This window comes from Vigna umbellata, chromosome 4 (genome assembly GCF_029865625.1).
Source record: "Vigna umbellata cultivar VRB3 chromosome 4, Vumbellata_1.0, whole genome shotgun sequence".
Taxonomy (NCBI): domain Eukaryota; kingdom Viridiplantae; phylum Streptophyta; class Magnoliopsida; order Fabales; family Fabaceae; genus Vigna; species Vigna umbellata.
Window position 1 is genome coordinate 45559098 of NC_142168.1, and position 122042 is coordinate 45681139.

Consider the following 122042-nt stretch of genomic DNA (forward strand, 5'->3'; position numbering starts at 1 on the left):
ATTTTATATTCTTTGATTACTTATTATTTGTTTGAATATTTTTATTATATAATTAATTACTTTTTTGTATATAATATATTAATAATATAATTGGTTAATAGATATGGTTAAAACTAGAGGTGCATCATCTTATCATGGTAAGGCTTCATGCTCTCGTGGTGAGCCATCATCTTCATCACATGATGAAAGAAGACAACCTACGACATATGTTCGTAGAAGACGAGTAGAAGAATATCGCGTTGATGAGCATGATTATGAGGAGCAGGAGGAGTTATTACAACATGGACATGGTCAAGATGATTACGTTGAAGAGGAGGATATTCAGCAGCAGCATGACTCTAGTCAAGAAGAACATGAAGGTGAAGGTGAAGATGAAGATGAAGATGAAGATGAAGCTGAAGGTGAAGATGGTGGATTCCCAGGAGGGTCCACATGACACCTCCTTACTTACCCACTATACCCAGCATGTTGCATTTGCCATATGGCAAGGCCGGGTTAGTCATCAACCTAAATTTTAATTGTTTAATAAATGTTACATTTTTTTATATAATTATGCTTTTATTTAGGATCGAAGGGGGATAAAGGTTGTCACCCATGGCAAAAAATTGAAGCATTTTGGAATGTATCATGAGACCATTGAGCCTTATATCTCCATGTCGGGGTTGGGTTGTTTAGTGAACCTGTCATACGAGTATGCTGATCATGGATTGATCGTTGCCCTTTCAGAGAGGTGGCACCTAAAGACTAATACTTTCCACCTACCGATAGGTGAGATGAGTGTCACATTAGTTGACGTTATGAATTTGCTCCACCTACCCATCATGGGACAATTTTGTGAGGTTGAGGAGTTAGAGTATGATGAGGCTCGATCTCATATCACGGAGTTGCTTGGCGTGGACCACGCTAGAGCTTCAGCTGAGATGAAACAGTCACGTGGTCCAAAAGTTAGGCTCAGCTGGCTACGCGAGGTCTACCAGGAATGCATCGAGCAGAAGCGTTGGGAGTGTGCTGCTCGGGCATACTTGTTGCATCTGCTTGGATGCACAATTTTTACGAATAAGAGTGCGACTCTAATTCGAGTATCGTATCTCCTTCTCTTGCGAGACTTGAATGCTTGTTCGAGATATGCTTGGGGAGCAGCAGCACTTACACATACATATGAGCAGCTAGGAGATGCTAGCTTCAGTGAGGTCAGACAGATAGCTGGATATTCCACTCTTCTACAGGTACATTACCATCTTCTAAGTTTATTTTAATATTGTTTGACAATGAATCAAACAATTGAAGTAATGTTTTTTGTAGAGTTGGATATATGAGCACTTTCCTACAATGGGAAGGAGGCAAGTGTCTGAGAGGTACACAGAACTTGATCCACGTGCTTCACAATACATACCCCCGAGGGTGGGTTGGAGTTTGACAGAGGGCCGAACATTTTTGGATGCCCTCACTTATGACGTAGTTATATGGTGGTTAAGAAACATTAATTGATTAATTAAGTTTTGACTTTTTGTTAAATGAAGGGTAAAGAAGTAAAATTGGGGGTGCAGGATGAACGTAGTGAGGTGTAGGAAGAATCACTCCGTCAAGAAAGGTGGTGAGGGAGGGGTAGAGTGTTAGGATTCTGGGAGAGACTTTTTTCCATGTCATAATTTAATTATATTCACGTAATAAAATGATTCACTGCAAATTTACTTTGCACCACGTCATCACATTTTAACGTCGTTTCTTACTACTTAACAAAACGTGAAAATTTAGTACCTAATTGTGATCGTTTTCAACCAGAGGACCCATTTAAGATTCTCCTACATAAACATGAGGATCATCCGAGAATTTAAACCTTAATTAATGTTTATAAAAAATCACAAAATAAAACATAATTATTAAATATTTAATATAAAAATATATTTAATATTTAAAAACAAATGATAATTATATAATTTTAAATCAAAATATTAAATATCAATTAAATAAAAGTAAAAGAATTACATAACATATTATACAATTACGCATAAAAAAATTTGATAACAACCAAAAACACGCATTAATTTTAAAAATATTAATAAAATAAAATTGATAAAATTAAAAAATATTTTAAAAATTATGAGAAAAACAAATATTTAACTATTTTGTTTACTTTTTTTCTCTAAATTATATTGAAATATATTTTTAATAAGAACAATATTTTTAAATTAATTTTTAATAATAACAAATATTTAAGTGTATTTATATAATAACAATATATTTTTATGCATTAATAAGTTTGTTTTCACTATTATTTCTCTTTGCGTAAGTTCTTCATTCCTTCTTTACTTTGGGTTCAAGATTATTTAAACATTTTTCATATTTTAAGTTTTCATTTTGTTCCTTACCAACTTATTCAATGAAAAACAAAAAATAAAACATTAAAAATTGAGTAAGTGGTATACCAACGGTTCGTGTAAATAGTACGTGTATAACTAAAATAAATAAAAGGGAAATCATATTTTTATTTTAAAATATAAAACAATTTGTGAAGAATCAACCATTAAATTAAAAATATATTTTTTATTAGATGTGTCATAAGGTAGAGAAACTTAAGGATATTTATGAAAAATTCTTCTAAAGAAAATGATACGACATAAACTTATGAAATAAGTGATTAAATTAATATAATCTGAAATATCATAGAAGTATTCAAGAAGAAATACAAGAATAAAAACATAAAATTTGTACCTACCAATAAATTCTTTGAGGGAAAACATTAGACATATTTGAGACCAATAAATAATTATTACAGGAGATCAATAAGTTGCCTTAAACCCATTTTGATAATATATTGGTAAGTTTTTACTTAGACATTTTAATTTTTCTTTCTACATAATATAAAACTTTTCGCTCATTTTAATAGGAGCCATTTTTTTTAGGGTTTTAAGTATTTAAAATCATCTAATCAATGTATACAATGACTCCTATAATTCTTTTTGTTATACTCGTTTAGTTAATATATGAAAATACTCATATAATGTTTATTGTTGGACTCGTCTAATGTTGTTCACTACATTCATCTAATCAGTGTATGAACATACTCATCTAATGTGTTGCAGGATTCATTTAATTAGTGAATTAACAAATTTGTCTAATGTGTATTAATAGACTCGTCTAATTTGTGTCTTGAAAATGTGTCTCGACTCCTATAATGTTTTTGCTATATTCATCGAATCAGTGTATAGAAAGATTCATCTTATGTGTACTGCTAGACTCGTCTAATCAATACATTGAAAGACTCGTTTAATATGCAATGCTAGACTTGTCTAATCAATATATGGACTATAACGTGTATTGCTAGACTCATTTAATCAATGTATATTCAGATTCGTGTAATGTGTATTGTGAGACTCATCTATTTAGTGTTGTAAAAAAGTTTAAAAAATAACAAAGTTTCCTTAGGCATGTAAATCACTATCCTTAAGGACTTATTCATTGTGTTGTCAAATGTAGGTTTTTGACTGACGCAAGGAAGACGTTAATCAAATATTAGTATTGACTTTTGTTCATTTGTGTTAGTTTTCTAGGGATATTGGTGAGAGTTTTTTAGTGTTAGAATCGGTTAAACTAATTTTAAAGTAATGTAAATATTTTTCAAAAAGAAAAAAGTGGAAAGTGTAATATTATTTTTACATTTCATTTTATATTACGTAAAATGTGTATATCTTTTAAACTAATGCTAACTTAGAAATGGTGTTTGCTTAGTCAACTCTTAGTGCATGCTAACTTTCTGATAAAGAAAAAAAAAATGTTAGTAATAGATTGGAATTGATAAAGTCCATTTAATGTGGAATACTAGTACCTTTAATTCAATTTGTGTCATCAAAGTGGTACTAAATTAAATAAAGTTTAAAATAAAACGCATTAGTGTAGGTTCCAAATATTAATTAACACAAGTTCCAAATACCTTCAAGAAAGTAGTTGTTGTGAAGAGTGTGAAGCTCACTCTTGTAAATCTTGATATCCAGTACTCGTTTTATCTGAAAATTAATGAAGGCAACACATGAAAAAAAAAACCAAATGAAATAAAATTGATAAAGTTAAAATTATTTTTGAAAATTTAAAAGGTAATAATAACTAGGATTTAAACGTAGATTTTTTATTTTTTGAGCTTCAATCTATATTGAATCTTTCTAAAACTGATCAATTATACGCCATAGAAATGGTTTGATATATCATTAAATCAAATTACACAAAAAAATATATAATTAAAAGTATGATAAGAGAAAAATTAACTTGAAGATCAAAGAAAAGTAACGAGATATTAAGTTAGTTAAATTGTTGAGAGATACTCAATTATTTCAAAAGAAACAAAAAATTTCAAATAATAGAAAAATTAAGAATTAGGGAAAATAAATAATGTGAAATTAGAAAATATAACTACAAGACCTCAATAGAATATTAAAATTAATACAATTGTAGATATATTTCACATTTCACTAAAATAAAATATCTCATTGCTAACTTCAATCAACAAAATGTAAAAAAGAAAAATGTAATTAAAGGTATCTTTAGAGAAAAAGTGACTTGAAGATTTATAAATACTTGTTACATACGAAATATGTCAAAATATTGAAAAATAATAAAATTCCTCAGTTGTTCGGGACTTGGGGTCTGTGTACAATATGGTGTACACGATTAAATGAACTGTCAACCGATAGGGTACGACTGATCGAGGCAGACAGCAGTTAAAGATAGTTAAAGACTAATGAATAGTATAACGATCATTAATGGACGATTAGCTGGTACATTAACGGTCAATAATGATCAATTAATAGGTTTGATTATCATAAATTCTATAAATATAAGTTTGATATAGAGGTAAAGATATTTTTGAACATAATTCAATTCATTAAGACCTTCTTGAAAAACAAATCTGACTTGAGTGTTAGAGTGTCTTCTGCAGGTCAAACACCGATCGGATACATAGCAAGTTAGGACAGGACGACCATCCATCGACCCTACGTAATCGAAACACATATTAATCTGTTGAGGATTGCATTTAAGGAAAGAATATTGGATTTTTAATTAAGATTTATAATTAAAAAAATATTTTAATTAAGATTTGTTATAATTTAGTTTATTAAATATACTTTAGGAGTTATAAAAAATGGTAACTCATTTTAATATTGAATTCTTAATTAGAATTTATACTTTAAGAAAGTAATTTAATTAAGATTTGTTATAATTTAGTTGATAGTTTATGAGATAAAAAAATAGGTTTTTATTAAATTATTCAGAAAACCTAAAATTGATTTTTTGTAACTAACTTAGAATATATGATTTATTTATATACGTCAAAGGAAGTTTAAGATGTAACAACTTAGACCCTCTCTTTTGTATTTTTCTATTGGTAAACTCATAACCCGTATGTGTCCCATAACATTATGGATTTAGCCTATGTTTCTCTCTTACCTATATTCGAAGTGAATTTATATCACATGTTATGAAAGATGAAAAGAACACTACAAATAACATTTTTTGCAACTAAATCTTTGAAGTATTAAAAGTTAACTTTTATTTATTTTGAGAAAAAAAAAAGTTAATATCTTTAAAAATTCAATGCATTCCCTGTCAGATCATTCATGAATTTGAAAAAAGAACTGAAAAAATTTAGAGAACATAATAATATATAATTTAATAATATGAGAAGTATTTTATATGATGAGACTATCGTTTGAGAGTATTCAATCGGTTTAATGTAACATATAATATTTTGAACGGTAAAGAAAGTTTTAAATAGTTTAGCAAATTCATTTGTGAAAGATAGACTTAAAAGAATAAAAATTAACAAACAAATTGTAAGCAATAATGCTATGATTTAAATATGTATTTATTTCAAAAATATAATCCGATGCTACATTTAATCTCTAGAAAATTCCTTTCCTCTAACATGTTTTGTTCTAATCTATGTAGTATGTAAATAATTTTCCTTTTGTTGCTATAAAATATTTTTCAAAATGATATATCAAAAAGAAAAACAAATTAAAAACAGTTTTTTAAAGACCAAAGACAATATAGAAGTATATTTCAAAGATCAACAATATATTTGAGTTCAAATTTATTCCTCCTTTACTCTGCAAAAGTATTCTCATTTTATTGTAAAATACAATAATCTCTGATAACGTAATCCAATCGAAAAAATTACCCAAAAAGGAAACTTATCAGTCATACAAGACAATCATGATTCATAAATACGAACTTCTTATCAGCCATGCGCTGTACACAACATAGTTCACATAACAAATTAGTAATATTCTTGGTACATAAGAAAAGCCAAAAAACCAGAATCAACACAAAATATGAACAAGAACAACATAAACAACTTTATCTCACAATATCAGCCGCATGTTATTGTTGGAGATCAGCAGACCCAACTAAAATATCACTTTACCAGAAGCACTTATACTTACGCTCTCATACACGAGATAACTTTCAAATTCCCAAGTTCAGTCATCTAGTACTGACATTTTATAGCCATATTACAAATTCCAATTTTTTTAATTTCCGGCACAAATATTATCTGATTACTCCAACAGTATTGGCACCATCAAGCCTCGCACCTTCCAAGTGCTGAGTGACATAAAAAGGAACGAAGAAATGTGTTAGTTTATCCCACATAACAGAAAAATATACTCGCCATAATTTTCCACCCATTCTAAATACAGGGAGCCAACAAAAGAAGCATTAAAACAATGGGAATTTGAAAACCTCAAATCTGATCTCGCATGGCATTTATTCCGTTGCCTAACGTTTGTCATTTTGGATTCAGTTATTAGTTTTATATTGGAAACAACAGATCATATAGAATTTTTTCGTGATCTGTGATTCAGTTTCCTGTACTTAGTAAATAAACTCTGGTTCAGCCATGTGTCCACTGATCAACAAGAATGGTTAGTGTGGAACACACTTGAATAACATAGCAGCAAACCAGCTTGAACTGAATGCTTGTGCTCAGTTCAGTTCCATTCCAACTACATTTTCAAAATCAATTGTCTACATTGTAAAGACATCCATCAATTATTGGCAACAGCAGCACAGCATAATATACCACAAACATTCCCCACTCCCATTCATATCACTGGACTTGACATTAAATTTTCAAACGACCAATGCCAGGCCATAACACATGAATTAGTTAATGGAAAATATTGATTAGCCAATCTATAATATCATAATTAGTAAAGAAACTCATAAGAACTATGAAAAATACAACTAAAATACATACCGTATATCGAAGATTAAGATGACTAAGATAAGCTCGTTGAAGGTTTGCACCCTTCAAGTTGGCGTTGTTCAGTTTTGCCCCCTAAGAAAAATAGGGAATTGATTTCAAAGTAGGCCAAAATAAGATTAAAATTTTATTTCACCCAGCCATAAACTTAATTGAAAAGAGAAAATGAAAAGAAAATCAGTAGTAAATTAAACTGACAAATTTATAGGAAGCAAGGTATCAAATTTAGGAAATAACTAAACTGGTATTGATGTTTATACCTGATCAGAGGGATACAAGAAAATCCAACAGAAACAAAATGACTATGCACGGAGATAATCTGCTTACAATTCACACTTTTAATCCATGGTGAGGTTTCTCAAAGTTTTGTGGGTTAAGTTATCTCATTAATAGTATATCATCTTCGGCCTTAGATAACGAAATTCCTCTTTCTATTTTGTTCGAATATTTTAACTTATTTGTCACCTGGGTGTAGCGTTTTCAGGTTTTCTCTTTGTATCTTTGACATTGGAGCCCTTACAACATACATGAATTAGTTAGGATATGAATCAATCCTTTAGGCATTCTTTCTCGTATTTCATTCTCAAGTCTTATGTTAAGCGATAAAGTGGTGGAGATATTTAAATTTAAAAAGAAAATGTACTTTTATTGAACATAAGGGTCTATGTTAGGCCCGTAAGTCATGTTTTCAGTGGTTGTGTCATGAGTGAGGAAACTTATACAAAAATCATAAAGTGGAGGCCAAAAGGGGGTGAGAGAAAATGGGAATATATGGAGAGCTTAACCAAATGAAAGGGGGATTATTCTCAGTCTGCGTGATGATTTTTTAGTATTGATAAGAAACTAAAAGGCATTTATTTGGACCTTAGACAAGTCCATCATTAGTATAGGCTCATACCCTCTAGATTAGCTTTGGTTAGGCTACACTCATGTTTTTGAAAAAATAGTGGATAAATTACCTATACCTTTTCTTTTTATGGTATGTAAAACATCTTTGACCCTATTATACATGCTCATACAGTTCCAGTGCATTTTACCTTCAAGTTAGCTCCTTCCAAAACGGCTCCCTCTAGATTGGCATTGGTAAGATCTGCATTCTGATAAGTTAAAAAGACATTCATTAATAATTATCACATACTTTTAATCAAGACACGACATTAAGGCTACTTTTCTCAAGATTCGAGATACAACCCATCTCTAAAAATCAAAATTATCCATGTTTTAAAATATATTATAACGAAAACTACCATTTGCCACTCCAACTTGACAACTAAAGAGAGTACTTACAGAATAAATTTCACCACAATTAAGCTTAGTCCATCACTAACTTGATTTATAAAAATTTCCTTTTTTTTTTCAAAACTCAGAAATCCTAAAGATTCCTCATCTAAATTAGCCATCACTGAATACAATTGTCTATGTGAGTATAAATAATAATTCATACATTTTGACTTTTGGGCATGCATGACAATATTAGGATATAAAGTTACAGATTCATTCCAATCCATAGTTTCTACAAAATACGATGAATGTTTTCATAAATGCCCTACAAATTTTTTTCATAAATGCCCTTCTGATTTTGAAGAGAGAAATAGAGGGAATGAAAATAGAAAATAAACAAAGTGAAAAAAGAAAAAAGGAAATAGTAAGAATTAAAATAGAATATTTAGTTGTTGGTTCATGGTGAATCTTTTCTATCAAAGTTGGTTTTGATGGCACTATTGATCAAATCAAAACTCGCTTGATAGTCAAAGGTTACACTCATATATTCAAATTAGACTAGGTGAAACCTTCTCTACGTTGCTAAGACAGCTTCTGTCCAATCATTCCTTGCCATGGCAGGTTGGGCTATATATCAGTCAAATGTCAAGAATGTCTTCCTTCACGACGATTTGTTGGAAGAAATTTATATGAAGCAACCTCTTGGTTTTGTTGTCTAGGAGGAGTCATCTGAATCCAAAAATCTTTATATGATATCAAGCAATGTCCTAACACATGGTTTGGTAGACTATGTGAAACGGTCCAACAACTTGTTATGATTAATGTGAGGCTGATCATTCGGTGTTATATTGTCAAACAACCATTGGATGTACCCACTTAGTAGTGCATGTTGATGACATTGTTCTTATATGTAGTGATCATCATGGTGTTAGAGATTCAGGTAAGAAATCTAACTCACTCACACTCTTACGCTCACAGAAACAAACACCACATAGTATGGGATGAATAATGGGTGTGTATTCACAAGAAAGAAACAAGAATACAGAATAGTCCAGAAGCTTAACCTCCTTCACCAGGTGCTATGACCGGTCAACAAATCAACAAATGTCTAACCACCTAACTGATACAACAAAGAGGTCCTTATATAGGCCTCTTTCCCAAACCAACTTAACTGACTAGCAGTTAAGTCCTCTGTTTTCCCTTTCTTCTCTCATAGACCCTCCATTCTCTAACATGGTGTCTTACAGATAAAACAACACTTGTGTCATCAATTTCAAACAAAAGACATTGGCAAAGTCATATTTCTTACGTATTCAACTAGCACAGTCTAACAATAAAATTGTCCTTTCTCAAAGGAAGTATGCATTGGATGCTTCATAGGAAATTGGACTAATGAATTCCAAGCTCATTGACTTACCATAGATCCAACTTATACCTAGTCCAGGGGAGCCACTTCCTGGTCCTAAATAATATAGAAAACTAGTTGGAAAATTAAACTATCTCACAATTACTTGTCCGGACATTTCCATTGTACGAGTTTCTAAATTCTTCATGTACAAAACATTGGAATGCAATTATTCACATTCTAGTGTATATTAGGCCCCTAGAAAAGGTTTGTTATATGGTCACAATAATCATACTCGTGGGTTATTTAGATGTCAATTGGACTTGTTCTCCTGAGGAGATCCCTTCCAAATAGTGTCATTATTGGGGACAATTAGATATCCTGGAAAAGAAAGAATAAGACTGTAGTAGCAAGATCCAACACAAGCAAAATATAAGTTACGGTATTTGCCACTTGTGAGCTTGTTTGGCTCAAATAGTTGCTTAAAGAATTGAGATTCCGGGGGTTCACACAAACAACTCTTATCTATGATAACCAAGCTACCCTAGATATTTCATCAAACCCAATATTTCACCAAAGGACTAAATATATTGAGGTAGACTGTCACTTTATCCGAGAAAGATTGCATTTGAAGACATCACCACTCAATTTGTTTGATGATAAAAAAAACACTCAATTTGTTAACTCTAATTATCAGTTAGCATATATCTTCACTAAATAATTGTGGGTCCTAAAATTTACTATATTTGTAACAAGTTTTGTTCATATGATTTATATGTACTAGCTTGAGGGGAGTATCAAATGTAACTATATATATATATATATATATATATATATATATATGCCTTGGCCCATTCTTTGTATCTTCTTTGCCTTTGAGATACTTATATACATACATGCTCCTCTGTTGTATTAGGCACAGATTATTTTTGTCACTTCACAATATATCTCAACAAAGTTGTTCCTCTTCTAGATAAAAGAACAAAACAAAACACACAAGGAATATGTTTATTATTTTAAAAAAAAGATATACTCAGATGAACCTCACGTATAACTTACAAGTTACAATGATCGGCCCAAAATATAAAAGCTTTATAGAAAGAAGAATTTAGATGACAAACAAATTAATAATTGATTAGACAAGTAAAAATTAAAGTTGGTGAACCTGTAGATGTGCTGTACGCAAATCTGCACCACATAAGCTAGAATCTACTAAGCAAGCATCTGCAAAATAGAAGTTTCAAACAAACTTCAGTTCCAAGTATATTGTTTGATATATCAATGCAGGCAAATGCATTTTGCAATTCTGATTACGTTTGTGTAACCAAGAGCATAAAGTAATCCAAATTGAAATATGGTGAAGCGTAAAAAATATAAAGCAATATATGTTGGAAAGTCACCTAAATTGTGTTACACCTAACTCACTTTATTGGAAGCCTTGTTGGAGGATGCCATAATTGCAGCCTTAGGTGGTGGCTTAGTTCCACATCGACTGGAGATATAACTTAAGTAGAGTTTATAAAGTTTGACAGTTCTTACCTTCTAAGTTGATTTTATGGGATTTTGTTTGATTCTTAACCTAAATTATACAAAGATATCAGAGTTTATCTTTGATTTATTTTTGGCCACCTACATTTGCTATTCTCTTGGTGGATAGGTGTGAGGGAGAGTATTGAAAACTATTTTAATTGCAACAACCTAGCCCACCTTAATTGATGCTTCCATGATTGTAGCCTCAAGGACAGTGGTAGCTTAGTCCCATATTGACTAAAGATACAACTTAAACAAAGATTATAAAATAGTTTTGGCAGGATTGATTCAGGCTTTGATGCGAGCATTAAATGAAGATAATGAGCTAGAACACGCCATACCTAGAAGATTTACAATAAGTATGTCAAGACAAGAAGTTCTAAATCAACAAAATATTTCTCTTTCTTTCTTATTTTGTATTTGATAGACTAATAATTTGTAAGGTTTTATTTCTTTTGAAGTGTAATTAGTAATTAGGTGTAGATAGGCCTTTTCAAACCCAAATATCTGGCATAAATTTTTTATAACACTTAAAGGGAAAGAAAGGAAAAGAAGACGACAATCAAGATGAAAAGGAAAAGACGAGCTTAATTCCCCTTCCTTTGGTTCTCATATTTATAATGACATTGGTAGTTTAGATAGAACAAATGATAAGGAAGAGAAAAGAATAAGAAAGACCATATTTAGAGTCCTAGATACAGCACACAACGATTGTTTCTTGTTTTTCCTAGAAATAATATTTCCTCTAATGAAAACACATTTTGTTTTTGGAGAGCTTTTGTCCATAAGAGAACCTATCCAATCAGCATCAAAATACCCAAAAATTTGAGTATTCCCAGTAATAGAGAGTTGAAAATAAGACTGATTTATTATTCTCAATCATGAAAAATACATTCTAATACTCTCTATTTATAATAATCTAATTATCCTAAAAAGGGAAATAGGGAACTAGGAAAGTAAAATAAAATAAAAGATTATATATCTATTCCTCTAATTAGGAAGATTCTAAAGATATTATATCAAATTACAACACTCCCCCTCAAGCTGGATCATACAAGATTGTATGAACCAAGCTTGGAATAGACAAACTCAATCAGAGATAATGTCAATAAACCAAATTGCACACACAAACAAATGTATCCCAAGAGACTCCTCAGCATCATATGGAGAATAATGGACAACAATGGACAACCGTGAACTTGCACCATGAAACTTCAACTTGGACAGCAATGAACAAGAGAGAACTAGTACCATGAAACTGACAACAATGAACAAGAGAGATTTCCATTAACAATGGATGATGACTTGCAGTAGCAAACTGTAAGAATGGATGAAGGTCTGTAGTGGTGAATCGCAACAAACTGCAGGGACTAGACTGCCATCAATAGTGGCGAACAGCAACAAAGCTTCAAGAACTTGATTTTCATGAGTAACATATGGGAGGCCTTCAAAGGCTAACCGTCACAACCCTGTAGGGACTTAACCACCCTAAACAGCAACAAACTTTCAGGGACTTCACTGCCCTGAGTAGCAACAAACCTTTAGGGACTTAATTGCCCTGAACATAAGGGAGGCCTTTAGGAAACAACTGTCCTGCAGAGGCTAACAGCAACAGACCTGCAGGGACTACACTACCCTGCAGCGGATGGAACTTTCTCCTCCTCACGACTGAACGGCAGAACGTGAAGGTGGAAGAACTGGTGAGAACTGATCCGTACGAGGGACAAATCTGAATACCATAACTTCGGAAGAGTCAACTCAGCAGGCGGTCTCAAAGAACAACTCTCAGTGAGCTATTATAACAAACCATTGGCAGAAACCAAAAACACCAAAGATTGGGACTTATGATGGCATCAAAAGGCCAAAGACAGGTTGGAAATCCAAAGTTTTCTGCTGGACTACTCCTAAATGACGATACTTAACAATGTATCACAAGAAGTACGGGCTAAACTCTAGCCCAAGAAGAAAGTTCTCTGCAGGGGCTGAAAAATATTTCCCCCCACGGCAAACAGCGAGAACGACGGCTAGTGTACTTCACGAGGCACTCTTAATCTTGACCAAAGAAAATGCGGTAGCTTATTGAGGCAGCAACGACAAACTGCAAAGGTTACAACAACTGACGGCGACTGACTGCGCCGACGGCTGACTGCGCCGACTGTGGTAGCAGCGGAACGAAGCATTGTTGCTTGAGAAACAGAAACGAAGTTTGAACCCATTGGTGATAGGGGGAGGAAAGGTCCTGGTCATGAAACGTGTGGGCAAACCCATTGGTGGAGGTAGAGAACCCTTCATAATGGAGACGAAAGAAGATGATGGAAACGGGTCTTGGTCACAGGTGTTAGTGCATTCGGCGGCACAAGCGGTAGAGATGACGATAAGAAGGACCAATCAGTGCCGCACAATAAAGGGAAGAAGAACCCATTGGTGGTGACAGAAACCATAATGCAGTAACTAGATGCACCAAACCAGAACACAAAAACGAGAGGGAGGTTTGGCAATGTGGAAGCGTGCGGCGAGAAGACGGAGATATTGTGAAGACAACGAAGATGACAACAATGGCTGCTATGGAGGGTCAGAACAGAGAGAGGAAGCTCCGGCGAGACGACCGGCAGCGGCGCGATTTGATGCCAACGCCGAGAAGGCGGCTCGTGACAAACACGCACCCGAGACCAGCTAAAGAAAGGCGGCGCGTGGAGGCGCGTTGAGCAGAGTTTGGTCCTGACTCTGGCGAGGTTGGCCGTCGCTCAAGGAGGCGGTCCAAATCCACTGGTCATCGAACGAAAGTGCAACTGTGGCCGGCGGCAGACGGTGGCTAGCGCTGGTCGACGGCGGAGAGCAGTGGTGCACAACGAAGAGAACAACGGTGCACAACGGAGAGAACAGCGGTGCACAATGGAGAGAACAACAAACAAGAACTCTGTAAATGATTGAAAGCCAGTGAAGATGCCAACTATTGGGCATTAGAGGAGAGACCCATTCTGGGCCAAAGTCTGAACAAGCTTGTTGGTGGAAACACAATGCACATGGGAGCCAATGAGAATGCGGGCATCGTTTAAACCAGTTTCAGCTACTGTCTAAAAGGGAATGGGTTCGAATCCCATTCCAGATTATGGAAGCACAGCTTTGTGTAGCTGTAATCAGGAAGACAGACGTGTTGGCAATGCTGGAGAAATGTCAGACCAAGCACTACAAGCCTGATCTAAAAGCTTAGCTGGGGCAATTGAAGCCCAATGAAGCAAAATTTATAAGAATGCACTGCAGGAAACAAAGGGCTTTTGGTGGGAGTAGGTGGAATATAAAGACTGCAGCTTTTATAAGAAAGTTAGCCATCTTGTACACACGAAAACTGATAGCTACAAGGGAAACATTTATGTTAGAAGAAATAAAAGAAGAAATAAAAGGGACAGACAATTAACTATCTATGTGTAGGTTTTATTGTGTCAGACTATTATAAAAGTTTTTTTAGGAGGTGGTTTTTGGCAGTTTTTCATTGTTTTTGTAAATTCTGAAAAAGAATAGGAGTGAAGAGTTTGGTTCTCTCAAATAACCAGAAGTTGTATGTGTTTGGTTTTTCCCACATTGGAGGAAACTTGGTGTACAGTTAGAATAAAGATCTGCAGTTTCTAAAGCTTATTTCGTTAGAGGTCTGAATACCTATCATTTGTATACAAAACCTCTTTCCTAGTGAAGTGGGGGCACATTGAAGGTTATGGTCAACACAAGAATGGAGGCAAGATAGGATGGGTTGGCGAAGATCGTCCAAGACCAAGAACATGAGAATAACCGATGGTTCCAACAGTTAGAAGAGATGATTCAAGAACTGAGGGGGTGGTTGAACGATTGGCATCGTTTGATCAGCATAGAGAGGCCCAAGATTTTGTTGCCAGGGGAGGACATGACGACAGCCGACATCATGAAGGAGGAGGATCTTTTGGGGTTTTTGCCAAATGGAGGAAGTTGGACATTCTTGTGTTTATAGGAGACGAAGCTTATAGCTAGACCAATAGGCTGGAGCAGTATTTCCGTTTGAAGGAAGTCTGTGAGGAGGAGAGAATGCAGGCTGTGATGGTTGCTTTGGAAGGGAAAGCTTTGAATTGGTTTCAATGGTAAACCTGCAATTCGCATCCTACATGGGAAGCCTTCAAAGATGCAGTGGTTCGAAGGTTTCAGCCAACAATGTTGCAAAACCCGTTCGAAATATTGATTAGGCTACGCCAAACTAGACAAGTAGGGGAATATATAGAATAACTTGAACAATATGCGGGGTTCATGAAAGGAATGCAACAAGATTATATGGTGGGCATCTTCTTGAATGGGCTGAAGGAAGAAATAAACGCAGAGGTCAAACTATACGACCCAAAGAATCTTGTTGAGTTAATGATGAAGGCTCAAATGGTGGAAGAAAAGGTTAGAGTCATCACCACGGGGTAATCTCTCACTATGTAGCTTCAAAGTAACACCTACAGACAATTGCCACCTACTCGCAGTTACTCAAATGATAGGAGAAATTCAGTGGGTTATACCAACTCTAACAGAGAAAGTGGAGAGAACAATGGTTGTATGAGCACCATTAATAGTTCTCCTAATGGGACTCAATAAGCATGGCCACTGTTTAGAAAATTGTCCTAAAAAGAATTGCAAGATAAAAAAGGGCTTATGCTTCAGGTGTGATGAGAAGTTTGGGCCTAATCATACCTGTAAAAATAAACAGCTCCATATGTTGCTTATTTCAGAAGAGGAAATTCAGGAGTTAGGGGAATATGTTGTATATATTCATAAAGAATTTCCAGACTTTCACCTTGAGGATAAGGTGCATCTTCGTGGAGGGGGTGTTGATAGGTTTGATACAGTTTACAAAATAAGGAAAAAAGAAGGTAGTTAATACAGTTGAAAACACCTACCCATTGAAAACAACTGGGAAGCTACTCCTGCCATCAATACAAAGTTTACTGCTTTTCACCTTGAGGACAAGGTGGAACTTCATGGAGGGATATTGATAGGTTCAAGGGAAACGTTTATGTTAGAAGAAATAAAAGGGATAGACAGTTATAACTATAATTGTCTGTGTAAGTTTTGTAGTGTTAGACTATTATTAAAGTCTCTTTAGGAGGTGGTTTTTGGCAGGTTTGTAAATTTTGAAAAGAATAGAAGGAGTGCAGAGTTTGGTTCTCTCGAATACCCAGAAGTTGTATGTGCTTGGTTTTTCCCACATTGGAGGAAACCTGGTGTACTGTTAGAATAAAGATCTACAGTTTCTAAAGCTTATTTTGTTATAGGTCTAAATACCTATCAACAACAATATGCTAGGTATAAAAAATAGGGAATTACATATTACCACAAATTGCACTGTGGGGTATCTTGGAATCAATTCGTATAGGATTTAAGTTAACTTGATGAATAGAAAAGAAGTATCAAAATTTGTCATTGCAAATTAAAATCATGAAAGGAAACTCTACTACAAAGCTATAAGATTAGTGATACTCTATGACATGACAGTTATTAATGAAAGTTGGGGACATAATATGGTTCTGACGATATTGTGATGTTTTGATATAGCCCCATGGGTTGATCAATGTAGCCCACTCCACATAGTGCAAAAAGGCTTGGTTGTGTTGTTGTGTGTATTGGTAGTAACACTCGTATTGGTTTCAGATGTGAGAATTGATAAATACTACAAAGTACATGAAAATAAAATACTTCAACACCTTGTAGATTTGCACTCTGAAGGCATGCACCAGCTAATAAAGCACCACGAAGGTTTGCCCCAGTAAATTCACATCTTCCCTAGGCAAGAATAAGAAATTTAGAGGCCTGCAAGTATGTGTACAATTGAATGTAGAGTTTTCCGAGTAACTTACTCACGCAAAGTTGCATTGTGAAAAATGGAGGCCTCGGCATCAACATCCTATGAAATTAAATACACACAGGAAATATTTATTGTTAGATATTTTGCATTTTATGTTAATTAGGCAAACATGACTTTTGACATTGTTTGATATTGGTAGATATTGTTGATATTGGTTTTTAACAATATCTTCTATTTACCATATTTATGTTTGGTTGCCATATATACTTGTATCATTTTTCATTATAAATATATTACCCTAAGCATGTTTTAGACACAAGGGAAATTAATCATATACCTAGTTTTACTATATTTAATATTTTAAATTAAAATTAAATTTATATGCTGAAGTAATTAATAATATAGCCAAAATATACATTTTTCTAACTAAACAATATAAGCATGTAGTGTCACAAGTTTTAAAAAGTTATCAAAAAAATATTGTGGTGATAATGATAGCAAAACAATTTTTTGCCCAATGTTGTACTGTACATCATTTATATCATTTATATTGCGAAGTTAAATATGGGTATTATTGGTTTAGTCATTTAAAGTGGGATTTTATTGTCCTCAAGCAAACCAAAGAAAACTTTAGAAGTCAATGAAAAGGGATTTTATTTCAGATCTAATATGCAATGTCCAAATAGGCCGGATCTACTTTCTAAATTAATAATACCCAAGTATTGTGATTCTGGATAGAACCATACTTACTCGAAACTTTGCACATTGAAGGTTTGTACGTGAAAAGAACACATTTTTAAGACAAGCATAGCTGAAATCCACATATGATAAATCCTGAAAATTCATAATAATATGACAAAGATAGTATCAAGATACCAGACATATTATCCAGAAACAACAACTACTTTATAAGTAAACTAAGATACTGCTAAAAAACATTTCTAGGTCCAAGAAATTACCAGTTTAGAGAGGTCAAGTCCAGAAAGATTAACCCCTCGAAACCTTACTTTCTCAGATTGTATACACTTGATGATGTCTGTACGTGTCAACTCTGTATGGAACTCATCAACTTCCTTCTTTTCATTGAGGACAGCATGTATTCCATCTATAAGCCCCTGAGGTTTACCAAGTGATCACAGGTTATAGGGTTTTAAAAAGGTCTGAAGTTTCAGTTCCTTTTCCATTTCGTAAAGTAATTGTGAGTAATCTAGGCAGAAGGAATATGACAGATTTCAAGTTTGACATATAGAAACACACACACTCTCTTAAACAATATAAGGAAATAAAGAATTATTTCATTTGTTTCAATTAATGAAATAAGTGTTGAATATGACAGATTTCAAGTTTGACATATAGAATCACACACACACTCTTAAAGAATATAAGGAAATAAAGAATTGTTTCATTTGTTTCAATTACAGAAATAAGTGTTGATCTTATATAATCAGAAATATTGCTATAATTATAAGAATAATGAGTTGATCCCACACAATTGGGAATATCTACATTGTATATGTATTATTAGGAACTTTATTATTTATTTCTGTATCATAGATTCGTTATCAGATGATGATAAATTTTCTCAATTTATTATATTGATTCCTTTATCTCGATATAATTAAAGCATTCGTAATATCTGAAAAATGTATTGTTTCAGCTTAATGTTTCTGTCTTCCCTACAGTTTAACATGGTATATAAAGCCCTTTTCAAAATATTGTTGGTGCCAATAGACCCACCATCTCTTGGGCATTTTTTATTTTGTGAATCTTTCCTCCCAGGTATGCTGTCACTGTTCCAATGCCCTCTCCTTAAGTTTTTTTATTTGCTTTTTCTCCTCAAACATTCCAAAAAAAATGTATTCCAATACCACATCAACCTCTAAAACAAATTCTCTCATCTTTTCTATCCATGTTAGTATTGAGAAGATGGACGAGTCTAATAACTCACTCCAACCTATTTCCCATCTTCATGAGACGTGTAGGCATGTGCTCTATATACCAATGACCCATAACATTTCTACGGTGTGTCAAAATCTCTTAACACTTGTTGCTACAAAACATTGAGGGTTCTATGTCTACTTATTTTGGGTGGCTTCATGTTGTTTATATGATTTTAATGAGCTCCTTCCACCATCTGCAAATGTGAAGAAGGAACTTGAGAAGTACATTACGTTCTTTTAGAACTTGGGCCTATACAGTTTGCCATGAGTATGTTGTACCCATGATCAGATTTTGGGATCACTAGTGAATCTTACTATCTCCTTGATATCATCTACACTCCTCTAAATTTCCTAAGAGATAAACATCAATACACAAATTTCATCTGCAGGAGAAAACACTACCTTTACATGAAAGAGTAATAATTAAAGATGCTATTGCACCAGTAATTCTAAAAATTGTCCAAAATGTGAACATTGCCATCTCTACAATTAGTAGGTGTTGAAAGCTGCATGGGCAACCCCCTCATCCACACAATATTTGCCAGGCATCAATTACTGAATCACCAAAATGATCCATCTCCAACAACATTTGAAGACTTTATCAAATGGTGTGTGACACTCTAATCCGTAAGTAGCATTGCTGCGATGACACACACTGGTAATCCATCTACTTGTCTCTCTCAATCTCCCTTTCTTGTTCCCTAGGTTATTAACTCATGCAACTAATTACATATCTAGTGATCGTTCTTCTTTTCTCCTTTTTTACTAATGTTGTCAATTTGCCTTTAAGAACTATTATTAGTGGTTCACAAAAACGAGCTTGCAGCTTTGGTAGTACCCAACCCCTCTTATCCCCTACTGTTTCACCCTTTGTTACGTCCCTAATTTTTCCCTTTCAAATTATTGTCTATGACCCCATTGACCCAATCCCATGATATTATCCTCACACTCAATAAAAGTATTGTTATATTATCCTCAAATGTGAGTCATTCTATACTATCTCCATCCAATACCATTGGAATGTACATCAACAATATCTCCAATGATGATTCCTGCACAATTAGGACATATCGGGCTAACAAAATTGGAGAAGATGGTGTCAAGTTTAAAACATGTTCAATTATTGATCTTTTCTTCAGTCTTAACAAATGAGTTTTGCCTTCTTTTTCTTTTGTTCAATATGATATTTGGGGTCCTTCTTGTACTACTACCTGTTTTGGTTTTAAATATTTTGTTACCTATATTGATGATTATTCTAGATGCACTTGGATTTGGTTAATGAAGAATTGATCAAAAATGTTTTGTATATAACAAACATTTTCTAATAAATAAAAAATCAATTTGGTATACCCATGTGTTTTTGGTAGGGACAATGCTCATGAATATTTGTCTAACCAATTTCGTTAGTTTATAACATCCAATGATAACTTTCATCAAACAACATGTCCTGTAGTCCTTAACAAACTGGAGTGGCGAAAGAAAAAATCAAACATCTTATTAGACTACCCAAAAGCTTTTTCTACGTAGTCATCTTCCTCACCATTTTTGGGGATACTACCCTTACGACATGTCATGTCATTAATTGGATGCCATCATCTGTTCTTAATGATCACGTACCCCACTCTACCATTTTTCCTCATTCCCCTTTATATAGTCTTCCTTTACGTGCTTTTGGTACCACATGTTGTGTACACAACCTCACACCTAGTCCAATAAACTTACTCCCCAATCATTCAAATGTGTTTTGGTACCACATGTTGTTTACATCCCAACTTAGTTGATTCTTTAAGAAGATCAAGTACATATTTACTTTTGAAGATAAAAGTCCCCTTTTCAGAATAAGCAACCAATATTCCAAGAAAATACTCAAGTTCTCCTAACTCCTTCATATCAAATTAGACCGCCAACTTTTCCTTTATAGTCAATTTCTCTATTTCGGCATCTCGTACAAAATCATACAATGGAAAATCCACAACCAAGGGACCCACCACAAGAGCCATTAGCTAGAAGAATAAATGAAGGTTGGGCCTCTACTGAAGATAGCACACCCATGAATCTATTTACATGGACCACCTCTTAATGAGCTTGAAGATTGGACCAACCCATTTATAGAATAGGAATACACTGAGTTCACACAACAATTTGGTGGCCAAGGTGGCACACTTTATATCAAACAGATTTTGGTTTATACATAAAGCTACTAGTCTTAAAGTCCCTGCTCTCAATAATGCAATCTTTGCTTTAATCTGACCTTAATTGAGGATTTTTTTTACGAACACCTAATCAAGGATTAAGAAGAAAAGATCATTCCAGCATTTTCTACTGTATGATTAAGAAAAACAAAAAATGCGAAACTAGATTGGTTTGGATGCAATACTAATGGGGAGCTAAAGGTTCTCGAGGTATATCTAGTTTTGGGAGTACCTTTAGAGATCATCATACTTCCATTGTGTGTGATTTCTTTTAATATCTTGGTCTTGATAGTGCCTTATATGCAGAGGTGATGGGTATGATTCTTGAGATGGAAATTGCTATCTACAGAGGTTGGAATACCTCTAGATTGAGTGCGATTCTCAACTTCTTATTCAGGCTTCGTCCATTACTTCTATTATGTTTTGGAATATTTGTAGTATATTGATGAATCGTTTTGTAAACAGTAATATTATGTATATTCACCTTTCAAATATTTTTAAAGAAGGTAATCAATGTGTTGATAAACTTGTTGAGTTTGGAACTAGTCCTCACGGTTATACTTTGTGGGTAATGTTGTTAGCTTCATTTGTTCTGAGATTTTCAAGGATAGATTTGATTTACCCTTTTATAAGGTTAGAAAATAGTGGATCAGGCAGGTCTGTCCACTATCTTATTTTGTATTTTCCTCTTTTTTTAATATTATGTGGTGCCACATATAAATGATGTTCTTTGTGGTGCCAACATAATTGGGATAACAAACAGTACAGTGATGCCTTAACCCTCTCACTTTTATAACAAAAACTTGGCATGGTTTTAAATTCACAATTACAATCAGAATATTGCAATTTCAAAGCACAAATGTAATTCAAAACCAAGTCGCCTAAAAGGGTATAAATTTCAACTTCAAAAGCAAAAATTGATAGCAATCACATTCCAATAAAACATAATAGTGCTTACAAGTAGCTGATAGTACTCAGCCTCCCTTAACAATTCCGAGTACTGATATTCTTCAAGAGTAGGCACCACACCATCCCTTAACCAATTGAGAATGTGCCGAAAGTGTTTACCATCCCTATCAACAAACACATATCCCTGCATCCATCGCCAGTTACAAATTCAATCCATAACTAAGATAAGATACACAATTAGACAAACATGAAGAATTTTAATTTTAACAGTGATAGAGCATGTATGTATGGGGAACCTTTCTTCTTGAATTCAGATGTATTTTATGAAAAAAAAAAAAAAAAAGTTGTATTCGTAAATAAACTGGATAAATTGTGTTTATAGAATAAACTGGATGTTTGGAACTTCAGCTGTAATTTAGTAAAAACCCTGCTTTTCCAAAACAATTAAGTTGATTTTGTGAATTGGAAAAGTTAGTAGTTTACGATTATTTTCTAACAGTTTTCATATTTTCAGCTTCGTTCATATGAATACTATTTTTCATAAATAAAAGATGATGTTTTTGTTGCATCCAAACGAAACTATTTATGTTAAAATAACATTTCAGCATCCAAACAAAAAGCATGTTCTGATAATATTCAGTTGTAATAATAATCGATTACACGGATAACGGACACCCTCAAGGTGAAACGCCTTGGGTCTTTAAATCATAGCCAAAATAGATTTAAATCACTACATGTTGAAATACGGTAGATTCAATCACTGATCCTGTATTCCATTTGAACTTCTCCAAGGACAAAACCCACCGCATTTCGACACCAAACCAATCAATTTTAATACGTATGGACTAAAACCAATCTTAACCAAATATTAAGAACCTTAAACACATTCTAACTTAATAATAACAACAAATTGCAATTGCCTTGTCAGAATCTTGGCACAGAGTGTGGCGGCCACTAAACATGGCGGCAAGCATTGAATCGGGCTCGCGCTGTGTGAGAGTGTCGGTGGTGGTGCAGAATTTCTTGCCTCCTGCGAATATAATCAATGAAGGGAGACAGAGTGAGAAAATAGCGTCGTGTTAGAGAGAAATGAAGGAAAACAGAAGGTGAGAAAATGGCGTTGTGTTAAGAGACCAAGGAAAAGAGGGTTTACCGATGTTGAGGCGAATGACGGAGGATAAATCGGATTGGAGGTTCTTCATTGTAGCGAAGTGAAGCGCAAAGAGAGAGCAACAGCCACTTTAGTGTATTTGGAATTGGGATGGAAGGGCATGATTAGAGACCATGTTGGTCACAGACACAAGACAAAAAGTCAGGATATTTTTTATGTTTTTACTACTAATCGTCAAAATTTATTAAGAGACGTAGAAAAGATAAATCAAAAATGAATGATAGGGTGATTATAAATTATTTTTATTTTCTGTTTTTCTCTTGGGAAACAAAGACCGTGACTTTATTTTTTTTATTTTCAAGTTTAAATTTATTTCCTGTTTTAATTTTTAAGGTTATATATTTATTATGATAATAAAAAATATCGTTTTTTATAATTATTAAAAAAAATAAGATATAAAAAAAATAATTTAATAAGTTTATTCTTATAAGTTATTAATTAAATTTTAAAAATAATTATATAAATTAAAGAATAAAATAATAATATAATTTATATTAATAAAAAATCAAAAACAACAAGTGATGTTAGAAAATAATTATAAAAAAATTACAAAAATCATTTTTAATATATATATATATATATATATATATATATATATATATATATATATATTGTGAGTCCCTAGAAAATTTTAATTTATAATAATTGTGAAATTCCAGAAAATGGTATTTTAGAAGTGGTGGTAGTCTAAACATAGTGAGACTCGATTATTTTAATATTAAACGGTTTTATTATAAATAGTTTTGTTATAAACGAGTTTCATTAGTTTAAAACGTATCATCTCTCTATAAACTACTTTTTTAGAGTTCTCTACCATTTCTCTAACATTTATCACTCTTGGATCATCTGTTCGACGATCAAGAAGTGCATAGGTGATCCTTGCGACAAGGACAATAATCTCTATTGATCAATTTCTTGTTTTGAGCTGATTTTTGTAGAGTTTCCTTACAACATAAGCTTCGGTTGAGGTTTTTGTGAGTTGCGCTATTGATCAGAGGTAAGGGAAGTTAGATTATTGCTTTAATTAGTAGTTTGACATGTAAGTGTGATGAATTCTTTGTGTTGGTGCTGATTTAATTGACTTTAGGTTTTAAGTGTATTGAGTTGCATGAAAATTTGACTACTTGATTGTGACATTGTGCAATGGTGGTTATGAACTGAATTGAATGATGTATAATTTATAATTGATCATACTAGATACAAGTAATCGGTTATGAGAGTGATTAGATAGAGATTTAAGTGAATTATCTTGTTTTAAGTCAACTTGGGGGAATTGAGGTAGTGAAAATGAGAACTAAGAGTTAAGGGCTTAATTGGTTTGTTGGGATAGTTTGGGTAGGTCAAATGTGACTTGTTTGAGTCACCAAAATGGTCAAAAACATGTTCAAAGTGGTAGATTGTGATTTGAGTCCCTAAGTTGATGAATTTGATGTTATAGAGTAGGAATTGATTCCTAAACACTTTAGATTGATAGTATGAAGGTTTAGAATCACTTAGTCAAGTTTAATTAGGTGTATAATACAATCTAGGAGTGTTAGAAGTTGAGAAAATTAGTTAGAATTGGTAAATGGTGTCTAAGTTGTATAATTTTGCAGAATTTCTTTTTGCAGATTATGCAGACTCGCTGAGCGAATGGTTTCGGACAACGAGTCCTTATAGCGAGATGCTTTCTACATATGCATTCACACAGCGAGTTTGTGCGTTGTGCGAATGGTTGTAGAGAGTTGCTCTCTGCCTAATGATTCGCTTAGCGAATCTAGGCGCTGTGCGATTGGGGGTGGTTTGGGATCACTGCCAGTTTAATTTGAATAGTGAAAGGTGGCGCATAGCGAGTGTTTAGGGGGTCTGGACCACTATCTAGACTTTCACATAGCGATTTGGGGCGTTATGCGAAGGGGTTGAGGTCTGGTACTACTAGAAGTTTATTCGCACGACGAGATTAGGTCGTTGTGCGAGAAACCTTTGGTTTCACTATACTAGAGGGTGTTCTGAGCGAATGGTTCAGGTTTTAGTTTACTCTTTAATCCTTGGTGCTAGTTTGATTTAAGTGAAGTTTTTGAGATCCATTAGGAAGCATGTATGAATGTGTATTAAGTTATATGATTGATCATGAACTGAGTTATGTTACAAATGAAAGTATGTGGTTTCAAAGCATGGTTGATGGACGTAATTCCATGATCCTCACGGAGAGGTTACATGGTGGTGCCCTGTGTAAGTTTAGAATGATTGCAAGAAGCTCAGTCTTGGGGGTTATCCTGAAACTCCAATGGTCTTTCACTCTCACGTATAGAAGATTGATCCATGTCGTGAGGAGTAGCAGGAGGTCTTAGTCTTGGGGGCTTCCAGTATGTCTCAAGGCCCGAAACAGACTAACCTTGTGAGTGTAGTAGGGTGAAACCCATTGACACTGACTTTTGTTAACCCTCAGCAAGTGTAACCGAATTGTATCAAGTAATAATAAATGGTAAGACCAAGTATCGTTTCCCAAAGGACTCATGACCTAAACAATTATGTGATTTGTTTATTAAATAAGACTTGTAAAACGAATTCTTGTAGTTTGAATGCAAATGCCGAAAAGTAAATATGAATGCATGTATTGATCAATTGGATCAAAAGAAACAAAACGTGATTGAAATATATGATGATGATGTTGTTGGGGGTTTTCAATTCATCTTATCCACTCTCATGTATTCAAGAATTCATCTTCTTCATTAATGTTAATGTCACTTTCTAATTTACATTAAACCCAATGTCTTGGTGAAGAAAGCCTACTCCTAATCACTAGTTTACAATGTATTGTCTCTCTAGCAATTATTCATGCATTACATTCGCACAGAAGCTTAAAGGCAACCAATCATCTTATTCCTATGTCTAGGCAATATTACTATTGGGAGAATTTCTTCATGTCTAGATTCATCTATATGTGTCCATACCAATAAAATCAATGATCATGCAATTGAATGAGTTAAACAAAGCATGCATAGAGTATAGAAGAAAAACCCTAACAATTAATGAAAGAAAGCATATGAATTAAAGAACCAATTCAATACATGAGAGTTTCAAAGGATTACATTGATTCCCTAACAACAATGAAGGTTTAGTTCACCATAATCATGGTGAAACTAGATGAAAAACAATGAAAGAATGAAAGATAGAACCCTAGAATTTGAAGAGTAGAGCTTGAGCATCCAAAATCCTCCTCCAAGGGGTGAAGAAAGTGTGATTTTTCTTCGTTCTGCCAAAAGATACTCACCCTAGGTCGACTACAACCTTATATAGACTCTTAAAGATTACAAAAAAGTGGCCAAAGGCCTATTAAAATGCCGCTCAGAGGTAATTTCCGCTCAGCACTAAGCGCGATTCTTCAGTTTGACGCTCAGTTGCAGTTTTGCCCCTCAGCGGTGACTACGGGTCTTCAGAGTGCCGCTCAGCGGTAATTTCCACTGCGCGGTACTTGCGGCTCTTCTTTTATGCACTTTTTCTTCCTTTTCTGACTCCAACTTATGGCTACTTCACTTCTTCCATTCAATTCATCTTAAAACCTACAAAAACAAGAGAAATCAAGCATAAAACCCATCCAACTCTCTTATTTCCAAAACATAAGAAAAAGCATGATTCCAAGCTAGTTTCTAAGTCATAAAGGTTGTTTTTGATGTCAAATTTAAGTATAAAAATAATAGTTTTTCAACTGTTATCAGCTTTGCAAAGCAGTAGAGGCCACCACGAGTGCATGACCTGCCATAGCTCGACAATCATTCTAGGTCGTGACAGTCGGTTTAGGTCTTTGCATGTTAAGATGTTTGGATTGGATTAAATTAGACATGATTATTATATGAAATGCTTTAAACTTATGATGTATTGTTTTCTATTTAGCTTACCCTTGCTTTTCTGTTTCTGTCTTTGTATGTTGTTTCTCTATTGCGATGATCACATAATGGTGTGAGCTTAGAGATTCACCTTTTTAGTTGTTCCAGCTAGAGATGGGGGAAGAAAAAGATAAGATGTTTGGTAAATCTACAAAAGTCGATTTCTTCTTTGAGCGAGGTTTGTTGTTTCTAGTGGTTCTTTTAGTATCTATGTAACGTGTCATTTTTTGTAGTATTATACTATAAAAATGGGATGTTACTGAAAATGATGAGTTAATTTAAATTATAATTTTTGAGATAAGTAAAATAACAAGTTTTACCGTTTATTTGGTTAAAGTAATTGGGTAAGATATGAAAGGGATTAGATTCAACTTTTATCTCAAAGATCATTAGGGTTTTTATTAGTAATGAAGTTTTGAAGTACTATAATAGGACAAAAGGAAAAAAATAGTAAGCTTTTAAGAATTAAGAGCAATACCAAACTAGTGAAATATCAAGGCTTAGAGTTTAAGTAATAATTTAAGTAGTGTTTTTGTTTCATTTCTTGCTTGTGTTTATGTTGGTGTTTTAAAGAGAACTAATCTTGCTTATTTTCGTATTATGGGGTTATGGTTGATTATATTTATACATAGGGTTTTTATTAATAATGAAGTTTTGAAGTATCATATATTGTTTAGGTATCATTGAGGAGTCTATAGGGCAAAAGGAAAAATAGTAAGCTTTTAAGAATTAAGAGCAATAACAGATAATTAAGATCAACAACAGACTAATGAAATATCAAGGGTTAGAGTTGAAGTAATAATTTAAGTAAGAGAAGCTAAGTGATTTTGTTTCTTTTCTTGTTTGTGCTTACGTTGGTGTTGTAAAGAAAACTAATCTTGTTTTTTTTCGTATGTATAGGATTATGATTGATTATATTTGTACATTTAATTATGTGTGATGGGTTGTTTTATTTGTTAGATGTATGATTTAAGTTGAGAGATTATATAAAGTTTTAGATAACCAAAAGTATGATGGAATAGGTTTTAAATTATAAGATATGCATTTTGGAGTGTTTTTGGTTTATGCATTTTCACTAGGTGCCAGTGTGGCAGTGGATACACTATCACGAAATTGTGAAGTGCTATAGAGTGGGTGTTGAGCATAAGTATTGCAAGTGTAGGGCGTTGGGCTCCACTTTGTTTTCCTATTTCAAGCTCTCAATAAAATTGTGATTTATGCTTTGTTGTTAATAGTTAGATCTGAAATTTTGACAAATGTTTTCTAGCATTTAGTTATTCACTTTAATCATTAGGATAAACTATTGGATACTTATGGTTAGAGAAAATAGTTACGCATAGTTGTTATATTTTAGTTTTCTTTTTTTTAGTTTTTTAAACTTGAAGAGCATTTAAAGTATCGGTTAGTTGTAAGATACTTTTTGGTTTGACTTTGGAATAAAAAAGTTTATTGATAATTTGTTATTGTTTAATTCAAATGGATTGTGATGGGTGAAAATTGAGTTTAAGAGTAATGATGATTTTAAAAGAATTTTATGTTGGAAAATTAAAGATTTGAGTTAAAGTATGTTTAAGGTATAAACTTATGGTTTTAAGTACGATTAATGTGTAAAATAAGTTGAACAGATTTCGTTTAAACAAAAGGATATTGTCAATGTTATTCGACTATTTTAATGATGGATTGTTGAGTTCTTATCGTAAGATATGACATGATTAATATAACACCACCCCAAATTGGGATGCACTTTTACGAGTGAAAATTTAAAATTTTTAAAATCATAATATCATTGCGGAAATTCAAAATCGATAAGTCTTTACAATTCAAGAAAAATAAACCAAAATTCTAATTTAATTACAAAATAAAATAATTTATTTAAACAATCATAAATTTCTGAACTCTCTCAATCCACTCATCGAGATATACAAAGTTCGAACTAACACTATGATCATCTACTCCCGTATAAAAACGATCACTACAGGTGAAAACCACAACCACAACATACAAGGGTGAACTAACAACAAGTCATATAAACATACATATGTATTAAACATCTACATGGAATAAGATTTCTGAATAGTACATATCTTCATACACCTACGCATATCTTCACATGACATCACATACATCACCTTAAAACAAATCATTAACAACCACAATATCAACAATCAAAGTCATCAACATATAACCTTACAATTATTTCGTCAAAGTTAGTCAACCATAATGCATACCTAATCTGTCTGATATCATTCACTATATATATTGAATCACTATCGGATTACTCGCATATACCCATAAGGTCAAGTGTTACCTCCTACCATTCTCTTAAAGAGCTTCATCGGGCTGGTACACTTTACCAAATCGTTAGACAATGACATTTCCCACCACTCTCTGGAAGGCTTCACTAAAAAGTACACCAATTCCCACCACTTTCTTAGAGCTTCACCGGGCAAGTTTACACTTCTCACCACTCTCTTAGAGCTTCACTAGGCAAGTATACGCTTTCCACCACCCACTTGGAGCTTCACCGGACAAGTATACATCTTCTACCACTCTATTCTTAGAGAGCTTCATCGAGCCAGTAATCACTCCCCACCACTATATTCCTGGAGAGCTTCATCGGAAAAGTACTAGTGTTACTCCCACCACTCTTATAGGAGCTTCACCGGGCACCACAAACATAAACTCAATCCCACAAGACTTAAACATTATCATACTCACACAACCACGCAACAAAGCCATGCATATCACACAACAATGGGCAATAATAACCAACCAAAATCATAAGTCAAATAACAATAACAATCATCATAGAATACTCAATTGTACTTCATTGAATATTTAATGAAATCCTATAAGTTAACTTAGAGGAAAACTTGACACAATTATAACAAGTGAACTAGTATAAATTTTTTTTTGTGTATTGTAGCTTATCTCACAAGTGATTCAAGAAAGCAATCTCGTGTCTCAAAAGTCTTCAATAAGCACCATCATCCTTAGAGAATTACCTCCTACCAAACTCCTTGAGAATGAGTTTAAGTTGGTGGTATAAACAGTCTTAACAAAATATCGTTTGGAAAATAAACACAACCAACTTACAAGTATAACTCATATTATTATTAGAACTATAGTCACAAAAAGAGTTACAAAAACACTATTCAACCCCACTTCTAGTGTTTTTCCGCAACTTCACCTTCTAACACAAGCAACAAACACATATTGGAAGTCTTCAACAAGTAGGCTTGTAAATTATCTTTTGTTTCCTTTTCCAGCTGTTATTTTTTGTCTTAGCTTGTCTTTTTTGAGTCTTTATTCTATATTTAGCCTGCTTTGTTCCTAATGTCCACTTTTGATTTATATAAGATGGAGTAGGTGGATGCGTGTAATAGACAATATGCATAAAGTAAAATAGATATGCATGCAGTTGATATGTCTTTTCACGTATCACTTATGTTGTTTTTAAACGTTGAACATTTAATGGCATTTAATGATTGTTCACAAAAACAAAGTTTTTTTTTTGTGTTTTCTACCGTCCACATATGATTTGACTTATTAAGCTTTGCACTAATATACCAAGCAGTTGATAAAAATTTCATCGTTGGATGAAGTAAATCGTTTGTCACATGCTATCGTCTAGTCTATATAAATGGTTTAGATTTTTCTTTATTTTATTTAGCGAGTGCGTTTAGCAAGATGTTTTCTGTCACAAGATTTTGGAATATCATTTAAGGCTTTTAGCATGCTTTTCATAAATATTGTTTGACACTTTTATCTACTAAGACATAATGAGAGTTTAGCTCATGAATGCAAAATAAGGTCACGACATTGAAGCTTGGCCTATTCACTAGAAACTAGGGTAAAAAGCTAAGCGTTGATGTGCACAAATTGTGGTAGAGAACCGCAAAATACGTGTAGCTAGAAGAATTGAAGGAATTCAAAAATAAAGTAAGGAGTAAAAGTAGATTCTCATAAAAGAAGCCCAAGAAGAACGACATCAACAAAGGAGGTCCTCGTTGCACACTTACCTTTTGTACACCCCGCTGAATGCCCCCATGAGGTCTTGCACACTTACCTTTTGTCCACTCCAAGGAAGGCCAACACACATCCCAACGTAGATACCACTAGACAGTGTCAATATCATCAAAATTTTAGACCTACCACAAATGAGTGTTCAAACTTTAGAGAAAAGATAAAAGAACTCATCAAGGTTGGACGTCTTTGGTGCTTTGTCGCGCATAAGGAAGAACGAGCCAAAGGGAACAAAAATCATATAAAGACAGAGGTAGGAAGGACCATCATTGAGAATGTCGTGACTGCGATAACCGTAGAACCCAAGATCAAGCAGTTGAAAGAAGAGACTCATAATCTGACTATAAACCACCTTTACATGAAACCATGTATTCGGTCCTAGTTGGGGTTATTCGGTTGTCATTATGAAAAAAAGGGTGTATTCGGTTCCCAACCTTCGTATTCGGTTCCTTCTGTGTGTGGGCTTGCGTTTTACATTGTATTCCGTTACAACGTCTTCTTATTCGGTTCCCTTGGAGCATTTCTTTCTAAGCTTGGTGGTGGAGGTGCATGCGCCATGAATATTCAAGCACATATGCGTTGTTGATGCCCTTCATCAACACAAACCCCACCTAAAACCATGAATCTGAAAAATATTCTCCAATTCATTCAATCTCATAATTCCCAATTAAGTAGCAATGTATAGACAACAACTAAGAAGAAGGAACACACCTATGCTAATTTGATGCGAGGCATCGGGGATGTCAACACCCACAAGGTTTTCTTAATCAGAAATTAGCATGATGCCGAGCTACTCTGTCGTTGCATCGGAAACGTTCTTCACCACGTGAATCTCTTTTCAATTTATAATTAAATAAACAAATAAATAAGTCAGAATCTAAACCTTCCTTATAGTTGCAGCAGTAGTAGTTATAGTTATAACTTGAGTTAAATATGTTTTTAGTCCCTAAACTATCAAGTGATTTTGGTCTTCGTCCCTCTTCGAAAGGTTTGTTCATTTTAGTCCTCTTAGTTTTGAAACTCTTATGTTTAGTCCTTCAAATTGAACAACGTTAAGTTTTCTTTGATGTGACAAACGACGAAGCCACATGTGATGCCACCTTCCTGTGCCACCTTCCCGTGCCACGTTGCTTTTCTTTTTCTAAAATGAAATTAAGTATTTGCCATGTTTTTCCCAATCCCTTCCTTCTTCTCCCCCAATCACTCAAAACTTCCGCTCATCTCTTTTACACCCATCATTGTTCCCTCCCCTAAGTCTCCATTTTAATCCATTTTCTGAGCACAGACCACCATAATAATCAAATGTACAAACTGAAATCTCCAGTAAAACCAATTGCAGGTTCAATCCAATCAACCACATGGAAACAATATGGCTCAATTACACTTCCAATATTATAATGTTCCTTCTGAGAAACATAAATGCTTGAAAATTCTACATAGTTTGAAATTCCTCATTCAAATCAAGAAAATAAAATCCATCGGCTGTAGGTTGCTATAATAAAACTTGTTCATGAAACTTCTGGTGTTGTGTATGTCAAACCGACCCACAAATACTTGGCCAACAATAATTACTCGCACGAAAATAAAGAAAACCTCTCCACCTCCCCTTTAATCAAGAAAAAGAAAGATAGAAAGAAAAGGAACTTGCCAGAAAAATCAGAAAAGAAAACATCAGAGCCTACAGAGAAAAGTATTTCCAAACGTCATACGTTTATGTAGTAGTTCATTGTCAATCCCTCCAGATGGAGATGCGCATTTTGTACTCGGATTACTCCTCGGAACTCGTGTTGCTAACGATTTGGGAAGAAGATGATGTTGCTGGATGTTGGTGGTGATTTGCCCCTTTGGTTGTGGAAGGAGGTTGAACGACGTCGCTTGCGACGCGAAGAAGAAGCTCTGGGTGGTCTCTATAGCGGCTACGGCGACATTGACGATGAAGGACGATGAAGGATGGCTCGCGTAGGAGGATGCTCATGCTCTGAACTCGCTACGACTTGGGGGTTGCTTGCACGATCTGATGATGAAGGCTGTAGAGGCTCGCGACGACTACAAATGATTGCTCATGGTGGTGGTCCGATGAGAGCTTGAAGGATTCGTGGTGGATGACAACTTTTCGACAGCGGCGGCCTTGCGGCAGCGCGACATGGCTGACGGCAGAGGAGGATTAGGGTTTTTGTTTGGAGAAGGTAAGCGTTTCTGGGTTGGTGACATTTAAAAAAAAAAAGAAAAGCAACGTGACACACACATATAAGGGAAGGTGGCATCACACGTGGGCTCGCCGTTTGCCACATCAAAGAAAACTTAACGTCGTTCAATTTCAGGGACTAAACATAAGAGTTTCAAAACTAAGAGAACTAAAATGAACAAACCTTTCTAAGAGGAACGAAAACCAAAATCGCTTGATAGTTTAGGGACTAAAAACATATTCACAACAAAAAAACTAAATTTTATCAGGGGTTATTTTTGTCAATATTGACGGTTTTAACCACCAAAAAATGGACTTCCCGCGACTATGAAAACCGCCAAAAAATCCAGCGTCGGTAGTGATGGGCGGCTGCGGTTTTTGTTTGACCGCTGAAAGTTCTGGAGATTTATGGACAAATCGCCGAAATTTCTGGGGATTTAGGGAGAAACCGCCCATAATCTAATTAAATCCTAAAAAAAATATAAAAATATTTTCTTTTTTCTTCCTGAAAAACTAGCACCCATCCATTTTCCTCAAATCAAACCCTCAACACCCTAACAAACATGCAATTAACAACTCTAAAAAATTGATTCCAGTGAAAAATACAAGCAATTCAAAGGGAAGAGATTCGAGCTTGGATTCAAAAAGGGAATCGAGGTAAGGGGTTTTGGCGCTCAACGAAACCAGCATAGTGATTGACCAAATTAACAGGGAAGCATTGTAGGACTCTTATTGACATTCTCTTCATGGCTCTTTGCTCTCTTCCTGGCATGCAACATCGCAACCCTTTTCTTCCAAGTGCAACAAATTTTTCCCATAGTAGAAGCCAAACCTGAAGGCTTGGAGCAACGAAGCTGAGCAGAGTCCTTCGGCGACACTTTACCCATTCTCTCGTTCCTCCCTTGCCGCTTCCGTCGTCGGTAAACACTGACCTTCTCTTTGTTTTATGGGCGCAACCTGAAGGCAGAGGTTACCATCCCCGTTTCGACGAACCAAACCACAGGGACCGATGTACTTGCGGCTCTGTCCCTTGCCGGAGTTGCCGCTAGTTAGGGGGCTAGTCGGCGCCAACCAAACGAAGGATCTCCAATCGCATAACCATGGCAAGAAGAACCTGGAAGATAGAGGGAAAGAAAGAAATTGAGCGGCTAGGGTTTTTGTTCTGCTTTATTCAGACGTGTTTGGGGTAAGTTAAAAAGACAGAGTTTTAAAATATGAATTTATGATTATACGGGATGCGAAATTTGGGAAAAGTAAATAGAAGTTTATGTTTCAAGAAAAAAAAAACTGCCTAAAATTTATTATAAGTAAATAAATAATAAATGTTAGTTACGATTTCTTTATAATTGTCAGAAAAATTTAAAAATAAAATAAAATAAATATTAAACTGAAGTTTTCTAGATTTTTCATCTAAAACTACTCAAAATTATATGGGGTTTTAAAACCGCAGAAAAAGAACCGCTTCTATAATATATTATTCTTGTAGTGATTTAACTCTTATAACTTCTTTGTTTAATTATTTCTTTCTTTAAAAATATTCAATTTCTAACAAATAAAATCATACCACTTGGTAATAAATAATATTACAATTAAAAATAAATTCATTTTACTAAAATAAAATTTTTGTACAATATTAAAATTAATTTTAATAATTAATGTTAATTTTTTATTTTTATAAATACTTCTAGAATTAAATATAACATTGACAATTATTATTTTATATTACTTTAATAACTAGGAACATTTTGATAATATTCAATTTCTATCAATTAAACACTTTTTTATTTGTCACATTAATCAAATCGTATACTAATTATCATAAACTTTACCTCCAAATCCACTCTCATTTACCTCAAAATCTAATCAAATAAACAACAATTAATTCATTCTCAAATCCATTAAATCCATTTAAGGACTCTTCCGGAATTCCTCTCCTCCGAGTGAATATGGATAGCTTCGAGTAAGACTCATTAGTATTACTAGATAAAAGGGCTTTTAATAATCAAAGGGCGGAATTTCCTTTTTCTAAAATTTAACAAGGGCCATGAGAACCGAATAAACAAAAACTTTTGAGAATCATTTGTCATTTTTAATATTAAGGTTTAATCATCTTGGACATCCCTATTTCTGTAGGATTTTCTCAAATAGGTTCTCGTATTGTAAATGCTCTCGATTAGGTCCCTTATTGTGAAAAATTAAATCAATTTAGACCTCGCCGTTAGTTCCATACTAACACCGTTAAAGGAGGTGACACGTGTGAGTTCGTGGTGTTTTTGAATTTTTTAATTATTTTTAGTTTTTTTTAAAAAATAAAATTAAAAAAATGCCACTTGTCAAACTGATATTGTGCCACGTAGCAATGACAGTGTGACATGGCACTGACAGTGTCACGTGTCATTGTCAGGCCATGTGTCATTATATTAGTCTCAATTTGGTCCCTGTATTTTTATAGTGCTCAATTTGATCCCTGTATTTTTATTTTGTCTCAATTTAGTCTTAACTTTAAAAATTAAACAATTTTGTCCCTCCTCAAATTCAAGCAAAATTTAAATTGTATATAAATCTTAACAAATATTTTTATTAAAATTGATATTTTTGTTAAATATTTTTAACAAGATTAAGTTTAACTATGTTTATATTTACTTAATCATATAAATGTTAATTATGTTATTTAAATATACCTATAAGGGGTTTAAAAAAAGAGTGACATAACATGTTGGTGTGAATTTTTGTAGTGAAAGTTTCCATAGAAAATCATGAAAGAAGAAACCACCTTTAATTACTGTTTTCACCAAAACTTTCTCCAATTTTTTATTTAAAAAAAAGTGAAATTTCACATTAATAATTTGTTCAATGAGCTAATTCCTTTGGAAATTTATATAAAAGTATCAATTTTAATAAAAATATTAGTTAAAATTTATATACAATTTAAATTTTGTTTGAATTTGAGGAGGGACAAAATTGCTTAATTTTTAAAATTAAGACTAAATTGAGACAAAATAAAAATACAGGGATCAAATTGAGACTAATGCAATGACACGTGGCCTGACAATGACACGTGGCACTGTCAGTGCCATGTCACACTGTCATTGCCACGTGGCACAATATCAGTTTGACATGTGGCATTTTTTAAATTTTTTTTAAAAAAAATTAAAAATAAATAAAAAATAATTAAAAATTCAAAAAAACCACGAACTGACACGTGTCACCTCCTTTAACGGTGTTAATACGAAACTAACAGCGATGTCTAAATTGATTCAATTTTTCACAATAAGGAACCTAATCGAGAGCATTTACAATACGAGGACCTATTTGAGAAAATCCTACAGAAATAGGAATGTCCAAGAAGATTAAACCTAATATTAAATATACAGTTGACAACTCACTTTTAAAATATTATTTTAATTATTAAAAATGTTAATTTTTATATTTGTAAAAAAAGGAAAAGATTAAAAAGTTAAATAGTGATATAAAATATAAGTAAAAAAATATAAAAATAATAGTACCATTTATTGATCCCGCAAGGTTTGGCATTTCCTCTCCTCATCATATCCACTTGTGCTGCTTAGCCAAATGGTTCTTCCGTTGCTGCTGTGAGTGAGACCGTCAACCATGTCCACGATGCTCTCTCTATCAGCTTCGTATTGCTCTTCTTCTACTTCTCGTCTCTTCTGTCCCTTCTCTTCTCGCCTCTTCGGTCCCTTCTCTTCTCGCAACTCTCTTGTCTTCTTCCCTCATGGTCGGCGCATTCCTCTCTCTCGCACTCCCCGTAACCTTTCAGGTTCTCTTCACCTAATTCTTCCTCCTCTTTCCAACTGCATTATCTCTTCGGTTGTTACTTCTATATAACTCTATCTTTTATTGCATTACAACGAAGTAGGATTGGTTTAACGTAAAAGTGAAATTCGTTCCTTTGTTGTGTTTCAGCTGTTGCGCCAGAACAAGAAAATGGTGTCTTTAAATCTCCGGAGATTGCCAAGTCCTTCGACTTTGCTTCGGAAGAACGCATATACAATTGGTAGTATGCTTTTGAAATCAGTGATATGCTGTTTTGGCGAAATAAAAAAGTTATTTGGATGTTATTTCTGCCGCGGAAGAACTTTGCGAGATATAAGTTTGTGCTTTAAAATTGTTTAGTTTTTATCCCTTGATGTTTTGTATTAATACAAAATTTGGTTCTGGCGGTTTTGGTGCATTTTTGAGTCTTAGTGATTTCATTCTTGGTTTGCCTTGTTTTCTGTTGGCTTTTAAGTTGTAAGGGTTCAAAGTTTGAAGAGTATACGTTTTTCTAGTTATTTGGCATGTGGTTGAATCTCAAAGTGCACTACAACTTCTCGTATTTTTGAATGTTTTTGTTTTGAGCTATGTTTTTGATTTGATTATTGGATGCTAGGTGGGAGTCTCAAGGGTATTTTAGGCCGAACTTTGACAGGGGAAGTGATCCTTTTGTGATACCGATGCCGCCACCTAATGTTACTGGTTCTCTGCACATGGGCCATGCCATGTTTGTGACACTTGAGGTTTTAATTTTTCATTTGATTTATAGTCCATGCATGTTATTTATATAGACTATGACAAACAGTAATGCAATTAAGCGTATTTTCTGTATTTTGGTTCTTAAGGTTTCATCTTTTTTCTATGATGTAATACGGTAATTATAACAATGAATTTCCGATTCAACTCATTCAACATTTTTAAGCCATATATTTTTTTGGTTGGTTGCTTTGTTATTTGTGTGTTTAGGGTGTTTAATATCAAATAGGAAAAAAAAAAAAGAAACAATGTTATTTCTTCCCATTTTATGTCTCTCTTGTCTCGAATTGTTAAGTGAGACTGAGTTGTGGGTGATCTGTAAACATTTTACATTTTATGTGTGTAATACATGTATGTTTTTCTTATCATGCTTATCCATATATCCATGCAGGATATTATGATTAGGTACAACCGCATGAAGGGAAAGCCAACGCTTTGGCTTCCAGGGACTGATCATGCTGGAATTGCAACTCAGGTTTGTTAATTGTTGTGCTGGTTTTTGTTATTGATTTTACTTCTCTCTTTGTTTGTTTGTCCCTCTATCTATCTATCTATATAGCAGTAGCTCATAAGATGTAAGACATGTTTTTTCTTTCTAGGCTTGACTCTGACCATTATTTTCGATAGATTTTGAAGATGTTTTAGGGAGTTTGCTGAAGATAGTCAGTTTTCCATATAGTTTGGATGTGTTCTAGTGAATTTGCTTTAGGGCTTTGACAGGAAGTTTTTAGTGATGACTTGTTGTGGTTGTGAATTAGTTGTAAATTGTATATACTGGGTGTTTAAATGAAAATAATGGGCCCCTTCTTAAATTTTACAACTTTTAGTAGGAAAAGGGAAGAAAAGCTTTTGTAGGAAGAGAGTTGAAAAGATAAAAAAACTACTGTTATCAATCAAATGAATTCACATATTTACAGAACAGTTAGAGAAGACACTTGGGGATGATGTCACAGTGACAGCTGTGTAACTACGTGAACAGAAAAGTAACTAATTGAAAATTTTTCAGGTGACAACTGTGTGACTAACTGAACTACAACCCACAAGAGTCAGTAAGGGTGCTGCTCTTTTATACAATTATTAAGGAAAATTAATTCTGTTCTGTTTATTATGAGATAAAATTTTAATGAGCCTTCTAATGGATGTACATGACTATGATAGTTTGATAAGTTCTCTAGTATATCTGCTTGGGTTTATTTTTTTATTGGATTCCTCTTCCTTATCTTATGCTCTTATTATCAACGATTTTATTGAAGAAAAGAGACCTAGAAAATGTGCAATGTTGACACTGATTTATTTTTGCTATTGTTGGATTTTGTGAGTTGTGGCCAGATTTATTGTAGGATATCTTTGTCTATATGAATTTCTTCTTCAGCTCTTTTTTTTTTTTAATTTTTAAATGCCTTCTATTCTTTCTAAGGTCCACCTTGACCATTATGTCATTCAATTGTTTTGCAGTCTCTTACTACACAGTTTTATATTGCAGTCTCTAACTACACAATTTTATATTGCCAGATAGAATTTTATACCCCGTTCTTGTTTTTCTTATGTCATTCAGTTGAATATCTTAGTTTCCCACTAAATTTTGTTTTCTTTCTCCCAGTTGGTTGTTGAAAGAATGCTTGCTTCCGAAGGAATAAAGAGGACTGAAATGAATAGAGATGAATTCACAAAAAGGGTTTGGCAGTGGAAAGAGAAGTATATCTTCATACCCTTGCTTGCTTTTCTTCCATCTGCATTTTTTGCTTTTGTGGAATGAATTGCCCATATCAAAGAAGGGAGCAAATCTCATCATTTCCTATCACAATATATTAGAATTTGGAAAATTGGAAAAACCTTTGATGTATGAACTATGTAAAAGGATAAATGTCAATAGATAAGAATCTGATCTAAAAAGAATCTTTTGATTATTGTTAAGAAGTGGACTTTAAGCCTAATTCAATCTTACAAAACCGGTTTGTAAGGTAAGGTTTGCATCCACATATATATTGTGAATTCGTCTTATCTATAGTCGATATGGAACTTTCAACACACCCCTTCATGCCGAGGTATATTATCTCAAGCGTGAGACTAAACATTAATGGGTGGTCCAATAGTGACCTAACAACGGATGGAAAAATAGACCCAATAAACATCAAATTTCGCTAGAATAGATACTAAACCATGGCTCTGATACCATGTTAAGAAGTGAACTTTAAGCCTAACTCAACCCCACAAAATCAGCTTGTAAGGTGAGGTTTGCACTTATATATATATATATATATATATATATATATATATATATATATATATATATATATATATATATATATTGTGAGTTGACTATATTTCTAGTCGATGTGAGACTTTAAACAATTACCATATCTCTATATTTAATGTCTAAAATATGATTTGCTCTAATATCCTAGTTCCCTTATGTAATAATATAGTCTTACGGGAAAGTGACGTGGATCACTAACTAGGATAATCATATCTCTTAATTTATTTGAATTTCTCTTGTTTATTTTTCCTATCTTAATAAGATCTAGATGTCAAAACCTTGATTGTAGACCCTTATTTTATTAAGAGAATCTTTAGATATGATTTTGTCAAACGATTGAGATGAGCTGACAGATTGTTGTGTTTGTTAGAGGCTGTTCTTAAACGTGTAGATAAGCTGGCAATTTGCTAGCCCTGTTGGAGGGAATATTCAGGGGGTTGGATGGCCACAAAAGGTAGGGGAGTAATAGGAAAAAAGGGACATTATTGTTAGTTCGTTAGAGCCTAAGGGTGGATAAAGATCTTTTGTCTGAGGAGACAGGACTTGGGTTATCTTTCAAATACTTGTATAATTTTTTCTGGTTTCTTAACCATGCCTCAAATAGTAGTTCAACAACTATTCCAATAAAAAATTATTATATGGTGCCACAAAGCTCCTCATTATTTATTTGAAGATACAGGGGAGGGCCATTGTATGCAACCTTGCCCTTCACATGCTAAGGTGATGTTTCCGAACTCAAACCCATGACCAACTATATTTGAATTGAAGCGTTTTAAGCAAGTGTTCTGTTGTACATAAGGGACTATTAGGATAAATATCCTAATATTTCTTTAGTAATTTGGAAAAATATCCCTAGAATATACACTACTGCTTGTATATGTTGATGACATGATTATTGCAGGAGATGATTAAATAGAGAAGTTGACTTTAAAGGAAAAATTGGCTTCTCAACATGAGATGAATGGCCTGAAAAAGCTTAAGTATTTTCTTTGAATAGATGTTTTTTTATTCGAAAAGGGGGATTTTCATCTCCCAAAGAAGATATCTACAATCTCTTCAAAGAAATGGGTAAGATGGGAAGTTGAACCTTAGGATTGAACAAAATCGTATATTTGGAAGTGAAGAGAGTTCTCTGGTAGAAAAACCCTAATATTAGAGGTTGGTTGGAAAACTTATTTATTTATCACAAATGAGACTAGACATTGCTTATGCAGTTAGTGTGATAAGCTAGTTTATGCATGATCCGAGAGAAAGACATATGCATGCATTGACAACATTCTTCATTACTTGAAGTCAAGCCCATATAAGGGCTACTAAAGGAGGAAAAAAAGGAAACTTTGGCCTTGAAGATATATACTAATGTAGACTATGCATGTTTCGTTATTGACATAAAATCTATCTCTGGGTGTGGTGTATTCTTAGGAGAAACTGTGGTGTATTCCTAGGAGAAACTGTGGTGTGACTAAGAGAAGTCAAAAGTAGGATGCGGTTTGTAGTTCAAAAGCTTGAGGTGTGTATATGCAATTGTAATGTGATAACAAGTCCACCATAAACCTTGCTCATAATCCATTACATTATAAGACCAAAGATATGGAAATTGACAGACACTTATTCAAAGATAATCTTGGGAGAGGCCAGATGGTTACAAACCATGTCCTTATAAGACTTCAATTAGTTGACATCTGCACTAAGCGACTTCCTCTAGGAAAATTCCAATATTTTTTAGGCAAGTTGGGGATGATTGATATTTATTTATCAACTTGAGGGGGTGTATTGTAAATAGTGGACTATTAGGATAAAATTATCCTAATGCCTCTAGAAATTAGGAAAAATATCCCTAGAATATACACACTCATTTCAACATGTTTTATTTTCCTTTTTAAGGGAGGATGATTGTTACAAATAGAGGAGATTGGTTGGGAATCTAATTATCTTGTTTCTAATTAATAAAATATTTCTTTTCTCCCTCTCATTATTTAAGTTATTATTAAATTTTAATTACAATATATGATGGGGATATCCTTGAATCATAGGGATGTCGTTGTCTAGGAGCTATTATTATACTTCCTAAAATGGCTTTCTAGCCTTGTATGTATAGATTGTATTCTCAGCATAATAAGATGAATCATTCTACCCTAAATTATAACATGGTATCAAAGCTCTCGAATTCTGGGTGCTGCCTCGGGCTATGCACATCAAAACCGTAGACGACAACCTTCATTGCTGCCACCTTCCCTTTTAGGACAACCTTCATTTCTATCGCACACCAAACCATAGCTGCTAGCCTTCATTGCTGTCAATCATTTTTTTTTTGGGTCGCCTTCATTCACTGCCCTAGGGTCGTTGTACTTAGTGGACACGGCATACCAAATTCTTGAAGTGGTGAATATTGCGTCACAACACACTTAGGAATAACTATAGAACCTCAACACGACCTACCGATTGAATGAGAAGAATTATTTGAACTGGGCCCAACTTGTTTGTAGAACTTTGGAAAAGAAGGGAATACCCAATATGGAGAAGAAAGCTGAAGGAATGTGGTGTACCTTCTGTAACAAGCCTCACCACACTCATAATAAATGTTGGAAGCTGCACGGAAAGCCACCTAGTAGAAATTGGGGATCCCATAATTGTGACAAGGAGTGGGGAAAAAAAGGAGACAACTGTAGAAAGGGAGGACAAGCACACATAGGTGTTGCAACTGATGAAGAAAACAGAGGAGGAGTGATTCAACTTAACCAGGATGAAGTAGAACATATGAGATCATTCCTCAAAAAGATGGATAAGTCACCAGATAGTTGTTCTCTGGAAAATTCAAGTACGTTTGATGAGTTTTGTTCATTTGAACTTAATGCCTTTTATAAAAACCATAACCCATATTGGATACTAGATTTTGGGGCGACCGACCACGTGACACCCCTACCTAAACATTTCTCAACTTACACCCCTTGCCCTAGCAACAAGAAAATAACCATAGCTGATGGCTCTCTAATGATTGTAGCAAGTCAAGGAGAAGTCCAAATAAGCCCATCCATAACCCTTAAAAATTCTTTCATATTCCTAAATTGTCTGTCAATTTGATTTCCATAAAAAAACTCATATGAGATCTCTCGTATTATGGGTGGAACTTACAACAATTTGATTTTAAAAAGGCCTTCCTCCATTCCATGGAGAAATTGAAGAGGAGATTTACATGGAATTGCCCCAGATATGGTGGAATTCCTCCACTCTAAGTCAAGGGGAGTGACAATATTACTGGTTTATATGGATGATATTATAGTGACAAGTGATGATTAGGAGGAGCAAGAACTGTTAGGCCAACATTTGGCCAAGAATTTAATTAAGACCTTTTGAAAATTTTAAATATTTTCTGGGAATTGAATTGGCCAATTCTAAAAAGGGAATATTCATCTCTCAATAGAAATACATACTGATTTGTTGAAAGAAATTGGTAAGACAACATGCACGCCTGTAAATACACCAATCGATCCAAACCTGAAATTGGGAAATGCAGAAAAAGGTACTACTGTTGACAAGGAAATGTATCAAAGACTAGTTGGCAGATATATTTATCTCACACTAGACTTGATGTTGCATTTGCTATGAGTCTAGTTAGCCAGTTCATGCACCAACCAAAGGAGGTTCACTTACAAGCTGCACTAAGAATTGTACAATATTTAACAGGCACCCCAGGCAGGGGAATTTTGTTTGAATGAAATGGGAATATAAGTCAGGAAGCATATAAAAATGCAGACTAAGCAATTGTGAATAGAAGATCAACTACAAGACATCACACTGGAGGGAATCTTGTGACTTGGAAGAGTAAAAAACAAATTGTGTTAGCCAGATCCAGTGCTGAAGCAGAGTTCAGGACAATGGGACACAGGATATGTGAACTACCCTGGTTCAAGATCATCTTGGATAACTTAAGAATAAAATTGGTTGAATTGATGAGACTTTATTGTGATAACAAATCTGTATTAACATAGCTCATAATCCAGTTTAGCATGATGGAACCAAACATATTGAGATTAACATCGAAGAAAAGTTAAACAGACACTCGTTATGTCTCTTCACAGGACAACGTCGTAGATATTGTAATGAAACTGAACAACAATTTTGAGAGTATTGTTTCCATGCAGGGAATGGAAAATACCTATTAACCTGCTTGAGGCGGAGTGTTAGAATTTTTATTAGCTGTATTATTTCTGTCAGGATTTGTGTTTTATTGTTTCCTTATTTAACAGATTATAATTACAGTATATGATGGGAATATCCTTGCATCATAGGGATTTGGTTGTCTAGGAGCTATTATTATGCTTACTAAAATAGCTTTCTAGCCTTGTATATATAAATTGTATTCTCAGCTTAATAATATGAATCATTCTATCTTAAATTATAACATGTAGAAATAGATATTGCCCTTGATTAACTTATTATTAGTAAAATATTGTTATGATATATTTTTATTCTCTCTCTCCATCCTTCTCAATCTCATAATATTTTCTTACTTCATTCAGATATGGTGGAACTATCACAAACCAGATCAAGAGACTTGGTGCTTCTTGTGATTGGTCTAGGGAGCACTTTACACTTGATGAACAGCTAAGTCGTAAGACAGTTTTCTACTTGTTAAAACTCTTGCTAAGAAAAGTCTATAAGCACATTTTAGAAAACTTATGGATCTAACATACAAATATGGATGGTTGGTCCTAATTTAAATTTTGATAACTGCTTTTATTTAGTGCTATTCTTATTATTTTTCTGAGTCTTATTAAATTTATCTGATTTTTATCATTGATGTAGAGCCAACTTTGTTGAATAGTTAGCATTTGTTTCTTCATGCCATAATATATACTGATACCTCACCTTATAATTTGTGCAGATGCTGTAGTTGAGGCATTTGTTAGACTACATGAAAAAGGTTTGATTTATCAAGGTATAAAATGAAGTTACAACATAGTATATATTTCATTTACACTTTTTGTTTTGGTGTTTGTTTGATTTAGCTTAGTTTTAAGAAATAGTTGTATGTGTTGGTGTGAGTTTGATAGAGTAATGTCATTTATTAATAAACTCTTTATTCTAAGGATGAACGGTGAGGGTCGTCAATATCATGTAGCACGATCTAGCCCTTTCCTATTTACTTGCCTTCCTTCCTTTTCATTGTATTAGGAGTCCTTTCCGATGTACCTGTCAATCATCAGTGTTTATAGAACCTGTTAGATGTTAAGATGTGTGTTTCTGTTATTTGGGCTTAGTCTATTCTGTATTAAGGGCATTGGCCCATATCTTACAATATAAATAAACTACCCTATGTGTATGCTAAACACACAAGGGATATTTTCTCCCAATCTTCTCTATTTCTCATATGGTATCTAGAGCACAAGAATAGTTCCAATCAACTCCACGGTCTCCGGCACTCATCACTGCCGCTGTCGTTGCAGTCGCCGCCGCTACCGTTGCCTCCACCGTCGCCGCCGCCGCCGCCAGGGTTCCAGAATCGACCGGCGACCACACCATCGGAATCGTCTCGGCCGGGCGACCACCGTGGTACGAAGATCGCGGCGAACGGACCACCCACGCGCCTCCACGCGCCACCGCAAGAGTCACCGCTGCCGCCGTGCGTGCCGACGCGTCGCCGGAGCTTTCCGCCGCCGATCAGCACCGCCGTGATCGCCTCCTTGCCCTCTTTCTGGATCTGTGGTCGTTGCGTCAATCGGAGCACTTTGAATTCTTAGGATTTCCACGGCCACAAAAGGGCTATAAGTGTTTTTCCCCTTCCCTCAATCGTCATTTTATCTCTGCTGATGTCACTTTTGATGAATCTTCTTTTTACTTTACACATCTATCTTCTAGTTCTGTACCTCTCCCTGTTACTGTTGATATTCCTCTTATCTGTGATCCTCCTGGTGATGCTAATCCCATTTTGTCTCCTCCTTCTTTAGACTCTCATTCACCACAGGATCGTCCTTCACCACCACCCCTTCAGGTTTATAGTCGCCGCAATTGTCTCCCTCATGACTCACTTCCAGTGCCGCCTCGTGTGTCTCCTCCGGCTTCAGCAAATGAGTCTGACTTGCCTATTGCCCTCCGTAAAGGTATACGCTCTACCCGTAACCCTTCCTCCCATTATACTGTTCTTAGTTACCACAAATTATCTCCATCTTTTTACACTTGTCTCTCATCCATTTCTTCTGTGTCCATTCCTAAATCTGTGGGTGATGCCTTAACTCATCCTGGCTGACGTCAAGCTATGCTGGATGAATTAAGTGCTTTACAGAAAAGTGGAACTTGGGAGCTTGTCCAATTACCATCTGGAAAGTCTGTTGTTGGTTGCAGGTGGGTGTATGCTATCAAGGTTGGTTCTGATGGCACAATTGATCGTCTGAAAGCTCGACTGATTGCCAAAGGCTACACAGAGATTTTTGGTTTGGATTACGGTGATACTTTTTCTCCAGTGGCAAAAATGACCTCTATTCGCCTATTCATTGCCATGGCCGCTCTTCGATAATGGCCTCTTTACCAACTTGATGTCAAAAATGCTTTCCTAAATGGTGATTTGCATGAAGAAATTTATATGGAGCAACCGCCTGGCTTTGTTGCTCGGGGGAGTCATCTGGATTGGTATGTCGTCTTCGCAAATCCTTATATGGCCTAAAACAGTCTCCTCGGGCTTGGTTTGGTAAATTCAGCTGTGTTGTTCAACAATTTGGTATGTCTCGCAGTGAAGCGGATCATTCAGTGTTCTATCGCCACTCAAGTGCTGGATGTATCTACTTAATTGTATATGTCGATGATATTGTTCTCACAGGAAGCGACTTTCTTGGCATCTCTCAGATGAAACAACACCTTTGTCATCATTTTCAAACCAAAGATCTTGGCAAACTCCGGTATTTTTTGGGTATTGAAGTAGCACAATCCAATGATGGTATTGTCATATCTCAGAGGAAGTATGCGTTAGACATCTTGGAGGAAACATGGTTAATGAACTGTAAATCTGTCGAGACACCTATGGACCCTAACATCAAACTCCTACCAAATCAGGGGGAGCCTTTCTCAGATCCTGAGCGGTACAGAAGATTAGTTGGTAAATTAAACTATCTTACTGTTACACGTCCTGACAAACACCATAAAGACGCTGAGTGTCATTTGTGTATAACAACTTCGCTTGTGTCCATACTTCTGAACATGTTTCATAGGATCGAAACATTTGTTTCAGTGAGGAGTGAATGGTGGACTTTATAACAATGCATAACTGAGCATCAATTTTCATCCAGCGGGAAGTGTCATCCATGGGAGCAGTAGTCACATTTTGAGTAAGATGATCTAAGTACCCCCTGACTCTTCAACCAAAGTTTGATGTCAGACGCCCGTGTTGCATAATTTGTGCCATCTAACTTGTCAATGGACAAGTGTACATTCACGTAATTGGTATATATTGAGGGATCAGAAGCTGAGCCACCAATAGAGGTGTTTGTAGACTAGGAAGACGCCATGGAGAGGGAGAAACCCTTTCCTATTTACTTGCCTTCCTTCCTTTTCAATGTATATTAGGAGTCCTTTCCGATTTACCTGTCAATCTTCAGTGTTTATGGAACCCGATTAATCATGGAAGGTAACATTATTTTTTGTGAAAGTGAGAATGATATCAAGGAATTTATTGGATGATGGATATAATTGGTAGTGCATGGGCTACAAATGCTGATACTAATGGTGGCGCATGGCAACGACTACGAGAGTGGATAGCGACAACGAGCGTGTACATGGAAGCAAAAATAGAGCTCACAAGAACAGGAGCTTTGATACTAACTTTGAACTATGTAAGAAATGCAAATTTATGTTGTTGATAAACTTGTGATAAATAAAAAGGAGACAATATTCTCATGAGTACCTTAGTTGTGACCCTTACTTCTACTGCTATTCAATATAGTAGGACATGTTTGCCTAAAACCTTTGTCAAGAAGACTTTCAACAGAAGGAACTCTTCACTCACTCCATATTGAATTCTCCTGAGTTGGTCTCTAAGACAAACCATTGTCTCTAATACCACCTTAATAAGTGAGTTTCTATCTAACTCAACCTCACAAAACCTGCTTGTAAGGTGAGGTTTGTACTCAACTTATATATTATGATTTGGTCATATTTTCGGTTGATGTGAAATCTCCAACATTTCCTCTTATGTTAAGGAATGAACTTTTCGAGTGTGAGATTAGATGTTTGTGGGTGGTCCAACATGAGTGCAATAATCTTGCCTGAGTTGGTCTTCAAGACAAATCATTGTCTTTGATACCACCTTAGTAATTGGGTTTCTATCTAACTCAACCTCACAAAACCTATTTATAAAGTGAGGTTTGTACCAAACTTATATATTATGATTTGGTCATATTTTGGTTGATGTGGAATCTCCAACATATGCTCTCACGTTAAGGAATGAAACTTTTTGAGTGTGAGATCAAATATTTGTGGGTGGTTCAACATGAGCGCAATAATAGGTGACACAATAGCTCTAACGAACATGACTAGAATAGGTTCTAAATGGCTCCCAACTTTAGTCATGGAACAAAATAAATAATTATTTTATTCATAACAATTGCACCAAATACATTCTCATGATCTCTATTTATTGTTGTTGGGAAGGTTCATTATACACATATCTCCACACTGGTAAGATATTGTCCGCTTTGGGCCAAGACCTCACGGATTTATTTTTTGTATCACTCCAAAAGGCCTCTTACCAATTGAGGTATCTTATGTGTATATAAACTCATGTTCATCTCTTATTTTATCCGATGTGAGACTTTGTTTGTACCCAACACCCTCCCTCAAACAAAGGATTATGGTTCTCCTTCCTCCCCTACTGCGGAAGTCTTTTGTTATCCTCGAGTACACCATGGTCAACATTGAGCATCTCTTGCTCTCCACCTCTCATGAGTCATCTGGCTATCTGCCACTAGCCACTTTGTCAGGCTTCACCTGATCATGGAGGGACGTAGTTGTCTGAGCCCGATCACCAGACCCGAACCAGGCTCTGATACCACTGTTGGGAAGGTTCAATATACACACATATCTCCACACTGGTAAGATATTGTCCGCTTTGGGCCAAACCCTCACGGATTTGGTTTTGGTACCATTCCAAAAGGTCTCTTACCAATTGAGGTATCTTATGTGTATATAAACCCATGTCCATCTCTTATTTTATCCGATGATGGATTTTGTTTGTACCCAACATTTTTTTTTTGCAGTCTGTTTCTCCAGACAGTTACGGTTAATCTATATATAAAAAAGGTACATTGGGGTGAACTCAATCGTTGTGTTTTGATAAAACTTTAAAAAATGAGATGTTGGGCAAAGGTTTTGGTCCTCAAATGACCAAGATAGGACATAAGTATAACTAAAACCAACAAGGAACCACAAACTTACAAACTTCAACTTTTGCTCCCGGCCACTATAAATTTAACTTGATTGCCATGGATTTTCTCCATAATAAAAGGCAGTTCCAACCATGAGCGCTACTATAGCACCTTGAACAACCACACGAGCCCTCATTAACTTCTGACCTAATTGAGAATTTACCTTGTCTAAAACTGATTAAGCCAGTTGTGAGAACACCAGCAGTGGAAAATAAGACTGATTTATTATTCTCAATCATGAAAAATACATTCTGATATTCTCTATTTGTAATAATCTAATTCTCCTAAAGAGGGAAATAGGGAAACTAAGAAAGTAAAATAAAATAAAATAAAAGATTATATATCTATTTCCTCTAATTAGGAAGATTCTAAAGATATTATCTCAAATTACAACATTCCCCCTTAAGCTGGATCATACAAGATTGTATGAACCAAGCTTGGAATAGACAAACCCAATCAAAGATAATGTCAATACACCAAATTGCACACAATGGACAAAAGCGAACTAGCACAATGAAACTTCAACTTGGACAACAATGGACGAGGGCGAACTAGCACCATGAAACTTGAACTTGGACAACAATTGACGAGGGCAAACTAGCACTATGAAACTTCAACTTGGACAACAATGGACGAGAGAGATTTCCATCAAAAATGGATGATGACTTGCAGCAACAAACAACAACAAACTACAAAAACAAATGAAGGGCCTCTAGTGGCGAACAACAACAAAACTTCAAGAACATGATTTCCATGAGTAACATATGGGAGGGCTTCAAAGGCTAACAACCACAAACCTGTAGGGACTTAACTACCCTAAACAACAACAAACCTTCTGGGACTTAACTGTCCTTAATAGCAACAAGCCTTCAGGAAACAACTGTCCTGCAGAGGCTAACAACAACAAACATGTAGGGACTACACTACCCTGTAGCGGATGGAACTTTCTCCTCCTCACGACTGAACAATAGAACATGTAGGTGGAAGATCTGGTGAGAACCGATCCATACGAGGGACAAATCTGAATCCCATAACTCCGAAAGAGTCAATTCAGCGGGCGGTCTCAAAGAACAACTCTCAGTGAGCTGTTATAACAAAGCATTGGCAGAAATCAAAAACACCAAAGATTGGGACTTATGATGGCATCAAAAGGCCAAAGACAGGTTGGAGGTCCAAAGTTCTCTACTGGACTACTCCTAAATGGTGATACTTAACACTGTATCACAAGAAGTACGGGCTAAACTCTAGCCCAAGAAGAAAGTTCTTTCCAAGGGCTGAAAAATATATCCCCTCATGGCAAATAGTGGAAACTACGGCTAGTGCACTTCACGAGGCACTCTTAATCTTGACCAAAGAAAATGCGACAGCTTATTGAGGCAGCAACGACAAACTGCAGAGGTTACAACAACTGACTGCAACGATAGCGACATTAAAGCACCCGCCAACAAGGCTGATGAATTGTTGACTGGAACATCACAACTACAACAATAAAGTCCCCTTCATGCCACAGGCCAACGGGGACATCACACTTGCAAGAGAGAATCACGGAATTGTAACCAGGTGGTGGAGACAGGCTTGGCCATAGGTGCCGGTGCATTCGGGGGCACAAGCGGCAGAGACGTCGGCAAGAAGCACCAATCAGTGTTGCACAAGAAAGGGAAGAAAAGGCAAGAACAACACAGCACGACGCGAGGCAAAACCCATGGGTGGAGGTAGAGAGCCCTTCGTAATGGAGAAGAAAGAAGTGACGTAGTGGCGTCGAAAGCACACTAGGCATCGAAAGAGGTCTCCTTGGTCGTGAAACGCGAGGCGAACAATAGCTCACAAAGCGGAAGTCGCGGAAAGAAGACGAAGATGCTGTGAAGACAACGAAGATGGCAGCCATGGCTGCTATGGAGGGTCAGAACAGAGAGATGGAATTCCGGCTTCACGACCGGAATCAACGCGGTGTGATTCCGACACAGCGACGGCGGCGCGTCATGAAGACGCGTCCGAGATCTACCAGAGAGAAGAGGCGCGTGACGGCGCATGCAGACGAGACAGAGACGTCGACCACCAGGGTTAGGTCATGCTTGAAGAGACGATCCAGATCCGCTGGCTACCGGTCGAAACTGTGGCGGTGGCCGGCGACAATCAGACAGATTTGGCGCTCGTGGCGGCGCGTGAATGAGATGTAGCGCTCGGAACCGGCATGGTTGGCCGTCGCTTAAGTAGGTGGTCCATATCCGCTGGTCAACCGAGGAAAGTGTGACGGTGGCCGGCGGCGTACAGAGGACAATGGTGGTCGATGGCGGAGAGCAGCGGTGCACAGTGGAATAAACAGTGAAGGCAATGGCCTTTCATGGGTTCTTTGAAGAAGAGACTTTCGGTCTCTTTGATTCAACTGGGAGTCGATAAGAATGCCAAAAGGAGCCAAAATTGATTGGGCATCAACAGATCTAAAGCACCGGTTTCAACTACTGGTCCGAAAGGGAATGAGTTTGAATCCCATTCTGATCATACTCAAACAAACCCTGTATTTGGTAAGGCAGAACTTGACTAGGGCAATTGGAGCCCATTAAAAACACATGTTAAAGAAGAGACTTTGAGGGGGCCGCCGCCAGCCATGGCGGCCGGCCGCCGACAGACAGCAAAGACAACGAAAGCGAATCAGACGAGCTCTGATACCAAGTGGAAAATAAGACTGATTTATTATTCTCAATCATGAAAAATATCTGATACTCTCGATTTGTAATAATCTAATTCTCCTAAAAAGGGAAATAAGTAAACTAAGAAAGTAAAATAAAATAAAAGATTATATATCTATTTCCTCTAATTAGGAAGATTCTAAAGATATTATCTCAAATTACAACAATTATAATCAAAACCTTTGAGAAAGGAAATAAAAATATTGCTCAGATGAATAGGAAGAGTCTGAAGGTATTTTTTCCTAATTATTATGGAGATATTGATAATATTTTTTAACCTAATAATCTGCTATGTACAAGAGGGATTTCATAGGCATAAAGTATAATGTGCTCCTCTGGATATGGTAAAGAGGGTGCTGTAAATTATGCTAAAAGTATTCCAATACTTTTAGCATCCACTCCCTCAATGTTCAACTTCCTTTTTCTATTCTCAAAGAAACTTGACTTTACTCTTTTCTGGTAATGATGTTAACTCTGGTTTTTAAAGCGACTTCCAATTCGGTACCTGTTTAAAGTTAAATTTTGTATGCAGGTACAGGTTATATTAATACTTTACATGTTATCTAGAGGTGTATTATACAAATATCTGAAGTGTCTGTTTGCTTCAGGTTCATATATGGTAAACTGGTCCCCTACTCTACAAACTGCTGTTTCGGACTTGGTAAGTAACTTTTCATTTGGATTGTATGGTACTATTGTTAGTTACTACTTAATTGGTTTTTGAATGTTCAGATTGAACCTTTGCTTTTATGGTTAGGAAGTTGAATATTCAGAAGAGTCTGGATATCTGTATTATATCAAGTATCGCGTTGCCGGAAGGTACGTTGTGGATGCTTCAACAAATTATTCAATGTTTTATTATTATATATATATATATATATATATATATATATATATATATATATATATATATATATATATATGTGGATGTATGTATATGTTTTATAAAAGAAAGTTCATCTTTTCATAGGGTTTTTATTCAAATGTAATAGAGCTGGCAATAGCATGCTACTGTAGCGACTTGACACCTATGCACTGCTAGAATTTCAGACAGTTCACTGTCGCTGCTGTACAGCTTTTATGGTTTCCCAAATCCTGTGAAGGGCTTCAAATATTAACATTACAGGGGCATTTTTGGAGGTGATTTTAGGTAAAAAATGGGTTAGAGCTTGTGGAAAAGGCCTTCAAAGTTTTTCACTATCATGTTTTACTTGTTTCCTCTCTAACCTTGTGAGCCTTTGGTGACATTCTGGCCGGTCGATAGTTTTTTTTACTTCTTTGGTTCTAGTTCTTATTCTCATCTTTTTTCTCTTGCAATATTGTTGTCATTGCTCTCTTGTTCTGAAAAATCTAAATTTTTTGTGGTTCTCATTGTGCTGGGTTAATGAATTGCACTTTGGGAACTGTGAATTATTCTCAGTTCTTAATTCATTTGTTCAATTGGGCTTGGCGATAGTGAATTGCACTTTGCGAATGATGAATTGTTCTTGGTTTAATTTGTTCAAATTCAATTTCTGGAGTATATGTTATTTTGTCTTCGCCTTTGCAGTCCTTTCCAACAACGATTGTTGAGGAACTTATTTGAATTACCTTCACTTGAATAAATGAGATGAAAAAATAGTGTATATTTTTCTTACATTGTTACACTTTTACTGATGTATTTATAGGATAGAAAGAAGAGGCAAGGTATTTGCCTAAAACCCTAGGGTATATAGACCTTAAGGGAACCATTGAGAACAGTTTCCTATCAGCATTTATGTCGTTGTTTTATTTCTTCATTTTGCTTGAAGAATTCAAATTATTGGCACACAAAAATGTACCTTAACTATTACGTATATCTGCTTGTGTATGAAATGTTTATTGATCATCAGACCAGAACATATGAATTAGAAATATTTAATCTTCAATGCCTATTTCAGTGATGACAGAAAGCTGGTATCATCATCTTTCTGTTTTCTTTTAATTTCATACTCTGTGGATGCACCTTTCATTGATGGTTTAGAGATTACTCTTTTTGTAGGAGTGACTTCTTGACTGTGGCTACAACAAGACCAGAGACTTTATTTGGTGATGTGGCACTAGCAGTTCATCCAGAGGTAGATAGATAGATTTCTTGTCCTCGTAGGGTTCAGTCTAGTTAAACACGAGCAGTAAATTATGTTGTGTTCATTGGTGGAACAAAGTTGAACATTCATATTTCCTAGCCCTCAATAAGAAATAGATTTTTATAATGGAATTATTTTTAACCATCTTAGTTTGATAATTGTTCAGGAGAATGGATGCTCGAGAGAGTAAGCTCCCGGGAGATTTTTGTTGGATTTTAGGGACTGAGTTCATGTTGGGGGGGGGGGGGGGGGGGGGGGGGGGGGGGGGGGGGGGTGGGGGGGGGGGGGGGGGGGGGGGGGGGGGGGGGGGGGGGGGGGGGGGGGGGGGGGGGGGGGGGGGGGGGGGGGGGGGGGGGGGGGGGGGGGGGGGGGGGGGGGGGGGGGGTGGTTGATTTGGTTCTGAAATGAACTATTACCACCAGTTTTCGAAATAGAATAATAAATGATTATTGAATTGATTGATACACTAAATACATATCAACACTGAATGCATTTTATGTGATGCATGAACTTCATGCCGTTATTCTAATTGGATATATTAAATTCCAATTCTCCCATTTAATGAATGAATTAATTGAAATCATGGAATTTTAATTTTTTATATATTGAAAAAAGAAGTATATTCAATGGATTCACTTATAATCTAAATTTCTTCGTATAACTTGTATCAGAATGTAATATTTCTGATTTTGTCGTTGCTAATCCTAAAATCTTGTAGTTTGCACTAAACTGCAGGATGATCGATATTCCAAGTATATTGGTATGATGGCAATTGTACCTCAGACATTTGGTCGCCATGTTCCTATCATTGCTAACAAGGTATAGAAGTTGCAATTTGTTCAATCAAAGTAATTTTAAATTATTTTTTTAATGCGTGATTATTGTTTGTTCTAATACAACTAGTACAACCGCAAACTGATAATACCCAATGTTCTAATAGCTACTTCTTAATTCTAACTGGTATTTCTTTCAATAATATTTCCTTGTTAAAAATTTAATATTTCTTAATATGGCTTCTTTTGCCACAAATGATTTTGCAACCAACAATATTTCAGGGACTAAACTAACGTGAAATCCTGGTCATTATTAATCTATATTGAATGATATTATGTGTCCCAGCATGTTGATAAAGATTTTGGAACTGGAGTGCTGAAAATTAGCCCAGGACATGACCATGATGACTATTTGCTAGCTCGAAAGCTTGGTCTTCCGATACTTAATGTGATGAATAAGGATGGAACACTAAATGATGTTACTGGGTTGTACAGGTATTCCTAGAACTATTTTGTTAAAGTTATTGTTTATCATAAGTTGTTTTGACTAACATGAAAATCATATTTATAATACTAGTGGCCTTGATCGTTTTGATGGTCGGAAAAAACTATGGGCAGAGCTTGAGGAGACAGGATTAGCTGTGAAAAAGGAACCCCACACATTACGAGTTCCGAGATCTCAGCGTGGTGGAGAAGTTAGAAAGCATGCTCTTAGTTGATAACTTGCATTATGTTATCTCTTTGATTTGTTTATTGTTAAAGTTTTCTAACTGTGAACTTTTTTAATTGTTGAATTAGGTGATAGAGCCACTTGTTAGCAAGCAGTGGTTTGTGAGTATGGAGCCTCTCGCTGAGAAAGCACTTCAAGCAGTTGAGAAAAGAGAATTGACTATAATTCCTGAAAGATTTGAGAAGGTTCGCTCATTCATTGTTTTGGATGTTATACTATAGAAAAGAGGGATACATTGGGCTGAAATTATGTGTTTTTTTAGACAGTACGCGTGCTTTCTTTATATTGAGAAAACAAAAACAATATATTAAACAGAGGAGATTTGATATCCTCTAATAATAAGGACAAGATATGGAGTAAATAAAAATCTTCCTGTTGTAAATAGCAAATTATTAGGATAAAAAATACTCTCAATATCTTCATAGTAATTAGGAAACAATATCTTCATAATCTTGCTATTTATTTCAGCATATTTCCTTTCTTTAAAGGTTTTGGTTACTACGATAGAGACGACGAGAATATAATTGGTGTGATTGATATCAATAAAATAATTCTTTAGTTTTTAGGTTGGTATCATAGTCTATCTTAGTGAATTTTGTTGAGCCTATTGTACCACCTGCTATCGAGCTATTGTTAGATTACTCATGAATATTTAGTCTCACGCACAAAATATTCATGCGTTGGCATGAATTGGTGTGTTGGATATCCCACATCAACTAGAGATAAGTTCAATTTAGAATATAGAAGTGCGGGCAAATCTCACACCTTAGGTTGAAATTGTAAAATAATTCTCGAGGGCTTGAAAGATCCCTTTCACTCTCATTCTATATGTAAGAAAGTTCTGATACAAAATAGGGTAGTTCTGATACAATAATGATAAATAGGATAAATACTCTAACAATGATAAATAGGGTAAATACTCTAACAATGATAAATAGGGTAAATACTCTAACAATGATAAATAGGGTATATACTCTAACAATGATAAATAGGATAAATACTTTAACAATGATAAATAGGGTAAATACTAACAATGATAAATAGGGTAAATATTCTAACACCCCCTCAAGCTGGAGCATACAAATTGTATGTACCAAGCGTGGAATAGATAAACTTAATCTGACTTTGGTATTGAAATTCCTTGGTGTTCACCGACTGCCCTTGGAGACTTGTAAATAAATGACCATACAAAGCTAAACACACATCATGCAAAGGGATAACGAACAAAGATACAATGCTGAATAGAGGCACTTTTTTTTTAAATATTTCTTCCTTGGGAAGACTTTTCTCATCCCATCTTCACTTCCATTCACCAAGAAATCTATGACTCTTCAAAAATACCAACCAAATGACTACAAATCAGAAACCAACCACCGAAACCATTGGTGGTGTAGAGAGCCCTTCAAAAGAGGCACGAACAACAACAACACTTGCTTGCTAAGACTTATGGTTTTCGATATTAGAAGGCTATGTGAGACTGAGAGTAGCACGTGCGAGAGTTTGCAACATGAGTTCCCTCGTCGGAGAACAAAGAGGGAATGCGGCAAAGTGAAAACGCGAGGCAAAACCCATAAGGGTTGGTTCCTCTCCTCTCCGTGGCTGAGCTGGATCGTCGTCTGGTGAGAAAGGGAGAAGACAAAGATGCTATGGAGGGTCAGAACAGAGAGATGGACTGACGAGACGACTGGATGTGGTGTAGTGTGATTCCGACATCGAGAAGGCGGCGTGTGAAAAACACACACTCGAGCTCGGCCGAAGAAAGACAGCGCGTGTCGGCGCGAGGAGAGGAATCTGGTCCTGACTTCGATGGGGTTGAGTCGCGATCCTTGAGGTGCACCTTGTCTTCGTCAGAGAAAAGGACGACGACGACTGAGGTGAACATCAAACATTTGTGGCGCTCTTGGTGGCCCATGGATGAGAAGTATCCCACGACACCAGCGGGGTTGGTCGTCGCTCGAGTAGGCGATCCTGATCTGCCGGTCACCGGTCGAAACTGTGATGGTGGCTGGCGGCATATGGAGGCCAGTGGCGGAGAGCGGCGGTTCACAGCGAAAAAACAACGAACAAAACACTGGAAATATCTGATGTTATTAGGAGAGTAGGACTGCCCATTGAGCTATATCAAAAAAGATGAAATTTTTAGGCCGGCGGTGGCTAGCGCCGCCACCGGTGGCAACAAAGACAGAGTAGGAGGAGACTCAGACAACTTGCTCTAATACCAACTTGAGATTGAAATTGTAAAATAATTCCCGAGGGCTTAAAAGATCCCTTTCACTCTCATTCTATATATAAGAATGTTTTGATACAAAATATGGTAGTTCCGATACAATAATGATAAATAGGGTAAATACTCTAACAATGATAGGGTAAATACTCTAACAATGATAAATAGGGTAAATATTGTAATACTCACCTTACAAGCTGATTTATGATAATGATTTAAGCTTAAACTCATTCCCTAGTATAGTATCTGAGCTTCTAGACTAGAACAAGATGCCTTGTCTAGGTTTTTGCTTCTCGAAGTCACTAGACATTGTCCAAGAAACATGTAGTACCTAGATGTAGATTTTTTGTCAACAATTTAACTTGCATAATATGCATGACTATAGATCTTTAGGGTCAACGTGTCTCCTTTCCTAAAGAATAACCCTTTTCCTAGGGTTGACTTCAACTACTGAAGAAATTTTACAACTGCTTGCATGTGTCTTTCTCCTAGATCATGCATAAATTGACTAACTACACTAATTGCATAAACAATATACGGTCTTATGTGTGAGAGATAAATAAATTTTTCTACTAATCTCATTTTTAGTTTTTTCACACTCGAGATGTTCATTCCTTGATGTGAGTGGTGTTGCGATTCCACATTATGAGAAATAGAGAAGATTGGGAGAAAATATCCCTTGTGTGTTTTGCATACACATAGGGTAATTTATTTATATTGTAAGATATGGGCCAATGCCCTTAATACATAATAGACTAAGCCCAAATAACAGAAACACACATCTTAACATCTAACACACATCAACTAGGAATAAAGTTAGAATATAATATATATGTGTGGTGCAATCCTCAAGTTGATGTATATATATCTTGAGCATGGAACTAGCCATTAATGGGTGATCCGATAGTGGATGGAATGATATGTCCAACAAACACAAGCATCACTAGGACAGGCTTTAACCTAACTTTGATACCATGTTAAGAAGTAGACTTTAAGTTTAATTCAACCCTACAGAACAGGCTTATAAAATGAGGTTTGCACCTATTTATATATTCTAAATTGGCCTTATCAGTAGTCGATGTGGGACTTCCAACAAGAAAAAACTAAAAGTGTAACCCACTAATTTGTAGCTCACGTCGCCCTATCTATGAAACAGACAAGAGAAAGGAAATCAGAGGTGGTGGTATTAGGACTACAAGAAAGAATTCTTGGAGGAGATGGTGCTTCTATTTGTTGTTCCTCTCATTTTATGCAGTAAAAAGCTCCTATTACTTTCTCTTTTCCAAGAAATTTGGTTCCTAACCGTAATTTACTCTCCAATAGAGATTCCATGGATGGGTCAGTTAGCTTATTCCATTAATTGGTGTTCAAAATCTTACAGTTCTGCCAAAGAGCCAAACTCACTTGGATTCAAACAAGATAACATGCACTTTGACATGGTGGAGTTTTTGAAATAGTCCTTGATACATAAGACTAAGTATGCTTCCTCCTTCCCTGAAATTCATCAATGCGAGAATTTGGTACACTGTCATCTAATCACATGGGCTGGGCAGTCCATGCCCTAGTTTTATCAGAACATGTGTCGCAATGTGCAACATGTTATTTGTTCTATTGATCGTCACATGAAGATCATGATCCAGAAGTTCTGGTGGAAGCTACAGGCTGATCAAATTGCTCATAACCCAATGTTTTTTGCCATCAAGTGGTACCTCCAGCTACAGAGCTCAGGCTGTGTACAGATCCTTATCTTTTCATGACACTTATATCTAAACCAAGATCTAGCCATGACAATAGTGGTTTTCTTCAATGCTGAACCAGCCACACAGATTTATGTGTAGCCTCATTCCCTCTTGTATATCTCTTTCATTTTGGCTTTACAATTTAGATTGTACCTTACCCTCTTCCCTGTGTATTTTTTCTTGTTTAATTGTTTCTGAACAAAAAAATAATACAGAGTAATTATGGTCATGGCAGATTTACAATCATTGGCTCTCCAATATTAAGGATTGGTGTATAAGCAGACAACTATGGTGGGGACACAGGATACCTGTATGGTACATTGCTGGAAAAGACAATGAAGAGGAGTATATAGTTGCTAGAAATGCTAAGGAAGCACTTGAGAAAGCTCACAAGAAATATGGGAAGGATGTAGAAATATATCAAGATCCTGATGTTCTTGATACTTGGTTTTCTAGGTAGTTTATTTCATATATCTATTTCATTTTTAGATGCATCTGGACGACTTTCTTTTTGTACATAGTCGAAATGAGAATTCTGTATTGTATATATCCAGTGTTTATAAATGTATTTGGGCATCCATTTAGCACATTATAATGTATGGGGATTGAGTGTATGGCATGGCATTTTTTGTTTATGCTGCTAAACATGTGTCTTGTACTTGGTAGATAGATTCTCACATTTCTTTTTTGGTTTCCTCTTTTTTCTTTTTTGTGATCCATATTTATGCTTTTTATGCCGCCTACCCTCACATGCATTGAATTTTATTCTATTGCCTCACCAATTACAGATAATTGAAGTCTACGGAGTCCTCTCTTTCCTCATTTCTACTTTGTAAATGGCAATTTTCCTTGTACTTTTCTGATAACAAAGAAGACAAAGAACAGAAATAGGGAGTGCAGAAAAGATAAAAGGCACATGAAATAAGAGAGCAAAATACTGTCCCAAAGTTAGAGCTTGACACCATGGACTTCCATTTCTATTTCCAAATTCCTCTTTTCTCCATATAACAAATTTCAAAGAGTGGTGCTCCCTATTTCCTCTTTAGTAATTTCAGTAATGCTTTTAATGGTGTTTCTAGATATCCATGTTGAGGGACTGTGGACATCTCTGCACCTTTTATTTCCTCTTATTTTCTTTACTTATTCCAAATATACTCCCATCTATTTGTAAACTCTTATTTTTTCATGTTTGTGTATTATTAAAACGTTCTTCATGTCTTTTAAAATTTTCCTTTCTGGGTAAAGTTGTTCTAGAATTATGTATTCTTTCTTCTGCTAATGGGAATATGGACATTGAAAGGGGTGAATGAAAACAAATGCTCTGTTTCTTTTTGGAAGGATTTTTGGTTTAGGCATTCATTGGTCTTCTTTGAAGCATTTTGCTTAGCGTTTCTTCCCTGAGTTTCAATCTGCTGAACTATCATGTGTAGGCTAATTGTGTTGTAGTTGCTCAAATCGTTTGATGAAATTATTTTTGGGCAAATCTTAAACCTGATGTGGCCATTTTCAGTTGTTAAATTTCTTGTGATTTTTCTGTCAGTTGTTTGGGCTAACTATAAACTCATCTTTTATCAGCGCACTTTGGCCTTTTAGTACCCTTGGATGGCCAGCTACATGTGCAGACGATTTTAAGCGATTCTATCCTACCACAATGCTTGAAACTGGGTATGTACTTCTGATTCTTAGTGCAGATAAAGATTTTACTTCACTCAGAAAAAATGCAGATCAAAGTATGCTACCCTCTGGAAAATATAATGATGATATAACTTAGCCTGGAAACAAGCTATTCTGCAATAAATGCTATCTTGCGGCTGGGTCAAGTATTTATGCATTATGCAATTTTAATTACTTTAAAAAATGATTTTTAACTTATACACAATCTAATTTGAAGGTAATAAAATGTGCATCTTCTGTTATTGAAAGTAAGTTTGAAAACCTCCAATCACCGAGGTGGAGGCTCTCCTTCTTGCTCATGAGTCACGCACCAATCAACACCAGAAAAACCTTTTTCCTACTACATTACTCGTCTACTTCTGAACATCCACAATCTTCCAGGTTTCAGCAATAAAATACAACTCTAGAGGAAACTGCAGTCACTTTTCTGTATGTGATGGTGCCGTAGTTCTCCTGGCCGTGGCCGTGGTGGTTGTTTTGCTAACTTTCAGTGTTAGATTTGCTTCAAATATGGTCACACTACTAATGTATGTGTTTATCGTTCTGATTCATCTTTTCAACCCCATGAATCTTTGGGTCTCTATGATCCGACCACCAATCAACCTCTGCACATCTCTACCACATCCTTCACTCCTTCATCTCAATCCCCTTTTTTTGCCACTTCTGCTATTTCTCTTGCCTCCAATGTGCCCACTACTATGCTAGCCAATTCATCCACTCCAGGCCCTTTTACTACTTGGATCCCTGATTCTAGAGCCTCCTTCCATGTTATTGGAGACTCAAAATATTCAATAGTTCAAGCATTTTAATGGTCTTGATCAAATTTACATTGGCAACGATGAGGGTTTGAATGTTCTTGGGTCTAATTCTACATGTTTTAGCCATCCTAACTCAAAATTTTCTTTATATCTTCACAACTTACTTCTTGGTCCATCTATTACTAAAAATGTCCTAAGTGTCACTAATTGTGGTGTTTACTTTGAATTTTATTGAATATAGTAAAACTAGATATAAGATTAATCTCTCTTGTGTCTAAAACACACGTAAGGTAATATATTTATAATGAAGAATGATACAAATATATATGAAACCAAACATAAATATAATAAATAGAAGATATTATTAAAAAAAAATTAACAATGTCTACCAATATCAAACAATAGCAAAAGTCCATGTTTCCTTAATTGACATAAAACACTATATATCTAACATTCCTCTCGCATCTTGCATTGCATCAAAGACATATTTTTATTGGATGGCATCAGATTGCCGTTGTAAATTGCAACTTGTGTGGGAGCAAAATTCCTTGTGGCGGTTTTCTCGCTTTGGGTTGCATGATGCAGTTTTATAAGCTAAAACTTAAGCACAACTTTTTATTGCTTCGAAGCCCAATTACCAATCTTACTCTATTATGAGTTTCTAGTGCAATATAATAATTGTGTGCATGTTGAATTCCGTAAATTTTTAAGGATCTTACTACTATCTGTTGATTTATGATCTACACTTTGGTTTCCAATCTTGAGTAAGATCTTGATTTTTGCTTATGAAGAAGTTTATTTCATTTTTCTTCTCTTAAAAGTGCTTTTGGAAAAGCTAGCTAAGTAGACTTTGCATATAATATAGGTGTTGCAATGCTCATAAAGATGTGCAGCTGCATGTTTTGCACATCTTCAAATTTTGACATTGATCTAGTTTGATTCTCAACCTATTCATAATTTTGTGATACTCTGAACAATGAGGGAACCATGTCAATATCGAACACCCTGGTCTCAATGTCATAGCAAGTACTAAAATCCTTCTTCAAGGAAAAAGTGTTATTTAAGTCATCCATATCTCTTTAGTAGAGGAATATCATATAGTTTCTACTTATCTTAGGAAACAAAGAATGCCACATCTAGGTCATGATCACTAAATCCTCATTATCCATATTGACAAAATGAGAGTCATTTGCCCTTATCCCTCCAGCATAAATGTGCTCTTATCATGGCCGTCCTTTCAAAATCCTCTAAATGTACTAACTCCACTACAAATTTTTATGGCCACCAAATTGGTAAGGGCCTATTACATTTGGATGATCATTAGGATCTAAAGGAATGAATATCATCTCAAATATTTGGTCTTGAGACAAAGGTCACGAATTTGATCCTTGTAGGATCTACACTTATGGGCTACACAAGTTGATACTAGCGGTGGTGCAAGACAACTTGTAATGACTCCATTGATGTGCGATTGCCAGTGTTGTCATCATTGGTTTGGGGCACACCTTTCTGGTCCACCATTGACAAATAAAGCCAATAATGGCAAGCAATGGACGTTGCGGTGGTGGATGTTGATATGGAAGTGGAAATATAGATCTCAAGATTAGGAGCTCAAATACCAACTTGATCTATATAAAAAAGTAAAGAATTATTTTATTAATAAGAAACACACCCCTCCTACATTCTCATCACCTTGTAGCAATCAAATTCTCTAAATAAGGAAATAAAGGTATGCTGAAATGAATAGGAAGATTGTTAAGATATTGTTTTCCTAATTACTAAGGAGATATTGAGGATATTTTAATTGTAATAATCCTCCACTTACGCAAGTGTCTCGTGCTTGTATGAAATTTCTAATTGCAGCCTTGTGTTTAATGCTTTACTCTAGTTCATTTCATATTTAGTTGTGATTTTAGTCTTAGAAATTTGCATTAATTATGATTTTTCTTCCAAAAACTTTTAAAAATCTTTTCTAGCTCCTTAAAATTTGGAAAAAATATGGTTTTAGTCCCTTAATACTATATTTGGAAGACTAAAATAAGGTTTTTAAGATTTAACATTTAAGGATAATAAATTGTTTGTAGCACCAGGGATTAGAATTTTTTATTTTTAGTTTTTAGGGACTAAAACCTTTTATAAATTTTCGACCAAATCAAAGTTACTCCAAATTTTAAGGACTAAAATCATAATTAAATCTATGGTCTATTTCTCTACTATTTATTTCATTGGGTAGTTCTATAAAGTAATACTACTTTTTACATATTGACAGGCATGATATATTGTTCTTTTGGGTCGCAAGAATGGTGATGATGGGGATTGAATTTACAGGAACGGTTCCATTTTCTTATGTTTATTTGCATGGACTCATCAGGGATTCACAGGTGATTTCAAGTTATACATGTATTTTGGGTTCCAACTTTTTGCACCCTACAATTTCTTGAACACCTCCCACAGTATTCTGGAATACCTTGTGCTCTGGAACAACTTTGCAGAATGTACAAAACTCATGTTCCGAAATGCAAGGGATGTGCCTCAAGAAAATTGTGGAGTGTAGAAAGAAACACTATGTATTTTGTAATTACTATGGTGTTACCAAAACATCTTTTTGTTTCATGATATTAAATCTTATATTTTATGTAATGGCTTTGTAATTGAAAAACTTTATGCTACTATTACTTAACAAAATATATGGAACAATTCAAACTTGGCAAGTCATGTGCTTCCATTTTTATTTTGAAAAGTCAAAACTTAGTTGGAAACTTGGCATCTCAAGTGTCAGGTATTAGTGTTTTCATTGGTTTTGGAATATTGATATGTTCAATTACTATACCAGCCAGGTCAAGGGATAACTCAGAGCTCTCTAATCTTCTAAGGTTTAACTTGCTATGTCTGTTCATTTTGCGTTCTTCTCTTGGTTAATACAGTTGAAAACTTTGCACCTCAAGTATTAGGTATTGTTAAGAAGTGGACTTTAAGGCTAACTCAACCCTATAAAACCGACTTGTAAGGTGAGGTTTGCACCCACTTATATATTATAAATTAGCCTTATCTTTAGTTGATATGGGACTTCCAACACACCCCTTCACGCCGAGGTATAGACATCATCTCGAGTGTGAGACTAGACATTATGAAGAGTTGCCTAATTTTTAAAATACAACTTCATCTCCTCATTTTCACAAAATTTCAATTCTTGAAGGAGTTGTTTATTCCCCACAAGTTTATTTGCAGCTAAGGCCATAGGTCTATGTTCAACTTTTGCACTAGATCAAGCAAAAACACTTTGTTTCTTACTTTTTCAAGGTATAAGATTCCCTCCAAGGAACACACAATATCTTGTTTAAGATCTCATGCCAATTGGACAACTTGCCCAATTTACATGATAATACCCAAAGAGTTGATTATTTCCTTTATTCTCATACAACAATCTTTATCCTAGGGTCCTTTATAGATATTTGAGAATGCATTATCATAGCATTCTAGCGATCAATGTTAGGGTTCTACAGAAATTGACTCAACTTCCCATTGGGTAAGAGAGATAAGGTCTTTGTTATAGTGATATAAAAGAGTTTTGCTAGCAACCTACTTATCACTCTCAGTTCTGGAAAAGTTCACCTTGGTGTCATTAACTTTTTGATTTGGTTCATAGGACTATCAGCAGGCTTGCAATTTGTGAGGCATGTCTCCTAAGTATCAACATTTCTTTGTTAAATGAGGACACTTTCGTTAGAAAGCCTAGATCTTTAGTTTGAAAGGGGCCGAATAAATGCTTTTTTATTTGGGAAATTTTAGTGATATCATTTCTTGTAATAAAAATCTCATCAACATAGACCATATGATAAACATGTGTCCTAGGAGAAGTATATCAATAAAACACTAAATGATCTGTCTCGCACAGTTTCAATCCAAAAATCTACACAATATGACTAAATTATTCAAACCAAGTTCGAGGTGATTTTTTCTGGCTAAAGAGAGACTTATGTAATTTACAAATTGAACTAGACTCCCCATAAGCAACAAATCCATGAGGTTGCTTCTCGTTGATTTTTTCCTCTATATCACCATGAAGAAAGACATTTTTTAATGTGAAGCAAGTGAAGAAGCCACGGGCAAATGGGAACTATAGTAAAGGAAAAGACAAACAATGTGATCTTAGCCTCAGAAGAAAAAGTATTGTTGGAAGTCCCACATCGGCTAGAGATAAGGCCAATTCAGTGTATATAAGTAGGTGCAAACCTCACCCTACAAGCCTGTTTTGTGGGGTTGAGTTAGGCTTAAAGTCCACTTCTAACATGGTATCAGAGTCATGGTTAGAGCCTATCCTAGCGATAATTTGTTGTTTGTTGGGCATATTGTTCCACCTGTTATCGGGCCGCTATCGGACCACCCATTAAAAATGTCTAATCCCACGCTCGAGATGTATATACCTCAACGTGAGGGGGGTGTGTTGGAAATCCCACATCGGCTAGAGATAAGGCCAATTCAGTGTATATAAGTAGGTGCAAACCTCACCCTACAAGCCGGTTTTGTGGGTTGAGTTAGGCTTAAAGTCCACTTCTAACAAGTATTATAGTAGTTCTGGCTATAAATTTGAGTGGATCCCTCTAGCTAATGGGTGAGCTTGACGTCCATGGATTTCATCAATCATTGTTTAAAGTCTCACATCAACTAGGTATAAGGCCAATTTACATTATTTAAGTGCGTGCAAATCTCACTTTACAAGCTAGTTTTGCAAAGTTAGGTTAAGCTTAAATTTCATTTATTATTATGGTATTTGTTGGAAGTCCCACATCGACTAGAGATAAGGTCAATTCTTAGTTTATAAGTGGATGCAAACCTCTCCCTACAAGCCGGTTTTGTGGGGTTGAGTTAGGCTTAAAAAAACCCACTTACTAACATGGTATCAGAGCCATGGTTAGAGCCTATCCTAGCGAATTCTGAGTGGGCATTCTATTCTTCTATTCCACCCGCTATCGGGCCGTTATCGGACCACCCAATTTCTACTATCACGCACGAGATGTCTATACCTCGGCGTGAAGGGGGTGTGTTGGAAGTCCCACATCGACTAGAGATAAGGTCAATTCTTAGTTTATAAGTGGATGCAAACCTCTCCCTACAAGCCGGTTTTGTGGGATTGAGTTAGGCTTAAAAAAACCCACTTTCTAATAGTATTCGAGCTTAGAGCCTATCTTAGCAAAAAATTTTATTAATTGAGTCTATTGGTCATGTTCAATATAATAAAGAAATTATGTATGAGATTAGTCTCCCTTTGTATTGAATATACACATAGGGTACTAATAATAACAAATTAACTAAAGATAAAAGATAAAGATAAGATATCTATATAAGATATCTAATAATCTAATATATCTAACACTTTCCCTCAAGCTGGTGCATACAAATTGTATTTTCTAAGCTTGTTACAAATATAATCAATTCTCAATCCCCTTAAAGACTTAGAGAAAATATCTGGTAACTGATCATTTGAGTTAACAAACTCAGTCTTGATGTCTCAAAATACAATCTTCTCTAGAATGGAATGACCGTCAATTTAAATGTATTTGGTCCTTTCATGAAAGACAGGATTGGAACTGATATGATATGAAGAGCTGCCTGAAGAATATTTCTATTGAAGAATGATATAAGTATATATGACAACCAAATATAAATATGGTAAATAGAAGATATTTTTAAAAACTATATCTATCAATATCAAACAATATCAAAAATCTACGTTTCCCTAATTAACATAAAACGTAATATATCTATCAGACTAAAATCCACTTCTTAACATTATTTTTTTCTATATTTTGAGAGAAGTAAAATAAGGAAACCCAAAGTATATAAACTTTCTTAATTGCATATCATCATATCTATGTATTATTTTAATATATAAATTCAGCACATGCTTTTGGTAGAAATTCTATATTAGTGTATGGAAAATTAGAAATTGATTTTATGAAACATAAAGCACTTTGATAATTATGTTTTGGTCAAAGAGCATAAATAGTGACACTTAGTTATGTAATTGTTCGATTTTTTAAATATTTTCTACAAAATCATTCTGTAAACATGGCTGGGTTTTAAACTTATGAACTTTAAGGTCTAACCTATGCATGTCTGTAAACTGATTATGTAACAATTGTATTATTTTCAGGGGAGAAAAATGTCTAAAACATTGGGAAATGTAGTAGATCCCCTTGACACTATCAAAGATTTTGGGACAGATGCTTTACGTTTCACACTAGCTTTAGGCACAGCTGGCCAGGTTTGTTTTGCTGTATTCTAATTGTAGACTGTTGTTTATTCCATGAAAAAATTGATTATCTTAGATGCAGATGGGATGCTGTTTTTCTCTTCCAGGACCTTAATTTGTCAACTGAGCGGTTGACCTCCAACAAAGCCTTCACAAATAAATTGTGGAATGCTGGCAAATTTATATTGCAGAACCTGCCTAATGAGAATGATACGTCTGCTTGGGAAAAAATATTGTCTTATAAGGTAGGGACACTCTTAGCATCCAATGATTAGACAGCTAACCCTCTCCCCTCTTTTTAATGAGTTATACATGTTTAAAAGGATGACACCCCAGTTAGCACTTTCTAAATCCCCTCTTTCTTATTTCGTCACTTATAAAAATCTTTTTTTCAACTTTTTTCTCTTTAGATAAAAGAAGAAATTAATTAAGATGGAGAGAAAGTTACAAAGGGAAAGGAATAGTACAAAGCACAAAAAGAAAGGAGAAAAAGGAATGTAAAATCAACTAGTTGCATCAAACTGTAGCTGATGTTGGACATTGTAACAAAAGTTAGCCTCTTCCTACCTAAAATTAAGAATTAAATTAGGGACCTCGGACACCCAACATTCAACCTGAATGTTGAAAAAGGAATTCCACAAGGAGTCTTAAACACAGCGGTGTAAGAACAAGTATGTGTTTGGTTCTGAGCTTTCACTACTACATTACACACATCAAGGAAAAAGCCTGATGGCTCTTACAAACATGAAAATGTCATTGGTAATTATTTTATTGAGAACAATGTCCAAATAAAAGATGTGACCTATGACAGACTTGATTTCCATAACAAGAAGAAAACATCAAACAACCAATTTGAATTGTGGGATAAAAGCTTTGCTCAAGAACACTTCAGGAATTCCCTATTCTTTAAGTTGTGAAAGAAGTTACATTTCTACTAAGTAACATTATCTTTCATGCTAAAAATTTCTTATGTGAGACGAGAAGAAATTTAGATAGCAGAATGGTATAAGGGAAACTTGTGGTCCTCTTGGAAGTAGACATAATAATTGTTGCCTAGCTTTGAACAAAGCCAAGACTTAAATGATATTGTAAATACTAGATTATTAGAATAAAAGTATCCTTAATATCTCCATAATGATTAGGAAAAAAATAACTTTAGAATCTTGCTATTCGGGTTAGTATATTTTTATTTCCTTAGTTTAAAGAGTTTGATTGTTATAAATAGATTTGGTATCTTGAGCAATGTTTAAGATCCAAATGATGAAGCTCATTGTTTCTGTTTATAATAGTCAAACCCTTTAAAATAAGGAAATAAAATTACATTGGCTCGAATAGGAAGATTCTAAATGTATTTTTTCCTAACCATTATGGAGATATTAAGGATAAATCATCTTAAGTGGAAGTGTTAGAATAAGTCATCTTAAATAGAATTTATTGAAAAGTTGTGTGCTTTGTTTGTACCTAGTTTCTAGATATGACCTTATTCTTTTCTCTTCCGTCTCATTCATTGTATCTAAAATCTCCTATGTCATTATAAATATGAGATCCTAAGAGAGGGAAATCACTCTCAAATTCATTATCTATTCTTTTTTATTCATCTCAAGTGGATGAAATTCATACTAGTTGACCCCAAAATAAAGGTGTTGAAGACCCCACTTCATTTTGAATTAAGACCAAATTATAATATATATAAGTGAATGCAACTTGACCTTAAAAGTTGGTTTTATGAGATCGAATTAGGCTTAAATTTCACGTTTTGAAGATGGTATAAGAGACATACAAAACCTATCCTAGCAAGGTGTTGGTCCTCATGTTTAGGACTAAAATAGTGGATTGTTAGGATTAAAATATCCTCAATATCCATAGTGATTAGGAAAATTATGTTTAGAATTTTTCAATTCATTTCAACATATTTGTATTTCCTTATTTTAAAGAAATTGAGTATTTCAAACAGAAATGATGAGAATGTAATTTGTGTGATTGTTATCAATTAAATGATTTTTTATTTCCTTACATTGTTCAAGTGATGGTATATAGCTTTTGAAAATCATGAAGTGAATACTTAAGAATATAGGGTTGCTGAAGAGCTTTTGCAAAAAACAGTCATCAGACCCTTCATTTATATAAAGGGAGAGAATATCATAAGTCTTGAATCAATACAAAGGGAGAGAATCTCTTGATTATAGGGATGATGCAATCTGACGTTAAATGAAAGGATAAAAGCAATAATAATGTAAGAATAATATTGAATCAAATATAACAAAACTCTCAACAAATTTGCATCAAACCTCGTCCCACCTGTCATGGTGTCACTGTGTCAGGAGACTCTTTTATACCTCAGGATTCAACCAAAGTACCACAATTATATTTTCATTCAGGATCTAGGAATTGACTCATGAGGCTTAATGCAAATGATATGTCAAGTCTAGTTATGGTAAGGTAATTCGGCTTTTTCACGAGAGTTTAGTATTCCTGGATCTAAGAAGGGATTCCCTTCTGATATGAAACAAGTTTTGTGTTGCTAACTTCAGAATTATACTTGTTTCTTAAAAGCTTGAATAAAAATTGTCTTCATGCTCATTATTTATATAAACAAAAGGAGAGAGAATCCCTTGATTATGATACAATTGAACATTAAATGAAAAGATAAAAAGGGTAATATTGTAAAAATAGCACTAAATCAAATCAAAATAAATCGTTGTCAAATTTCATCAAATCTTCGTTGACTCTCAATATGAATATTAGTAGGAACTCTACAGACATGTGAAAGTGAAGCAAATAATAAACTAGAAAAGTTAGTATGATCAATTTATTGTGACACTTATCATTTTAATGCAGGATGCTTGCTTAATATTCGTACTGCAGTTACTTCTAGCTTGGCGGATGTTTGCTTAACACTCAACATATTGTCTTAACTAAAACTTTTTTTATTGTGTTCAGTTTGACAGTGAAGGCATTGTGGTTAATCTTCCTTTACCTGAGTGTTGGGTGGTAAGGAGTTTTTGTTTTTAGATTTTGTATGTTGAGAATGTTGCTTGTCTGTGATAATCTTGATTCAATTTTTTAGGTGTCAAAACTTCATTTGCTCATTGAATCTGTCAGTGGAAGCTATGACAAATTTTACTTTGGAGAAGTGGGACGAGAAATATATGACTTCTTTTGGGCTGATTTTGCTGATTGGTATGTTGCTTTTATACTAGTTGTACTAGTGTTTGTGTTTCTATTGGTGATCTTTATGGGTCTTTGCATTGCGTTTGACTAATGCTCTCTGATCTTTTAGGTACATTGAGGCTAGTAAAGGGCGTCTTTATCACTCTGGAGTTGGAGGCAACTCTGTTGCTTCAGTGGCACAGGCTGTTCTGTTATATACTTTCGAGAACATACTCAAAGTTCTGCATCCTTTCATGCCATTTGTAACTGAGGAGCTGTGGCAGGTAAATTTGATGCACTCTATATATAACGCAGCACAAAAAACAAAGTTATAGTGATGCTTTTGTATGTTTCTGTAATTTCTTGCTTTTAGGTTGATGGGACTTATTATTAAACATATTTATGATGATGTTTTCAAGTCTTTGCCATTCAGTTAAACTATGTTGTCTCCTAAATAAACAAAAATGCATGGATTGAATCTGGAGAAGCCTAGGCTTCTCAGAATCACAATTGGGAATTTTAGCTTCCCCTTTAATAGCTATTTTCTTAGGGTTGTTTCTGCAACTATTTGGATGTTGGATTCTTATCACATACGAAATAGTAAAATCGCTACAATCATCTATAAAAGTAAGAAACCAGCGGGCACCATAAACATTTGGGACAGTTGAGGGACCCCATACATTGGTATGAATTAAATAGAAGGGCAAAATGCATGTATTATTACTAATTGGAAAAGGAACACGTTTGTGCTTAGCAAGCTCACACACTTCACAATTGAGACTTGCCACATCTAATTTGCTAAAAAGGTAAGGGAATAACGATTTTATGACCCTAAAGGAAGGATGTCCGAGGTGACAATCATGTAGGAAGACCTTCTCCCTGTTGGTCTTTATTGAATCAGAGAAAAAGGTGTTGTTTTCCAGGTCTGGTGGAAGATTTGGGTGGTCCAATTAATACAAGTCATTCCATTCTCTAGCATGTCCAAGTATCCTCCCCTAGTACTTGTTCTGTAGAACACATTGTCACAAAAATAACATTACTTGAAAGATCCTATATGAGTTTTTTTATGGAAATCAAATTGACAAATAATTTAGAAATATGAAGGACATTCTTAAGGGTTATGGATGGTCTTATTTGGACTTCTCCATTACTTGCTCCCATCATCAGGGAGCCATCATTTGTTGATATTTTCTTGTTGCTAGGGCAAGGGGTGTAAATTGAGAAATGTTTGGGTAGGGGTGTCATGTGGTCGGTAGCCCGAGATTCTAGTATCCGATATGGGTTATGGTTTTTATCTAAGGCATTAAGTTCAAAAGAAGAACACTCACCAAGCGTCTTGAATGTGCCAGAGAACAACTACTTGGTGACTTATCCATCTTTTTGAGGAATGATCTCATATGTTCGTTCTACTTCATCCTAGTTAAGTTGAATCGCACCTCTATTTTCTTCGTCTGTTGCAGCACTTATGTGTGTTTGTCCTCCTTTCTAGTCTTGTCTCCTTTTTCTCCCTACTCCTTGTGACAATTATGGGATCCCCAATCTCTACTAGGTGGCTTTCCATGTAGCTTCCAACGTTTATCGCGAGTGTGGCTAGGCTTGTTACAAAAGGTACACCAAACTCCTTCATCTTTCTTCTCGATATTGGCTATTCCCCCCTTTTTTGAGTCTATCATCATGGCTGATCCGAAAGCTATCATGGCTGATCCGGAAGCTATCATTGCTGAACTTTCCATGGTTGGGGTTTCCAACATTATTCCTCTTTTGCCTTCTGCACTTCTGACCATAGCTACTACTTCACTTATTCCTAGAATTTTGTCTTTACCAAGAATCTGGACTCTCACTTGATCAAAATCAAAGTTAAGCCCCACCAAGAAATCATAGACTCTATCTTGCTCAATATACTACTTGAGAATTAAACTCTAAAATAATTCTAGAGAGCTTGATTGATCCCTCTCATAATCTTCTATTTATAAAAATAAATTGATACAAGAGTACATGATAATTAGGGTAACCCTAGACACAATATAATCATGATAATTAAGGTAATCCCAGACATAATATAATCATGATAAATAGGGTAACTCTAGACACAATATAATCATGATAAATAGGGTAACTCTAGACACAATATAATCATGATGAATAGGGTAAATATTCTAACACTCTCCCTCAAGCTGGAGCATACAGATTATATGTAACAAGCTTGGAATAAATAAACTCACTCCAACAAAATCAACTTGTCTCGAATGTCAAGACAATAGACATGGTAACTTTGGCTTCGAACAAGATGCACATATGCTTTAGACCATCGAGAGAGAATGTCTACAAACCAAATTGGACTCACAAACTAGCATAACCAAAGAGACTCTCATAAGCTTATGGAAAACAATATTGGACAACCACGAAACTTCAACTAGCACCATGAACCTTCAAGTAGGATGACTTTGACAAAGTTGATTTCCATCAAAAGTGGATGACGAGTGGTAGACATTGACAAACTGCAGAGACTGGATTTCCATCAAGTAAGGATGGGGCCTGCATGGCTAAATGCGACAAACTGTAGAGATTGGATTCCATTAAGTATGGATGGGGCTTACAGTAGCTAAAAGCGACAAACTACAAGGACTAAATTGTCATTACTGACTGATGGGACCTGTAGTGGCTGAAACAAACTGTAGTGACTAAACTTCCATTACTGATTGATGGGGTCTGCACTGGTTGAAACATACTGCAGGGACTAAACTGCCATTATTGACTGATGGGGGCCTGCAGTGGTTGAAAGCGACAAACTACAGGGACTAAATTGACATCATTGATTGATGGGGCATGTAGTGGCTGAAACATACTACAGGGACTAAACTGCCATTATTGACTGATGGGGTCTGCAGTCGTTGAAAGCGACAAACTACAGGGACTAAGTTGCCATCATTCATTGATGGGGCCTGTAATGGCTGAAACATACTCCCCCTCACGGCGAACGACCAAAATGATGACACACCGATGACAAATCGTGAAGGTGGAAGATCATAATGGTCTCCATAATAAAAAACAGATTTGACAAAGGACTGGTAAATTGTTTGACTAAGATTATGAATCTTGCCAGAAATAGACTCCCCTCATGCCATGAGGAACCTTCAACCTATGACTTTGGTGTTGAAATTCCTTGGTGTTAACCAACTAAAAACACTGACTCTCCTTGGGGACTTGTAAATAAATGACACAAGCCATCAAAAACATCACAGCTGCTACAATATGCAAACTAAACACACATTATGAAAGAGAGACTAAGGAACAATGCTGAAACTATTTTTTTTTTCTTTTGGCCAAGCGAGACGAAAGGTAGTGGCGTAGTATGATTCTGACATTGGGAAGGTGACTTGTGACAAACACGTGCCGGAAGCTGATCGGAGAGAAGTCGTTCGTGACCGTGCGTGTGGAGGAGAATGAGGCAGCGACCACCCAGGATGGGTCACACTCCTTAAGGCGACAAAACCCCTAACTTTGTCGGAGAAAAGATGACGGTGGCGGCAGAGTCGGACAAATGTGGCGTGCGTGGTGGTGCCTGGATGAGAACTAGCCCTCGACATCGGGCGGGATTGACCATCGCTCAAGGAGGCGATCCAGATCCATTGGTCGTCGAACTAAACTGTGGCGGTGGCCGGCGGCAGGCATTAGCAGACGGCGTCAGAATGGCAGGGAACAAAATTGATAGTGACAAACTTATGTGAACAGCTCCTCACAGTGGAAAAATAGTGCCAAGTGGACAACGACGAACGACGAACGACGTCAGACAACGACAAACAACACCAGACAGCGACAAATTGTGCCAGACAGCGACAAACTGTGCCAGACAGTTGCGGACAACAACTAAGGTTTAGAGACTAGATAGAAACCAGAACAAGACTGCTCATTGAGGTATTTAAGAAAATATGAAATTTTTAAGACCGCCGGTGGCGGCAGCCACGGGCCACCAGCAGCAACAAAGACAGAGTAGGAAGAGACTCAGACAACCTGCTCTGATACCATGTTAGAAATGGACTTTTTAAGCTTAACTCAACCTCGCAAAACCGGCTTGTAAGGTGAGGTTTGCACCTCACTTATATATATATATATATATATATATATATATATATATTATAATTTGGCTTTATCTCTAGTCGATGTGGGACTTCCAACACACCCCCTTCACGCCGAGGTATAGACATCCCGTGCGTGATAGTAGAAATTGGGTGGTTCGATAACGGTCCGATAGTGGATGGAATAGAAGAATAGAATGCCCACTTAGAACTCGCTAGGATAGGCTCTAACCATGGCTGTGATACCAACTTGAGAATTAAACTCTAAAATAATTCTAGAGAGCTTGATTGATCCCTCTCATAATCTTCCATTTTTGTAAAAATAATTTGATACAAGAGTACATGATAATTAGGGTAACCCTAGACACAATATAATCATGATAATTAAGGTAATCCCAGACATAATATAATCATGATAAATAGGGCAACTCTAGACACAATATAATCATGATAAATAGGGTAAATATTCTAACAATACTCTTTGGGCATTGCTGAATCATCTGAGCACTTGGCATTCATGAACCTATAATGACCCTGTAATGGTCTAATTCTATCCATAGGATTTGAGTTGATTGGCATACCCTATAATAGTCTTGCTTTCCTGTTTTGCAGCGACACTCTTCACCTTCACATCATATAGTTGAGCAGCATCTTTAGCTTTGGAATATGTATGCTCCATGGCATTCCAAATCTCCTTTGTAGAATTAAGAAACACGCAAGTATCAGTGACTTCTGGGATCATGGAGTTCCATAGCCATGCCATTATCATAGAGTCATCTTCATCTAATTTTGTAAATCTGGGATCTTATTCTTTAGGAGCATCTTCAGTCAAGTGGTTAACTTTCCCTTTACCTTTCAAAGTTCTGCGAACAAGCTGGGCCTATTTCAAATAATTCTTCCCATTCAATCGATAGGCAGTGTTGAGGTTCTGCAGTTGTTCCTGAGTGTACTATGATGTAGTATTCACTACTTCAGGAATTTGGTCTTCCATGTCCATGCAGTACAACGACCTTAAGGCAATGAAGAATGGCGACCCAAAAAAATGATTTACAGTAATGAAGGCTGGTGGCTAGCGTTTGGTGTGTGACAGTAATGAAGGCTGTCTCGAAAGGGATGGTGGCAACAATGAAGGTTGTCGTCTAGGGTTTTGTTGTGCGTAGGTAGAGGCGGCACCCAAAATTCGAGAGCACTAATAACATGTTATAATTTAGGGTAGAATAATTCATCTTATTATGCTGAGAATACAATCCATATATACAAGGCTAGAATGCTATTTTAGGAAGTATAATATTAACTCCTAGACAACCAGATCCCTATGATTCAGGGATATCCCCATCATATACTGTAATTATAACATGCTAAGTAAGGAAACAATAAAACACAAATCTTGATAGAGATAATACAGCTAATAAGACAAATTCTAATAACTTGCCTACAAGAAGATCTTGGACTTTGGCCTTTAGTGAAAATGTTTGCTATTTGAAGTCCTCTAAGGACATGGGTTATAACCACTAGACACCCTGTCAGGGATATCTTTTGATAAAGTTCTTGTCAATTTCAATATATTGGATTTTATCATGTTGGACTGGATTATGGACAATACTAATGGTAGACTTTGCCTGAGGATGTCAACCTTGTCATCAAATATTCATCTAGAGTCCTACACACATCTTGAGCAAGGGCTTAAAATTAAACTTCTGCACTAGAACGAGATACTTTATCCTATTGTTTTGGTTCTCCAAGTCACTAGACATTCTCCAATAAACATACAGTACCCAAAAGTTGGTTTTGTCAATAACAAATCCTACATAGCCTGCATTAGTATATATCTTCAAGGTGAAAGGGTCTTCTTTCTTGAAAAATAGCCCCTTTCATAGGCTTGACTTCAAGTATTGAAGAATTTTGTCCATTCCTTCGCTGTCTTTTTCTTGCATACCATGCTGACTGCATAAACAAACAATGTCTGGTCTCGTATCTGATAAATAAGTTTTCCTAGCAATCTTTGATATTGTTTCTTTTAAAAGAGAGTTCTCTTCCCTTCCAATTCTATGATTTTATTTAATAGGAACTCCTGAAATTTTTCATCCCATCTTACCAATTTCTTTAAAAAAATCAAGTACATATTTTCTTTGGAAAATGAAAATCTCCTTTTCTGAATAAGTACCTCTATTCCAAGGAAATATGTAAGTTTTCCCTTAATTTTCATTTTAAATTGGGCTGCCAATTTTTCATTTAAAAATCAATTTCTAGGTTTCATCATCTACAATAATCGTGTCATCTACATGGACCAACAATAGTGTAAGTTTACCCATAACAAAGTTCTCTATGAATAAAGTATGATCTCCTTGGCTTTGCCTATATCCTAAGGAAACCATGCTTTTGACAGTGCTCGTAAATATTTCTCTTCCTAGAGTTTCAGTATTCATCAAACATCTTGCTCTTGCACACCGCAAATACAAAATGTATCTAACAATAAAATATGTTGAAATGAATAGGAAATTTTGAAGATATTTTCTTAATTACAATGGAGATGTTGAGAATAATTTTATCCTAGTAATATGCCATTTACAACACTAATAATTAGTAATGTTGAGAAGTGGATTTTAAGCCTAACTCAACCCTACAAAATCGACTTGTAAGGTGAGGTTTGCATCCATTTATATACTATAAATTGGCCTTATCTCTAGCCGATGTAGGACTTCCAACACACCCTGTCACGCCGAGATATATACATCTCGAACATGAGACTAGATACTAATGGGTGATCCGATAGCGACCCAATTGCGGGTGGAACAATATGTCTAGCAACACAAATATCGCTAGAATAAGTTCTAACCTGGCTCTGATACCATGTTAAGAAGTAGACTTTAAGCCTAAATCAACTTCATAAAAACGGCTTGTAAGGTGAGGTTTGTATTCACTTATATACTATGAATTGACCTTACCTCTAGTCGATGTAGGACTTCCAACATTTTTCAGCACCATAAAGGATATTAAATTATTTTCAAAATACATGGTGTGGATTACACAAGACAGTAAGACATCACCTTCTTTCAGAATTTTACAGATGAGTTGGTGGGTATGATCACCTTTAGAATTTGCACTATATATATAATATGTATGTCAAAATAAAAAACTGCTAAGCATGGTTTTACTGTTACACTTTCCTAGCCCTGTAATGTACAACAGAATCTTTGAGGGAAGATGAAGAGGATGAAGATGAAATGCCAGAGCAGCTAAAGTCTGCCTTGCCCTTGCTGAAGGCCTTGTGGACATCATCTTTGAGCTCCATCCTTTGTAAAAGTTCGTTTTGCTAGAATTTAGATCCCTAATTACCTCAACTTTTGATTAATAAATAAAGATAACATGTGGTATTACACAGTCAGCAAAGATAAGAAAAACATACTTGTGATAATACCCATGGGGTTTGTGTATCGTATGTTAAATGGATATTGTTTTTAAGAAGCAGTACTCACTAATTCTTTGCCTACACGGAGACTCTGCATAAGAAGGAAAGCCATTTCTACTGGATCAATTCCAGCCAATCTCCCTATTTTCTTTCTCTTTGTATACCTGCCTTTAAATTCAGCAGTATTCTATCTCAATATTTCTTCAAGTGACTATAAGATGGAACTGCTATCATATATATTTTTTTCTTTTGCCAATAGGCACTCCCTTACCGAAAACATGCTCTTATTGTATCACCTTGGCCCGAGACTCAACTTCCAAGGAACAATGGCTCTATAAAAAAGTTTGAAAATTTGCAGGCTTTGGTTAGTTTATATCTTTATTTTCTTCTCTCAACCTTTTCAATATTTCTTTGGAACATGATTCATTTACATAATCACACTTTTGGTTAGTTTATATCTTTTTATTTTTATTTTTTTTCGTTTTCTAGGTTAGAGCCATCAGGAATGCTCGGGCAGAATATTCTGTTGAGCCGGCAAAACGTATATCAGCATCTGTGGTTGCAAACAAAGAAGTTATAGACTATATTGCTGTAAGTGTGGTTACTCCTCATTTCTCTACCTCCAATATTTAAGAAAATGAATATGAATTGCAATTTTATTTATCATCATGTGATTCTTTTCTTTATTTTAATATATAAATCGTAAGTATGTTTTTGTTATGATATAAGGAGAAGGAGAAATCAGGTATGGTTAGAATATTAATGAGTTACTTGTGGTGTTAAACATAAATAAGTCTTAGAAAAAATATTAAAATGTAAAAAAGGTTTTCATTATTTCAACCCTCTGAAAACAGTGAGGAAATGGAGCATTTTATAGAAGATGCATTTTGGATACAAGTGTGCCCATACATATAACAAACTAACAAAAAGGACAGCTGGCACAACAAACAAGCTAATAATCTAGGATTAAAGAAGAAGTAATGTTTTCCTATTACACGTTATTATTCTCTAATAATAGGAAATAAGGATTGGTGAGGGGGTGTTCGTTTGACAGATTAAGCATTAGTTCTTTGTGAAAGTTGAAATCCTTAGTGAAGAGGAAACCCTTAGAGGAGAGAGTGTTCTATTTTTCTTTTCTTTTTCATATGTCCAATAAAATTCTTTTTTTTTCTAACTCTTCCCATTCTTGGTCCCTAACCTCATTCCTCTTGATCTTTTCTTCTTTCCGTCTACCTTCTTAAAAACTGACCTGCCCCATATTTGGAGGAATCAATTTATTTCTGTGCAACACTGGAACTGTAATCTTGATGAATTTCATAGATTTTCCCCTCTGCTCTTGTTCTTGAGAAAAAACAAAGTAATGTTGTGGTGTATCTTATTTTTCATCAGGAAGAACGAGAGGTTCTAGCTCTTCTCTCTCGGCTGGATCTACAAAATCTGGAATTCACAGATTCTTCTCCAGGCATGCTTTCTACTGAACTTTTTGCCCTCCATGGTTGAAGATTGAATTTGTATCATTTTTCTCAAGTCAATTATTTATTGGTTCTAAATAAATACTGGCGGCTGAAACAATGTCACGTAATATACTTCAGGAAATGCAGATCAGTCAGTTCACCTCGTGGCTGGAGAGGGACTGGAGGCTTATCTCCCTCTGGCCGATATGGTTGATATTTCTGCAGAAATTGAACGACTATCAAAGCGTCTTTCCAAGATGCAGAAGGAATATGATGCATTAAAATCTAAACTCAATTCTTCTCAAGTATGAAACGATATATTACTTACCCTCATTATTTGAATGTGCATTAAACCCTTGTTATTTATGCTGCTTAACTATCAAAATCAGATAATATAGGTAGATACGAAATGATTCTAAAACTGAGCAAAGGTAGCGAAGTAGTGTTCCATATTTTTTAACAGTATTTTTTGAGTGTTCCAGAGTTTTTAACACTATTTTTTAAGATAATATAAAATCTAAGATCAAGTGTTTCGATATCCGAAAACAACTCGGAGTATTTTGAAGTACCCAAATCTCACATTGAGTAATACAATACAGCATAAGGATGATTTTATCAGTATTAATTATAAATAAACTACTAAAGTTACTGAGTATTACCTGCTGATATTTTTGTTTAACGGTTTTCTAGGCTCCTCTAGTACTAGGTGTTTTTATAAAATTATTCTAACATGGATACACAAAAGTACAGCAAGAGTGTTTGCCAAATTTCTTATTGCTGTGACTTGCTACAGTTTGTAGAGAAAGCACCGGAAGCTGTGGTCCGCGGGGTGCGAGAAAAAGCCACAGAAGCAGAAGAGAAGATCAATTTAACAAAGAAACGACTTGAATTACTGAAATAACTTTCTATTGTCACAATAGAACGTTTCAGCTACCGATTAATGCCTGTTGTATCCAATTTCATGCCGTGTTATGGAGAATCAACAAGATTGCAGTACACCTGATGTCAGCAACAAAAATCGCAGTCTCTCTCTACATGGCATCATCACAAGGGAATAGATGTTTTGTCACCATCAGATGAGTTGTTGTAAGTGTAGGATATCCATTGACCTCAATTATTTTATTATAAGTTTGATACTGGGAAGAAACCATGATTGCAAAGTACATTGCTCATACCGATACTGTATTATTATTAATAAACAACTTCTTAGAATTCTTCAACAGTTTTGCCAAAATAGTAATGCCTTTTAGTGCTAAAACATTTGCAGATACCATCAATATTTATTTATTATACAATTACTATAAAAAATTGAATATATACTGCTCTATTGAGCTGTCTTTTTCAGATTTGGTTTTGGTTCGTAGAAATTTTAGGGTTGATATTGGAGTAACTGACCAACTTGATCGTCAATTCAGAGCACAAAAATACAGGAAACTTGTATATTAATGAGCGAGACAGAAGAATAAAAAATGATATTTCTTTTACCTTTTCCATACCTCTTCCATCTTCATAAAAAAATATGTATAAAAATGCATGAAAGTTTATGCAGCTTTAAGGTATATTTAAGATAAACTTGAAAAAATGTATTAATTATATAATATCCTATATACATTAATACTTACGAGTTTACTTAGCTTTATAATATATTTAAAATAAACTTAAAAATATATGTTAATTATAATTAGTTATAAAATATAACGTTCTTTGTTATATGCTTTCTGATTAATTTTAAGTTTATTTTAACACATAATTTTAAGTTTATTTTAAATTTATCTTAAAGTTAAATAAAGTTATGTATTTTGAGGTATATTTAAGGTGTATTTACTTTAGAAGATGATTTGGAGAGAGTGAGTGAATGAATTAAAGGGGATTTGAGAGTAAATTGATTGTTGTTTTCTTTTAAGAGATTTGGAGGTGAGTGAGAGTATATTTGAAATTAAAGTTTCTGAAAATTAGTTTAAAATTTAACCATAAATAAAATAAATTGTTTAATTGATAAAAATTAAAGATTATCAAAATATCCTTAATAATAAAAGTAATATAAAATTGTAATTGTTAATATTATATATAATTGTAAAAATTATTATAAGAATATAAAAAAAATTATTTTTAACATGAAAAAAATTGTATCATTATTATTATTATTATTAATATATTTAATTGTAAAAATTATTATAAAGAGGAAAAAAAATTAAAATTACTTTTTAGATGAAATAATTAAAATAATACATTTTTTAGGATTATTATTATTATTATTATTATTATTATTATTATTATTATTTGTATTATTATTTTTAATATTAAGAAGAAGCATGAATGAACTCTATCATGACCACAAGAAATACTCTACCTGATTAGACATATTTGAAACTACGTAATATATATATATATATCCAACAAGAAAAAAAAAACAAAATAGTTTGAAACCAAATATAAAATGCAAGAATCGAATATGAAATGCAACCGAATATTATGAAATGTTGGAACCGAATAATACGAAGTGCTGAAACTAAATACGTTTGGCTTAGAATCAAATACAGAGGCTTGGAATTGGATAAATGTCGTTGGAATCGATGCCATCTGCAAGTGGAATCAGTTCCACCTTCATCTTCAATCATTTTTCCTCTGTAATTTTCATGCTTAATATCTTCATCTCTTGCAGCCTTCATATTCAATCATAACTGTATGAGAACAAATTTGAAATTTCATATGAAATTGTTTCAAATCCGAACAAAGATGCAAATATTGAAAATCTGAACTATCCAGCAAATCATCGCTCTACTTCGCTTTCAAATTTTTGAAAACTAATATTATTTATCTCGTAAATCCATCTCAGCAAATACGCATAAAAAATGACAGGTATGCAAACGAACACACCCTTAATAATCGTGTTATATATGAAAGCATAGGCATGATGAAATGATGGTTTTACCATGGTGAAAGAATTATATTATTTTTTAAATTGGAATGTATTATCTCATTTTAAATGCATTTCAACAAATAATATATTATAAATTATATTAATTTAACATCCAACTTGAATGCTATTAAGATACTTTACTAAAATTCGTAAATTTCAAAATCTTTTATTTTGAAAATTTATTATCACCATTTATTAATAATATTATCGGAAATTGAAAGTTTCATTTACTTATACAAACAACCCAAAAGTAAACTTTAAAAGAATTTATAATTAAATCAAAATTTATATTATTTCACAAAAACCTGTCTAATAAATAAGTTTATATAGAAAAAAGTCATTTTCTCGAAGCAAACCCAAAGCTTTTTCCTGTCAGATCAATATTTGCAACAAACCCAAAGTTTCTTATTGTCAGATCAATATTTGCAACAATATTTATTCTAGTATATCTACAGGCATAGTCAATCATCACAGTCAAACACATAAAAAATGATGAGCTAACATATATACAAATGATGAGCTAATAGCAAAATCAAACATCATAATAATAACATACATCAAATAATTAGAGATTTAATATCTATTTTTATCTCTTTGTTGAAAGTGATTTTCGAGTTTTTTTAGCATTTAAAGTGAATTCTTTTTTTTAAATTTGTTTAATTTTGTCATTTTCATTAACAACATCCGAATCGTTAATGAAGTAGAGTCCTTGAATGAGTTGTCATGTAGTAGAATTCACAGCGGTTGGCTCACATCATCATTTCGTCACGTCATCACCATCTTCCTCAAATCAAAAACCTTAATTTTTATAGGTTTTTGTGATTTAATGGAAAGTTATTCACGCGTTTTACTCCTTGCAGATGCTTTCACGTCATTAATGGAGGTTGAACGAGTTCAATAATAGTGCGATTTAGGATTTTGCAGGTTTCCATGGAGGAAGCACGATTTCGCGAATTGGGTTTTTGCAATTTGTTTTGATGATGGTACGCGAGGAAGATATTGAAGGTTGCACGACCTATTGCGATGAAGGATCTTTGTTTCAATTTGGGGGTTGAACGCAATCTGCATGAGTTAAGGTTCTAGTTCGAAAATGTTTGTGACTGTTTCACGAACTAGGGTTAATGTTCGAAGGAGATTTGAGAATTATGGGTTTCCTACAAGTTCGATGGTTTTGTGATTTTTTGGGTTTCACTTTGTAGGTTCTCATGAGGGTGGAGTTCTCAGTTGGCAATGGAGAAGATCAAGATCGTGAGATGTTGATGGTGGTTCTCACAATGGTTGCACCAGGAGGGAGATGCAGGTGTGGCGGTGCATAGCGATTTGGGCTCGCGGTTTGGGTCTGATTCATTGCAGTGGAGGGTTTCTTTTGCATATTGGGTTTTCTGATTGATTATGGTGGCTTGCGTGATTGCTAACGGCGAAGCTCTCGGTGGTCCGACGACATGGAAAAGATGGTGGCCTGAGTGTGGTGCACAACGACACAGTGGTGGAAGGAAAATTAAGGTTTCTAATTTGAGGAATATGGCGATGACGTGGCAAGATGATGATGTGAGCTAGCCACTGTGAGCTCTACTTCGTAACAACTCATTATGTTTTTCTTACGTGGACTCTATGTCATTAGCAATTTAGACGTCGGTGAAAAAATTAAATTGAACATATTTTACAAAAAAGGGACCACTTTCAATGCCGAAAAAACTCGATGACGACTTTGAACAAAAATAATGAATATAAGAACCAAGATAGGTATTAAGTCATAATTATATAACAACTCACCCAAAACTTTCATAGTGTCTCACCATATCATTCAATTTCATCATTTGTTTCACACAACCATTCACAAAGTTGTTTCGACAAAAAAAAGTGCAATCAAAAATTCTCGAGAGGGTTTCGATAAAATTCACAAAGTTATACATGTATTGATAAGACCATGATCCCAAAATCAAAAAATGGTTTTTAACTCTCATACACAACTTACTTACAATTATTCACCACTAAAACAATCACCTTTCTTCCTTCCCTCAAACCTTATAGATAGAATCCACTTCTCACCATTCTCTTCTAGAGTTTCCCTACTAAGTATACAAATTTCACTTTCTTGAGAACTTTCTTTCCGAAATACACATGATACACTTTCCACCATCTTCACAAGAGTTTTCCAACAAAATACATAGATATCATTTCTCATTACTCTCTTAAAACATTGATGATATTCACTTCCAATATAATTACACATAATTCCCTTTTCCCCTGTTCACCTAAAACTCACAAATTACGTTATCTTTTTTTAAATTGCAAACAATCACATATTACAAATAAATAAAATAAAATAAAGTAACACATGCGACTTTTAATTAAATTATATCAACTTTATCATATAAAGTATCTTCAACTTTCATATATATAATATATTATAATATCACTGTTAACTTTTTTTTATCCAAATATATTAATAATTTTTCATACTTTTTATAATGCTACTACGTGCAGTTTTAACTTATATCATAAGCAATACATAAAATATATGTACTTAATAACTTCCACAACCAATAGCTAATATATATTATAATACCTTTGCATTTTATACACATAATATATATTATAAATAATAATCGTACTTGCCCTATAAACATATTATGTATCTTTAGTATAACTTAGCTGCTGTCATTTATCTTAATGCCAAGACACAAAAACAAGCATCACCAACCCCTTAAAACCTTTATTGTCATTTCTTATAGTATTAAAAAAACGTTATTATATTTATAAAAACAAAACTGCACTTTTGCTAACTACACATCAAAGAAAATTACAAAAATCCCGAAAAAGTAAGACTATTTATATACTTCATACGTCGACAATGCATAACAATTTGGATCCAAATAAAAAACATTAAACGTGTCGTAAAACAAAATTCAAACTTTCTTTCACCCATAAATAAATACATTTTTATAGTATGTTTCTCTATTTTTATTTTACCCTACACACTCCAAAACAACACTATTCCAAAATATATAAATTTTCCCAAAGATTTTACTAAAAAACCCTAATAATCATTTTAAGTTTGATTTCACGTTTATTATTTTTCTCTAAACTCAAATAAACAAACCCAAATTCATTAATCTTCCAAAATTAATTTTTGAAATTGTCAAACAAAAATGTCATTAATGAAAGTTGAACCTAATACCTCTTGTATGTTAGTCTAACTAAATTAGCTATATAATTTGTTTGATACTACACTCATTTTACAAAAGTAAATCTTTTAAAATCTTACAATTGAAAATGTAATTTTAAATCTAAAAATATATTTTCAATTATATAATCTAAGATACATTTTAAAAAATAACACATTTCAAAATATAAAATCCATATACTTATTTTCACATTTGAATTGAATATTGTTATGTGGTTAATTTGTGTTCTACTGCTTAATTTGTGTTATACTACTCAACTTAGGTCACTTAGACTAGAGGACCCCTTTTAGATTTCTTCTAGTCATTCTTTCTCTTTCTTGAGTTGGTCCAACTTCTTTTGAAAGCACATCAAACACCATTATAGCCTCTCACCTTTCTTGAGTCATATGGCTTGAAAAAGATTATCTCGCCTATGTGACAAGGTTTTAGTAATCATTTGGGTTATACACCTAGGCAATGTCAAAGGTTTGAAGGTGGAAAGTCATGGAAGATTAAAGGTTAAAATATGAAAATAGTAAAGCATGAAGTGCATAAGGAATGAAGTACCTAAAAACACTAGAAGGGAGGGGGTTAAATAGTGTTATTGGAAAACTTTTTCGCAACCAATCTGATATAACACTTTCGTCGAGTATAAATATTTTGCATAAACTGTTCAAATGCTCGATTTTGAAATTAGTTTAAACGATAAATTCTTTTCAATATTCAGAATGTTTACTGTAATATTTTAATATAACTTTCCTTTTATTGAATAATCGTTAATATAGGAAGCTTTTGTATTTGAAACGAAAATATTACGACTGGTTTTTATAAGTGAAGCATTAAAAGAGAATAAAATAATAAGTACACAAATATTTTTATACTAGTTCACTCCAACTAAGCTACGTCTAGTTTCCTCTAACCTTAGAGAGTTCCACTATAATTTACAACAAGATTACAATTGAGTTTTCACCACTCTTTGTATCCCTAGAAAATTTTGGTATCAACCTGATACGCTGCCTAGTTGAGTTTCACTCACTCCTGATTGTGCAGTATTCTTCATCACTCCTGGTATCCCTAGACGCTCTTGGTATCCACGTGATATAGTGTCTAATTGAGTTTCACCCACTCTTGGTTTCCACTAGACAATCCTAGTATCAACCTAATATGGTGCCTAGTAATCTTTAACTCACCTAAGTTAAACAACAAGTGTTTTAATTCTCTTCAGAATTTGCAATCAAACTAATTGCTTACAAGTCGTTAGACGAATATTCACACATAGAAGATATATGTTCAATACAATACTGCCACAAACTTTATAGGTGTTTCTCTCTTTTCTTTCTACTTTTAAATAGTAAGCTGATAATATAATGAAGTTTGAGAGTGTTCTCGACTTTTTAGTTTTCTCTTCTCAGATATTCTCTTTTTTGATTTTGAGCTCTTCTATGCTTTTCTCTGAATGATATTTTTCTCTTCTCTTCATAGGATGTATTCTTTGAATGATATTATTTTCGTAAGTTATCCTTTTGATTCTTTCTTCGAATCATCTTTTATTTAAAGGTTCCTCAAAAGATATTTGTTACAATGAGCTCTTTCCTTGAATCTTGTGTCTTCTTTGTCTTGTCGTGTGAAGCAACCATTGGTTAAAGTTAACTTGTTAGAGTACGCTTGTTTTTTCAGTACTTTGGTAGAAGTAGGTTGTACTATTTTTCTAGCATGACTTCTGATGGAGAGAAAATTCTGTAAATTTTTTCTTGTCTCTAATGTCTATTTTTGATATATTTTTAGTAGAGCATGTGGATGTGTGTTGTAGGTTATCTGTACAAATTATAGATTGTATAATCTGTAATAAAATTTGAATATTTGAATAGTCAATTTGAACCTAACTACATTCGAGATTATACATTCTTGGCCTTAAGTTCCTCCGCATGAAGAAAACATTAATCTCAATATGCTTGGTGTGATTATGAAAAACAAGATTGTATGCAATTGAAAGAGTATTCTAATTGTCACACAAAAGAGCATAGTCGTGTAGAAAATGTGTGAACACATAAATCATGTTAATCATCTTTATATTTTTTTTTTATGTTTAAGTAAGTATACTTTGAGGTTTTTTAAGTATTATTATTTGTTTTTATATGTAAGAATGATAACGTGGATTGATATGTTCCGTTTTGACTCTTCCTATATTTGACCCAAAAAAAGGAATGAGTTTGTCTACTTTAAATAATATGATTTCATTCTAAAATTTTGAAAAAAATTGTGATAGTTTAATCTACCCACCTTTTGAACTCATTCCTATATTTTTTTTGTTCTTGATACAAATTGTTTGGAGGCACATACACAAAAGGAGATAGAAGAGACAAAATAAATTTATGAAAAATACGTATGTACTCTTCATGATATAATAAACAATTAATATTCTCACATGTGACCCTTATATACATTTATAAAAAAAATTGAGAGATTCTCCTATGCATTTATAAAGAAAAATTAAAATTAAATAAAACTAAACTACATCACAATAATAATAATAAAAGTAATATCTTAAATTACTTTTACTTCTATTTTTATACCTTTCCAAAATCTTGATATTGAGACCTGAACAACTAAACCTCCTCTTATATTTTTATCCAACGAATCGTTCACATGCTTCAAATTATCTTTTATTGGAACTTGTATTTCAGGGGTGTTCCATACGGTTGACACTTTTATAAACCAACCACATTGGTTTTCACATTATTCTCCAACATGAAACATTCTCACATTCATTTATTTTATTTTATTTTCTGCATAACTATTATACTAATATCTACCAAAAATAATATGTGAAAACAAGAGTCTTAAATACTTATTACTATGAGTAATTGTGGATACTATAACTTCTACTTGATTGTATTATAACACAGTTGAATATACATATTAAAATTGAAGCCCATCACTAATATGCTTGTTGTGTTTGAAGTGAATTTGTTTCGTTGTATCATGTGGTTTTCATGTTGTGTTCCTTATGATAGGGTTTCGAAACAAATTGTTTGGGTGAAAGAAAAAAGAGATAAAAGAAACGAATAAATTTATGAAAATATGCAGCATGTTTGATGTACTCTCATGATAATATGGTAAACAACACTATCATACATGACTCTTATATACATTTATAAAGAAAAACGAAATTAAATAAAACTAAATTACATAATAATAATAAAAATAATATCTTAAATTATTTTTACTTTTATTTTTATTATTATCTTTTCAAATTTTAATATTAAGTCATGAACAACCAAGTCTCCTATAATATTATTATTCTAGGACTCTTAATTTAATTTGTTAGGAAATTTCTCGACTAGAAATCTTATTTTACAAATTAGTTATTTATAAGTTTGAATTAGGCTTAAAGTTAATTTTTAACACGATATCAAAATTTATCTTAACGAAGATTTATATTTGTTGAATGTATCATTCAGATTTTGTTTGAGTTGAATTAGACTTAAAATCCATTACTTAAAACAACACATTATTCTCTTTGACAAATAACCACCACATACTTCAAGTTATTTATTTTGTTTGTTAAACGTATTATTTCAATATCGTATAGATCGATCGGTTTATGGAACCCAGTCGGTCAACCATGGAGAAAGACAACTTTAGGAATCCCAAAATAAGATCGCCAAACAACTTTTTAGTCGTTCGATTTTTTACACATTAAAGATTCTACAATTTGATTAACAAAGTAAGAAAATGCCTATAAGATATTGGACCAAGATTGGGCCAATCTTAATCAAAAACCTACTTTGAAACCTATAAATACATATGTAAGGTAAAGATGTAAGTGATTGCATTTATTGAGCATTTAAGTAACCGATTGGTATAACTAAAAACTGACCTGAGTGTTGGAGTGCCTTTTGATGTACACGTAGGATAAGGTATTGCAAAATACATTGCTTTTTTGTGGACGAACGTTATTATTTTAACGTTGTGAGATCTTCCGCAAGTCTCGTGCTTCATTGTTGCCAACGTTTTATTTCTTTGTTCGCAACGTTCTTATTTATTAAAAAAAATCTTTTTCTCAAAAGATATTTGGCAGATATTTGGATCTTTTGGATCATGGGCCTAGTTTCCCAGCTCTATAAATAGAGCACTTTATTCATTCCAAAATACATCATCAGAAACCATTCTTCTCCATTCTCTCTTCTCTTGGTTTCATTCTTTCTCTTTTCTTCTTTTCCTAAAAATATTTTGGGTATATTTTATTCTCTTTTTAGAGATCCCTGCTTGTTCTGAAATCCTCAGAAATTCTGAGAAGTTCATGTTGTATCCTAGGGGCTTGTGCAATACACCACAGATAAGTTCTTAAGGACAGTGATCTACACGCATCAGAAAATCCTTTGTTCGTGATCTTTATTCTTTTATTGTCAGCTTTTACAACAATCTTAAGGACTTATGGCTCACATCAACAACTCAATCCTGGAGGATCAAAACTTTGTTTCCATAATTCATACGGTATTTTTGAAACCATTTTCGGACGTGTCAAAAGTTAAGATCTTTTCTAGACAGAACTTTCGGAGGCTAGCAAGATGCTAGCAACAACGATGACTTCTTATCGCATTGGTAGGGACCGCGGATGAGGATGAAGAAGAGAGAGACAAGGCGACAACTTAGAGTTTGTTGGAGTTATGATGATGAACCTTAATTTTCATATGTCATGCCTTTGTAATTTTTGAGGAAAGGTGGAGAAGATTTTCTCTCCGGAGAAAGAAAAAAGAAATAAGAAGATGAGGTACTTGAGTAATTTTTCGTATACTACACCTATAAATGAGAGAAGTACAACAAGGTATTTTCTCGTTTATCAATCTTAAATATTTTAAAATTTTGGGGGTGTAGGTAATTTTACTTCATTACTTGAAGAAATAGGTTTGGCTTTTCACCAAATGATATTACTCTAAATCTAGAAGTAGAGAATATGTCATTATATATTTACATATATGAACGACATGCTAATGATTAACACATGCAATCAGATAGTCTCTAAAAACTAAGGTTTCTAGGATCAAATTTTGAAATGAAAGAAACGGGTGAAGCCAATGTAATTTTAGGTGTTATAATCATAAGGAAGAGAGATAATATATATCCCAAGAACAAATACATTGAGAAACTTCTTAAGAAGTTTGCGTATTTTGATTTCAAACCCGTGAGTACCCCTTATGATGCTAACTCTAAATTAATGAAAAATAGAAGAGAATCATTCTCTCAACCTCAGTATGCCCAGATAATCAGAAGCTTACTGCACTTGATGAGCGTGTCTAGACCTGATATTGCTTATGTCGTAGATAGACTGAGTAGGTACACTCAATGTCCAAATCAAGAACATCGGGATGCACTTTCCAAGCTTATGAGATACTAAAGAGGTTCAATGGATTATGTCGTTGAATAGAGTGGATTTCCCATTGTACTAGAAGGGTATGCTAACTAAATCTCTGATTCAGATGAGACAAAATCCACTAGTGATTATGTATTCACACTTAAGGGTGGTGTGATTACATGGAGATCAGCCAAACAAACAATTATTGCAAGATCAACAATGAAATATGAGTTGTCGCTCTTGAGATGGCTAGTAGTGAGACTGAGTAGTTGAAAAACTTTTTAGCAAACATTCCACTAAGAATGGAACCAACCTCATCGGTGTCAATACACTGTGATTGCCAATCGGCAATAGCTATAGCTAAAAACAAGAATTACAATGAAAAGAATAAACATATCCAATTGAGACACAATTTGGTAAAGCAGCTGCTAATGAGTGGAACTATTTCCATTGACTATGTGAAGTTAGAACGGAATCTAGCAGACCTCTGACAAAACCCTTAGGAAGAAATATAATCTTAGAAACATCGAGGAGAATAAGACTTAAGTCACTGACAAACGAACAAGCGATGGTAACCCAACCTTTGTGATTGGAGATCCCATGAATAAGGTTCATATGGGTAAAAACAAGTCACTTGTTAGTTCTGATAGCACTAATTTGATTTTAAATTAAATATATACATTCCTATGGTGTGTGTGAAAGTGCTAGAGACTGCATTATTGAGAGGTTAAACTTTGTAATTAATCAAAGTTTTTAATGATCTTCATATCCCTTACGGCTGATGTATGATTTGCGGCATATACTTGATGAAGTCACCTATCTGAGTGTCAAGTGGGGCCGCTTGTATGAGATCTTGGCATGATCTCTAGAGCACTCATGAAAACCGGGCACGCGCATGGCCTAGTAAGCGCATCACAACGATAACATCAAGGATTATGGGGGTGTACTGTGATTGATAAACCTCTAACACACTCAAGTTTCTTTGGTTCATATAGTTTGTTATACCAACTACATTGTGTGCTAAGTTTCTTGATCTAGGACTAGTTCATATAGCTTGCTATACCAGCTTTGATGCATTACATCTTGTAAAACCCATAATAATTTCTTTTCTCTTTCGTTTGTATATATATTTTGCAATATGTGGGGAGGTTGTTGTACATGTAGGATAAGGGATTGCAAAATACCTTGCCTTTTTCGTGGATGGACGTTATTATTTTAACGTTGTGAGATCTTCCACAAGTCTCGTGCTTCACTATTGCCAACGTTTTATTTCTTTGTTTGCAACGTTCTTATTTGTTAAAAAAGTCTTTTTCTCAAAAGATATTTGGCAGATATTTGGATCTTTAGGATCATGAGTCTGGTTCCCCAACTCTATAGAGCACTTCATTCACTCCAAAATGCATCATCACAAACCATTCTTCTCTCATTCTCTCTTCTCTTGGTTTCATTCTTTCTCTTTTCTTATTTTCCTAAAAATATTCTGGGTTTATTTTATTCTCTTTTTAGAGATCCTTACTAGTTCTGAAATCTTCAAAAATTCTGAGAAGTTCTTGTTGTATTTTGGGGGACTTATGTAATACACCGCGGATAAGTCTTTAAGGACAGTAGTTTACATGCCTCAGGAAATCCTTTGTTAGTGATCTTTATTCTTTTATTATCAGCTTTTACAACACCTTTAACATGTATTCACCTGCTCATATATAGACTTTATAGGAGATGATTCGATAAAACATGCAAAGAATAAAGATAAACTAAACTAAATGAATAGGTTTAAAGTGTGAAGATATAATTTTTGACCCTACCAAACTTAAAAGTCCCTTTCTTACAAAAATGAATCATCCTCTTAGATAAATAACCACCGCATGTTATTTGTTTTATTATCATTTATTGGAACTTTTATTTAGTGTTCCAGACTTTTGACACTTTTATAAACCAATCCACACTCGTTCTCACATTATTCTCCAAGGAATCATGAAGCATTCCGAATTCCATGCTGTTTTGCTTTTGTCCATCTTTGTGGGAATCGGCTTAGCTCATCCCACAGAGGATCAGTTAAGGGATAGGATTACCAAGCTGCCAGGACAGCCAGAGAACGTGCTTCTTTCTCAGTACTCGGGCTATGTGACTGTGAATGAGGAAGCTGGAAGAGCTTTGTTTTATTGGCTGGTAGAGACAGAAGCTAGTAGTTCAAAGCCACTTGTTTTGTGGCTTAATGGTGGCCCTGGATGTTCCTCTGTTGCTTATGGAGCAGCTGAAGAAATCGGTCCTTTTCGAATCAATCCTGATGGCAAATCACTTTACTCCAATCCTTATGCTTGGAACAAATGTAAGGCAGTGTTTTTCTCTTTCTCGATTTTTGATCTTTTCCTAGAATATGTTTTAATTTTCGTTTCTCTTCCTGCAGTGGCAAATATACTCTTCCTCGATTCTCCTGCTGGTGTTGGATTTTCATATTCCAACACCACGTCAGATCTGTATACAGCAGGTGACCAGAAAACAGGTATGCAGTTATATCGTTTGCGAAAATGCCTGCTTGCTGATTTATTTTAAGTTTTGCCTGTTTTGTTCATGTTGAAAGTTCTTACCCAACTACAAATAAAGTTAATTTAAATTTGCAGCTGAAGATGCATATACGTTCCTTGTTAATTGGCTTGAAAGGTTTCCTCAGTACAAGCACAGAGATTTCTACATTGCCGGAGAAAGTTATGCAGGTCCTCTTTCATGACTAAAATACTAGTTTTCCTCCTAAGAATTTTCCTTCCAGAACTGTTAACTGAAAGCTTTACAAACTCATTTCAGGTCACTATGTTCCTCAGTTGTCTCAAGTCATTTATCGCAAAAATAAAGGAATCGAGAACCCAGATATAAATTTCAAGGGGTTTATGGTAAGCTTGTAGCATTCATGATCTATGGTAATGAAATATGAAACACTGCTTTACAAAATCTTGAAAATCTTCAATTGGGTGTGGTTTTTTCTGTGATCACTATCAGGTTGGAAATGCTGTGATAGATGATTACCATGACTACATTGGAACATTTGAGTACTGGTGGGTCAATGGTTTGATTTCAGATGACACATATAAACTGCTGAGAATTGTGTGTGAGTTTGATTCTTCTCAGCATCCACCAGAGAAATGTGCGGAAGCTTTTGAACTTGCAAGTCTTGAGCAGGGAAACATTGATCCATATAGCATTTATACTCCTGTGTGCAATGCTACAGCTGCAACACTCAAACCCCATTTAAGGGGTCGCTTAGTAAGTATCAAAATAAGTATTCCAGGACAAAATAAATACAATGGTTTCTTCCTTATGAAAATCTTTGTTTAAATAAATCTGTATAAATTTATATAATAACATAACATGTTATTTTAATTTCGAAAAAGAAAAGTAATATAGTTTTAGAGACACCATTTCTATTGCAAGAATTTTTATATAATTTCTTCATGATATAATTGTTTCACGTGATTTTTTTTAAGATTTTTTAAAATTTTTATTCGAATAAGAAATTTTATAAGACAAATATTTTAATTAAAAATGATAGTAGAATCTAATGTTTATATATTATAAATGACCAAAGCTTCGGAAATTATTAAGGTGGACCAGAAGATATCTGGAGCTAGCAATAATGGAAGAAGCTTGTGGACCTATGAAGCAGCTTTTGAGTAGAAAATGACAAAATAGGAAAAGGAAGTGGAAGTGAGTAGTTTGAAACAATAAAAACGTGTGAAAAAACAACAACTATGATCGAGACTCATGTTATAAAAAAATGATATTAATAGTTATTAATAATCATAAACAATAATAAAATAATATTATAGTAAAGAATGTCTCTTTTTTTTTCATTTCTCTTTAAATAAATAATTTTCATTATTCTATTTATCTTTCCTTGCTATTTATCATAAAAGAAAGACAGGAAACATTATCTAGGATTTTATTAGTAAAAATATTCACACATTTTTATTCTAAAATAAATAGTAATTTAAAAGAATAAAATAATTATTATAGTTTATTAAAAAATAAATTTAAATTAATAATTAATTAACAGATAAAAATTAAAATATAATGACTATTTAAAAGAATATAATTTTTTTTATATAAATATAAATATTTTATTTGAATTAACTTATGAAAAAGTTAAAACACAAATAATTTTAATGGTATTCACGTGCTTCCACGTCTCTATCAAAATTAAGTGTTTTGGGGGGAGTGTGGTATCCAGAAAGTGTCCAGCAACATCAGGGGTGTTTGTTTATAGAAAATTATATGTCTATTGAGCTGGGAGAAACAAGAGTTTTATTTTAATAATTTATAATTTATTAAATATATCATATATTTTAAAAATTTAACTGAAAAATAGCATTATATGTACTTATATATAGATTTATTTGTAAAATAGATTTATCTGTACTAAGATTGTAGTATATATATTTTGTTGGAATTTTGAATCAGGCTGAAATTATTTTTTTAACATATTGTTTGTACTTTTAATGTTATGTACTAAGATGTCCGTTTCTATTTTTAGTTTATGTAAGAAGTAAATTTAAATTATATTTGATTGTTTTGGGATTAATTTTAATTCAGGGAAGAGTGTACGGAGCATACGATCCTTGCACTGCGACGTATTCTGAGGTGTATTTCAATCGTCCAGAAGTTCAGAAGGCTCTTCATGCGAACGTAACTGGGATTCCTTATTCATGGACAGGATGCAAGTATGTTATATAATTTTCATCATAAGTTTATAATTGGAAAATTATTTCTACATTGACTTAATTCTTTTCTTAACAGTGATATTGTTGTTAACAATTGGGGTGATTCTCCGCTTTCTATGCTTCCAATATACCAAGAAATTCTTGATGCTGGCCTCAGGATATGGGTCTACAGGTATCCTTAAAAAACCTCTCATTTCTGTTATTAAGTTATTTTAATGCTTTTTTTCAGTCAAACACACGTACAAATACATACATACACGTATATACACGTACATCATGGTTTATGTGTTTGAAATTACTATCTGTAGTGGAGACACTGATTCAGTGGTGCCTGTAACTGCGAGTCGGTATTCAATTGCTTCATTGAACCTACCTACCATCATCAACTGGTACCCTTGGAATGATAATGGCCAGGTTTGTGCTACCTATCATCATAAATTAATGAATTAGAACACTATTATATGATATTTTCTCAAATTTATAATAAAAAAAAATCTTTTGTGATAATTTGTAATCCAATCCTATTATCTCTCAAGGTTGGTGGGTGGAGTCAAGTTTACAAGGGACTTACATTTGTTGCAGTAAGAGGTGCAGGGCATGAGGTTCCACTTCATAGACCTCGTCAAGCTTTTACCCTTTTCAAATCATTCCTCCAGAACAAAAACCTGCCATTTTCAACTCTTACCACTCAATCACTGAACCATAAACTTAGATCAGTTAGGCCCAAAAGAAAGATCACTATGCCATCTTCCATGCACCACTTTCCTAGTTAGACTTCTCTATTTCCTACTATGTAATCAAATAATCCTATGAAGGAGATCACTATAAGTGTATGATCATCACTCTAATTAATAAAATTATAAGATCATACTTCTATTCACTTTGTCATTATTGCAAATTCATTGAGTTTAAAAAATTAGATTCATTTGTTATTGAAAGTTCCGTCGATTAAAGATAAGACCAAATTATAATATACAAATAGGATGCAAACCTCACGTACAAACCGATTTTGTGGGGGTTGAGTTAGTCTTAAACCCACTTTTTAATATTTGAAATAAACAAACATACAGGTCTAGAATAATTTTAAATATAGAAAAAAAATTAAGAATTAGAAAATATTGAAAGGCTATGTTTTTATAATGATAAAAAAATTTCTAGGAGATTTAGATATATGATTTCCTTATTGTATTATAGATGATTAGTGAAAATATATGTATTATACGCATGTGTTCATTTTTTTTTATTGTGGTAAAAGTTTATTAAATTATAGAATATTTTATTACAAATAAATATAAAATAAATAAGTTGTATATTTTTTTTTATTATATAATTAGTTTTTTATTATAAATAATTATTTGAATTAAAAAAATGTACTTATTAAAAAGATAAAATTAGAAAATAATTGTTTTAGTATCAGTAATTATTTGAATTTCAAAAAGTGGTTAAAGATAAATTTGGAAAGAAAAATGTGTGCAACCCTCTTCACAAGGTTTTAAACTGTGCATGTTGTCATGTACTGAAAACACAATTAAACTATCGGATTTATTTTTCTAAAATTTAAGTTTCTAAAACATTACTCAACGTTAACAGGATTTAACTTTCAGGAATAACGATGTATTCCTCACAAAACAATATTCGGAAATAAATCTCTCACCTTTCTACGTATTCTGGATGAAATTTTCTGAAATCATATTTTTGGATTTTTATTTTTATTGTTTCTATTTGATTAATAAATATATTGAAGTGTATAATTTAACAAGGTTCGTTAACTCTTTTCATTTTGAAATGGTCAAAATCTACGTTTATTGACACAATATCAACGTATCATAGACAATTTGATATTATGCTTATTATTCATAATAAGATATCATTATGTTATTATTAACTACTATGTTAATTATATATTTGAGGTAAGTAGTATTTCAATGATCCATGATTCATGTAGATCTTATAAATACAAGTGTTATTTTTCAAGAAATACTCAATCAATATCTCATACTCATATTTTTAAAAGATTTAAACTTTCTTAACTTTGAGTGTCGAAAAGTCTTTTACAAGTGAATCTTCCCCTCGGTCATTAAAAACAATCAAGTCACACTTAAGATCTTGTCACCTATTTACAGATTTATGCTCAAAATTCCAGTAAAATCATCGATGAATATAAAATCACCGTTTCAACAAAAATCTCAACTAAAATCACCATTATCTGTTCTGCCTTGCCCCGCTCTTCAAATGACCATCATCATACCTTGTTGCTGACTAGCACGTCAAAAACACAGGAAATAAATGTTGTTCCATCAACCTGCGAGACAATGCAACCACTGTCTCTTTCGTATTTCGTAGAGACAACATTCAAATAAAACCTATAAGGGTAAAAATGACATTTGAAATAGTGTGGGTGTGTAGGAAGGAAATGTGGGAAGAAAAAGTCTAATTTCTATTTCAAACTAAAGTGTATAATGGGCCTAAGTCCAATTGGAAATGAAACTAGTTTTCTTTTGTAAATTATGAATTAAAATTTTTCATGGTCTTGTTACGAAGATAACACTAGTGGAAAGTGTTATAAGCGTTCCCACTAAGGTTCGTTTTGGAGTTAATTTCTTTTTGTAGCTCTATAATTTTATTAGGCACTCCATTAGATAGTGACAAGACTAAATTACCCTTCATGGCATATATATTGATATCTTATCCTTTTCTCTTCTTTTCCACTCATTCTTTGACATCGTTGTTACTTCTTCTGTTGCTTATTCTAGGATATTAGAAACAAATTGATTGTTTAATCAAATAAAAAAAAGGAGGTGAATTGGTTTTGAAACTTTTTTTAATTTTCTTTCTTTCTTTAAGTTTTTTTAAAAATACTTCCTATGTGACAAACTGAATATAATTAGATTAGGAATTAGTTTTGTTACAATATTGGATTGGAACAAAGAGAAGAAGAAAAATTGCACAAAAAGATTTATGTTAGATCAAATCAAATAATCTTACATCTCAACCAGTCAATCTTAGAATTATTGTTCCACTATCTTCAACAATTAATCAACTCTTGAATACATTGAAGAAGATATAAGCCTAATAAATGTTGACAAAAGAAGAAGATGAACATCTTGCTTCAATAAAGAGTTTTGATGATGATGATGACTTATAGAGAAGTGTTGAAGATTTAAAAAATGTTTGGATTCAAGAAATACATTGAAAACTTAATAATTAAGTTGTTGAAGTCTTGTAATTTGTGTATTTTATTTAAATTAGTTGACCAAGAATCAATTGGTATAACCCAAACAGCAAAACACTTTTTAAAAGTTTTATTTTTTACAAAAACATTTGTGATAATCGATTATCACTAATGATACTTGATTATCACAATTAATTCTAGATTTTTCTAAAATCTTGTAGAATAATCAATTACATTTATGATAAACAGTGGCAGTTGCGAATGGATTCTTCAGTTTCAGATCTAATTTTCAAAATATGAGTCTATAAATATTTAACTTAAACCTAGTTTCAAGATAACTTTTCACTTAAAGGTTTAAAAGTTTTGTGCTAGAGAAACTCTTAGTGTTTGTGAAAAGAGGGCTTTAAAAAACCTAGTATAGGTAGAGCGAGAACTTTCACTGAGTGTGTCTTAAGTGATTGAGTGTTGTTGTTGTTGTTAAGAAAAATGTTCATCTTTTGTGTGTCAAAGGATGTGTGGTTGAGAAAGTCCCAGAAAGAAGTGCTTATGCTTGAATACACTCAGAGTTTCCTCATTGGTTCATATATCAAGTATGTATATGTTTCCTATAATTAAAGAAAGAATTGTTAGTACACTTCATGTAAATTATGTTTCTGGCATCTTTGTAGGGTTATAACCAACCATTAAGTCCCATAGTTCAAGAGTTAAGAGATTTGTCAAATTGCCCCAAGGGATGTGTCAAAGAATGACACATGTACTTTGTCAATGTGTACAAGTTCCACACTAATGCATGTCCAGAGGAAAGAAGACAATTAATTCTGGTATGTACGTCAAGGGTCTTACAAAGGGTGCTTATTATAATTTTTATGGGATTACTCATAAAATTTATGAGTTAGAGTGCAACACTTCTACTTCTCCAAAGAGAGTAATTCTTTTTTATTGTTAATGGTTTGATCTTTCTAGGAGTAGTAGAACAATGGATCCTAGGTATAATATTGTTGAGATTCAAATGAGTTTAAGATACCTGTTGATAGGGGGAGCTATGTACAACTGAACCCATATCTCACATATGTGTTTTTTATAATGACAAAAAAAATGTTTTATAGTTTCTTGCACAACAAAATGGCAAAACAGTTGTTTGATTATATCTGTGATTGTGCTTGAACTATGTCATATGTGTATTCATTGATTAAGAATGAATCATTGATTGAAACACTTTTCACATTGCATATCTGCATGAATTAATCGATTACTATGTTTGCATAATCTGTTAAATTCATCAGATATCAGTATATGCTTAACAGAGGCAAAACACCAAGTTTTAACTGATTAGATTATGTGGATAATCGATTAAAATTTGTGGTTATGCCTACACATGTTTACTGAGTGCATTGGTGTGTTATGAATGAAAAAGTTTTTAAAATTTGCTATGGAACTCAACCAATTATGTTATTTTCCTAATCGGTTAAAATGCGTTATAACTGAAAACTTTTTCTTAGAAAGCCATAATTGTCATAACGGTCATATTTTTGAATGTTGTGGCTTTTATGATATGTTTAATCGGTTGCATGTACATTTAATCTGTTAAATCCTGTGCAAATGTAAAAGTGTTAAAACTGAAGGAAATGCTTAACCGATTACATTAAATGCTTAATCGATTAAAATGCGTTAGAGTTGAAAAATCTATAAATAGACGCATTGCTCTCTGTATTCAATAACTTATATGATTCATATCTTTCATAACTAACTTGGTTGTCGAGGTTTAAATTGCAGGAGCGTCGTGAGATCTTGAAGAATCAAAGATTGCTACATTTGGAAGAAATCATCAAAGATTCTTGCAAGAACATAGTGTTGTCATAGAGTTGATCATTTATGCATATTGAGGTGTATCTTTTCATATCAGTATTCATCTACAATCAAGGTTGATTATGTCCCTGTTTCTACGGCTAGGAAGAGGACTTTGTGAAGTTTTAGGACTTAGAGTTGGTATTGCTTTAAAGATGACAAAAAGTGGGTGATAAATCAACATCAAGATCCTAAAGAGTCTCAGCAGGAATTGGCAATCAAAGGTCACTGCAATTTCAAAATCTAAAGACCTCACCACCATGAACATGGGTACACTGTTTGGGAAACTAAGAGAGCATTAGCTTGAGTTAGGCAGATTGAAAGAGGAGGAAGAAAGTGAACAAAAACACTTCATTTCCCTCAAAGCCACAAGCAAGAATGTCTCAAGAAAGCAACTTGGAGATGCTGACTTAGATTTAGAGATGTTGACTCAAATTTAGAGATGCCTGAACAGGAAGTAATGAACATGATGGTAAAGAAATTCTCTAAATTTATGAAATCCAGAAAAGTTATGTCTAACTTTGTAGGTAACTCTAGAGGCAATAAAAAAAGGAGCAAGGTTGTGATTCCCACATGCTATGAATGCGAAAAGGAAGGTCATATTAAGCCTGAATGTCCTGTCTTGAAGAACAAACAAAGACTTGATGAAAAGACTACTCAAGACAGAAGAAAGGACAAACAAAGGAGAGTCTGCATTGCTTGGGAAGACTATGATTCAAGTTGTTCTTCAAGTGATGATGATGATGATCAAAGTCTAGAAGAAGAGACAAATCTATGTCTAATGGTTGGTTCAGTGAATTCAGAAAGTAGTGGGCTATAGTTTTAATAATAAACCTATATAAGACAGGTACTATAAACTCTTAGATACATTTCAAGAACTGCATGTTAAAGCCATGAAATTACAATACAAGGCTAATCGGTTAAATAGTGAAAAAAGAGACTTTGAATATAGAATAAATAACCTTGTTGATGATAATGCATGTTTGAAAACTGAACTTGATAATGTTTTACAATCTGTCAAGAATGCTAAAGTTGAAGTAAAAGTTGTTGTTCAAGACTACACTGATTGCCCATCACATGCATGCATCTTTAAATTTTTATCAACAATGATATCAAATGAATATTAATCTAACCTTTTTTCTTGTTTTAACAACCTTTTTTTTTGTTCTGCAACGAAGTCAACAAATATCACCACTAAAATTTTATTTCCATTGTGCACATCAACAAACTTGATGTGTGAAGCATGTGGCTTCAACTCAATTTCAGCATCATCAAGTGCATTAGGATGGTAAATAGGATCATCAATAATCCTCATAATCTCATCTTGTGAGAAAGTCTACACCTGAAGTAGTTGACTCTGCTGCTTCATCATTAATAAGTTCAACAACATCTTTAATAAAATTTGTATGTCCATCAGTAGACATATCATCGTGTTGTGATTCTATAGTTGATTGTTGATTTAATATTTGAATCTTGATGTTTTTCACATCAATTATTCGATTATGCAACCTTTGATCCATGTCCTCTCTCATTTTCTTGAATTCAATAGTATGCTCAACCATTATCTTCGAAAAAAGTTTCTAACTCGACCTCCCTAGCTTTGCCATTCATTAGTTGACTTAAATAATTAACATATGTATTGCTCTAATAGCCAACTTTAGAAGTGCATCTTTTATATCATGATGAAGTGCTCTAAACTCTATAGTACCAGGAAATCTCGAATAGGAGTGGATGGTGGAATTAACACTTAGAAGTAATTCTAAAAAGTTGTTATTACTTGCATCCTCCATCATGTTGGATAACATTTTGTCATTTTCATACCACTCATAAACAATATTTTTCCATCGTTGATCAACTTGCAACCTTTCATATATAATTTCTAGTTTCTCTTTCATTCCATCCATTAATAACCCAACTTCTCTATAGGATGATCCATATGGTTGTTGCTCATAGTTCAATAAAGATAATGTACGATATAGATAATTTATTTGACATATAGTCAACTTACTTATATCAGGTGCAGTAGTAGGTGTGACAACTTGAGAATAATAAATCATATTTCATTTGTAAATCACATTGTTGATTATTTTCATATGAAAAATTAATTTTTCATTTTTAAAAGAGGTTTTCTAAAAAGAAAAATAAGTTGAAAACTTGTTGAGTAGACTTCCATGAAAGAGAGGTGCATCTCAATGGACAACTTAAGTACCTTATCTTTCCTTAGCCAAAGCATTTCTCAACTAGTTTTACAAATTTCTCAACAAAATTCTTCAAACAAAAATTATGAAAAAAAACAAATTTACGAAATTAGAATAACCAAAGAAAATAAAATAAAATGTTAGTGACAAACAAAAATAAAATTAAAATAATAAAAATAAAATAAGAACCAAAATGATAAAAATTATAACCGTGTTCCCTGGTAATGGCACCAAATTTGATAACGTTGTCGTTGAAACGATCAAATTAATACTACTAAACTATAACAACTTCAATATTGTTAAGATAGTAGCCAACAAAATAAAAAGTGTAAATTCAACCCCAAGTCGTCTCCCAACGAACACGGAATGAATTCTTAACAAATTAGTTCTTATAAAAACTAAACAAAAGAGTTAGTAAAACAAAAACAATAAATAAGATAAAGATCAATAAAAGATTAAAGAACAAAATAATAAAAGATAGGAAGAAATAAATTTATAAAGAGATTTAAAAAGATAAAAGCAATGATAAAGAAAATAGGTTGATTTCACTACTTTTTCAAAAGTCTTTTAGTAGAAAAAATAGAGAAAACTGCAAGATCCAATTTTTGGTGTATGATCCTTCTTCTTGACTTAGCCAAATTTATTCACTTTTTCATGTTATACTTGGATTGACTTTAGGTCTTGATTATTTGTCATTCTTGAATTTATTTTTAAGGTGTCATGAAATTTTAATCAATTTATTTTCATACCTCAATAAACTCAAGTTAGCTACAACTACACTAATACACATGTATTAGCTTGTCTTTCCCTTCTCTTAGCATTGTAAACATGTAAATAAGTCTTTTTTTTTTTAGGTTTTGTATTTGAAACAAGCTTACATTTCATTTGAGCTTGTATTTTGGCCAATTTTGTTGATTAGTTTTTTATTTAATTGATTATGTAAATTTCATAATCAATTAGAATAGACAACATCTTACAAAAGTGTAATTCTTTGATTTAATTAATTATGTAAATTTCATAATCAATTAAAATAAATAACATGCAAAATTGTAGTTTTAACATTTTAAACTTTCTTGAGTGGTTATGTGAACTGAACTGAGATACAAGTTTTTGTTCAACTAAAATTTTACAATATTTTTTATTTTAATTTGAAGTTTATTTCAACTTTAATTATATCTTTAAAATCCATTGTACATTCATTTATTTTATAAATTTACACACGGAAGAAAATCAGATATATAGATAATTATTTGTTGAGTAGATATTTGTTAAGTAGATATCCAACTTGTAATGAACATATTATCTAACCCAACACTTATGATAAGTATTTAAACATTTCTTAATATTTAATTATATTTCATTTTCAACTCTTCTTTTTATTTTTTTTTCAACTCTTTTCGTCTATATTTCTCGATAGACATATTTTTTTTTATAATATTTTAATGCAGTATCTGTGTTATTTTTTTTATTAGATTTCAAATAACGTCAGTAAAATAATAAATAAATAATGAATTAATAAAAAATAACATATATTTTATGTTAAAATGTTATTAAAAATATATGTTAAAATATTTTTTCTTTTATCAACTTTCCTTTCCCGTTCCAGTATAAAAAGTACCATTTTTAATATAAAATTATTATATATATTATAAATAATAAAATAAGTTATACTGTTATATATTTTAAGGTTTAAATATTTGGATGGTCCTCGTGTTTGTATGAGAATCTCAAGTGAGTCTTTATATTTTTAACTGTTTCAATTGGATCTATATATTTGCAAAATGTCTCAATTGAGTCCAAATATTTGAAAAATTAAGTCAATTAAGTCCTTTCCGTTAAGTTTTCACGGACTGCCTTAATTGTGTGAATATATTGAGGTGGATATTTTATTAAAAAAATATGCTGCAGTGATGACATGGAATTTAATAAATTTTAAAAAAAAGAATTATGATGCTCTCTTAATTTCCTTTTAATAAATAATATTTTTTTTTTCAAAATCCTAATTGGATAGATTAGGATGAAAACCCTTGATCAACCCCTACATTTTAATATCCTAAGCAAAATTTTTCTCCCAGCCTTGGGTTTCCTTTCTCGCGAGCCTTAGGATCCTCCATTTTTTTTCTCTTCATCTTGTGAAATCCAGAAGGTTGAAGCTTCTACTCTTTTTCTTCACCGCGGGAGACTCAACGTTGGCAGTGAGGCATGACGAGGTCGCAGCGAGGGCGTCCTGCAACGATGCCATTTCCACGAGGGTTCAGAAGTCCAGCTTCTTTCTTCCTTCTTTCTCGCGGGCAACCAACCTGGAGGGATCATCGATGGCATTGCGATGTCGGCGAGAGCTCTTGTGACGACCCTCAAAGCAACCGCGAAGATGGACGCAGGTTGGGTGCGAACGGTGATGACTGGTGAAGGTGGTGGCGAAGCGTTGTAAAGGAGACCGACCTGACAGCAGAGTGAATCTTTCGTTTTGACATTTTAGGGTTCTGAAATTTGAAAATTTGGGGTTTATTTCTATGCTTAATTTTTGATCTTGCAAATGGGGTTTATGGATTCACTCTGCGATTGCAGCATTTTGAGATTTCTACTTTAGAAATCTTCTGTTAGGGTTTTTTAATTCTTGCGGTTTTGGTTCTTGGTGATTGTTGGTGGTTACACAAGAGGAGCAACCATGGGGTTGCGATGGACGACGTTGGTAGCTCGAGACCGAATCTCGCAGGATTTAACTGCGAGTTGCAGGACTTGTTCTCAAACTCAAGCTCTTCTCCTCATTGGAAACTTTTCTCTTGGATGAAAAGTGTGTGGACGGGGTCCGCGAGCAGGCTGGTCTTGCCGTTGCCGCAATGATTGGTTGGAGGAATAAATTTTAGGCTTAATACCTCTTTTTGTCCCTCTTTATGAGGGAAATGTTCAAGTTCGTCCTACATTTTTTAAAAAGTTCAATGTGGTCCCAACTTGTGAAAAAAGTGTACAATTAAATCCTTTTTGGTCACGGCATTAAATATTTAACGACGAAACTGCTCCTCTAGACTAAACTTGATGAGCTGTTCATTTTTTCTCTTACATGGCATGGTGACGTGTCAATTTTGAATTTAAAAAAAAAATTGCTTGAAACATCATCTTCTTCTTCCACCTCCACCAATCCTGAATTTAGGGTTTCTTCTCTCACATCGTTGGAGAGGTACCTTAAGTTCTCTGGCAAACCATTTGCAGTGAGGATTTTCTTCTTGCCAATTCTGTCAGGACCCACAAACAGTACCTGATTTTCTTCTTGTCTCTGATTTGAGTTCAATATCTGATTTCTTAGTTTCTTTCAACATTTGTGCTACTTCTCGCTCGCAGTTCTGCATACATTGCGGGCAACAAATTGATACAACATCAGGATCTACGTTGTAGTTGGCAAAGTCTTTAACGGGGATAAAGACCGGTGAAACAAAATCGAAAAAAGAATAGAAACAAAACAGAGTTAACATATCAGATAAGATTCATTTACCAACTACAATCCCAAGTTTAATCAATTCCATGAAAGAAAATGCTTTATCTCCATTCCATTAAACACGAAACACTAATCTTTATCATTTAATCTGATCTTGCTATGGAATAACCAGGGAAATAAGATTTTGGAGAGAGATCATCGGAGTTGGAGTGGAAATGGAGGTGGAAGGTGGGAGCTGGCGGAATCGGAGTGAGAGGGAGAGGCGTGCTTGGAAAGCTGGTGGGTTTTGTGGGGAGGAGAGGGAGAGGGGGAGGAAGAAGGAGACGGCGGCCCATGACTCTGAGTGTTGTGGTGGACAAAGGAGTGAAGGGAAGAAACCCTAAATTCACGGTTGGTGGAGGTGGAAGATGAACTTGATGTGGACTTTAATGAAAATCACAAGTTTACCCCTTATGCAGCCACGTTATAAACCTAAACAGCCACGTTGCACAGATCACTCCACGCTGTCAGCTGGATCGTTAAATATTTAACGTCGTGACAAAAAAGGATTTAATTGTACATTTTTTTTCACAAGTTGTGACCACATTGAACTTTTTAAAAAAGGTAGGACGAACTTGAACATTTTCCTTATAAAGAGGGACAAAAAGAGGTATTAAGCCTAAATTTTACGATGTCAAAAACTTTTAATTTAAAAAAAAATTCACTGTAATAAAACATTTTTACATCAGGGGGCACATCATCTCATTTTAACGTCGTCTGTAAAAATTTAACGGACAGAGTTTAATTGGTTTATCTTTTTAAATATTTGGACCCAATTGAGACATTTTGCAAATATATGGATTCAATTGAGACATTTTACAAATATATGAATTCAATTGAAACACTTAAAAATATAAGAATCCACTTGAGATTCTCCTACAAATACATAAGAGAAATAAGAGGACGAGTTTAAACCTATATTTTAAACAATACATTATCCCAACCCATAAATATACACGGGATAGTAGAATTTAGTTATAATTTATAATTAAATGATAATTTATGAAATTGTAATTTAAAAGTTAAAAATAATTTACAATTTTATATAAATAAGCAAATATTTATCTGATAATAACGAATAAATTTATATATTAGTTTTTATTTTTATAATTTATATATGTAAATTTTTCAGTCACCCAGTTAAACTCTTGAGCAAGTTAAGACCCCTTTATATTCGTTGGTTAGTTCCTCTGGGGAGCGCAGCACTGAAAGAATCAGAGAAGAACAGAAAGGAAAAATCAGAGCTTGAAAAAGATGAGTAGCATCGGAACAGGTTACGATCTATCGGTCACCACTTTCTCTCCTGATGGCCGCGTTTTTCAGATCGAGTACGCTGCCAAAGCCGTCGACAACAGCGGGTACCTTTTTCTTTCTTCAATTTATGCATTTCAATTTAAAACAAGTATGTTAATAATTATGATACTGGTTTTATAATTGTGTCTTTGCTGCTGATCTTACATTTCAAACTTTGTTCCAGAACTGTTATTGGGATCAAATGCAAAGACGGAGTTGTGTTGGTAGGTTTTTCTTAAAATTTCTGCTACATTAGGGTTTTTGTAGTTATTTATTTTTTAACTTTTTTCTTGATTTGGGCTTTTGGATTTAGGGTGTAGAGAAGCTTATTCCGTCGAAAATGATGCTTCCGGGTTCAAACAGAAGAATACACTCGGTTCATCGTCATTCTGGGATGGTAATTTGTCTATAGCCACTTGCCTGTTATTTTACTTTATTTGTTGCTTGCTGCATCTGATATTTGTTTTTATTTTATGATAACCACAAGACAATTGCTTAAGAGATTCGTGGTTTGACTTGCATTTGTTTGTAAGCTTGACAGTGAATCTTGAAATGCTACTTATGAAGTGGTGAATTGGTGTTTTTAAAAATGTTCTGTGATGCAATTGCTGCTGCAATCTCAAGGATTTTTATTTTGTGGTCTCTGGGGTCGCATCAGCTTCATTTGTCCACGATATCCGGCAATATTAAGTTCATAGTAAAACCTTAGCTGCAGCTGTGACCGCTAATTTTAAACTTTGGTTTTAGTGACGAAGGTTAAGAGTGAAAGAAAGTGAAGAAGTATGAGCCCTGTCATTTTGTATATAGTCAGTACCGTAAGTGGAAGTAAAAGTTGTTTTTGGTTTATGGAAATTCTGATGCATTTATTTCAGGCTTTGTTGAGCATAGTAAATCATAGATTATTACTAACCATACATTAAACAGTAACAATGTTTCACGAATTTTCTTATTTGTTTATTGGAGGTGGATATTAGAGACGTCATGGTTGGAAGTAAAATAGTTTTTGGTTTATGGAAATTCTGATGCATTTATTTCATGCCTTGGTGAGCATAGTAAATCATATATTGTTACTAACCAAACATTAAAGAGTAACAATGTTTCAGGAATTTTCTTATTTGTTTATTGAGGTGGATATTAGAGACGTCATGGAAATCATGATGTTATTGGTAAAATACAGTTCATACAAGCATTACTTAAGTGGTCATACTGTTATCAAGTTAAAGCATTACTTAAGTGGTCATACTACGGTGCCATGTGTGTCAGAATCCTTTTATTTCCAATTTTAGGCTGTAGCAGGATTAGCAGCTGATGGCAGGCAAATTGTTGCCCGGGCCAAGTCTGAAGCAACTAACTATGACAGGTTTGCTTCGTTCTCTTGCAACAAATACATCTGAAGATGCTTCCTCTCCTCATCCCTTTTATTTATCTAAATGTATGATGAGTACATATTTTTTTTTGTTGCTACTGTCATGGACTAATTTGACACCTTGCAAAAGCCTTGTATTTTTTAATTTTAACTTAATGTTATTTTAAGTTCGTTTCATTAAGCCATATTTTCCTGACGGAAAATAAGCATTACGTAGAAGATTTCACCAGCTCAGTTCAGATAGACCAATGAAGCCCTGTATAATTTGACTTGTTATTTTAACTTTTCAAGTTAAACTTAATAAACTCTTACCTTGCTTTCTCCCAAAAAAAAAAAGTGAACCTGCAACGTCCATGAAAAATAAGTGGTCTATATATACTATTTCGCATTACTAAGTATCTCTTAACTGTGTGGTTTATATGTTTGTTTTTATCTTTTGAGAGGAAAACTTTTCATTCTGACTCGTATATCTTTTCAGCGTTTATGGTGAACCAATTCCTGTTAAGGAACTTGCTGACCGTGTGGCTAGTTATGTGCACCTTTGTACACTATATTGGTGGCTCAGGTTCAATCAGATCACATCTCTTGTAGTCAATTCAAATTTGTATTTTATTGTACTTCATATTAATAATAGATATATTACGGTAATGCAGACCTTTTGGATGTGGTGTCATACTAGGAGGTTATGACAGGGATGGGCCCCAGTTGTATATGGTTGAACCTTCCGGTGTTTCCTATGTAAGTGTACTTATTGTTTTTTGAAACGATAATTGCTCAAGCTATTGCTATTTGTTCTTAGAAGTTCCATGTGTGCCAGTTTTGTATTGATTTGTGTTTTTGTTATTTGTTCCAGAGATATTTTGGTGCTGCAATTGGGAAGGGCAGGCAGGCTGCTAAAACGTAAGTGTATATTTTGTAGTAATTATGTTTTTGTTTTTACTGTCTTTGCTAGGGGCGGTATCTTATGCCCTTTTATTTGTATCCTTAACTTTCTCTTGATTTCCAGCAAAGTATATTTCATGCTATCTAATAACTATTAGACTGACATGGGATCTTGGTTTGTGAATTATGGCTATAAGCTACTGAAGGTGAAGCAAGAGAGTGTTGGATCTTCTAGAAACATCTCTTATTGAGTCAGTGTATCAAGTTTGTGGGGGTAGTTATCAGAAAACCAAATGATAATGTGTTCAATTTTTCCCACTTGTTTTCATTTTGATATATGCTTCTAAATACTTGCAATGAATAGACAAAATCAAGGAAGCTTTAATGTAAATCAGAATCCACTCCTGAATCATTTAGCCTTTTACCCCAATTGAAATACTTTACTTGCACTCTGTTGTATTCCTTGGGCCATATTGATTTGGACAAGAAAAATAAATTACTGGATTGTTTACCAAATTTAACGATAACTCTGACCTGCTTATTTGGTTGATAAACTTGGAACAACGGACTGCACCAGCCAGTTCAACAGGAAACCAATGTACCAGTTCAGTGTTTAGTTTGTTTGAACCAAAGAACTGCCTAAAACTGGTGGACTTGGACAAATGTGACTCAAATGAGATCTTGATATATTAGACGTGTACTCAATATCCATATTGATTTGGACAAGAAAAAGAAATTACTGGATTCTTGACCAAATTTAACGATGACTCTGACCTCGTTATTTGGTTGTTAAACTTGGAACAACGGACTGCACCAGCCAGTTCAACGAGGAAACCAATGTACCAGTTCAGTGTTTAGTTTGTTTGAACCAAAGAACTGCCTAAAACTGGTAGACTTGGACAAATATGACTCAAATGAGATCTTGATATATTAGACGTGTACTCAATATGATATTAAACAGTCTTGTTAATTTCTTGGCAGAGAGATTGAGAAGCTGAAGCTTGCTGATATGACTTGTCGACAAGGGGTTATTGAAGTGGCTAAGATGTAAGTAGAATGTATGGTTATTGGCTACAGTATCTGTAGTTGCTTTATTTTTATATTCTTGAACGTGGACTTTCCCAATTTTTTATTTGAATGCTTTGTTGTTTCTAACATACGAACTGTTGCTAATTTTGATTAGAGTATCAATGATAATAATTTTGTGTCAAGCAGAATATATGGAGTTCATGATGAGGCAAAGGACAAAGATTTTGAACTAGAAATGAGCTGGGTATGTGATGATTCAAATCGACAACACGTAAAGGTATGTTTGGGTGTGCTTTCAGTTACTTTTATATGCAGGCAATTTGTTTCAGTTTATAACAGTGACAAATATGCCTCATTTGGGGCTAGTTGTAGTTTTTACATTTATTTCTTTTGCTTTATCATCCTGTATATTCTTTTTTAAGCTATATTTTCTAGCTGACGATAAAAAGACTAAAGAAAAATGTTTTTGAAAGGTAAATTACCGGAAGTGAAAATATTGGCCTGTCAAGTTGGGGTAAGGGGAGAGCATTGAAGGAGTTGCTACCTAGGGCTGGCATTTAAATTATCTTTGTTGTACGAAGTACAAGTTCAGTTTGCTGCAAAGACTTCATTTTCTATTTTGAACTCCCATGGTATTCCATTCAAGGTGGATTTAATGTTTTATTAGGTGTTCAACTATTTGTGTGGGGGTAAAAAGATTATCACACTATGAAGCATCTTTAGTCTAGTATGGCTGGTGTTTAGATACTGTAGCTTAATGTAAGTTGCGTGTGGCTCCCTTTTCCATGATTTTGGTTTGACTCATGAAATTTATCCATGGAATGTTTCTGGACCATCCCTGCTTCATTGCATAATTTCCTATGGCTCAGGACTCCCGTAATATGGATTTCTTTTCTGCACTTTTGGTTGGTTATTTTGACTTCTGTTTGCAAATTCTTCCTCCCTGTGAAGTGGAGCATGCTAAACCTCTGGCATCCTTGCCCTTTGCATCTTCTTATCACTACTGGACAGTTTTTATCCTCCAATTGCTTCTTGTCTCTCTTTTGATAAGGAATTCATGTCGTTCGCATAAGATGACCTGAATTTATTTTAACGAGTTCCCTTGGAAATCTTTGCCAACAAGGTCCAACACAGTTGATGGATAGTTAGTCATGTAAATAGTGAAAACTTGGGAGAAACAAAACCCAGTTTAGTGGTCTCTACGTCTAGAAAGGAATTAGTGTGTTCAGTCATTCTTGCAAAAGAGGCTATCCTTTGAGTTAGAATGTTGATTATTGTTGCTGTTGCTGTGACCTCATTGGGTTAGAAATTGTTTGCCTGGAATTATAGATTTTGTTTTAGTTTGAGAATTGTTATCTATATGGTACTGTATGCTGTGCAGGTCCCAGACGATCTTCTAGAAGAGGCTAAAACAGCCGCCAAAGCAGCTCTTGAAGAAATGGATGCAGATTAATAGACTAGACGTGTTTATTCCAAAGTTGTATTACGTAACTTTGTAATTGAGCATTTGGAACATCTATAGGAAATGCAAAGGCTTCACTAGTTGGATTTTGTATGGTTCCTTATGATTTAATGCCCTTGATTTCGTGTTTCAGGATAATTTAAGGTTTGAAGTTCAAAGTGTTGAATTTTATCAATGACTGTCTTCATGTCTTTATGCTTTCATAGGATTAGAACCATCGAATTTTAATACATTTCTTCCATTAAGCTAATTGTATTTTATGGGTCTCGTTAATTGTTACACTCTGGATGAAATTTAGATGGAATGGTGTTATTTTTACGACAGTGAGTATTTTATTTATATTGAGAAAAAGAAGTTAACATAATAAATAGAGGAGACTTGATATCTTCTAATAACAAATAAAAGATGATGCGGTATAAGTAAAAAATTTATTACAATACAAAAAATGTGGCTAATGTATATATAATTTAAATTCTTTTGTGGACTCTTGAGTCTTTGAAAATTTAAAACTTTTTCACTCCATTTTTGTAGTTACATTTTTTTCGTTGAGTGATGTGACTGAAGTTTACAGGATAATAATTTTATAAGTTTGCAATATTTTCATTGAAAGTTTCTAACTACTTCGTTTTCCTACAATTTTTAGACATTTTCGACACTCTTTTCTGTGAAAACTTTTTAGTGAACTTCTTATCCAAATATCAGTTTTAGTTCATCAACCTTTCTTATAACAGGTTCAATGTAGAACACTTACATATTCATGTTGAAACTTTAAGTGTTTTTGTGTAACTAACTTTTCAATTCGGTCTCATCTTTGTATTGTGTGAAGTTTGGATTAATTCATTCATAAGATTTTCCGTGCCGTAAAGTGGACAATGTGATAATATTTTGAAGGTTTTGATTGTTAAAGAGAATTGCATTGCTTATGTTATTTCTTGTGGTTGACCCATGTGGCCATATTGTTGAAGGTCCCTAATCTTTCTTCAAACTTCTTCTTTTACAGTTCTCTATGGACGAAGAGGTGATAAAATATTTTTTTTAGTTAAAATATTGCAAAATTATAAAATTACATGTGTCAAAAACTAAGATAGGGTAAGATAACAACCACATCCCTAGTTAATAGTCTATAGACCACAAAATTTAACCGAAATTTAATTGAAAGCTTCCAAATTTATTAGTAAGTTAAAATTTAACTAAGCCTAATTTAAATATTTGAGTAGCTTTTATTTTTATAATTATAACATTCTTCGTTAAGTTGAAGTATATAAGTTAAATGTTCCTAAATTAGTATATATAATTTATCATTGATTCTTTTGATAGCTAATTATTTATTAAGTTAATAAAGTTAATGAATTTAGTGGTGATCTTTTCATGTTTTATTTTTTCTCCCACGACAATTCATCTCCCTATGTTTGGTCTTTTTTCGCAAAAACATATTGGAGGAGGCAATGTGTAATGTTACTTACTAAAGTTGTTAATTTGAACTTTGATGTATGAACCAATTTTAACTTACTCCTAAACAAGTTTTCTTCTCTTTATCCATTAAATGAGTAGTTTAAGTTCATAAAGTCTTCAGATAAAGTGAATTAGGATTAGGGTCATAGTGAATTTGATTCCTACACCATTAAAATGTGACTTTGATTAACTCTTAAATATTATTTTTCAAATTGCATTATTTCTTAAAATATTCTAAATTACAAAATATCTCTAGAAAGTAAATTAATGATTAATTATTTTTATTATTTGCTACTTAATTACATGTTTGAGATTCAACTCAACCTACCTAAGTTTCACTTGATCCAATTTAAATTAGGTTCGCCTTGACCTGATTCAACCTTGTGTGGTTTGGGCTCAATTCAACCTTTTTTATTTGAACCTAATTTAACTTAGGTATGATACGACTTGTCATGATCTTAGTTTCAAGCAACTTGGTTTAACCTCAACCTAACATGAGTTTAGCTAATTTGATCAAGCTTAAACATGACCTGATACATAATGTTCGCTCACTTAGGCTTGACCTAGACAAACGTGGGTTCGACCTAACTCAATCTTATCTTGACTAAGGCTAGATCCAACTTAGTTTAACTTGATTTGAGCTCAACCTAACCTAATTTGGGCTCAATCCATGCTTGAGCTTACCTTAAACCAACCTAACTTGGCTCACCTCAATCTAACCTTGCATGACTTTCACTTAACCTAACTTGACCTTTCTTAAGGTTTTATTTGATAATAACCACTATCGTATGAGATTTCAAATAACAAAAAGATGATAAATGTAGCCAAAGGAGGAATTTTGATAGATAAAATTCCAACTATGGCAAGGTAATTGATTGAAATCAATACTTCAATACTAGAAGCAATTTAATGATCTTAACTAAAGAAGACAATGTGATGGGCTACCTTACTTACCATGCAAAGTTAGAAAGCAAGCTTGATGATTTGACATCCTTAGTTAAGATGATGGCATTGTATCATAGGACTGTTGAATTATGTGGGATTTGCACATTTATTGATCATCCAACTGATTTTTGTCTCACCTTGCATGAATATGAAGGAGTGTTGAGCCTCCTTACGGTTATGGTTGTGAATAATATGAATTTTTAGTAAAGGAAAAAAGTGACTACTTAGAGTCTATAAAATCAAATTGGTCGAATGGGCAAATGTTTAAATCAACTTTTGTTTCAAGAATTAACCAAGCTCCCGGAACAGATAATCATAAACAATAATTATAAACCAAAAAATGTTAGTGCAATCACTTTGAAATCGGATAAAAGTGTACAAACACCTAATAGGACCAATACGACATTAGACGTCTGGTACAACATTAGACGGTGTGATGACAAATAAAAAATTATGAAAAAACTATAACTATAAAGTAGTTTGCCAAACCACATTATATCCAAGAATAGAAAAGGTATTAATGTTTCTAACGTTTGTCTAAAGAGGATACTTTTAATTAAATATATAAAATGAATTTGTTTTTTCTAAATGTTAATTTTAAAAAAAAAAAATGTTGTACAAATGAACAATATTTTTTTAAAAGGATTTAACAAAAATATCTTTAATCATACATATTTTCATTTAAAATGAAAATTTAGAATTTACATAGTTCTAGAAAACTATTTGGGAAACCTTTTCTTTGGTAGCTGGACAAGTAAAAAATATTTTTGTCCTTTATATTTTGTAAACTCAACAATGACTAATTTTGTTCGTACACATTTTCATTAAACATAGGTTTTAAAAAGAATATTTGTTTGAGTGTTGATTGATTTTTAATTTTGAACACTTTTTTATATATTATTTTTTGTATTAATGAATTATTTGAAAAAGAATAATAGGTGATGCGGTACAAACACCAAAAATTTAAAAATAAAAATGCTTTTCATTTTTAATATTTCCTATTGTTTAATAACTTATTATTTTAAAAAATAATGGTGTATGTATAAAAAAATGATGTACCATACAGTAAGTGAGGTGGAGGTATAAAAAGTAAAATAAGTGTTGTAAGAATAAAGATGAAGATCAAAATGGGAAAAAATAAAATAAAATATGAGTGTATGGGTGAGATGTAGGTGTAGTTAAAAAGAGTCGGGATGCGTGAATAAACCCATGGATGCAGCAAGAAAAAGCTTAAAAAAGTAAAATGAAAAAAGTGGAGTGCAAAACCAAAATGGGGAGTGCACGAAGCAAAACTGGAATGGTCCAATCCGCTCTCCTTCTTTTTCATTAGGTGCAAGCCTTCTTTTCTATTTTCTCCCAACTGCTGGGAAATTTCTTTCTACATTCCATGTCTTTTTCTTACACTTTCGTATCTTTTAAAATTCTAAATGTACTTATACTGTAATTATAGTTTTGAATTGTATTACATAATCTAAAATTAAAAATATAAATTTATATTTTAGATTATATAATTTATAATACAAATTTAGAATATAACCTAAAATATAATATACACTATAGATTTTATAATCCATAAAACAAATTTTCGAATGTATAACTCATAATATAAATTTAAAAAATAATCAATAATGTAATTTTGGATTACGGCTGCAAAAACTTTTATTTGCTTTATGTTGCATGGCAGATGCTGCCTTTTTTTTTCTCCATTTTGAACATAACCCTATCCATGATCGCCACAAGCATGGCATCCATGATGGCTTTATCGATAAAAGATCTATGAATTGAATGAGTTGGAGATGCACTATGAGCATGAGGTTAACTGCAATAGTTTCTTTTGAGCTCACTTGATATGATGGAGATGCAAGAAGAAGAAGGGCATAAAATTAACATAATTAAAGATGTAATTCACAATAACATTTAAAAAAGTGATAGCAGAAGTAATGACAATGCAAAAGAAAAAGCGAAGAGAAAAATAGGAAGATCAAAGAAAAAGAAGGGAGCCCTAAACGTAGAACTAAGAAACTTGACAAAAGAAAACAGAAGAAGAATACAATACTCGTCACTTTATTTATAAGGAGGAACAATTATATATAGGGAATAGAAAAATAAAAAAAAAAAAGAGAAGAAGGACGCATAAGGAGTAGAAGAAACCACGAACGATCAAGTTGTGATGCCGAGCATGTCAGGTTGTGGTGTGTCAAGCTATCGAGCTGCCAGGCTTCCCTCCAAGGTTGAGCTGTTAGGTTGTGTAGACTGAGCTGTCGGGCTTCTCCAAGGTCCAGCTGCTAGGCTGTGTGGACTGAGCTATCGGGCTTTCCTGCAAGGCTGAGTTGTGAAAGCTATCAATCCTTCTCGAGTTTGGAGTAGATCGAATAAAGTTCGTAGCTTGTTTAGTAGTTGAAATTGGTAACATATTTAGGAGACTATTGTTAATCTTGTCCCTTACGATGTGGTAGTGTATTTGGATGTGTTTAATATGTTCATGAAACACCTCATTGAAGGTAATTTGTATAGTTGATTGATTGCTACAATAAACTATAGCTGGTTGAATAATGGGTATACGAAGATCTTTGAGAATATAAATGAGTCATTGTAGTTCAGAGGTGACAGAGGATAGAGCACACTATTATACTTTTGATGAACTTCGAGAAACAGTCTGTTACTTTTTGGCTTTCAAGAAATGATAGGTAGACCAATAACTAGTGATAGATTTTCTAGAGTTGAGGCAGGTGGTCCAATTAGAGTCGCTATAGGCTTTGAGTTGATTGGTATTGTTGTTTTGGATAAAACTACCATTGCCAATGGTTCTCTTTAAATATCTAAGAATGTAGTTGGTAGCTTGTTGATATAAGGTGGTTGGAGATGAAACAAATTGGTTGATATTGTTGACAAACAATGTTATATGTAGTCTGGTACTGGTGAGATAGATTAGACAACTGATGAGTCTGCGGTAGAAGGATGTGTCTTCATCATTGAGGAGTTCTCCTTGACTGGTTAAGTAAGAGGAATGTTCTAGAGGAGTGTGTCATGGAAGTAGGCATAGGTGCACAATGTAGCATTCCAGCCTTTGTAAGGAGTTCAAGAATGTACTTTTGTGGACTAAGATGGATTCCCGAGTTGTTCCTAGTAATTTCCAAGCCAAAGAAGTATGTGAGATCGCCCATGTTTTTAATATGGAAGAGGTTGTCAAGTAAAGTGGTGGTGTGTTGTATCTTAGTAAGGTTGTTTCTCGCAAGAACAATGTCATCCACGTATATTAAGATAACAGTGGTGTGACAATCGTCATGCTACAAAAATAAAGAATGATCAACATTAGAACAAGTATGATTATTAGATAAAAGAAAAGTGGAAAGTTTTTCATACCATTGCTGTCCAACTTGCTTTAGCCTATATAAAGATCTTTGAAGCTTGCATACCTGATTTGGTTTATCATGAATGAGGCTAGGGGGAAGCTTCATATAGACTTCTTCATGTACGTCGCCATGCAAAAAAGCATTGTTGACATCAAGCTGTTTTAGAATCCATTGATTGGAAGCAACAACAACTAATAGGGGATATATAATGTTTAGCTTGGAAACAGGGGAAAAAGTTTTAAGATAGTCTAAGCCTTCAAGTTGAGTGTAGCCTTTAGCTACAAGACGAGTTTTAAAATCTATTAATAAACCCATCAGATTGTTGATCTATTTCGTATATTCATCGACACCCGACATTAGTTTTTCCTGGAGGAAGGTCAGTGATGATCCATGTGTTATTGTTTTTTAAAGATGTGAGTTCATCCTACATGGCTTGAGTCCATTGAGATATTTGAGATGCTTCCTTGTAGGTGTGAGGTTCAATTATATAAGAAATGGAAAAAATGGTGTGTATGAAATTAGAAGTGAGTTGATTATAGGAAATAAAATCAATAATAGGATATCTAGTAATTGTGTAAGTTTGGATATCAGTAAGATGTGCAGGAGGACATTTGGACCAAGTGGAACAACGAATGGTAGCATTGTGCTCATTCAGATTGGAGACATTATCATTGTATGTATTGGTCAAGTGAGGTTCAACAACATTGTTGATGTCCATGATATCTTTTGTGTGTGGTAGTGTTAATAACATTGTTAGCATCGATGGCGGTAGGCATAAAAACATGATTGCTAGGAAAATTGATATCATCATAATCAGGACTATAATTGTTAGGAATAGATAGAGAAAGAGAGTTAAAATCATGATCGTTATTAGAATGAGAAGCATATGGAAAACAATGTTCATGAAACAACACATTATGAGAGATATCATTCATATGATTTTGAAGATTAAGGAACTAATAACCTTTGGTGTGCTGTTTGAGGCCAAGAAAGATGCCAGGAGCAACTCTAGCATCAAGTTTCTTCCTATGTGGAGCAAGAGTGGTAATGTAACATAGGCAACCAATTACACGTAGAGCAGATATGTCATACAATTTCCCATTTAATTTTTCATAAGGAGTGACATTATCAAGTAAAGGAGTAGGCATGCAATTTATCAGCAAGGTAGCATATTCAACAATAAAACACCAAAAAATTCTAGGCAAGTTAGCTTGAAACAAGAGAGAGCAAGTAACATTTAACAAATGTTGGTGTTTGCGTTAAATTATGCCTATTTGTTTGAGGTTTTATTACAAGTGATTTGATGGTTAATTTCTTTAAGGGAGAAAAGTTATGCATAGCAAATTCAATACCATTATCATAACAAATGGTTTTGATAGTGGTGGAAACCTGGTTTTCTATGTTGGTGATAAAATCAATGATAATTTTCCGAACACCAGATTTATCAGTCATAGGTATTAACCAAGTATAGTAAGAAAAATCATCCACAACAGTTAGCAGGTATTTAAAACCACACATAGAAATAATATTACAAGGACACCATATATTTATGTGAAGTACATCAAAGATTTTCGTTGTGTTAGAAGTGCTAATATAAAAAGGTAACTTTCTTTGTTTAGCACGATGACAAGTGTCACATATGTATGTGGAATCATAAACAAGGAAAGGATATTTAAGTTTCAGACTATTCAATCTGGTATTATTTACAAAATTGTTGGCAAAATTCGTAGTAGAGGTAAACATATTTGAAGAAAAATCAGAATCATATAAGCCACCAATGATTCTAACTATAGAAATCATCTCTTTGGTTTGGATGTTCTATATAGTACACCCATGAAAAGAAAACAATTAGTTCACAATTGTTAGAATAAATAAACTTGGATATAGAGATAAGATTGAAAGAGAATTGTGGGACGTAAAGAACATTTAAGAGTTGAATTTTATAATTGAGAATGACAGTTCCAGAATACTCAGGAAAAACAGTAGCACCATTAAAAAATGCAATTTGTATAGGTTTGATTCTATTGTAAGATGAAAAGTTTTGTAAAGAAACACGTATAGAGTCTCTAGATCCATAATCAAGAATTCATTTCTTTTTAAAAGAATTAGAGGTAAGATTAGGACTAATATTACCGAAAAGGGATTGATTACTCGAAACAGATCCAACATGGTGAATTTGGACAAGAATGGATAAGTTCTTCAAATTGTGACTTTTGAAGAGCTCGATAAGGACTTAGAATTTTTGTGGTGTAAGGTGGATGTGTTTGGCATCGTCAGATTTACTTTCTTTGACATTTCCATTGTTCTATTGAATAAAAGTATTGTGAATCTATGCATGCTTGTTGAAAAGTTTATGGTCAGGTGGATAACTGTGCTTCTTATAACATACCTTCATGGTATAACCACTTTTGTTGCAATGAGTGCAGTGTCTTCTGCTAGTCTGGGTATTTTTAAAACCTTTGTCTTAATTAGGGAAGTCATTCTTCCTATATCACACAGATTCACTATGACTAAATCTGCGACAATAATTACAAGCGGTGGAAGAGGTTGAAGCAATGCAAGAAGTGGTATCATTATTGTCATGAGTCTTAACTATGGCTATCATTGGCCAACAATTTTCTATCTTATCCCAAAGCTCACAAAGTTTAGTAATGCATTCGAAAATACTAAGATCACCTTAATGGAGGGTAGCAATGTCAAGTTGAAGGCTTATTACACATGAAATGTTTCCTTGAGA

At 34.0% G+C, this 122042-nt stretch overlaps 4 protein-coding genes across 5 annotated transcripts; 3 read left to right on the plus strand and 1 right to left on the minus strand.

Annotated features, from left to right (window-relative positions):
- Window positions 1–6195: 6195 nt before the first annotated feature.
- On the minus strand, window positions 6196–23514 carry LOC148200367 (FH protein interacting protein FIP2-like). Its single transcript, XM_088112304.1, has 11 exons — window positions 23355–23514; window positions 23122–23231; window positions 22251–22385; window positions 18120–18275; window positions 17911–17994; window positions 17213–17259; window positions 17060–17133; window positions 10990–11048; window positions 8296–8355; window positions 7253–7333; window positions 6196–6597 (listed from the first exon to the last, which is right to left on the minus strand). The coding sequence occupies exons 1-11, from the start codon at window positions 23401–23403 to the stop codon at window positions 6544–6546; spliced, it is 909 nt and encodes a 302-aa protein (XP_087968430.1). The 5' UTR covers window positions 23404–23514; the 3' UTR covers window positions 6196–6543.
- Window positions 23515–36971: 13457 nt separating this feature from the next.
- EMB2247 (protein EMBRYO DEFECTIVE 2247) lies at window positions 36972–81904 on the plus strand. 2 transcript variants are annotated; one of them, XM_088111233.1, is made up of 27 exons: window positions 36972–37230; window positions 37377–37467; window positions 37843–37969; window positions 38374–38457; window positions 39583–39677; window positions 44760–44851; window positions 45125–45178; window positions 52948–53000; window positions 53097–53158; window positions 54360–54435; window positions 55180–55263; window positions 55564–55712; window positions 55795–55912; window positions 56016–56132; window positions 60146–60366; window positions 61486–61575; window positions 64612–64723; window positions 68497–68607; window positions 68703–68840; window positions 71536–71586; window positions 71663–71775; window positions 71876–72029; window positions 79490–79594; window positions 79720–79821; window positions 80620–80692; window positions 80823–80989; window positions 81478–81904. In XM_088111233.1, the coding sequence occupies exons 1-27, from the start codon at window positions 37062–37064 to the stop codon at window positions 81583–81585; spliced, it is 2916 nt and encodes a 971-aa protein (XP_087967359.1). In that variant the 5' UTR covers window positions 36972–37061; the 3' UTR covers window positions 81586–81904. The 2 variants fall into 2 exon arrangements, with proteins under 2 accessions (XP_087967359.1, XP_087967360.1); XM_088111234.1 differs by lacking the exons at window positions 36972–37230; window positions 37377–37467; window positions 37843–37969 and having other exon boundaries at window positions 44760–44843.
- A 12143-nt stretch (window positions 81905–94047) lies between these two features.
- LOC124827925 (serine carboxypeptidase-like 26) lies at window positions 94048–97716 on the plus strand. Its single transcript, XM_047301112.2, has 9 exons — window positions 94048–94453; window positions 94532–94627; window positions 94746–94838; window positions 94927–95012; window positions 95119–95382; window positions 96709–96836; window positions 96913–97008; window positions 97145–97250; window positions 97373–97716. Exons 1-9 carry the CDS (start codon window positions 94099–94101, stop codon window positions 97607–97609), a joined length of 1461 nt encoding a protein of 486 aa, XP_047157068.1. The 5' UTR covers window positions 94048–94098; the 3' UTR covers window positions 97610–97716.
- Window positions 97717–108673: 10957 nt separating this feature from the next.
- Window positions 108674–113730, plus strand: PAG1 (20S proteasome alpha subunit G1). Its single transcript, XM_047301111.2, has 10 exons — window positions 108674–108881; window positions 109001–109040; window positions 109130–109213; window positions 110103–110176; window positions 110661–110747; window positions 110836–110920; window positions 111036–111082; window positions 112046–112111; window positions 112280–112370; window positions 113475–113730. The coding sequence occupies exons 1-10, from the start codon at window positions 108778–108780 to the stop codon at window positions 113544–113546; spliced, it is 750 nt and encodes a 249-aa protein (XP_047157067.1). The 5' UTR covers window positions 108674–108777; the 3' UTR covers window positions 113547–113730.
- The last annotated feature ends 8312 nt before the right edge of the window (window positions 113731–122042 follow it).

Excerpts from the sequence above, each read along its gene's own strand:
- EMB2247 (XM_088111233.1), top strand. The coding sequence starts at position 37,062 with ATGTCCACGATGCTCTCTCTATCAGCTTCGTATTGCTCTTCTTCTACT. Across the intron at positions 53,001-53,096 it reads AAACTGCTGTTTCGGACTTG|GAAGTTGAATATTCAGAAGA; the intron begins GTAAGTAACTTT and ends TTTTATGGTTAG. Across the intron at positions 79,595-79,719 it reads TTGAAAATTTGCAGGCTTTG|GTTAGAGCCATCAGGAATGC; the intron begins GTTAGTTTATAT and ends TTCGTTTTCTAG.
- LOC124827925 (XM_047301112.2), top strand. The coding sequence starts at position 94,099 with ATGAAGCATTCCGAATTCCATGCTGTTTTGCTTTTGTCCATCTTTGTG. Across the intron at positions 94,454-94,531 it reads TCCTTATGCTTGGAACAAAT|TGGCAAATATACTCTTCCTC; the intron begins GTAAGGCAGTGT and ends CTCTTCCTGCAG. Across the intron at positions 95,383-96,708 it reads CCCATTTAAGGGGTCGCTTA|GGAAGAGTGTACGGAGCATA; the intron begins GTAAGTATCAAA and ends ATTTTAATTCAG.
- LOC148200367 (XM_088112304.1), bottom strand. The coding sequence starts at position 23,403 with ATGAAGAACCTCCAATCCGATTTATCCTCCGTCATTCGCCTCAACATC. Across the intron at positions 17,995-18,119 it reads GACTTGACCTCTCTAAACTG|GATTTATCATATGTGGATTT; the intron begins GTAATTTCTTGG and ends ATGAATTTTCAG. Across the intron at positions 8,356-10,989 it reads TGCGTACAGCACATCTACAG|AATGCAGATCTTACCAATGC; the intron begins GTTCACCAACTT and ends TTAACTTATCAG.
- PAG1 (XM_047301111.2), top strand. The coding sequence starts at position 108,778 with ATGAGTAGCATCGGAACAGGTTACGATCTATCGGTCACCACTTTCTCT. Across the intron at positions 110,748-110,835 it reads ACACTATATTGGTGGCTCAG|ACCTTTTGGATGTGGTGTCA; the intron begins GTTCAATCAGAT and ends ACGGTAATGCAG. Across the intron at positions 110,921-111,035 it reads AACCTTCCGGTGTTTCCTAT|AGATATTTTGGTGCTGCAAT; the intron begins GTAAGTGTACTT and ends TATTTGTTCCAG.